The sequence below is a fragment of the Neoarius graeffei genome, chromosome 16 (genome assembly GCF_027579695.1).
Source record: "Neoarius graeffei isolate fNeoGra1 chromosome 16, fNeoGra1.pri, whole genome shotgun sequence".
Classification (NCBI taxonomy): domain Eukaryota; kingdom Metazoa; phylum Chordata; class Actinopteri; order Siluriformes; family Ariidae; genus Neoarius; species Neoarius graeffei.
The window spans coordinates 48,466,968-48,573,689 of record NC_083584.1 but is presented as its reverse complement, the minus strand read 5'-3'; the positions used below and the strand labels follow the sequence as shown (position 1 = coordinate 48,573,689).

Below are 106,722 nucleotides of genomic sequence, written 5' to 3'. Positions count from 1 at the left end.
ACATCCCTGAGGCATTCAAATTTGTTCTGAAGCCTTATGGGCTGTGGATTTTCCATAGGATTGTAAATCCTATTGTAATTTGTAGACCTGGCTCTATTTCTAATAGCATGGCTGTGGAGCATGGGTTGCATAGTATCAGAACGAGCTGGTGTTGAGGTAATTACTCTTCCGTTTTTATTTTTGGGCCTGCCACCCATCATGTGCCAGTTTCCTGTACTCACATTTTGCCCTGTTAGATCGATGAATTCATCCACTCGATCTGCAATGCCATCGGCCTGTCGGGGTGCAATCTCTGCATTCTCAGCCACTGTTTCTGTACTCCTTTCCTGAGATATCGCTCTTAATTCGTCCGTCTTTGGCAGAGCATCAATCTTTGATTCCAGGATAGAAATCCTCTGTTCTAGTTCTGTGCATTTTCTGCAGGATCTGCTGGATTTTTTGCCCCATGGCATTTTGTTTTAAAAGCTAACTTATCTTATAAAGATGAAAAATAAAATGAAAAAATAGTGGAAATTAAATGAGAAAGTAAAGTAAAATAAAGATCAAGCAGGAGCAAAGCAAAGAAGTGTCCTACTCGCTTGAGTAGGCGGAGCAGCATAAAGAACTGCATAAAACAGCAGGTGGATGTAGGGGTGTTCCTAATAAAGTGGCCAGTGAGTGTATCTACTACACCTAAAATTATGATTGAGTTTTAAAAATAGCAGACTGCCATTCAGTTGTTTTTTGCCACTAGTTTTAAAGGTTTATTGCATTCCATTCTCTGTACTTGTTTCTGAAGTCATTATTTGACAGCATAAACATATGCTCTACATTTTAGTGCAGCACTTTCAAATTAATTTAATGTGAATGCTGCACTCCAATGCAGAATGGATTTAGGAAACGCAGCTTTTATGACTTGATATGAGAAAAATCAATACTCTATTATCTATTCGTGACTGCGAGACATTTATTTCATCATCACAAGATGAACCGTTTCCGCTATTCATGAGTTTAACTTACAACACCCAAAGTGCATCTTGCCTCATGTTATAAAGACTCTTTTGCTGTGTCATATTTAAAATGGCCAAACAAACATGCAGTTTTATTTTGTCTAAGTCTATAGCTTGTTTTCAAAAATGACATTTAATTCTTCATCCTTGGAGGTTAAGTGATTCTTACACCACTGGTCATGTTTGCTAGTAGATTTCACAACACTAAAACTTACCCAAAAAATTAACAAGTGTTGATGTTGGTTAGAAATGTAGCAGTGTCTGTAAGTGGACAGGACATGATGAAATTTCCTTAAATGAGGTTATGCCCTTTCCTGTGATTAAATGGAAAACAGCGAGACAGACTGCTTTGTAATGCCACTTATTTATTAAACTTGAGAGCACAAATCTAAGAAAATACATTATATGACAAAAAGTAAAAAAAAAAAAAACTCACCAGCCACTTTATTAGGTGCACCCATGCATCTGCTGTTATCCATCATATTATCAGTTCTCTAATCAGCCGATCCCTTGACAGCAGCACAATGCATCAAATCATGCAGATACAAATCAACAGCTTCAGTTAATGTTCACTTCAAACATCAGAATGGGAAAAATTGTGATCTCAAAGTGTGACTTTCTTTCACTGTGGCATGGGTGTTGGTTTGAGCCAGATGGACTGGTTTGAGTATTTCAGAAACTGCTGATCTCCTGGGGTTTTCACACACAACAGTCTCGAGAGTTTATACAGAATGGTGCGAAAAACAAAAAACACTGAGTGAGCGACAGTTCTGTGGATGAAAACAAACGTCTTGTTGATAAGAAAGGTCAGAGGAAAATGGCCAGATTGGTTCGAGCTGCCAGGAAGGATATAGTAACTCATATAATCACTTTTTACAACCGTGGTGAGCAGAAAAGCATCTCAGCATGCAACAGCAGAAGACCACATTGGGTTCCACTCCTGCAGCCAAGAACAGGAATCTTAGAATCAAGAACAAGTTCCTATTAAAGTGGCTGGCGAGTGTATATACCAATCAAAATCATCTACAGTATATAGTATAGTTATTATAAAAACAAAAAACCTCAACCTGCATGATTGTCAGATTGTTATATTAAAAAGCAAAATATACAGTATATTGGGGCGGCACGGTGGTGTAGTGGTTAGCGCCATCGCCTCACAGCAAGACGGTCCGGGTTCAAGCCCCGTGGCCGGCGAGGGCCTTTCTGTGCGGAGTTTGCATGTTCTCCCCGTGTCCGCGTGGGTTTCCTCCGGGTGCTCCGGTTTCCCCCACAGTCCAAAGACATGCAGGTTAGGTTAACTGGTGACTCTAAATTGAGCGTAGGTGTGAATGTGAGTGTGAATGGTTGTCTGTGTCTATGTGTCAGCCCTGTGATGACCTAGCGACTTGTCCAGGGTGTACCCCGCCTTTCGCCCGTAGTCAGCTGGGATAGGCTCCAGCTTGCCTGCGACCCTGTAGAACAGGATAAAGCGGCTACAGATGATGAGATGAGATACAGTATACTGAAAATCTTCACCTGCACTCAGTCACAATCCTGCAGATTAATGAGAGGATAAACTGACACTATGTTAAGAAAGCCAATAAGTTACTGGACACATCAATAAATTGACATTAAAATGAATTTAAAAAAATGTTAATAGACTAGAATACGTGGGCGGCACAGTGGTGTAGTGGTTAGCGCTGTCGCCTCACAGCAAGAAGGTCCGGGTTCGAGCCCCGTGGCCGACGAGGGCCTTTCTGTGTGGAGTTTGCATGTTCTCCCCGTGTCCACGTGGGTTTCCTCCGGGTGCTCCGGTTTCCCCCACAGTCCAAAGACATGCAGGTTAGGTTAACTGGTGACTCTAAATTGACCGTAGGTGTGAATGTGAGTGTGAATGGTTGTCTATGTGTCAGCCCTGTGATGACCTGGCGACTTGTCCAGGGTGTACCCCGCCTTTCGCCCGTAGTCAGCTGGGATAGGCTCCAGCTTGCCTGCGACCCTGTAGAACAGGATAAAGCGACTAGAGATAATGAGATGAGATGAGACTAGAATACTGAATTGATATATAATGAATTGTAGGGCAATATGGTACTGGAAAACAGTGACAGTCATCCATTTTGTTACACCAGGACAATATTCTACATTTTTTTGTCTTTGGTTTACAACACTATATATAAATTCCTGATACTGATATAAGGCACTCTTCAAAAGAAAACAGCTGTATTTGAACAATTTTTGAAAACCATTAAAAAAAGTACAACATTGGCTGGATATGTAAACATAACAACAAAAGCCATCTCGGTCATACATAATTCATACACGTCACATATGCATAAGTATGACAAAACAGTGTGAAAAGGTAAAACGGAAATAATGAGAACCCTGAGAGAGCCAGGGACAGCTGTCTGAAAACATAATGTGCTCATCTTTGTGCACGTAAATATCAAAAGCACAAAACTCTATGTCATGGATCCTTCACAAAGAGAAAATTAGTGTCTAATATTACAGTATTAATAAAACCCACTGCCCAATTTGTTTATTTGCACAACCGGTAGCTAAAAGTAAACCCATTGTGATCATGTTCTTGAAACCATTTCAACTCTTTTTCTTCTGAGAAATTCGTACAAACTTACACAAGAGTTTTATGGTTGGATTCAACTTGATTGTACATGAATGACATCATGAAGTGATGAATAAAGTCATAACAAGGTATCTAACTGTAACCTTTTTCTAATTAATTGTGCAAATAGTTATGAAATTTTAAATGTAATCCTATATTGGTCATAATGGCTCTCTGCTGATGATGCCTCACAAGCTCAGTATCTTACCTCAAAACCAATTACACATACAGTAAGGAGAAAACATAGACTATATAGCCAAAAGTTTGTGGACACCTGACCATCATGCCCATATGTGGAACCATCCTAAACTTGTCTAGAATGTCTTTGTATGCTGTAGCATTGCAATTTCCCATCCATGAAGACATGGTGTGTTCAGGCTGGAGTGGAAGAATTCCTGCACAGAGCCCTGACCTCAACCCCACTGAACACCTCTGGGTTGAACTGAAACACTGACTGCACCTCAGACCTCCTCAACCAACATCAGTCCCTGACCTTATAGCTGAATGAACACAAATCCCTAGAGCCATGCCCCAAAATCTAGTGGAAAGCCTTCCCAGAAGAGTGGAGCTTATTATAACAGCAAAGGGGGATTAAATTTGGAATGGGTGTCCATATACATTTGGCTACATAGTGTTTTACCAATATATTTCCATATATTTGAACTGAAATCAAAGTGAATGGTCACTAATCAAGCAGAGTATCTGTATTAGTATTTAAAATAACAATAATAATAATAATAATAATAATAATAATAACAACAATAACAACAACAATACTAATAATTAAAGCCAATCAGCCTTGAAATCTCTAGGACCGATCACAACTAAATTTTGCCGAAGTGATGACATGCCATAAAAATGATAAAATATAAATTATTATAAGATTGTAGCATTTCTCATATTAAGCAATACACCATGTTCAGCCAACCCCACTATGGGAAAAGTTCATACACCAGAAATGTGTTAGTACTCATTAGAAATACAAATACAAATCCTGAACCTGGACACTGGTGTAATGAGCAGAACTATTATTCTGACAGATCGGCTGAGGAGCTCAGCCTCCGCTCCACCACGAAGAAGCACAGTGTGCCCATGAAGCCCAGGATGACCATGATGAGGAGCTGCCAGCTCAGCAGCAGGTAGCCACTGTAGAAAAACGCCACTGCTGCAAAGACAGACTGACAGGCAGAAAGGTTTGTTATTGGCAACACAGTAAAATTAGAGATTTTATTAAATATTAAATATTTTGTATTACAATGTTCAGGATTCACACAAAATTCAAAATTATATTGCCTTGAGATTCCCATTACTATGAATATCATTAATATGTAATATGATCCGAATCTGGGCGGCACGGTGGTGTAGTGGTTAGCATTGTCGCCTCACAGCAAGAAGGTTCTGCGTTCGAGCCCAGCAGGTGACGAAGGCCTTTCTGTGTGGAGTTTGCATGTTCTCCCAGTGTCTGCGTGGGTTTCCTCCGGGTGCTCCGGTTTCCCCCACAGTCCAAAGACATGCAAGTTAGGCTAATTGGTGGCTCTAAATTGACCGTAGGTGTGAATGGTTGCGTGTCTCTATGTGTCAGCCCTGCGATGACCTACTGACTTGTGCAGGGTGTACCCCGCCTCTCGCCCATAGTCAGCTGGGACAGGTTCCAGCTTGCCCACGACCCTGCACAGGATAAGCGGCTACAGATAAGGGATGGATGGATGGATGATCCGAATCCTTATTTATTACTTCGCAAGTCTTTATCTGCCTCATGGTTGATCTGAAATCATGCTTACTTTATTTTAGCAAGATAAAAATAAATAAGAACTACGAACAAGTTTCAGGAACATGCCCTAAAAAGTCATTGGATATTTATTAATCTCTGAAACAGATTTAGGCATTTCTGCTCATACAACATGATTATATTAATATCATAATCATTTTTAAGATAATCAAACAGAGAAAAGCTAACATGCTGGAAAATTATCTACAAATTAAAACATTCTGCACTTTCACAGATCATCACCCAGTCATGGTGAATACATAAAACTTCCAACAGGCCTCGACTTACCAACTTTTCCACTATGTCTTTGTCTCTTTCGCACATCTGTAACAATTTGTGCCTTCTTGTCCTTAACAGAATTCAAGTGCACAAAACACTTTGGATTTATCATAGAATCTCCAGTCTGTGGCATTGTCGGTGACGCCATTTTATTTAGTCAGCTTTGACCTACCAGTAGAATATGATTGGATAAATTGTGTCACATGGTGCCTACGGTGTATTCGTGCGTTCACTGGCTCACAATGGTAAACAATGTTTGCGTCCGCTGACTTGTGTATTGTGGTGAACATCATGGCTATGTTACCAGGAGCCCAATGCTCTCAGTAGGGTCACCCTTGGCGAACAGATGTGAGAGGAGAGTTCAGACAAAGAGTGAGCCTAAAGGCCCCTATGAAAGGTACAAAAAAGACAAAATGTACCCTGGTCAGATTAGAGTTACCGGTCTGGGGAGTCAAGCGCAGAGGTGAGCTGGCAAGTCTGACTCAGCCTGAAGTGGTAACTTGGAGCCATCTTGTGGGCTCTCCAGCTTCAAAATGAAGGGTCGAGGCTCCATTGCAATGCGAGTCAGATGGCAAGTATGTGATGGACTAGACCAGGTTTGGGAACATGGAATGCCACTTTTCCAGCAGGGAAACAAGCCAAGTTAGCATGCTGGATGAAAATTTATCGACCAGATGCTATAACAGTCCACCTTTAGGCTCTTCTACCAAACTTCATGCTCGGATTGATCTCAAGCCTTATCCAGATTTCCTGTGGGAGACTGGCTTCAGATGGATGTGGGGAAAGTGAGGTCTCAGTCTCAAGCTGAGAGCTCCACAGCTGGAGCTTTTCAGAAAAGATGGTTTCGAGTCTCAGAGACAAAAATCTGCTGTTTACATACTGTATTTAGCCTTCTAGTCTCAGTTTAGAGTTCAGTATTTCACCTTCTAGGAGGCCTCCTGGAGCTGAATCCAAAATATGTGCAAGCCTGATTGGCTCCTGCACCAAGCTCGTCTCACGCTACACTATATGGCCAAAAGTATGTGGACACCTGACCATCATGGCCCTATTGGCTTATTGAACAGCCCTTTCCAAAACCCTGGCGATTAATATGGATATGCCCCCCACTTTGCTCCCACAACAGCCTCCAAACTTCTGGTGGAGGACTTTGGAGCATGGCTGTGGGGATTTGTGTTCATTCAGCCACAAGAGCATTAATGAGATCAGGCACTGATGTTGTGTGAGAAGGTCTGGGGTGCAGTCAGTGTTCCAGTTCATCCCAAAGGTGTTCAGTGGAGTTGAGGTCAGAGCTCTGTGCAGGACACTTGGGTTCTTCCAATCCAACCTTGACAAATCATGTCTTTATGGTGCTTGCTTTGTGCACAGGGGCATTGTTGTGGTGGAACTGGTTTGGGCCTCTTGGTTCCAGTGAGGGGAATTTGTAATTTTACAGCATGCAAAGACATTCTAGACAATTTTGTTTCCACCTTTGTAGCAACTGTTTGGGGAATAACCACAGTTGGCTTGGGAACATTTGTGGATCTCCCAAGAGGAAGTGGAATCTGTGGTCAGGAATAGAGATACCTGGGCTGACCTATTTATTTTTGAAAGCAAATTGAATGAATGAAATGTTTTAACAGTGTGATGCAATGACAACATAATGGTAGGCAAATCTATTAGTTAGCTCACTCCAATATTGATTTTTCTCATACTATCACTGGAATAGTCAAACAACACATCAAATATGTGTTATGCTTAAATGTGCAAGTTTCCACTGCTGGAGTTGTATTTCAGGTAGATTCACAGAGATTTGTGTAGCGTCAAAAAGTAAAAAACTCACAATTCAAAATATTATAATAGTAAAGTCACAAACTGTTCATGGAAGCTGTGCTGTTTTTTTTTTTTCTTCCTGACAGACCAACTGCAATAATCAGTGTTACATGCTGTCCATGTTTTAATTAGCACAGATTAAACTAGCGTGCAGTCAGTGCCATGTTGTTTGCATTAGTGGTCATTTGGTATGAACAAGTATTTATTTCTCGTCAGAAGTCTACTAGACCATACGGAGTACATTGTAACAAGCAAGCCCGTTCCAACCCCTGTGGGTTGAAGAGAATGCTTTGAATATAAAATGTGCTGTTTGATCTAGATTTAAATTCTGAAAAGTTCTCCACAAAACCGACTATCATCTCATTCATTCATTCATCTCATTATCTCTAGCCACTTTATCCTGTTCTACAGGGTCGCAGGCAAGCTGGAGCCTATCCCAGCTGACTACGGGCGAAAGGCGGGGTACACCCTGGACAAGTCACCAGGTCATCACAGGGCTGACACATAGACACAGACAACCATTCACACTCACATTCACACCTACGGTCAATTTAGAGTCACCAGTTAGCGTAACCTGCATGCCTTTGGACTGTGGGGGAAACCGGAGCACCCGGAGGAAACCCACACGGACACGGGGAGAACATGCAAACTCCGCACAGAAAGGCCCTCGCCGGCCACGGGGCTCGAACCCGGACCTTCTTGCTGTGAGGCGACAGTGCTAACCACTACACCACCGTGCCACCTAAACCGACTGTCAAATATGAGTAATTTGCGATCAAAATCCGGTCTAAATATTCCAGCAGACGCAAACACCGTTTGCCATTGTGAGCCAGTGAACGCACGAATACACCGCAGGCACCATCTCATCTCATCTCATCTCATTATCTCTAGCCGCTTTATCCTTCTACAGGGTTGCAGGCAAGCTGGAGCCTATCCCAGCTGACTACGGGCGAAAGGCGGGGTACACCCTGGACAAGTCGCCAGGTCATCACAGGGCTGACACATAGACACAGACAACCATTCACACTCACATTCACACCTACAGTCAATTTAGAGTCACCAGTTAACCTAACCTGCATGTCTTTGGACTGTGGGGGAAACCGGAGCACCCGGAGGAAACCCACGCGGACACGGGGAGAACATGCAAACTCCACACAGAAAGGTCCTCGCCGGCCCCGGGGCTCGAACCCAGGACCTTCTTGCTGTGAGGCGACAGCGCTAACCACTACACCACCGTGCCGCCCCCGCAGGCACCATGTGATGCAATTTATCCAATCATATTCTACTGGTAGGTCAAAGGTTGATCAGCTGACTAAATAAAATGGCATCACCCACAATGCCACAGATTGGAGATTCTACAATAAATCCAAAGTGTTTTGTGTACTTGAATTCTATTAAGGACAAGAAGGCACAAATTGTTACAGATGTGTGAAAGAAACAAAGACATAGTGGAAAAGTTGGTAAGTCGAGGCCTGTTGGAACTTTTATAACAGAATTCTCTGAGGATGCAGCTCTGGTGATTGATGGAATGGCTCATCTTCAGTCCATGTGAAATATTCCTGATACCTTCAGAGAGCTTTCTGATGCTGTACTCATACAACTATGTGGTATTGCAAGAAAGAACCAGCTCTCTGGAGTAGATTTTGTGTGTGACATTTCCACATGTGAGCATGAAGAAATAGAGAGATCAAGGCGTGCTCAACGGGGTTCGCAGGTTGTAAAGATATACGGCAAGGAACAGAAGATGCCACACCAATGGAAAAAGTTCCTGTCAGATGGTACAAACAAAGAGGCACTTGTTGACTTCCTTTATGAGACCTGGAAATCGTCAAAGCTAAACTGCATGTAAGTTGGTCTAGTGATCATGGTGACTCATGGCCCATTTTGTCCTCGTTTAACTTGGAAACAAGACATATGTGAGGCAGCTGAGGACAAAAATCTTTTCTGTGATCACAAAGAGACGGACACCAGACTTCTTCGGTATGCAAAACATGCTAGTACGTCACATTCTAGCATCATAATCTGGAGCCCTGATACAGATGTTGCATTATGGAACATCTTAGCATTCTGGAAAGTTTCAGTAGTTGTGTCTTCTTCATGACTGGAAAGAAGAGTACAAATAGAAGCATAGACCTCGCACAGTACAAAGCAAACTGGGTGCAGGCTTTTGTAGAGGTCTTGTTGGACTGCATAACTTCACAGCATGTGACTCAATAAGTGCCTTTTATGGGAAGGGAAAACACAGAGCACTGCAAAGTCTTCAAGATAACCCCGAATTCCAGAATGTGTTCACAAACATGGGGAATCAGTTTTGCATTGATGACATCCTTACAGTGCCTTGAAGGCAAGGCAAGGCAAGGCAAGGCAAGGCAAGTTTATTTATATACCGCATTTCATACACAGTGGCAGTGAACTTTTTCACATTTTTCCACCTTACAACCACGAACTTAAAAGTTTTTTATTGAGATTTTATGTGATAGACCAACACAGAGTAGCACATAATTGTGAAGTGAAACGAAAATGATAAATGGTCTTCAAAATTTTAAACAAATAAAAATCTGAAAAATATGTATTCAGCCCCCGTGCGTCAATACTTTGTAGAGCCACCTTTTGCTGCAATTACAGCTGCAAGTCTTTTGTGGTATGTCTCTACCAGCTTTGCACATCTAGACACTGAAATTTTTGCCCATTCTTCTTTGCAAAATAGCTCAAGCTCAGCCAGATTGGATGGACAGCATCTGTGAACAGCAATTTTCAAGTCTTGCCACAGATGCTCAATGGGATTTAGGTCTGGACTTTGACTGGGCCATTCTAACACATGAATATTCTTTGATCTAAACCATTCCATTGTAGCTCTAGCTGTATGTTTAGGGTCATTGTCTTGCTGGAAGGTGAATCTCCTTCCCAGTCTCAAGTCTTTTGCAGCCTCCAACAGGTTTTCTTCCAGGATTGCCCTGTATTTAGCTCCATCCATCTTCCCATCAACTCTGACCAGCTTCCCTGTCCCTGCTGAAGAAAAGCATCCCCATAGCATGATGCTGCCACCACCATGTTTCACAGTGGGGATGGTGTGTGCAGGGTGATGAGCAGCGTTAGTTTTCCGCCACACATAGCGCTTTGCATTTAGGCCAAAAAGTTCAACTTTGGTCTCACCTGACCAAAGCACCTTCTTCCACATGTTTGCTGTGTCCCCTACATGGCTTCTGGCAAACTGCAAACGGGACTTCTTATGCCTGTCTTTCAACAATGGCTTTCTTCTTGCCACTCTTCCAAAAAGGCCAGATTTGTGGAGTGTACGACTTATAGTTGTCCTGTGCACAGATTCTCCCACCTGAGCTGTGGATTTCTGCAGCTCCTCCAGAGTGATCATGAGCCTCTTGGCTGCTTCTCTGACCAGTGCTCTCCTTGCTCGCTCTGTCAGTTTAGGTGGACGGCCATGTCTTGGTACAGTAGGTTTGCAGTTGTGCCATACTTTTTCCATTTTTAAATGATGGATTGAACAGTGCTTCTTGAGATGTTCAGAGCTTGGGATATTTTTTTATAACCTAACCCTGCTTTAAACTTCTCCAGAACTTTATCCCTGACCTGTCTGGTGAGTTCTTTGGTCTTCATGATGCTGTTTGTTCTTCAGTGTTCTCTAACAAACCACTGAGGCCTTCACAGAACAAGTGTATTTATGCTGAGAGTAAATTACACACAGTAGGACTCTATTAACTAATTAGATGGCTTCTGAAGGCAATTGATTGCACTGGAGTGTATTTAGAGGTATCAGAGTACAGAGGGCTGAATACTAATGCACACCACATTTTTCAGATTTTTATTTGTTTAAAATTTTGAAGACCATTTATCATTTTCGTTTCACTTCACAATTATGTGCTACTCTGTGTTGGTCTATCACATAAAATCTCAATAAAAAAACTTTTAAGTTCGTGGTTGTAAGGTGGAAAAATGTGAAAAAGTTCAAGGGGTATGAATACTTTTTCAAGGCACTGTAATTCACTGGAAGAGTTTGTTTGCCTCCTGTATGGTCATAAATTCCACAAAATAAATTATAAATACAAGATTTTTTTGCTCTTTTTCAGGAAGGGAACAAAGCTTGCCCCCTGTAAAGATTCACTGACCCAACAGTGATGCAATTACCAGGCTTCAGTGCCCAAGAGGGCTTTATACTAGCAGATATTCATGACATGGTTGGGAAGTGGACAAGGGAGAGCTGACCATTGGATGGACTACCTGGCCACCGGCTCCAGAAACTCTTGTGCAATGTGTGAGCTGCAGGTGCAGGGTGGGAAATGTGCCCAAGGTCGATGCTCTTGCCTAAATGCTAGTTTGCCATGTACGTACATATGTAAATGCATGAACTGTGAGAATTTCCAGGCGGATGAAGTTGACAATCATTGAAGAAGATGATTGTCCAGAAGACCTGTCTGATGGTGATGAAACACTGTAGTGCAGGTACTGTAGATGTACCTGTAGGTCTAGAGGACACAACTAGATGGAAAACATGTTCAGTGTTAGCATGTTCTTGTAAGAAATTATGTGAACAGGAAAGGCTAGGGGAAGCCATGGCCTAATGGTTAGAGAAGCAGCTTTGGGACCAAAAGGTTGTTGGTTTGATTCCCTGGATCAGCAGGAATGGCTCAAGTGCCCTTGAGCAAGGCACCTACTGTAACCCCAAACTACTTCCCAGGCTGCTCTGGATATGTTGTATATCGCGCTGAATAAGAGCGTCCACTAAATGTCTGTAACGTAAAGGCAGTTCTTCTTGTACAGTCACTTAATATATGAGTGAACAACATTTTTTCAATGGGCTTTAAAGGGAGTTTATTTTCAAAAATGCACATATGTTTTCAGTTACTATAAGACTAGGGTTGCAACTTGTACATGTAACTTGTGAATCATTATTGACAACCGGCATAAGCTGAAATTTGGTTTAAACTTGGAGAAAATAAAATGGTATTTTCCAATGCTAGCTCTTCAGTAACTCTGTTATACAGATTTTGATGGTTATTTTGTAATTTTCCTCTGTTACACTACCGTTCAAAAGTTTGGGGTCACCCAGACAATTTTGTGTTTTCCATGAAAAGTCACACTTTTATTTACCACCATAAGTTGTAAAATGAATAGAGAATATAGTCAAGACATTTTTCTGGCCATTTTGAGCATTTAATCGACCCCACAAATGTGATGCTCCAGAAACTCAATCTGCTCAAAGGAAGGTCAATTTTATAGCTTCTCTAAAGAGCTAAACTGTTTTCAGCTGTGCTAACATGATTGTACAAGGGTTTTCTAATCATCCATTAGCCTTCTGAGGCAATGAGCAAACACATTGTACCATTAGAACACTGGAGTGAGAGTTGCTGGAAATGGGCCTCTATACACCTATGGAGATATTGCACCAAAAACCAGACATTTGCAGCTAGAATAGTCATTTACCACATTAGCAATGTATAGAGTGGATTTCTGATTAGTTTAAAGTGATCTTCATTGAAAAGAACAGTGCTTTTCTTTCAGAAATAAGGACATTTCAAAGTGACCCCAAACTTTTGAACGGTAGTGTAGGTACAAGTTCGATGACTTTTGTAGGGTCTTGGAGGATTTGTTATGTTACGTGAAATGAAGCATGGCATCAAATCATACCCATTTAGCAATTTGACTGGAGACTTTTTGGAGAACGTTTGATATAGTGTTTGAAATACATATGAGAAACCATATATGCATTCCAAAAGTAGACCCACAGGGGTTGGAACAAAATTAATTTTCTAGACACTTGTTCATTTACACCTTATGGTCTATGCATTTATCTGGGCTTTACCTGAACAAACTTGAATATAGCGAAGGCTGGAATGCTTTGTTCGGTGTAAATACAACCGAGAATGCTGTAAAGCTGAGTGTTGAAACAGCTGTCCCCAAGCCCGAGCAGGAAACTGCATAGCATGGCAATGGGAACACTGAAAGAAAGCAGAACACATTCATAACACAACAGCCATCAAATACTGTAAGATGAAAGTCTGTCGTTACTGTACCTTGGAGACAGATAAGGGTTGTGCTGTGGGCTGGTTTCAAAGACCAGTGGAGCATCATTTGGGATGTTGAGAAAGATCAGGTAGAAGGCCACAAAATGCACCAGCATTCCGAGGAAGACGACTGACGTGCGTCTGAAGTGGTTGTTCTTCAACACAAGGCCGAACAGCCCTCCACCTGAAAGCAAGCCGCCAAGAAACACATTCAGTCCAGTCATGTCCATGATCCAGATTCAGTCCAGATTAGCTTTTTAGTTGTTCTTTATATTGAAGGAATAACTGTAACCTAAAAACAACTACTCTGCACCACAACATCACAGTAGTTTCAGTGCAACTATCATGTCAGACACTTCTACAAATAAAGGATGCTTCTATTTCATTGTAGTTTATTTCATCTCATCTCATCATCTCTAGCCGCTTTATCCTTCTACAGGGTCGCAGGCAAGCTGGAGCCTATCCCAGCTGACTACGGGCGAAAGGCGGGGTACACCCTGGACAAGTCGCCAGGTCATCACAGGGCTGACACATAGACACAGACAACCATTCACACTCACACCTACGGTCAATTTAGAGTCACCAGTTAACCTAACCTGCATGTCTTTGGACTGTGGGGGAAACCGGAGCACCCGGAGGAAACCCATGCGGACACGGGGAGAACATGCAAACTCCACACAGAAAGGCCCTCGCCGGCCCCGGGGCTCGAACCCGGACCTTCTTGCTGTGAGGCGACAGCGCTAACCACTACACCACCGTGCCGCCCTGTAGTTTATTTATTCTTATAAATAAATAACATTTCAGATTTCTATGCACTTTTTTCTTTTTATATGCTATTAAATGTCTTTTGCTTGCTCTATAACAACATTGTGGCAGCCGGGGCGTGGCCAAGCGTCAGTTTGTGAATGGAGGGCGGCGTCAGGGAAGGTGAGTGGCAAAGTCAGTACACCTGTTATCAATTAACGTTGCGTCCGTGTGTGTTACAGTGAAGACGGAAGGTAAAAAAAGGAGGGAAAGAGCGACGAGAGGGGCTCTCCTGACCAGAACACGTGTGTGTGAATGAGTTTAACCAAGCTGAAAAGCAGTAGTAAAAACTGAAAATAAAGCTTGTGTTGACAGTACTTCCCATCTGCTGCACTTCAGTATTCCACTCACATCAGCGAAATACCACAAACGTGTTTAACTAATGTTAGTTTCACTTTTATTTTCAGGAGAAAAAAAATAAAGACACTTTACTTATACAGTGCATTTCACAATCACAAGGTAACTTTGCACAAGACAAGAGGAAGGGAGAGGGGAAAAAGCAGATTAAGCAGGAAAAGAGAAAGGGAAGTGTTCACTGAGAAGAAAAGTCTTTAGTTCAGATTTGAAAGTAGAGAAAGAAGAGTGGTCATGGAGAGATTGGGGAAGAGAGTTGCAGAGTTTGGGGGCCATGGCACTGAGGGACCTGCCTCGCAAAGTGGAAAGTCTGGTGTGTGGGACAGCAAGGACATTACTGGGAAAAGATCCGAGAGGGGCAGTAAGGGGTCAGGAGTAATGTTTGACAGGTCTTGTTCTGTTTGGTAAAGTATTCACTTGGGTATATAATGTAAAGTTGCAATAATAATAATAATAATAATAATATGCACTGTAAAATGGTTCCCGGTGGCATGGTGGTGTAGTGGTTAGCGCTGTCGCCTCACAGCAAGAAGGTCTGGGTTCGAGCCCCGTGGCTGGCGAGGGCCTTTCTGTGCGGAGTTTGCATGTTCTCCCCGTGTCCGCGTGGGTTTCCTCCGGGTGCTCCGGTTTCCCCCACAGTCCAAAGACATGCAGGTTAGGTTAACTGGTGACTCTAAATTGACCGTAGGTGTGAATGTGAGTGTGAATGGTTGTCTGTGTCTATGTGTCAGCCCTGTGATGACCTGGCGACTTGTCCAGGGTGTACCCCGCCTTTCGCCCGTAGTCAGCTGGGATAGGCTCCAGCTTGCCTGCGACCCTGTAGAACAGGATAAAGCGGCTAGAGATAATGAGATGAGATGAAAATGGTTCCCTATCCTAGATTTACTCTTCATGGCTTCCTAAACTCTTCGAGAGAACACATAAGCAGTTAAATTACCATTTTGCACAATCATGAGTGTAATAAATGAATAAATAAAGGAATAAATAAATAAAACATCTGGAAAAGTTGTTTTCAGGAACTGGACAGATCATGCTGAGGGAGAAATAGAAAACCACAAAAAAAAAATCAATCAGAGGTTCCAAATCGCAAAATTTAGTTGATTTTTGGAACTGTTACAGGCAAGATTTTGAAATTTTGGCCTTTGCTAGGGTTGTGTTTGGAGCAGCATAGTCATGCAGGGTCGCCTCACTGCAAGAACATTCTGGGTTCAAACCTCACGGCCAACTGTGGCCTTTCTGTGTGGAATGGACATGTTCTCCCTGTCGCTGCATGGGTTTCCTCCAGGGTATTCCGGTTTCCTCCTACAGTCCAAAGCCATATGGATTCGGTCAACTGGCTACTCTAAATTGCCCATAGATGGAAATGTGAATGTAAGTGAATGTCTGTCTGTCTCTGTGTTAGCCCTGGTTCAGTGCAGTTATTCTCTCTTCACGACTATACAGTGGTGCTTGAAAGTTTGTGAACCCTTTAGAATTTTCTATATTTCTGCATAAATATGACCTAAAACATTATCAGATTTTCACACAAGTCCTAAAAGTAGATAAAGAGAACCCAGTTAAACAAATGAGACAAAAATATTATACTTGGTCATTTATTTATTGAGGAAAATGATCCAATATTACATATCTGTGAGTGGCAAAAGTATGTGAACCTCTAGGATTAGCAGTTAATTTGAAGGTGAAATTAGAGTCAGGTGTTTTCAATCAATGGGATGACAATCAGGTGTGAGTGGGCACCCTGTTTTATTTAAAGAACAGGGATCTATCAAAGTCTGATCTTCACAACACATGTTTGTGGAAGTGTATCATGGCACGAACAAAGGAGATTTCTGAGGACCTCAGAAAAAGCGTTGTTGATGCTCTTCAGGCTGGAAAAAGTTACAAAACCATCTCTAAAGAGTTTGGACTCCACCAATCCACAGTCAGACAGATTGTGTACAAATGGAGGAAATTCAAGACCATTGTTACCCTCCCCAGGAGTGGTCGACCAACAAAGATCACTCTAAGAGCAAGGCGTGTAATAGTCGGTGAGATCACAAAGGACCCCAGGGTAACTTCTAAGCAACTGAAGGCCTCTCTCACATTGGCTAATGTTAATGTTCATGAGTCCACCATGAGGAGAACACTGAACAACAATGGTGTGTATGGCAGGGTTGCAAGGAAAAAGCCACTGCTCTCCAAAAAGAACATTGCTGCTCATCTGCAGTTTGCTAAAGATCACGTGGACAAGCCAGAAGGCTATTAGAAAAATGTTTTGTGGATGGATGAGACCAAAATAGAACTTTTTGGTTTAAATGAGAAGCGTTATGTTTGGAGAAAGACAAACACTGCATTCCAGCATAAGAACCTTATCCCATCTGTGAAACATGGTGGTGGTAGTATCATGGTTTGGGCTTGTTTTGCTGCTTCTGGGCCAGGACGGCTTGCCATCATTGATGGAGCAATGAATTCTGAATTATACCAGTGAATTCTAAAGGAAACTGTCAGGACATCTGTCCAGGAACTGAATCTCAAGAGAAGGTGGGTCATGCAGCAAGACAACGACCCTAAGCACACAAGTTGTTCTACCAAAGAATGGTTAAAGAAGAATAAAGTTAATGTTTTGGAATGGCCAAGTCAAAGTCCTGACCTTAATCCAATCGAAATGTTGTGGAAGGACCTGAAGCAAGCAGTTCATGTGAGGAAACCCACCAACATCCCAGAGTTGAAGCTGTTCTGTACGGAGGAATGAGCTAAAATTCCTCCAAGCCGGTGTGCAGGACTGATCAACAGTTACCGGAAACGTTTGGTTGCAGTTATTGCTGCACAAGGGGGTCACACCAGATACTGAAAGCAAAGGTTCACATACTTTTGCCACTCACAGATATGTAATATTGGATCATTTTCGTCAATAAATAAATGACCAAGTATAATATTTTTGTCTCATTTGTTTAACTGGGTTCTCTTTATCTACTTTTAGGACTTGTGTGAAAATCTGATGATGTTTTAGGTCATATTTATGCAGAAATATAGAAAATTCTAAAGGGTTCACAAACTTTCAAGCACCACTGTATATAGCTTATTTATTGTCCAGGTTGCCAAACAGTACATTAAAGCTTGTTAATAATGGACAAATCTCCTTGGATCACTGAATGAATGTTTGCTTACCAACGATCTCTCCGATTCCCACCACAATGCCTGAGATGCCTATAAAGGCCTTGGAGCTGTCTCCAAAATTAGTTGTAGCACCAATGCAAGTTCCATACACACCACTGTAAAAAGATAGCTCCAGACCTAAGAGAAGGGAACAGTAATAATGATAAACCATAGTATATGACTAGTGAAAGGAAGACTGGAACATAATATAGTGGGTGTAATTATATCAAACTTACCACTGTAAGCCATGGAGAAGCTTAACAGTAATACAGTTTTTGTGCCAAAAAGGTGCACAATTGTCTCTTAAAAGAACAGAACAGAGTATATAAGTCATCAAAGGTTGCAAAAATATTATAAAACTTACACTTTATCTCTGGCAAATGAATGAGAATTTCCAAGTGTGAGTTCAGTTTTTGTTACCTCAGCCAACTTTATTGGATGAGGTTACGTTCCCGCCTTTGTTTGTTTACCTGTTCCCAACGTAACTCAAAGTAGTGAACGGATTTTGATGAAATTGAGGAAAAGTGGGCCATGGGTGGAGCAATTGATCAGATTTTGATGCAAATCCAACATGTGGCTTGGCAGAGGTATGCACCCTAACAAGTCCCTTTCTCGTTTTGTTTCGGGGGAGATTTAAATCAAGAATTAAAGCCCTTTAATGGGATGGGAATTGAGAGAATTTCCAAACATGGAGTTTCATAATGATGAGGTGAACTCAGTGCAGTACACAAGGGACCAGCAACACCCACTGTCTTTAGTTTCACATTTGAATAGCTGTTTGGCTTACAGTATGAGTCACTGAAGTTTATTCCAGATTTAGTCCCTGGAAAAGTAGCAGGTCCCAGAGAGCACAAGTCTGTCATTTCAGACATGCTGGTTATCAGAGAATGCAAGTCTGTCTTGTTATACAGTTCTACAGTATTTTGCACTGATAAGATAACATCTATGATGCTGGAATAGTTTCTGCACTTACTGAAATCTGTTTTGGCCTCTTTTATGGCAGAGCTGGCTCGCTGTTTAAATCTGTAACATGAGGAAAGATGAAACATAACAATACCCCTCTCTCTAAGCCTAACCTCATGAATAATTATTATAAGCAAACTAAAGAAGTGTTTAAAAGATGATTTCCCGTACATTAGTCGGGACGACAGCAAGGGCTGGCCTTCCTCTTCATGCAGAAAGTCCTCTTCCTCCTCCTGACTTGACTTTCGCAGAAAGAGAAAACTTAGTGTGCCGAGCCCAGAGGTGATCAAAAGAGCGATAAACATCTTCTTTCTGTCTTCATCTGTGAGGGGTCAGAATGAAATCAAATAAAACACTAATTTCTGCAATTAAAGCCATGATGAATTTAATTAGCCTGAACATTAGTTATTTGGGAATTTTGTCATTCATTTTCTTCATAATGGACTGATAGCTAAAGCAAAAATATTATTTTCTAATTGTTGGCGCCTGATATTATCGACCTGATTTGTTCATACTCTTAGACTGAATATGTATACAATGATCAATTAACGTGCTCTAAATAAGCCTCATGACGTGGCCTTTAATGATGAATATAGTATACCTTGAAAATTGTACAACATCCAGCATGAGACTTAACCTACAGCGTTTATAGAAACGTGTACGGTCCTAAAAGCCATTCTTTCATGAAGCCTTGTCCCACTGTATTACTATGTGTAGAAGACCTGATTTAATGAGAAATCAGGTCTTCTACACATAATACAAAGTTAAGGTAAAAAGCAAGCATCCTGAAATAAACCATACACTCAAATAATAATGTGACTTCTTTTTTTATGCTCTTTGACTCACAGGAATAAGCAGCAGAGAATTACTGCTTGTAGAAAGAAAGCATCTATAACTGCACTTTTATTTTATTTGGCTCCGACACCTCTTTATAACTGTAAGGTAAGTAAGTACGTTCTTTTTAACTCTCCGTTAAAACTTCGTGTTTAGATCCAAGAGCTTTAGACATGATTTCAGACACAATGAGGAAGGCTATGTTAAAATAGCTGCTGTTGTCTTTTAAAAATACTTGGGAAGAAATAAAAAGTAATGAATTTCAAGCTCACTATTATGTTATACAAGTTACCTGATATGACAGTTTTCCCTTTCCAGTCTATATAAACAAAAAGGTTGCCAAACAACATACTGAAAGAAAAAAGAATGGACGTTAGTACAGTATAGCAAAATCAGAATAGTTTTGACAAAAAATGATTTAACAGTAAAGTTAAAGCAGATACGCAGAACCATGGACTCACTTTTTGTTTATAAATGCCTTGAGACCTCAAGAATGGCACAGGAATAGTTTTAAGCGTTAACAATAAATCTAATATAGTAATTTTTACGATTAAAGTGATTTATATAGGTAGCGGTCTGAGTGAATGACCTTGACATCTGTGACGTCACCGCAGGAAGTCTATCGGTCTCATCACCATTTCCACTATACTAAAACACAGAGCTGACTGCAACTCCGATCCTCCATTTTGAGCTAATTTATTGCCATGCCACGCAGATGTGTTACTGGCCGGTGCAGCAACACGACAGAAGGTGGATTTACGTTGCATTCATGGCCCAAGAATGTTCAAACTGCAAAGATTTGGATGCGTTTTGAGAGTTGTTCACGGGCACATTGGGCGCCTACGAAGTGGTCTCTCCTCTGCTCTGCACATTTTACTGAAGACTCGTACAAGACCTCTGATCTGTTGAGGAGTGTTGGCTATAAGCCCATACTGAAAGAGGGTGCAGTACCAACAATTAAAGGAAAAGAAAACTACAAGAAAAGGAAAGGTTTTTTTAAAGGAAAGTAAGTTCAGTTGCACCAGTTCTCCTGGGGTGTGAGCCGAGGGTTGTTGCTAAAACCCGGGACGGAACGGGATATGATGTGACATCGCTTGGGCAGTGACCTCCTCGCGGTTGTTGCTAAAACCGGTGGCGCCCCATCCCATCCTGGGTTTTAGTAATTGCCTGAGCCGAGCAGTAATGGCGGAGTACTCAGTATGGAGAAAATGGAAAATGAGTGGACCAGCTGTCTGATTTCTCCGCTGGATATGCTTGCCTCAGCAGCAATATCTCACCCTTACGTGGAAGAAGCGAATGAACGGAGAACTGAACAAACAACTGAAAGTCAGATTGCTTCGAAACAATCGGCCACAAGATCGGCCTTCAAGAAGCGAGAACACAGACGGGTAAGACGCGACTCTCATTTGGATACAAAAACAGCAAAAACAACAACACTCGTTTACCTGCATTTAGATTAAATACATGTAACTTGTATTGTGTGTTTGAGTTACTGGTATAAGATTATTTAATTTGCTTCAGCATGTGATTGTCTCAGTTCATCTGATTATTTAATTAGCCTTTTATGTTTTATCAGTGAAAATGCATGCATGTACATGTATGTTGCATAAGTTATAACACCTATCCTGCTTTAATGAGAGTCAACCCACGATCAGTGAAATCAAATCAGTCTTAGTTGAGCAAGTCGGTAACGATATTTCTTACTTTCACCATAAATTTTTATTTATATGACTTTGGCCTATAGCTGTAAAAGGCCTCAGCCTTAAAACCGGTTCCTACTGTGATGTCACGCACTCAGGGCTGGCTGGCTCAGCGGGGCGGCTCGAATGCCAACTTTGCAGTCAATTTTAATTCTCAAAAATATATATTTTTTATTCCCATTTATGCAGCATACAAGAGTCAAGGATGGAGGTACTATCCACTCAGAAATGTATTCAAAAATAAAGGTTCTGCGTATCTCCTTTAAGAAAACTGCTAGTGAATAATTCCCAGGGTAGCTAACATTGCTAGGTTTTGTTGAATGGATTATTTTGCACGTTACTTCTTATGGTATGGATCTGATTCACAAAATCAGACAGATAGATTTGATTACCATGTCACGCTACTACTCTTATTCACGTGATGTATAAATGCTAAAGATTATGGTCTCAGCACTGGCCTGGATTACCTGCACTGCAACAAGGCCCAGAACACTGCTGTGTTTCTGTTAATAGTGGAAGCATCCGAATTCTCCACCAGAAAGCGACCTTGAGCCGTCCAAAGCACTGTGGAAACAAATCAAGGGTTTATTTTAATCCGTGTGTGTCAAAAACCTGAGGACGCTGACTGAATATTACAGCACAGCGTTTGCTCCAGTCTTGACAAAACAATTGATTTGAGATTGTACCAGATTATCCTTTAATAACTTATTAACTGCCACAAATCTAGACCTGGCAGTGCAGTTATATTGCTGTATTTATCCATAAAAGAGGATCTATACCCAAGGTCAAACGATATTCTCAGCACGCTACATGCAGCACTGAATGAAACACTAATTCATTCGTGTTTAGGCCATGGCCTGAAGGTTACAGAAGCAACCTTGGGCCCAAAGGGTTGCCGGGTCAATTCCCTGGACCAGCAGGAAAATCCTTGGCTGAAGTGCCCTTGAGCAAGGCACCAAACGCCGTTGTGTAGTTGTGGTACGTCACTCTGGATAAGAGCATCTGCTAAATGCCTGTAATGTAATTAGAAAAACCTGAGAAGATTGAATACTTACATGCTGCTCCTGTCCCAATCAGCACCGAGGTCAAATAAAAGGACCAGGTTGATGGAACTATAAATACAGCTATGTACCCACTAAAATACAAAAAAGAAAAATTAGGATGTTGAAATAAATATCTACTAATATATACTAAAAACATGTACTAGCTATACTAATAGTATTTAACATACTATACTAATATCAATATCTACTATTCACTACACTACTGTTGTGTAATTTGTGATACTTGCCTGTAAAGAATTCCGCTGAGGAACATGGTAAACCGTGGTCCGATTACTGCGACCACACAGGGCGCAAATAAATTAGCAAACGAAAAAACTCCATATATTATACCAAGGCTGAAAAAGTAAAAGGGGAAATATATTAATGTGCACATCTCAAGGACATTAAATATTTCCACGAATGATATAAAAAGTGGACGATTTATATACTTAAACCCTTGATCCAATTTTAGAAACTTATTTTAGCGATGCACATAGTACAAGTTAAAGGAATACCTCCTTCCAAAGACACTAAAACAACAAACCCTGAATGAAAGCTGTCTTGTACTTTACTATTCTCTCTGTATTTCCGTCAATCCTTCAGAAAAATCTTGCAGAACCCAGGTCCTTACCTGTGATACCCACTTCCACTGAAAGTAGTATTATCCAGACTTTTCACCACAGTTTGCTGAAAAGAAATTAAGCAAATTAATTATGCAATGAAATCACTGTGATGGTATATGGACTTGCAAATTAATTCCACCAAGACAATAACTTCTCCAAACCCCTCTAACGATACTCTGCACAAAGAAATCAACCAGACACATGAGTGAGGAGGAGTGCATCAAACAACACTACATGGCCAAAAGTACTGTATATAAACACCTGACCAGCTAGTCTATCTGTGGTTCTTCACCAAACTGTTACCACAAAGTTAGAATCACACAATTGCATAGAATGTCATTGTAATGCTTTAGCATTACAATTTCCATTCACAGGAACGAACAGCGGGGCGGCACGGTGGTGTAGTGGTTAGCGCTGTCGCCTCACAGCAAGAAGGTCCGGGTTCGAGCCCCGTGGCCGGCGAGGGCCTTTCTGTGTGGAGTTTGCATGTTCTCCCCGTGTCCGCGTGGGTTTCCTCCGGGTGCTCCGGTTTCCCCCACAGTCCAAAGACATGCAGGTTAGGTTAACTGGTGACTCTAAATTGACCGTAGGTGTGAATGTGAGTGTGAATGGTTGTCTGTGTCTATGTGTCAGCCCTGTGATTACCTGGCGACTTGTCCAGGGTGTACCCCGCCTTTCGCCCGTAGTCAGCTGGGATAGGCTCCAGCTTGCCTGCGACCCTGTAGAACAGGATAAAGCGGCTAGAGATAATGAGATGAGAATGAATGTTCATTTCTAATATACATTACCACAGGTTTCTCTCCACTTTCCATATTACCTTTTCTCCAATTCAAATAATAAAAGAACATAAATAACAACACCAAAAGAACAGGATAAAGCGGCTAGAGATAATGAGATGAGGAACTAACAGCCCCAAACCTGTCCCAAACCTATTCTGTGCACAAAGCACAGAAGCACCATAAAAACATGGTGTGTTAGGTTTGGAGTGGAAAAACCCCAAGTGTTCTGCACAGATCCATGACCTCAACCCCACTGAACACCTTTGGGATGAACTAGAACTGGAGCCTCCTCACACACCATCAGTACCTGATCTCACTCATGCTCTTGTAGCTGAATGATCACACATCCCTAAAGTCACGCCCCAGAATCGAGTGGAAAGCCTTCCCTGAAGAGCGGAGGTTATTATAACAGCAAAAAATTGAACCAAATCTGGAATGAGATGCTCAACAAGTACACATAGGCATGATGGTCAGGTGTGCATTTTGGCCATACAGTGTTATGTGTTTATACTTGACATCACAACCATCATGGCCTGGTTTGGCATGATAACTACCAAGATTAAGAGTAATACACACCATTTTGCCTAATTCACAGAGAAATAAATATCAGCAGACGCAGTCTGCAATAACACTGTGACCTGAGAGACTGCACTGTAAATGCAGATACATTTCAGGAAATTTGATTGACCATCCCCATTTCTGAAGACCAGCCAGAGACTTGATGCAATGATAGCAGATGTTTTGTAAGTTGTTAAAGACTATTTAAGGAGATTTATGATTGTAAATTCTCCCCTATTACTGACAAAGGCCTACGTTCAAAGATGTGACTCCATCTCTTTTCTATTTTCAATCCATTACTGACCACTACAGGCGATCTCTCTCTCCAAGTGTCTGGTGTCAAATGATACAAAACATCACAAAATCTCCAGAAGTTCAGAAAGGCTAGGAGTTATTTATTTTTAATCTGCACTGCTATTTTGAGATCACAACTTAGGTTTTTATGTGAGCTCAAGATAACAAAACTCTTTCATAACTTACAACCCCGATTCCAAAAAAGTTAGGACAAAGTACAAATTGTAAATAAAAACAGAATGCAATGATGTGGAAGTTTCAAAATTCCATCTTTTATTCAGAATAGAACATAGATGACATATCAAATGTTTAAACTGAGAAAATGTATCATTTAAAGAGAAAAATTAGGTGATTTTAAATTTCATGACAACAACACATCTCAAAAAAGTTGGGACAAGGCCATGTTTCCCACTGTGAGACATCCCCTTTTCTCTTTACAACAGTCTGTAAACATCTGGGGACTGAGAAGACAAGTTGCTCAAGTTTAGGGATAGGAATGTTAACCCATTCTTGTCTAATGTAGGATTCTAGTTGCTCAACTGTCTTAGGTCTTTTTTTGTCGTATCTTCCGTTTTATGATGCGCCAAATGTTTTCTATGGGTGAAAGATCTGGACTGCAGGCTGGCCAGTTCAGTACCCGGACCCTTCTTCTACGCAGCCATGATGCTGTAATTGATGCAGTATGTGGTTTGGCATTGTCATGTTGGAAAATGCAAGGTCTTCCCTGAAAGAGACGTCATCTGGATGGGAGCATATGTTGTTCTAGAACCTGGATATACCTTTCAGCATTGATGGTGTCTTTCCAGATGTGTAAGCTGCCTATTCCACATGCACTAATGCAACCCCATACCATCAGAGATGCAGGCTTCTGAACTGAGCGCTGATAACAACTTGGGTCGTCCTTCTCCTCTTTAGTCCGAATGACACGGCGTCCCTGATTTCCATAAAGAACTTCAAATTTTGATTCGTCTGACCACAGAACGGTTTTCCACTTTGCCACAGTCCATTTTAAATGAGCCTTGGCCCAGAGAAGACGTCTGCGCTTCTGGATCATGTTTAGATACGGCTTCTTCTTTGAACTATAGAGTTTTAGTTGGCAACGGCGGATGGCACGGTGAATTGTGTTCACAGATAATGTTCTCTGGAAATATTCCTGAGTCCATTTTGTGATTTCCAATACAGAAGCATGCCTGTATGTGATGCAGTGCCGTCTAAGGGCCTGAAGATCACGGGCACCCAGTATGGTTTTCTGGCCTTGACTCTTACGCACAGAGATTCTTCCAGATTCTCTGAATCTTTTGATGATATTATGCACTGTAGATGATGATATGTTCAAACTCTTTGCAATTTTACACTGTTGAACTCCTTTCTGATATTGCTCCACTATTTGTCGGCACAGAATTAGGGGGATTGGTGATCCTCTTCCCATCTTTACTTCTGAGAGCCGCTGCCACTCCAATATGCTCTTTTTATTCCCAGTCATGTTAATGACCTATTGCCAATTGACCTAATGAGTTGCAATTTGGTCCTCCAGCTGTTCCTTTTTTGTACCTTTAACTTTTCCAGCCTCTTACTGCCCCTGTCCCAACTTTTTTGAGATGTGTTGCTGTCATGAAATTTCAAATGAGCCAGTATTTGGCATGAAATTTTAAAATGTCTCACTTTCGACATTTGATATGTTGTCTATGTTCTATTGTGAATACAATATCAGTTTTTGAGATTTGTAAATTATTGCATTCCGTTTTTATTTACAATTTGTACTTTGTCCCAACTTTTTTGGAATTGGGGTTGTATTTGTAAGACGAAATGTGAAGTGTGTGTGCTGTGAATCATCCATGAGCGCATCTAGTTTTACTTTAATCAGGAACTGGTACAAAAGGATATGCTTGATAGCGCTCAACAATTTCCAAATTAGTGTCCATCACCTGAGAAAGCAACTCAGAAATCTGCACCTGTACAGATGTGGACACGATAGTGATCCTGAATAGTTGGGTGCTCAGTTTCATTGTCAGGCAGCTTGAAGGACTGGGATGTCTCCATGGTTATGGCATTATGTTTGAGAGATAATTACTGCATGCAGAATTACCATAACAGCAATATATGGCAATATGCCACTGGCCACAGTGATGGAATACTAGTATACCTCTGCTACATGATATGAGAAAATAAAAGTTTTGCTATCTTGAGATCACAAGAAAAAAACAGAAGGGCACCCAAACCTGTTTGTGCATACCTCCGCCAAGGCACATACAGTGGTGCTTGAAAGTTTGTGAACCCTTTAGAATTTTCTATATTTCTGCATAAATATGACCTAAAACATCATCAAATTTTCACAAAAGTCCTAAAAGTAGATAAAGAGAACCCAGTTAAACAGATGAGACAAAAATATTATACTTGGTCATTTATTTATTGAGGAAAATGATCCAATATTACATATCTGTGAGTGGCAAAAGTATGTGAACCTCTAGGATTAGCAGTTAATTTGAAGGTGAAATTAGAGTCAGGTGTTTTCAATCAATGGGATGACAATCAGGTGTGAGTGGGCACCCTGTTTTATTTAAAGAACAGGGATCTATCAAAGCCTGATCTTCACAACACATGTTTGTGGAAGTGTATCATGGCACGAACAAAGGAGATTTCTGAGGACCTCAGAAAAAGCGTCGTTGATGCTCATCAGGCTGGAAAAGGTTACAAAACCATCTCTAAAGAGTTTGGACTCCACCAATCCAGTCAGACAGATTGTGTACAAATGGAGGAAATTCAAGACCATTGTTACCCTCCCCAGGAGTGGTCGACCAACAAAAATCACTCCAAGAGCAAGGCATGTAATAGTCAGTGAGGTCACAATGGACCCCAGGGTAACTTCTAAGCAACTGAAGGCCTCTCTCACATTGGCTGATGTTAATGTTCATGAGTCCACCATCAGGAGAACACTGAACAACAAATGGTGTGCATGGCAGGGTTGCAAGGAGAAAGCCACTCCTCTCCAAAAAGAACATTGTTGCTCGTCTGCAGTTTGCTAAAGATCACGTGGACAAGCCAGGCGGCTATTGGAAAAATGTTTTGTGGATGGATGAAACAAAATAGAACTTTTTAGTTTAAATGAGAAGCGTTATGTTTGGAGAAAGGGAAACACTGCATTCCAGCATAAGAACCTTATCCCATCTGTGAAACATGGTGGTGGTAGTATCATTGTTTGGGCCTGTTTTTCTGCATCTGGGCCAGGACGGCTTGGCATCATTGATGAAACAACGAATTCTGAATTATACCAGCAAATTCTAAAGGAAAATGTCAGGACATCTGTCCATGAACTGAATCTCAAGAGAAGGTGGGTCATGCAGCAAGACAACGACCCTAAGCACACAAGTCGTTCTACCAAAGAATGGTTAAAGAAGAATAGTTAATGTTTTGGAATGGCCAAGTCAAAGTCCTGACCTTAATCCAATTGAAATGTTGTGGAAAGACCTGAAGCGAGCAGTTCATGTGAGGAAACCCACCAACATCCCAAAGTTGAAGCTGTTCTGTATGGAGGAATGGGCTAAAATTCCTCCAAGCCAGTGTGCAGGACTGATCAACAGTTACCGGGAACGTTTAGTTGCAGTTGGGGGGGTGTCACACCAGATACTGAAAGCAAAGGTTCACATATTTTTGCCACTCACAGATATGTAATATTGGATCATTTTCCTCAATGAATAAATGACCAAGTATAATATTTTTCTCTCATTTGTTTAAGTGGGTTCTCTTTATCTACTTTTAGGACTTGTGTGAAAATCTGATGATGTTTTAGATCATATTTATGCAGAAATATCGAAAATTCTAAAGGGTTCACAAACTTTCAAGCACCACTGTATTATCAACATCAAAATCAAATCACTTGAACGTAGGATAATACTAAAGCTGTACACAAAATTTCATAAAAATCTGTTCACTACTTTTTGAGTTATGTTGGGAAAAGATTTTTAAAAATCCTGGATCCACATACATATCCGGATTTGCATCAAAATCTAAATGATTGTTCCTTGGCCCATGGCTCACCTTTCCTCCAAATTTAATGAAAATCCATTGACTACTTTTTGAGTTACGTTGGGAACAGATTTTTAAAAATGGAGGCGAAAACATATCCTCCTCCAACGAAGCTGGCGAAGGTAATATGTTGTGATCTTGAGGAAACAATAGACAAAAATAAATAACTCATGGCCTTTCTGTGGACTTCCATAGATCTTAGAAACAATTACATTTTGCTTTAAGCTGTGTCCTATGATCACATATACACCGGTCAGCCATAACATTAAGACCACTGGCCAAATACTGTATAGGTCCCAATCGTGCCATGAAAAAATCTCCAACCCGTCGAGACATGGACTCCACAAGACCTCTGAAGGTGTGCTGTGGGACTTGGCACCAAGATTTTAGCAGCAGAGTCCTTTAAGTCCATTTGGTTGTGCCATTTGGACTTAATGTGCCATTTGGTTGCGAAGTAGGGCCTCCAAGGATCAAAATCGTTTGTCCAGCACATCCCAAAGATGCTTGATTGGATTGAGATCTGGGGAATTTGAGGCCAAGTCAACATCTTGAACTCTTTGTAATATTCCTCAAACCATTCCTGAACAATTGCATGGTGCATTATCCTGCTGCAAGAGGCCACTGCTGTTAGGAAATACCGCTGCCATAAAGGGGTGTACTTGGTCTACAACAATGTTTAGGTAGGTGGTACATGTCAAAGTAACACCTACATGAATGACAGGGCCCAAAATTTCCCAGCAGAACACTGCACAGAACATCACATTGCCTCTAATGGCTTGCCTACTACCTATATTGCATCTTGATGTACCCTCTAACCTAGGTATGCAATGCACACATACCCAGCCATGTACATGATGTAAATGGAAACATGATTCATTAGACCAGGGCACCTTCTTCCATAACTCCATGGTCCAAATCTGATGCGCAAGTGCCCATTATAGGCACTTTCAGTGGTGGACAGGGGTCAGCATGGGTACTCTGACCATTCTGCAGCTACGCAGCCCCACAGGAAGCAAGCTGCAATGTGCCATGTATTCTGACACTTGTCTATCATAGCCAGTATTAACTTTTTCAGCAATTTGTGCTAGAATAGCTCTTCTGTTGACTCAGACCAGACAAGCTAGTCTTTGCTCCCCATGAGCATCAGTGAGTCTTGGGTGCCCATGATCCTGTTGCCGGTTCACCAGTTGTCCTTCCTTGACCCACTTTTGGTAGGTACTAACCACTGCATACCAGGAACACCCCACAAGATGTACCATTTTGGAGATGCTGAGACCCAGTCATCTCGCCTTCGCAAGTTGCTCAGATCCTTACGCTTGCCCATTTTTCCTGCTTCCAGCACATCAACTTCAAGAACTGACTGTTCTCTTGCTGCCTCATATATACCACCTCTTGACAGGTGCCACTGTAATGAGATAATTAACAGTTATTCCATGCAATCGAGTCGTACATGAACTGATAGCTGATGAAGCACATAGCGCCAAGTTGGCTATAAGCCATGTACGATTAGATTGAGTGGTATAACTGTTTTACTCTATCCACATTCACTGGATTTTGGGAAACAGAGCATTTTTTTTTCAAATTCAATAAATAAAAACTTTATACAAAACGTCTGACAAAATCATTTCCGCTTAGAATGTAAACAAACCGGCGAAATGACAGTTGCAGTTTGTGAAAAATGCTGCTATAATAATTCTTGGGGGGAAAAGATACATTTGCACCATCAAATACTTTTATTCCATACTTTGTTGCTTTTTTTTCGAGTAGAGTTTTTAATTTCATCCTCAGGTGGTTCAGCAAAACGTTCCGCCATTTTGTTTTTCCCTACTCATGGTATATGAGCTGATAGCCTAGTAGTAGAGTAGCCAATCAGAATGTGCAATTGCTTATATCCAGTGAATGTGGGTAGAATAATCAATGTTATTCACTTCACCTGTCAGTGATCATAACATTATGACTGATCGGTGTATGATATCATGATCCGTGTGGCACCAGTCAACATAACATGTATTCACAGCATGAAATATATCGAATTAGAAAAAGTTTACATCTGATCTGATACTAAAGTAGTGTTTTAACTCTCTACCCTTTAAAGCAGTTGCTACAGCCACCCTTGGTACAAGTATATACTGTTCACCCTTAGAACATCTCATCTCATTATCTCTAGCTGCTTTATCCTGTTCTACAGGGTCGCAGGCAAGCTGGAGCCTATCCCAGCTGACTATGGGCGAAAGGCGGGGTACACCCTGGACAAGTCGCCAGGTCATCACAGAGCTGACACATAGACACAGACAACCACTCACACCTACGGTCAATTTAGAGTCACCAGTTAACCTAACCTGCATGTCTTTGGACTGTGGGGGAAACCGGAGCACCTGGAGGAAACCCACGCGGACATGGGGAGAACATGCAAACTCCACACAGAAAGGCCCTCGCCGGCCGCTGGGCTCGAACCCAGAACCTTCTTGCTGTGAGGTGACAGTGCTAACCACTACACCACCGTGCCACCCCCCTTAGAATATATTTACAAGAAAAAAAGTCTAAAGACAAGGTTTTAGACAAGGCGTCATATGTCGTCATTATGGGATATACTAGTGCATCTCAAAAAATTTGAATATTGTGAAAAAGTTCAATATTTTCCATCAGTTATTTAAGAAAGTGAAAATGTTATATTATAGACTCATTACACATAAACTAAAATGTTTCAAGCATTTTTCTATTTTAATTTTAATCAGTATGGCATACAGTACAAAAACATAAAAAAACCCATCTCAAAATATTAGAATATTTCATTTCGAGTTTGAGTAAAACAGTATGAACACAGTGTATCTCTCGGTCTAGTTCAGTACACACAACCACAATCATGGGGAAGACTGCTGACTTGACTGTTGTCCAGAAGATGATCACTGATGCCCTCCACAAGGAGGGTAAGCCACAAAAGGTCATTGCTGAAAAGGGTGTCTGGAAAAGGTGCACAAGCAACAGGGATGGCCGCAATCTTGAGAGGATTGTCAAGAAAAGTTGATTCAAGAACTTGGGAGAGCTTCACAAGGAGTGGACTGAGGCTGGTGTCAGTGTATCAAGACCCATCACGAACAGACATCTTCAAGAAAGGAGATGCAACTTTTGCATTCCTAATATCAAGCTACTCCTGAGCCAGAGACAATGTCAGAAGTGTCTTATCTGGGCTAAGGAGAGAAAGAAATGGACTGTTGCTCAGTGGTCCAAAGTCCTCTTTTCAGATGAAAGTAAATTTTGCATTTCATTTGGAAATCACGGTTCTAGAGTCTGGAGGAAGAGCGGAGAGCCACAGAATCCAAGGTGTTTGAAGCCCAGTGTGAAGTTTCCACAGTCTGTGATGATTTGGGGTGCCATGTCATCTGCTGGTGTTGGTCCACTGTATTTTATCAAGTCCAAAGTCAACACAGCCATCTACCAGGAGATTTTAGAGCACTTCATGCTTCCATCTGCTGACGAGCTTTTTGGAGATGCTGATTTCCTTTTCCAGCAGGACTTAGCACCTACCCACAGTGACAAAACTACTACCAAATGGTTTGCTGACCATGATATTACTGTGTTTGATTGGCCAGCCAACTTGCCTGACCTGAACCCCATAGAGAATCTATGGGGGATTGTCAAGAGGAAGATGAGAAACACCCGACCCAAAAATACAGATACGCTGAAGGCCACTATCAAAGCAACCTGGGCTTCAATAACACCTCAGCAGTGCCACAGACTGATCACCTCCATGCCACACCGCATTGATACAGTAATTCATGGTAAAGGAGCCCCAACCAAGTATTGAGTGTATAAATGAATATACTTTTCAGAAGTTAGACATTTCTGTTTTGTAAATCCTTTTTTGATTGATCTTAGGGAATATTCTAATAATTTGAGATACTGGATTTCTGATTTTCATGAGCTATAAGCCATAATCATCAAAATTAAAACAAAAAAGGCTTTCAATATTTCACTTTACATGTAATGAATATAGAATATATGAAAGTTTACCTTTTTGAATTAAATTATGAAAAACAGGAACTTTGTCATGGTATTCTAATTTTTTGAGATGCACTAGTACACGGGGCCGTCATATGTCGTCATTAAGGGGTAAAGAGTTAAGAGTTTTTACTCAGTATTGGATATTTGCAAATGCCTTATCCATATATATTACTTTGTGTATATTTTCCTTTTGGGAAACCCAGACCAAATTAGAGTTATAGATTGGCTTTTATAACTGTATAATATCATAGAAATGGTGTAAAGTCCAGAGAACATAGTGTAGCTGAAGAAACCTGGCATGTTCTATTACCGTATACACCCAGTGCTCTTCTTAGATAACTTTGACTCGGGATTATAATCTAACAGATTGCAACCATGAGATGCGCCTGACTCGGATTTGCCAAACAATGAACAATTATACACTCAGCAAGCGTATTTTTTTTATATACATGTTTGATATCTCTTTCCTATTCTAACAATGCATTTTAAACAAAAATCACTCATTCCATCAAGCACTTTTCTCAACAGATTAACTGGTAGGCATGGCTCCAACAAATACCCATATGAAACCAGTATCAATCAGTGTATCTTTTGAAGAATACAGTAGTTTGGGAACATACAGTAGCTCTTACTCACTTCTATATTTCCACAGGTAGTGAAGGCTGTAAAAACGAGTAAAAACGCTATTCCCAGAACCACCACATTATATGTCCTGATGTCAGCCATTTCTCTCCAGACAGCGTTGTGCAAAGAGTTTTAGCAACAATCTGAGTAATCTTAGCAAAAACTGAGATCCATTTCAGGAAAACTAATCAACTCTGACCAGTGTTACACATTATAAAGTGCTGGAAAACAGCAGAATGAGCCTCACACACACTCCTGTTGTGTGACCACTGCAGGAATGTCAGCTCTGACCAGCATGTGATCAGTTCCACGGGCTCTTCTGGAAATGATCCCAGGATCCAATTAAATGTGAAGGTTTAGGAATGTAGTTAGATATAAACAGTAATAAAACAGTAACTAGAACTAACACCTATAGGCTTTGGCGCTACTTAAAGATCAAATTTAATAAGCACTAAAACAAATCAGGCATGCAATTAAAGAACGTTTTAACAGTATGTACAGCTTGGGTCTTCTTAAATTAGATTGCTAATTAGCTCTCAGTGTAACTTCCAAACTTCACCTAGTTGTTTATTATTATCATCATTATTAAAGCAATGGAAACGTTTTATCTAGCTAATTTCCGTTTTGGATTAATAATAATAATAATAATAATAATAATAAACTCAACAGCTTTTCAAGTAACACCAGGAACTCTTTGGTTGCAGTACCCAGAAGTCCAAAAAATTAAATAAATAAACAAATCGATTGTCCAGATTTTTAGAAACGCAAAGAAAGACGAAGCGACTACGGAAGCCGATTCGGTTCAAGCCGTGACAGCGGGTTCTTTCCCAGCAGGCATTCCTCATATTGTACACAATCATCATGGCGGCTCAGGATGGTAGGTTTCATGCAGCAAACCTGCTTCCATTCTGTTCGCGACACACTTTTCTGCCTTTCAGAGTATTAAAATTAAATCCCGGGACGTTTCTGTAATATGATATAAACGTGTCAGGGTTATTTTTGTACTAGATATGTTATGCTCAGATTGCTAACTCGCCTCGTCGAAAACTTACCCACTCGCCTAGCGAGCTGTTGGCGAACTTAAGCTCTGTTAGCTGGAGTGCTCCGTGTGCCAGCGCCAGCTCTGATTACTGGTTTCAGTTTACGAGAAATAAATTAAAAGATAAACTAAAACCACACCGGACGGTGAGATAAAAAGTAAATGGAAGTATCCAGTGAGTGAACATTGTTGTGCTAAGAGTTATTTAATGCTAAGAAACTAGCCAAGTTACCATGGAGACTTTTCTAGATGGTTCAGCGTTAGCTTGCCAACGTCAGCTAGCCAGCTAACAAGCTAATCATGTAGCATTATTATTATTTTTTTGTCGCTTTGTGTAAGAATTCCTGTGTAGAAATTTACTCCTTTACTGGAAATATTTTAGTAGCTACGCATTACTGTAAATGATCCACTGAGTTTTGTTTTAGTGGCATGTCATTTTACATTAGATATGATAATGACACAAGTATTTTAATTTAAGTATACATTAGATATGATAATGACACAAGTATTTTAATTTAAGTATTTGTTTTCTAGTACCAATGTAAATCTCTCCAGCTAGCAAACTCTTTCTGAATCAAAGCTTTTCATGTTTTATCCACATATTACTGGTAGATTAAACCTTTATGGCAAGCATTGTTACTCAGGAATTGACCATGTTTGAAAGTCATTTGTTTCACTGTCTGCCCTAATGCGTCTGTTTCTCCTTGATGGTGCAGGAAGTGAGGGAGTAGAAATGGAAACCGAAGTCAGCCTGAAAGCATCAGAAGTCTCATGTGACGTGAGCAGTAAAGGAGACGCAGCGGGGCTTGAGCGAGCCGTCCTGGCTGATGGAGAAAGCTCCTCGCTGTCCCAGGTCCCCGCTGTCAGCAACGGAGACGACAGCGAGGAGGGGAAGGAGATGGTGGAACTGAAAATTATTTGGAACAAGAACAAATATGATCTTAAAATGCCTTTAGATGGAACTGGAGCGAAACTGAAAGAGAGAATTCACACTCTTACTGGTAAGAAATGGTGTAAATGTGTTAATGATGTCAGTTCTCATGGCTTTTTTTTTAATGGGAAAACAATTTTCACAATTTAAAAAAGAAGTACGACTGATTTATCTTGAATTGTACACGGACATACGAGGGTAAGTCAAAAAGTTCTAAGACGTTATAATTTCAAAAGGAATTCTCTGATGGAAACATCGCTTGCAGAAGTGTTTAGACTTAAATGGAGGATATGTAGAGAAATAGCTTTATTTTCATAAATAAAGATTTATTTTTATTTGATTTTTTCATTTGTCTTAGAACTTTTTGACTTACAGTGCCTTGAAAAAGTATTCATACCCCTTGAACTTTTTCACATTTTTCCACCTTACAACCACGAACTTAAAAGTTTTTTTTATTGAGGTTTTATGTGATAGACCAACACAGAGTAGCACATAATTGTGAAGTGAAATGAAAATGATAAACGCTCTTCAAAATTTTAAACAAATAAAAATCTGAAAAATGTGGTGTGCATTAGTATTCAGCCCCCTGTACTCTGATACCTCTAAATACAATCCAGTGCAATCAATTGCCTTCAGAAGTCATCTAATTAGTTAACAGAGTCCTACTGTGTGTAATTTACTCTCAGCATAAATACACTTGTTCTGTGAAGGCCTCAGTGGTTTGTTCGAGAACACTGAAGAACAAACAGCATCATGAAGACCAAAGAACTCACCAGACAGGTCAGGGATAAAGTTCTGGAGAAGTTTAAAGCAGGGTTAGGTTATAAAAAAATATCCCAAGCTCTGAACATCTCAAGAAGCACTGTTCGATCCATCATTCAAAAATGGAAAAAGTATGGTACAACTGCAAACCTACCAAGACATGGCCGTCCACCTAAACTGACAGAGCGAGCAAGGAGAGCACTGGTCAGAGAAGCAGCCAAGAGGCCCATGATCACTCTGGAGGAGCTGCAGAAATCCACAGCTCAGGTGGGAGAATCTGTGCACAGGACAACTATAAGTCGTACACTCCACAAATCTGGCCTTTTTGGAAGTGTGTCAAGAAGAAAGACATTGTTCAGGCATAAGAAGTCCCGTTTGCAGTTTGCCAGAAGCCATGTAGGGGACACAGCAAACATGTGGAAGAAGGTGCTTTGGTCAGATGAGACCAAAGTTGAACTTTTTGGCCTAAATTCAAAGCGCTATGTGTGGCGGAAAACTAACACTGCTCATCACCCTGCACACACCATGTTTCACAGTGGTGGCAGCATCATGCTTTGGGGATGCTTTTCTTCAGCAGGGACAGGGAAGCTGGTCAGAGTTGATGGGAAGATGGATGGCGCTAAATACAGGGCAATCCTGGAAGAAAACCTGTTGGAGGCTGCAAAAGACTTGAGACTGGGAAGGAGATTCACCTTCCAGCAAGACAATGACCCTAAACATACAGCCAGAGCTACAATGGAATGGTTTAGATCAAAGAATATTCATGTGTTAGAATGGCCCAGTCAAAGTCCAGACCTAAATCCCATTGAGCATCTGTGGCAAGACTTGAAAATTGCTGTTCACAGACGCTCTCCATCCAATCTGGCTGAGCTTGAGCTATTTTGCAAAGAAGAATGGGCAAAAATTTCAGTGTCTAGATGTGCAAAGCTGGTAGAGACATACCACAAAAGACTTGCAGCTGTAATTGCAGCAAAAGGTGGCTCTACAAAGTATTGACGCAGGGGGGCTGAATACTAATGCACACCACGTTTTTCAGATTTTTGTTTAAAATTTTGAAGACCATTTATCATTTTCATTTCACTTCACAATTATGTGCTACTCTGTGTTGGTCTATCACATAAAATCTCAATAAAAAACTTTTAAGTTTGTGGTTGTAAGGTGGAAAAATGTGAAAAAGTTCAAGGGGTATGAATACTTTTTCAAGGCACTGTACCCTCGTACAGTTGCAGTCAGTTCACATACACATGGTCATGGCAATATCAAGGTTTTCAGTGATTTCTTTGAACTGTTCTTTTTCTGTTGCAGAATGATTGTACAACATACATATTTAATAGAAAAAAAATTGCTGCACAAGTTTTAATTTTTCTGAAATCAACAAAGTAGCTGATACTTTCAGGTCCAAAAATATACATAAAGTTTCCAAATATCTTTTCACTCGCCAAGGCCAAACTCTCTCAACTTCCCGTTCATGATCATGATTGACTGACCACAGCTGGTAGCGTCTCTATATCAACATTTTGACAAAGTTTGATTGACAAGGACAAAGTGGTGTAGCCACTTTGCCAAGGTCTGGAAGAAGACCGAAACTGTCATTCTCAGCTGAGAGGAAAGTGGTTCAGATGGTCAGGAGCAACCCAAGAACCACAAAGGCACAGACCTGCCATGAACTGGAAGTTACTGGAACACTGTACAGTCAATACACACTGTACTGTACACTCCAGTCGCTTAAGTTTTACATCACGATGGACTGAGAAGCTGCCGTCCAAGAAAGAAGCCCCTACTCCAAGACTGACACCTTTTAAGCTTTACAGAAGTTTGCAGCTCTCCACATGGACAAAGAAAAAGCCTTCTGGAGGACAATTTTATAGTCAGATGAGACACAGATTGAGTTGTTTGGCTACAGTAACCAGAGGTACAGAGGAACCCTGTGTCAGCTGTTAAGCATGGCTAAACAAAGTGGATGGAATAATGAGGAAGGAGGATGACCACAGAGTTCTTCAGCATAACCTTGAACCACCAGCTAGACAGTTGGGTGTTGCAACAGGACAATGACCCCAAACTCACTACAAAGCTGGTTGTGGAGGATAAAGCAAGCTAACGTTAAACTTCAAACGAGTCCTGACCACAACCCGATCAAAAATATGTGGACTGTGCTGAAAAGTTGAATCCGTACCACGAAACACACAAATTTAATTGAACCCTGCTAAGAATTCCAACCAGAATTCTGCCAGAATCTTGTTAATGGCTACCAAAAGCATCTGGTCAAGGTGAAACTCGCTAAGGGACATTTCACCAAATATTAGGTGTGCTGTATGTATACTTTTGACCTTATGTTGATTTCAGGAAACGCAAAATAAATTAAAACGCGCATCACCAAATTCTTTCTATTTTCTGTTAAAGACGTATGTTGTACAATCATTCTGCCACAGAAAAAGAACAGTTCAAAGAAATCACAGAAAAACCCAATACTGGCATGACGTTCATATCCATGATGAGTGTATGTAAACTTCTGACCTCAACTGTAAGTATTTTGTGCCTATACACTTCTGTGTTTTATAGTCTCTCTGTGGCCACACATTATAAAGTTTAGTGCTAATTACTTGATACTTCTTCAACGAGATGTGCAAGTATTTGGACAGTTACAGTCAGAGTAAAAATATGTGAACCCTTTTGGAATTATCTGGTTTACTGTATGAATTGGTAATAAAAAGTGATCTGATCTTCATCCAAGTCACAGGTACTGATCTACACAATGAGCTTAAGCCAATAACACACACATTCTACTTTTTCATGACTTTATTATACAAACGCATTCAACATTCACAGTAGTGGTGGAAAAAGTAAGTGAACCTTTGGATTTAATAACTGGTTGACCCTCCTTTGGCAGCAATGACCTCAACCAGGCGCTTCCTGTAACTGCAGATCAGAACTGCACATGGTGCAGGGGGAATTTTAGCCCATTCTTCCCTGCAGAACTGCCTTAACTCTTCTATATTCTTGGGTTGTCTTCTGTGTATGGCTGTCTTCAAGTCATTCCACAGCATCTCAATAGGATTGAGATCTGGGCTCTGACTAGGCCATTCCAAAAGGCGGATTTTATTCTTCTGAAACCATTGTGCTGTGGATTTGCTGCGATGTTTGGAGTCATTGTCCTGTTGCATCACCCAGCCTCTTCTGAGCTTCAGTTGATGGACAGACACCCTCACATTATCCTGGAGAATTTGTTGATAAATTTGGGAATTCATTTTCCCCTCGATGGCAGGCTGTCCAGGCCCTGACGCAGCAAAGCAGGCCCAAATCATGATGTTCCCTCCACCATACTTTACTGTAGGGATGATGTTTTGATGTTGATCTGCAGTGCCCTTTTTACGCCAAATAGAGTTCTGCTTGTTCCTCCCAAATAGTTCAGTTTTGGTTTCATCACTCCACAAAACATTTGTGGAGTGTCCAAGTGCTCTTTTTCAAAATTCAGGCATGTAGCAAATTTTTTTTTTTTTTTTTTTTTTTTTGACAGCAGTGGCTTCCTTCTTGGTGTCCTGCCATAGATTCTTTTCTTGTTCAGTATTTTGCGTATTGTTGAATCATGAACAGAGATGTTAGCCAGTTCTAATGACCTCTTCAAGTCTTTCACCATCACTCTAATGCCGCTTTTCCACTACCAACACGGCTGAGTTGGGCTGAGCCGTGCCGTGCCGTGCTGAGTTGGGCTGAGTCGAGCTGAGTGGGGCTGTTGGAGTTGCATTTCGACTACAACCGTGCTAGCTGGAAGTGGGTGGACACATTGGGTGGAGTTAGCGAAAGTGGGTGGACGTCACATGATGTCGTTAGGCGGCGCAAACAGTGACATCAATGAGCTTTTAAGCAGTAGTCTCACGACCCAGAGAGTAAACAATAAACATGGAGGACATGGAGTCGTTAGTGTTGCTGGTCTTGGTGCTGTGGCTTGTTGTCACTGACAACGCCAACAGATACTGGCAAGAGCGTATAGATGAGGCAAGGCGCATAAGGCTTCAGAAATTCTCATAATTCGTAATTCTTCTTCCGGGTTTACGGTGTTTACAGATCCCAGCGTGCTCGCGGGACTTGTGTGGGCGTGTGAGGACACTCCTCCTCACCAATCAGTGCACAGGGGAGTGTCTCCTCACGCCCCTAGCCCCACTCGGCTCGGTTTGGCTCGCTTCAGCCCTACTCCAAAACCGTGCAAGTTTTGGGGGCTGAGCAGGGCTGAAGCAAGCTGAGTCGTGCTGCTCTGAGGTAGTCGAAACGTGAGCCGTGTCGGGCTGAAGTGAGCTGAAGCGAGCTGAAAAAGGGTAGTGGAAAAGGGCCATAAGGTGGTTCTTTACCTCATTAATGATTTTGCGTTGTGCTCTTTGGGTCATCTTGGTGGGGCTCCCACTTCTAGGCAGAGTAGCCACAATACCTAATCATCTCCATTTATAGACAGCTTGCAGACTGATGAGTACCTAAAATCTTTCAGATGACTTTGTAACCCTTTCCAGCCTTGTGTAAGTTAACAATTCTTGATCTTAGGTCTTCAGATAACTCTTTTGTGCGAGGCATGATTCCCATCTGGATATGCTTCTTGTCCAAAGTTCAAACTCAAACTTTTCAGGGGTTTTTATCAATCAGAGTAATTCTAGGCCGCACCTCTGAACTCGGTACATTAAATGGAACCCAGGTGTGCTAAATTCTGACTGCAATGCACGTTTTAAAGTCATTAGCTTAGAGTTCACTTACTTTTTCCAACCTTCAGTTTCATAGTTTGAATGATTTATTCAATATGGTCAAACATTCTTTGAAAATCTGTGTATCTTTAGTTATAGGAGACTGTCTTTGTTGATTGTGACTTACATGAAGATATGACCATGTTTTATATGGGAATTAGACATAAATATAGAAAATTCCAAGGGGTTCACAAACTTTTTACTTTGACTGTATATGATGGTTGTTCTAAAATAGCAATAACTCTGCGCTTTACGTCAGAATAATGTAACTGTTTTGGCTGTTTTTATAGAAAGTAACATAAGGCAGATTCTACCATAACAGAGGCCAGTTAAGTCCCATCTCCTTAAATTGCTGAATTGATAATTTTGATCATTCTATTAAGTTTTTCTTGTAGCATTTGGGGTCTTGGACATTCACAGTAAATTTTAGGACCGTAGTCCTGGTAACTAATTAATAAAAGCCTGACATGACAGACATGCTAAATGACAATAGAAACACATCGGTTTCTATCATCAAACTCTGACAGACAAACTAACGTCTGCCATCATATTCTGACAGACACTCTAGATGACAATAGCAACAAAACTGTTTCTTACATTATTAATCTGACAAATTTAGTAATATTAAATACCTCATCACTAGAACCAAAATAAAATATTGAAATAAAGATAAAATTTATTTTCAAAATTGAAATATCAACAATAATTGTTAGAACAGTGACGATAGACACGACTGTGTCACTTTCGCGGGGAAATAACACATTGAAATGGCCTGTCGGCTGAAAGGGTCGCAAGTGGCTCTGATTTATCTCAACTTACGATAGTTTTCCTCCAGAAAAATTTAAATATGAATGCACAAATATATTCTCAATGTTTCTATCGTCAAAAATTTCTATCGTCAGGATAGCTGACTGAAAATCTTACCTTGATTTATTTGATGAAATCTAGCTGTCAGAACTCCAAGTCTTGCCCGGAAGTAAATGTCTGCTGTCACAAAAACCATGCGCAGTAGAATTTCCTCTTTGCGTCAGTCAACATGTGCATGGTGAGGGCTTGAATTTTGCTATCGTCAGGTGCATTTGACTGACAGACTGACGATAGCATTTTTTAAAAATAACTGTGGGCTTCTCTTGTGAACGAAAGTTTTTTTTTTTGCTGTTAATCTAGTTCAACTCTATCTGTTGACACCCAAAAATTATAAAGCCTGCTTCCACACGATAACTACCAAAGATCCATAACGGCTGAGTCTATCGTCAGGTCATCTGACAGAAATTCACTGACGATAGCAACAGGGATAATGAAAGTGATTTTTAAAATGGGAGTTATGTCTGTCAGATATGTCAAAGAAATAGAATTTTATTCTTTAAAAATCTTTTATTGATATACTCAGTGTATTTTTAAATGACGTGCTGTTTTAGAAGACCAAATACCATATTTTCAATCTTGAAAATATTACCTCACTGAAAAAAGGACAAGAAAAATTTCTTATTTTGTGGGCAAGTGGTTAATGGATCCAGTTACGGTAGAATCTGCCATAAGCTACCTCATTATTTCAGAAGTCTGTGTTGCTTCCCAACATTTAGTTAAGTTTGCTTTGGTGGCAAGATGCACAAATTGTCAGAGAGAGGCTATAATACATTTACATGTTAAATTTTAAATACACTCTATGACCAAAAGTATGTGGACACCTGATCATCACACCCATATGTGGTGGTTCTACCAACTGTTGGCGTGAAGATTGGAGCACACGGTTGTATAGGATGTCTTTGTATGCTCTAGCTTTGCAATTTCCCTTAATTTGAACTAAGAGACTCAAACCTGTTCCAGCATGACTATGTCCTTGGGCACAAAGCAAGCTCCATGAAGACGTAGTTGGCCAAGTTTGGGGTGGAAGAACTCAAAGCCCTCCCAGAAGAGTTCAGGTTATTATAACAACAAATTGGGGACTAAATCGTGAATGGGATGTTCAAAAAGCATGAGTGTGATGGTCAGGTGTCCAATAAGTTTTGTCCATATACTGTAAAATATACGTGGTGTTAGAATCTGTAAAGGCTGCCATCGTTCTTTCGAAACAATTCCGATTAACTCTGAATTCTCTTGTGTAGGTCTTCCACCCGCTATGCAGAAGGTGATGTACAAAGGACTGCTACCAGAGGACAAAACGCTTCGTGAAATTAAAGTTACAAACGGTGCAAAAATAATGGTGGTTGGGTCGACAATAAACGACGTCCTGGCTGTAAATACACCGAAGGAAGTAATTCAGCAAGAAGTTAAAGCTGAGGAAAACAAAAAAGAGCCGTTGTGCAGACAAAAGGTGGGAATCTTTATTTATGAAATGCAAGTGAATTCTATTTATTGTTTTCCACATCACACTTAGCAGTACTTTTGCTGACTGAACAAAGGGATATACAGTTGCGGTCAGAAGTTTACGTAAACGGACATGAATATCATGGCAATATTGGGCTTTTAGTGATTTCTTTGAAATGTTCTTTTTCTGTTGCAGAATGATTAGAATAACTTTTTTTAAATTAAATAATTTGGTGCACACTAATTTTATTTTGGGTTTTCTGAAATTAACACTGTCAAAATTATACATCAGCAAGCCTCTGGCAGAATTCTGGTTGGATATTTGACTGCTCTTCATGGCAGAATTGGTAGAGTTCAGTTAAATTTGTGTGTTCTGTGGCACAAACCCAACTTTTAAACACAGTCCACATATTTTTGATACAGTTGAAGTCAGGACTTTTTTAAACCTGCTTTATCCACAGCCAGCTTTGATGTGTTTTTGGGGTCATCGTCCTACTTGAACACCCAATTGTGTCCATGTTTCAACTGTCTAGCTGATGGTCTGAGGTTATGTTGAAGAATTCTGAGGCAGTCCTTCTTCATTATTCCATCCACTTTGTGTAATGCATCAGTTCTACTGACAGCAAAACAGCCCCAGAGCATGATGCTGGTCATTGTGGCCAAACAAGTCAATCTTAGTCTTATTTAAACATTATAATCTTTTTCCAGAAGGCTTTTTCTTTGTCCATATCATCGGATACAAACTTTAGTCAAACTCCAAGTTGTGGATTTTGAAGCAAAAACAACTTCTTTCTTGGATGGCAACCTCTTAATCCATGGCAGTGTAAAAGTTGTTTAACTGTGGCCAAGTGGCTTCAGTCTCGTAAACCAAAGATCATGGGTTCAATCCCCATTTGTGCCTTAAAAAAGGTAAGTAATGTAACTGTTGTAGGCAGTGTTCTAGCAGCTTCTAATTTATGGCAGGCCTGTGTCTTGGTGGTCCCTGGGTTGTTCCTGACCATCTGAACCAGTTTCCTCTCAGCTGAGGGTGACATCTTGGATCTTCTTCCAGAAAAGTGGCTTGGTAAAGTGGCTACACCTCCCAATAACTTAAATTTACATAGATTTGTTTGAACTGACATTGGAATCTGAGATTGTTTAGAAATGGCTACGAGAGATATTCCTGAGTATGTAAATCTATGACCCGGTTTCTCAGATCTGCACTGAGCTCCTTGGACTTTGCCATTGTACCGTGTGTTGGTCAAGTCAATGAGTTCTGTCAATCAAACACTTATGTTGTGCACAGAGAAACTACCAGCTGTAGTCAATCCTGATCACTAACAGGAAATTAAGAGGCCTTGGCAAGTTAAAAGATGTGTTTTGGAACTTTGAGCACAACTGAATTAATAATTTAAGTGGGCGTATGTAACTTTTCAGTCAATTTTCGACCACTGAAATCCCAATATTTCCATGATATTCATGTTTGTGTATGTAAACTGCTGAAAGCAGCTGTACATATCTATATACAATTTAGCTTTGGTCAAGTTATTAACATTACTGCACTTATAAATAATTTTCTGTTCTAGCAACATAGAAAAGTGTTGGATAAAGGAAAACCTGAGGATATTATGCCATCAATAAAAGGAGCTAAGGTAATAAATGTTGATTGTTGAATCATTGATAAAGTGCTGTTATACAGATTTATGCTACTATCAAGTGTTAATATATCTTATAATACATAGGGCCAAATTGCTCAGTTCTGATGGGTCAATCAAGGAGGGCTTTTTTCCTTAACACAGGGCCATATTTCTGAAATGCTATTGGCTAGTTCGTTGCTTGGTTACGGTTACAAAAATTAGCAAATTTTGTCAACAAAATGGCTGACTCAGCAATGCCACATTTTGCTATATTTGACGAAGAAATGATCAACCAATTGAAAGCTGCAAGCAAAAATGAAAATACCAAAAAAAGTAAATTTTTGGCTTTCCGTGTTTAAGAAATGGGCCGCAGAAAAACAAATAAATGACTCTCTAGTGGCATATGAATGCTGCGAGTTAGACAAGGTGCTATCGCAGTTTTATGCAAAAGTGAGGAAAGAAAATGGGGAAAACTACGAACCAGACTCTCTCCTTAAAGTAATGCAGGCAGCACTGGATCGGCATCAATTCTGAAAGATGTTACTTTTCAAGAATCACAAAAAGTCTTCAAGGGAAAAGCGAGAGATTTGCGAAAACAAGAAACTTTAGAAACTGATTCAAACGTGTAAGAGAGTCTTGCGCCCTGATTGGTTCAGAAAACGTGAATGACAAATGTTGTGAACTTGAATGGCTTCCGAAGTATGAATTTGGCCCGATATATTATAAACAAGTAATCGTATGGTTCCTCGTAAAATTAAGGATCAATTTCACTCGTGACTTCAAAGTTTTGAAATTTTCAAAACTTCAAAATCACTCGTGAAATTAATCCTTAATTTTACTCGGCCCCATACGATTCCCTATACTAATATTAAAGGGGTTTATAAAATTTTAAATGTTTAGCCTTTGCAAGGACCTTTTTAGATGGTTAAGAAAACCATTCATTCATTCATTCATTCATTTTTATATTCATATGTATAGGAGCGTTTACCAACAGTGCCTTTATCTGGAATGTACAACAAATCTGGTGGAAAAGTACGGCTCACATTCAAACTGGAGCAGGATCAGCTGTGGATTGGAACAAAGGGTGACAACAGCTTTTATTATTATTGTTGTTGTTCATTAGTATCTTGTTTTTGAATTTGATAACCTCTGTGATTTTTGGTTTACAGAAAGGACAGAAAAAATCCCGATGGGGTCCATCAAAAATGTTGTGACTGAGCCAATAGAAGGTCATGAGGACTACCATATGATGGTATGTTTACTATTCTAAATGAAATATTATTAGCTCACCGGCCGAAAGGTGACGAGCTTTTGTCATTACACAGTGTCCATCCGTTCGTCCACAATTCACAAATTGCTACTCTTCCCTCAGTTTTCAATGGAATTTGATTCTGATTTTGTTTGGAAGATCTCATCAGTCTGCACAAAAGTTACTCCCTGGTTTTGTGACTTCTCATTAACGAGTTGCTAATTAGGCCAGGTAATGAACTTTGAGGAAAATTGCTACTCATTGAGTTTTCTGTGGATTTTGATTGATTGTTTTGTTTGGAAGATTTAATTGTTCTCATGAAGAACAACTTGGCTAATTATGAATGAGTCTGGGTTCTCATGGTACAGCCATGTGAGCTACTGCGTTGCTAACGTTCTGGTTGTAATTCCAGAAAAAAAAAAGTCCAGTTTAATCACATCGTTTATGATTTAACACTTATACTGTAGACCTCTACATCTGTACAGTCATGCAGCTAGCCAATCATATTGCAGTAGTGCCATGCACAAAATCATGCAGATACAGGCCAGAAGCTTCAGTGAATTTTCATATCGGAAACCAGAATAGAGAAAAAATGCAATCCGCATGACTTTGACCGTGATGATAATGGCCAGACAGGTTTGAGCTCGTAGGAAGACCACGGTAACTCAAATAAGCACTCTTTACAACTGTAGTGACCCAGAAAAGCATCTCTGAGCACAGAATGCATCAAAGCTTGAAGTGGATGGAATAAATCAGCAGAAGACCACATCAGGCTCTGCTCCGGTCAGCCAAGAGCAGAAAGCTGAGGCTGCAGTAGGCACTGGCTCACCAAAGCTGGGCAGTTGAAGACTGGAAAAACAGCCTGATCTGATGAAACATGATTTCTGCTGAGGCACACAGATAATAGGGTCTGAATTTGGTGCCAGCAGCTAGGGCTGTGCGATATGGGGGGAAAAAAATGAACATCCCGATACATTTTCTCCATTTCACGATATATGATATATATATTGATACATTTAAATCTCCTCTAAAGGACCCCATGAAATCTAACTTTTACTCTTTACTGTTTTCACTACAATCCCTGCAGATTAAATAACATTCTTGGTTAACTTTACAGGTGGTTTTCAACAACACATTTTAAATTTTCATGTTAGTGATTAATCACAATTGAGTTGAAATAAGGCTATTTTTATTCAACAAAGATGTGGCACAAACTGCAAAAACAATCTTGAAAATTGCAACAAAGGGGCAACACAGTACAGAGCTGCTCAGAGCTCAAATCGATAATCCATGTCCTCCTCGCGATATAAAAAAGAAATGCCAGATGACTGACCCCTTAGTAGTTCTTTTAGGAACCAATTCGTCCGTTTCCATTTTTAATTTGTCGCTGAAATTGACAGAGCTTACACGGTAGCCTATGCAACACCAGTGATTGCACAAACTGAGTCAGCGCTGAAAACCGAAACTAGAAAATCTTCCCGCAAGTTCCTTTCAGCACCTAGATGTCGCCCGGGATTGGTTGGCGAGTGTGTGACTTTTTTTTTTTTTTTTTTAACCCTTAGGCAGCCTCTCATGTTACTGCCTGAGGGACAGGGAGAAAACCACCGGAAAATGTTTTAAACAAACACGAAACAAACGCAAGTCGGCAGATGACCATAAAATACTCGATAGTTACGATATAATAATTTTATGTATCTCTCTCAGAATTTTCGGAGATGTATCGAGTATATTTGATATATCGCACAGCCCTACCAGTAGCATGACTCCATGGAACTAACCTGCCTTTTTAACATTCCAGGCTGGTGGAGATGGTGTGAGGGAATGTTTTCTTGGCACACACTGAGCCCTATAATATCACTTAACCATTGTTTGAATGCCACAACCTATTTGAGTATTGTTGTTGACCATGTGTGTCAGTTCATGTCCACAATTTGCCCATCTTCAAATGCCTGCTTCCAGCACCATGTCACGAAGCAAAATGCATCTCAAGCTGGTTTTATGAATACGAGAAAGGGTTCATTGTTCTTCAGTGGCCTTCCCAGTCAGCAGATCTGAATCTAGTAGAGCACCTTTGGGATGTCCATCCATCCATTTTCTGTAGCCGCTTATCCTGTCCTACAGGGTCGCAGGCAAGCTGGAGCCTATCCCAGCTGACTATGGGCGAGAGGCGGGATACACCCTGGACAAGTCGCCAGGTTATCGCAGGGCTGACACATAGATACAGACAACCATTCACATTCACACCTACGGTCAATTTAGAGTCACCAGTTAACCTAACCTGCATGCCTTTGGACTGTGGGGGAAACCGGAGCACTCTGAGGAAACCCATGCAGACACAGGGAGAACATGCAATCTCCACACAGAAAGGCCCTCACCGGCCGCTGGGCTCGAACCCTGGACCTTCTTGCTGTGAGGCGACAGTGCTAACCACTACACTGCCATGCCGCCCCCTTTGGGGTGTTTCAAGTTTATTTTTTGTATAGCGCTTTTAACAACAGACATTGTCACAAAGCAGCTTTAATTTTATCCCTGATCAGCAAGCCTGTGGCGACGGATGTGGTGGAATGGGAGATTCTCAGCATAAATATGCAGTTGAGCATGTGAGCATGGACCAGAATCTCAGGGAAATCCAAGGCATTAAGAGTTGAGGCTGTTCTACGAGCAAGACGGGGGGGTAGTGGGTTGGTTCCAGGAGTGGTCTTCTGCTGTTGTACCCCATACACATTAAGGTTTAACAGGTGTGTTCTGTGATGCTTTTCTGCTCAGCAAGGTTGTAAAGAATGGTCATTTGAGTTACCATAGTCTTCCTGTCAGCTCAAACCAGTCTGCCTGTTCTCCTTTGACCTCTCTCATCAGCAAGTTGAAGTGTTTAACCCTGCAGAATCAGAATCTATTTATTGCAGATGGGTTGTGTTGGTGTACAGCAATCAAGTTATGCCACAGATTCTCAATTGGATTGAGGTCTGGGCTTTGATTAGGCCATTCCAAGACATTTAAAGGGAAACATTTAAACCACTCCAGTGTAGCTTTAGCAGTATGTGTAGGGTCATTGTCCTGCTGGAACATGAACCTTCGTCCCAGTCTCAAACCTCTGGCCGACTCAAACAGGTTTTCCTCCAGAATTGCCCTGCATTTAATGCCATCCATCTTTCCTTCAGTCCTGACCAGCTTTCCTGTCCCTGCAGATGAAAAATATCCCCACAGCATGATGCTGCCACCACCATGTTTCACTGTAGGAATGGTGTTCTCAGGGTGATGGGTTTGCGCCACACATGGCATTTCCCATGATGGCCAAAAAAGATCAGTTTTAGTCTCATTTGATCAGAGAATCATTTTCCATGTGTTTAGAGAGTCGGCCACATGCTGTTGGGCAAACTCCAAACCTGTTTTCTTAAGCAATGGCTTTTTTCTGGCCACTCTTCCATAACACCCCACTCTGCGGAGTGTACGAATTAAAGTGGTCCTATGGACAGATACTTCCATCTCTGCTGTGGATCTTTGCAGCTCCTTCAGTGTTATCTTTGGTGTCTTTGTTGCATCTCTGATTAATGCCCTCCTTGCCCGGTCTGTGAGTTTTGGTGGGCGGCCTTCTCTTGTCAGGTTTGTAGTGGTGCCATATTATTTCCATTTTGCTATAATGGATTTAATGGTGCTCCCTGGGATATCCAAAGGTGGTGGTTTTTTTTTTTTTTTTTTTTAAATAACCCAACCCTGACCTATACTTTTTCACAACTTTTGTCTCTGACCTGTTTCAGGGTTCCCGCGGGTCCTTAAAAAGTCTTTAAATACAACTTTTGGTTTTCAAGGCCTAAAAACGTCTTAAATTGTTTGGAATGACTGGAATTTTCGAAAGGGCGGTATTAAATTTAATATTGGACCGAACGAGTGAAATGTCTCCATCCGGTTTGGGTATTTTTTTAACCGTAATTTTAAAAGTGACCAGCGTACCTTTTGGGGGCAGCATTGGTTCTGTGCATTCCGTAGATCAAGAACTAACGTTAGGCTACTGGAGGAAGTGTGGTGTGGTGGTTGTGAAGAGTGAGAGATACGCAGGTAGCTTACGTGGGCGCTAGAAAGCGTTGATAATTATGGGAAGATGTCTGTTTAACGACAAGTGGTTGGGGGATGACAAATACCTCCAAAATAAGGAGAAGAATCGTTTGCGATAAAAAGCGCTGGATCGCACAAATGTGTTTAAAGACGATAACGCAGCGCTGGGGACACGGCGGACTGGGAAACTGGTTTTTCACAGACACGAGGCGCGCGCGCGCGTGTTAGAGGTCAAGCACTCCGGAGTGAAACGCAGGGGGGTTCGCGCATGCACACGAGTCAGGTGGAAAATGGGACTTGTATGAAATAATAATAATGATTAGCATCATTTTTTTTACATAATTAACATTGTTTATTATACCAAGTTTAATATAAATATATAAACAACCTTTATTTCAAAACTCAAAAAGAACTCCAGAAAATACAGTAATTCTAAATATAGTGAAAATATAAATAATTTGTACAAAAAGTTTTTTAGTTTTATTACTTATTGTCTACAACAGTGTTTTTAATATAATAAGAATAATATTAACCATTAATAATAATTAGTAGTAATAGTAATTATTATTGATTATTAATAATTACTACTTATGAATTAGTGATTTAATAATCCCTAGTACTTATTAATGTTATAAAAATTATTAAAAATTATTACAAATAATTATTAAGTAGTAATTGGTAGAATACAAACAAATACTCATGGATTACAGATCATTTTTTAAATAGTGAATGTTGATATAAAATAACTGTACTACTTCTAATAATAAACAATAATACTAGTAATACTTGTTAATGTTGTTATTATCAGTTCAATTGTTATCAATGTTCACTATTAAAAACAAATTATCTATAATCCATGAATAATTGTATCACTACTACTACTACTAATAATAATAATAATAATAATTACTACTTTTTTAATAATAATTTTAACTAATCTTATAACTCAATTTTATATTTTAATAATCACTACTTATTATTTATTAGTATAATTTAGTAGTTGATAATAATTACTACTTATTATTAAATTACATTTTGATAATCACTGCTTATTAAGTAGTAATTAATAATACTGAATTATAATAATTGCTATTCAATTATTAATTAATATAGCTAATAAGTAGTGATTATTAAAATGTTATTGAGGTCATTTATTTAAATTATTAAAAAGTAGTTATTATTAGGGCGGCATGGTGGTGTAGTGGTTAGCGCTGTCGCCTCACAGCAAGAAGGTCCTGGGTTCGAGCCCCGGGGCCGGCGAGGGCCTCTCTGTGTGGAGTTTGCATGTTCTCCCCGTGTCCGCGTGGGTTTCCTCTGGGTGCTCCGGTTTCCCCCACAGTCCAAAGACATGCAGGTTAGGTTAACTGGTGACTCTAAATTGACCGTAGGTGTGAATGTGAGTGTGAATGGTTGTCTGTGTCTATGTGTCAGCCCTGTGATGACCTGGCGACTTGTCCAGGGTGTACCCTGCCTCTCGCCCATAGTCAGCTGGGATAGGCTCCAGCTTGCCTGCGACCCTGTAGAAGGATAAAGCGGCTAGAGATGATGAGATGAGTTATTATTATTAGTAGTAGTAGTAATACAAACAATTATTCATGGTTATAGATAATTAATGATTATTTTTGAATAATGAACATTGATCTAACAATTGCACTGATGATAATTAGTTTACAGTTATTACAACACATTGATTAATATTGATAATAATGGTTATGGAAGGTGACTTGTTTTTCTGTGTTTAATGTAACGCTCTGATGATTGTATGACTGCATAAACAGGTTTATGCTGTTACCTGCTATAATGCAGAAGATACTCGAGAACTTCCTCAGCCAGCTGTGTACTGTACGACACTCAGACCCCGTCCACACGTAGCCGGGTATCTGCTAAATCGAAGATATTTTTTCTACGTTTTGGCCTGTCATCCACATGAAAACACATCAAAACGAATATTTAAAAAAACTCCGGGCAAAGTGAAGATTTTTGAAAACTCCGTGTATGCCTTTTCGTGTAGACAGAGATAACCGGAGTTTTGCGTTTTAGAACGTCACAATCTGCGCCAAAAAAATGACAACAAATCTGCCCTGACGTCAAACGTGCGACCTTTGTTTACTGCAGAAGCCAGATTAAACATGGACTTAAGCTAGCCGCACACTACGGCGATCCACGCGGTACCGAACCGACCCATTTCAGAGCCGGCTCCCGACAGGGCACGCACATATCCCCCGACTGTTGACGAGTGCAGTCGCGATTGAAGCAACACGTGACAACTTAATAGCTTTGTGATTGGCTATTGGATATAGTTACTGTTAAATCCAACACTTGAAGATGCTACAGGCTGAATTACAAATGACACAACACAGAATATGTAGCACACTATCTAGGCTGCATGAGCTATTATTCCCAACCTTAAAAAGTGCACTTATATAGGGGAGTTAAAGCGATTTGGAATTCAGCCACACAACTTGAGCAGAGTGGCTTTCCAGCCCACTGTGTCTATGGATAAAGCTTCAGTCTATGGAATTACAGTATATACCTGCATTAGGTGCTACCAACACGTATTTCTCGCGCTAGAAATTGTTTAATGATGTCACGTGTTATATGCGAAAGATATGATTGGCTATTGCTAGCGACTCTCGCCGATCAGTCTGGCTCCCGATTAGTTTTTCGAATCGGCTGTGAGATGAGTCGGTACCATCGAAAACTAGTCTTTACGCCTGACTCGCGACTTCAGTTGGCTCGGTACGCTGAAAATCGGCGTAGTGTGCGGCTAGCTAAAGAGTAATGGATCGGAGTAGTGCCTTGAAAGCGTTAATTATTGTGCAGGTGCTATTTACATGTTTAATTTTAGAAGCCCAACTACTGCTCCAAGAGCACAGGCGATGTGATTAGGGGGTAGGATTTGGGGAAATATCCATCTACAAGTTTGGAATGCTTATGAATGTGATTGAAAACGCAGATGTTCGGTTATGTGTGGAAGGGATTTTTTTCGAAGACGAGGTGGTGTGGATAAAACATTTTTATAAACGGGGGGGGGGGGGAAATGTTCGGTTTTAAAAATACCCGGCTACGTGTGTACATGGCATCAGACTGATTTTGCTGTCGGACACAAAATCACATCATCAAAGATAATCTTTGGGGATTGAAATAATGCCGGCTAAGGTTGTTCAGCTGGTTCTACTTGCCGTTTATTGTTTTCGTTTTTGAAATGATTCATGGTGTTTTCTCCAGTAAACCCCAGTCTTCTCCTTGCTGCTACAGTAGTTCTGCAGGCCCAGAACACACGACTTTGCTTCAGCTGTTTGCATGTCTAACAGTTGCCATTGATGCACCCTGTTGTTCACCAATTGTGTGCATTATTCTTAAAGTTAGTAAAAAAAAAAAACTATTGCAGAAAACAGTTTTAAGTTGTCGTATTTATCATTTTCTTTGCCATGGTACAGTCTTAATTTTTCCATTTAGAGGTCTTGAAAAGGTCTTAAGTCTTTTAAATTTGTACTTGAAAAATATGCAGATACCCTGTGTTTTGTAGGTTCTTTGGTTTTCATGTTGCTTGCTTAGTAGTGTTGCAGAGTCAGGGTCCTTCCAGAACAGGTCGATTTATACAGATGTCATGTGACAGATCATGTGACACTTTGATTTGCACACAGGTGGATCTTAATCAACTAATTATGTGACTGATGAAGTGAATTGTTTGGACCAGCTCTTATTTAGGGGTTTCATACGAAAGGGGGTGAATACTTATGTACACTCCAGATTTCTGTTTTTCATCTTAATTATTGTTTGTGTCACAATAAAGCAACCATTTTCACCTTTAAAGTTGTAGGCATGTTGTGTAAATCAAATGGTGCTAATCCTCCAAAGATCCATTTTAATTCTGGCTTGTAATGTGACAAAACAGGACAAACACCAAGGGGGAGGAATAGTTTTGCAAGGGTGTGTTGTTGTTTTTTTTTTTTTTAAATATATATATGAGAGCGCGCCATAGCTACACTGCAGAGTATTAAATATACATCCAGGGAAAACAAATGCCCTGGATGACTCATTCTTGAAATCCAAAAATACTGTATAGCGATACACACTAACACCTCCTGTTAGTCAAGAGCTGGCTGCCATGAGTTCTGCTGCTAAACAATTTTACAACTGCATAACAAAACAAAAACTCTACAACAAGGACAGCTTATTCACTAGCGACCAAATAGGAGAACAGATAAATGGCTGACCTGTTCAGAAAGATAAACTATCACCCCTGAATCCATTTTCCTCCTCTGTTATCATATTGGACTCTTGCTCTCTGACTCCCGTTCAGTTTGTTTACTCTCTCAAGCTAGCATATGGCATACATGTGAACATTTCCTGAAAGTTTCGACCTGACAGAGCTCTGAGAATTACTGTGGCAGGACTGTCATGTTTTATGCGAACGCAGTATAGTATTGGGCGACACAGTGGTGTAGTGGTTAACACTGTCTCCTCACAGCAAGAAGGTTCTGGGTTTGAGTCCAGCAGCTGACTGGGGCCTTTCTGTGTGGAGTTTGCATGTTCTCCCCATGTCTGCATGGGTTTCCTCCAGGTGCTCCGGTTTCCCCCACAGTCCAAAGACATGCAGGCTAGGCTAACACGGGGCAGCCTTGGGCTGATGTGCCCTTGAGCAAGGCACCTGCTCCCTGGGTGCTGTAGCATAGCTGCCCACTGCTCTGGGTATGTGTGGATGCTCCTTGCTCGTGTGTGTGTGTGTGTGCTCTCTGCTTCAGATGGGTTAAATGTAGAGAGGAATTTCACAAGTGTACATGTGATGAATAAAGTTCTTCTATCGCACTTATGTTTGCTTAGCCTGATGTAGCTGAATACTAATTATGCTTATACAGGCATATCTCAAACAATTAGAATATTGTGAAAAAGTTAATTTTTTCATAATTTAATTCAAAAAGTTAAATTTTCATATATTCTATATTCATTACACGTTAAGTGAAATGTTTTAATTTTGGTGATTACAGCTTATAGCTAATGAAAATCAGAAACCCGGTATCTCAAATTATTAGAAAATTTCCTGAGATCAATCAAAAAAGGATTTACAATAAAGAAATGTCCAACTTCTGAAAAGTATGCTCATTTATACACTCAGTACTTGGTTGGGGCTCCTTTACCACAAATTACTGCATCAATGTGGCGTGGCATGGAGGCGATCAGTCTGTGGCACTGTTGAGGTGTTACTGAAGCCCAGGTTGCTTTAATAGCGACCTTCAGCTCGTCTGTATTTTTGGGTCAGGTGTTTCTCATCTCCCTCTTGACAATACCTCATAGATTCTCTCTGGGGTTCAGGTCAGGCAAGTTGGCTGGCCAATCGAGCACAGTAATATCATGGTCAGTAAACCATTTGGTCGTAGTTTTGGGACTGGGCAGGTGCTACATCCTGCTGGAAAAGGAAATTGGTATCTCCATAAAGCTTGTCAGCAAATGAAACATGAAGTGCTCTAAAATCTTCTGGAAGATGCTGCATAGACTTTGGACTCGATAAAACGCAGTGCGCAGTGAACCAACGCCAGCAGATGACATGGCACCCCAAATCATCACAGACTGTGGAAACTTCACACTGAACTTCAAACATCTTGGATTCTGTGCCTCTCCACTCTTCCTTCAGACTCTCGGACCTTGATTTCCAAATGAAATGCAAAATTTGCTTTCATCTGAAAAGAGGACTTTGGACCACTGAGCAACAGTCCATTTCTTTCTCTCCTTAGCCCAGATAAGACACTTCTGACGTTGTCTCTGGTTCAGGAGTGGCTTGATATTAGGAATGCAACAGTTGTAGCCCCTTTCCTGAAAAAGTCTGTGTGTGGTGGCTCTTGATGCACTGACACCAGCCTCCGTCCACTCCTTTTGAAGCTCTCAAGTTCTTGAATCGACTTTTTTTGATGATCCTCTCAAGGCTGTGGTCACCCCTGTTGCTTGTGCACCTTTTCCAGCCAGCCTTTTCAGCAGTGACCTTCTGTGGCTTCCCCTCCTTGTGTAGGGTGTCAGTCAGTGCGTTTACATGCACATAGAGAAAATCGAATTTCTGCCGTAGCTCGACTGAAATCGAAGTTCTAAATGCCATGGAAACACCTTAGCTCGGCTGAAATCGAACCGAACTGGATTTCTCGTAATCGAGCTACGCGACCTAGATTATGCGATTTGTAGCCGAGCTACTTAGTGCATGTAAACCCTATCGAGCTACATAGTCGAGCTACTTACTTCAGCACTGCCCCTTCCGGGAGTGACGAGACCACAAGCGGGAAACACAACAGCCTCGGTCGGCATGACAACAGTAGTAGTAGCGAGCAGCAGAAGAGGTCAGGAGGAACAACATCTCTCAATGTTGCTGTCCTCGTCGTCGTTCTTTTTGTGAACACGGAACTGATAACTTTGTTTATACTCGTGAATAGCTCTTCTTCATGACGACAACCGGACGTGTACCAACACGATGGGGCGTGTAGCGCCACCTGTGACTCGGGTGTACAATGTACCTCACACAATAGCTCGATTTCCTTGTGTGGATGTAGGATTGGATTTCTCTGGCACCCTTGCTGGGACCCTTAGCTCGATTACCGATAGTAGCTCGATTTGGATGTGCATGTAAACGCACTGACTGACTGTCTTCTGGACAACTGTCAAGTCAGCAGTCTTCCCCATGATCATACTGAACTAGACTGAGAGATGCACAGTATTTATTCTGTTTGAATAGCAATTTACTCAAACTCGAAACGAAATATTCTGATATTTTGAGGGATTTTTTTTTTGCACTGTAGGTCATAATTATCACAAAATAGAAAAATTATTGAAACATTTTAGTTTACATGTCATGAGTCTAGAATATTAGTTTCACTTTCTTAAATATCTGATAGAAAATATTGAACTATTTCACAATATTCTAATTTTTTAGATGCACCTGTACTGCTAATTAACAGTTAAGTGGCAGAAATAAAACTTTTATGTAATTCCAATTCTTTACTGCTTTTAATGAGGTTGATATTTGGGCTACTTAACAAGGTTTTTGTTTACCATGCTAATAAAACATCGATATTTGAGCACTTGGGTCACAAATGTCTATGACGGGCATTGCATCCTGTGTGCACTTGTACTTGGCTTTTCACGTTTAATCAGATCGTGCGAGACAGATACCACATTTGAACGGAACTGTGGTATCAGTCAGTCAGTGCGTTTACATGCACATAGAGAGAATCGAATTTCTGGCGTTGCTCGACTGAAATCGAAGTTCAAAATGCCATGTATACACCTTAATTTGGCTGAAATTGAACCGAACTTGATTTCTCGGAATCGAGCTACACGACCTAGATTATGCAATTTCTGCCGAGCTACTTGGTGCATGTAAACCCTATTGAGCTACGTATTCGAGTTACTTACTTCAGCACTGCCCCTTCCGGGAGTGACAAGACCACAAGCGGGAAACACAACAGCCTCGGTCGGCATGACAACGGCATGAATCTTTTCTTTTTGTGACATTGTTTGCACTGTTAAAATTTAGCTCACTTACTGTATCACCAAATACATCTGTACAGCTGTTGCATAGCTGTGAATTGTGTACATAAACAAGTCATTGTATATATATGTGTGTGTGTGTGTGTGTATATATATATATATATATATATATATATATATATATATATATATATATGTGTGTATGTGTATATATATAATATGTATGTATGTATGTCCAACATCTGAAGAATATCAATAAAAACAAAACAATTGAACTTTTTTGTGTGTTTATTAAGACACCCAACGATGGCTGTCTCATCGGCAAACTTCTGAATGTGACACCGCTCCGAATTGTAGCAAAAGTCCGTGGTGTACAGGGTGAAGAGAAGAGGGGCCAGCACCGTGCCCTGGGGTGCTCCGGTGCTGCTAATTACAGTGTCAGACGTGATGTCCTTCAGCCTGACTTACTGTGGCCTGTCAGTGAGGTAGTTGGAGATCCAGGTGACCAGGCAGGGGTCCACTCGCATCCTGTTCAGTTTGTCCTGAAGCAGTAGGGGCTGGATGGTGTTGAAGGCACTCGAGAAGTCCAAGAAGAGGATCCTCACTGTGCCATTTCCCTTATCCAGATGCGAGTGGGCTCGGTGTAGCAGGTAGAGGACGGCGTCTTCCACACCGACACCTGCCCGGTACGCAAACTGCAGACAGTCCTGGGCATGTTGTACCTGGGGTCTGAGGAAGCTGAGGAAGAGCCGCTCCAACGTCTTCATCAGATGTGAAGTGAGTGCCACCAGTCGAAAGTCGTTCAGCTCGCTGGGCCGATTCTTTTTGCGAACTGGAACGATACATGATGTCTTCTAGAGGGTTGGCAGTCTCCCTAGCTGCAGGCTGAGGTTGAAGATGCATTGGAGTAGTTCACCCAGTTCAGCAGCACAGGTCTTCAGTAGTCGTGGACACACCTTGTCCGGGCCTGCTGCTTTCCTGGGGTGAAGTTTCCTCAGTTGACCTCTGACCTGGTCTGCAGTAATACATAGAGGAGTCTGTGTTGAGGAGGGGGCTGCTGTGATGACTGTGGGGAGGTGTGTTGAGGGAAGAAGGAGAGATGGCTGCAGTGAGGGAGAGGGTGGGGGGGACGTGGGCTGGTTGAACCAATTGGAGAAGTCATTCAACTCGTTCGCCCTCTTCACTGTCCCCTCAACGACTCTGGTCGTTTTGTATTGTGGCCTGTGATGGTTTTCACACCTTCCCAGACCTCACTCATGCTGTTCTCCTTCAGCTTCTGCTCCACCTCCACCTTTCTCCTGTAGCTGTCCTTAGTTTCCCTCATGCAGCGTTTCACCTCCTGCTGTGCTGCTTTCATCGCCTCCCTATCCCTGCTCCTGAAGGTGGCCTTCTTCCTGTTGAGGACAGCTTTGACTTCCTGTGTTACCCATGGCTTGTTATTAGGGTAACACCGTACAGTCTTAGCGGGGGAGACCATGTCTGCACAGAAGTTGAGGTAATCTGTCAGACAGTGTGTCAGCCCCTCTATGTCCTCACAGTGTGGGCTAAGCAGCACATCCCAGTCCGTGATGTCATAGCAGTCTTTGAGGGCATCTTCCATTTCAGGGGACCACCTCCTGATGGAGCTAGTTGTTGCAGGCTGCCTTTGAACCAGGGGGGTGTACTTTTGGCTGTAGAAGAACCAGGTTGTGGTCAGACTTCCCTAGTGGGGGGAGGGGTGTGACTCTGTATGCATCCCTCACATTAGCATACAGCAAGTCAATTGTCCTTTTGTTCCTTGTTGGACAATCCACAGCCTGGTGAAAAGCAGCCAAAGTAGAGTCCAAAGTAGCATGATTAAAGTCCCCAGAAATGATGATAAATGCCTCAGGGTGCTGTCTGCAGCCTTGCTGTGACAGAGTGAATCCTCTCACATGCAGCAGCTGCATCTGCCTTCGGAGGGATGTAAACACAGATGGTGATCACATGACAACTCCCTCGGGAGATAATATGGCCGCAGGCTAACAGCCAGCAGCTCCAAGTCCGGGCAACATAAAACTGTCTTTACAGAGATGTGTCCCGGGTTACACCAGCGGTTGTTAACATAAACGATGAGTCCCCCACCTTTGCTTTTCCCGCATGTGTTAGTGTCTCTGTCGGCTCTCACAGCAGTGAATCCCCGCAGGTCCACGTTAGCATCCGGTACAAGGTGTGTTAGCCATGTCTCCATAAAAATAAATAAGCTGCTCTCCCGGTAAATCCGCTGGTTGTTCAGAGCAGAAAGCTCGTCGACTTTATTCGGCAGCGAGTTCACATTCCCCATGATAACGGAGGGAATGGATGGTTTGTAGCGCCGCCGGTTGTCCGCTAGCCTAGCCTTTAGCTTAGCTCCGGCTTTGTAGCCCCTGGGTTTCCTCCTCAGCTTTGCCGGGATGGGGTGTCGTATCCTGGCTCGTCCCATTGGTTTCAGGGCCATCAGCTCCTCTTGAATAAGCGAGAAAACTGGCTCCTGGTTGCGTGTTAAAGTTAAATATATCCATGTTATATAGTTAACCTCCTAGGGCTTAGCGGTCACATGCGTGGACAGCACTTTTTAGAAATTCGGAACAAGAATCCACATATGTGGACATACTTTTTCTCTAAAAGTACATCTTATCAAAAGATGATGCTTAGTTTTTATTCTAATCAGGTTCTAATAAGCCCAAATAGCAAAGAGAAATAAAAAATGCATGTAAAAAAAACAGCTTGGGCCTTAGGAGGTTAAACACACTGTCCTCGTAAGAAGAGCAAAAATGTTTAAAAAAAAAAAAGGTGGAAGAAAAGAGGTTTAAAGAGCTAAAAATCTGGTGACTGAGAAGGCCACTCCAGGACGTTCCAGGATCTTTTTCTCAACCAAGCTTTGGTTGATTTGGAGGTGTGCTTGGGATCATTGTCTTGCTGGAAAGTCCATTGATCACCAAGGTTTAATTTGTCAACAGAAGGCATCACGTTGTTCTTTAAAATGGCCTGGTATTTCTGGGAATCCATGATGCCAAGTACACGATCAAGATTGCCAGGTCCTGCCCCAGAAAAACAGCCCCACATCATAAATGACCCACCTCCATGCTTGACTACTATGGGGATGGTATTCTTCTGGCCATAAGCCTGGCCTTTCGCACGCCAGACATACCGCTGGTCCATATGTCCAAACAGTTCCAGTTTGGTTTCATCAGTCCATAGAACTGTCTCCCAAAACTCTGTAGTCTTATCCAAATTCCTTCTGACATATTCTACTTGACTATTGATGTTCCTTGTGGTCAAGAGTGGAGTGCGTCTTGGAGTCTGGTCATGAAATCCTTGTTTATTCAGTGCACATCTTATAGTTGCCACTGAAGCACTTGTACCAGCAGAATCTTGCTCTTTGAAAAAACTTTAATTGATAAATCCAGTTAATTGATAAATATGGAAAGTCCGCACTATAATGACAGGCGTACTAACACCTTCTGCGTGCTTCGGCAGCGCATTGATACGGAGCTCAGATATCAGTGCGCTGCTGAAGCGCGCAGAAGGTGTTAGTACGCCTGTCATTATAGTGCGGACTTTCCATAGCATAGAAAATCGCTACGTTTCAATTTGTGTAACTGAACTTGTTTCATATCACTGGTCATATAAACCTATGTAAACAGGAAAAACGCGGAAGAGTTTGGTCGCATCTAACTACAGCCCCAAAAAATACCGTTGGCCATACTGAGCCTAGCTACATTGCTAACAGGAGTGACAGCGCGTCTGACTGCGTCTGACTGACTGGGAGGTCGCGCAAAGCTCGGATAGGTACGGAGCAGCTCGTCTCAATTCAAATAAGAGCACATTTCATTATGGAAGTACGGTGGACTGTTCCTTTAAAATCTTTGGGGGGTTGAATATTTCTGATTACAAGTGTGTGTGTGTCTGTGTGTGAGATGCGAAGAATACAAGAGATTGTTTACATGCAGGGATTGGCCAGTGCTTGCCGGATTTTAATGTAGGTCTCTTGGCAGCCTTGCTGATGATTTCCGTCTTGTCCTTTCTTCGATTTTGGAGGGAGGGATGTCCTGTTCTTGGTAACGTCACTGTGGTACCCCATTTTCTCCACTTGTTGATGATGATCTTCAGTGTTCCATGGTACAGCTAATGTTTTGGAAGTTCTTTTATACCCCTCTCCTGATCAGTAATGTCCAACAGTGAGATCCCATACAAGCTCTTTAGGGACCATGGCTTCAGCAGTTGGATGAAACCAAGATGTCAAGAAAATCCTACAGAAACAGCTGATTTGGGGTTAATCAAAATCACATCATTGAGGACAGGTGTATGATTACTTTTGAACATGATTTTGAATGTGAATGGTTAATTCTGAGCACAGTCACATACTCCATTATAAAAGGGTGCGTATGTTTATGCAACCAGGTTATTGGGGGGGGGTTTCCCCTAAAACATGTTTGATTTTGCTCTGTCACACCGGCATGATTTCTCTTGGTTTCCTTTTTTTACGTAAATAAAACCTGACATTTTAACAGGTGTGTGTAGACCTTTTTATATTTCCTGTAGGTAGTAGAACAACCTAATGGCTACATCAGAAACCTGCGCATTGGTATTTTGATTTAAACAATACCTGCAGCAAAACACTGAAACATCTGCATGGGTTTTTGTGTCTTTTGAACAAAGTCATTTCCTTTGTGGCTTTTCTTTTATTTTCTTGCCCTGTTGTGTACTGTAAAGTACAGTGTTATCAGTAACCCTGGTACCTTAACCTTTTTGGTTAAAGTCAGCCTTCTTTCCAAAATTAATGACTCCGCCATAATCCTAAGCTTGCCTCATGCACCTTCAAGCTAGTGCTTTCTTTTCTACTCATTTGGATAATTCTCATGAAATCAAAGGTATGCTGTGGCAGTACTATATTAAAAGTTTAAAACACGGTTTAACAAAATAAAACTTGTGCACCAAATTAGTTCCCCCTCCCTTAAAGATGTGCACTACCTGGCCAAAAAAGTTGCCATTTTGATTTAAATAAGCAAATAATTAAGAGCCTTTGATTGGATAATTACTGCAGTGATTGTTTCAGCCAGAAACAATTCCTTTAACCCTAACTGATGCAGTGAGTAGCTTCTCATTTCTTAAACACGACGGAAGACGTGTCCGGTGATCGTGGAAAAGGTGCGACTGTGTTTCAGAATCTAATTATTGTCCTGCATCAAGCAAAGAAAACAACTAAGGAGGTTGCTGAAAATACTGGAATTGGGTTAAGAACTGTCTCATGCATTCTTAAAACCTGGAAGGATAGCGGAGAATTGTCAACTTTGCAGAAGAGCTGTGGTCAGGGGGGGAAAACATCCTGACTGGACTGATCTGAGATCATTTAAAAGTTTGAAGTCGAATCATAAAAAATCGACAGTCGAACTCACAGCTGTGTTTAATAGTGAAAGAGCATGTGTATGTATATACTGTATATTTTTAGGAATTGCAATAAATTAATTTCATGCTTGTGTAATGTGAAACCACATTTCTTCTTCATATTGCCAATGTTATTTAATGTTTTTATTTACTTTCCTAGGCATTTCAGCTGGGTCCGACGGAAGCCTCTCAATACTGGGTTTACTGGGTGCCTGCACAGTATGTTGATGCAATCAAAGACACAGTCCTCGGAAAGTGGCAGTATTTTTAACGTGCCTCGTCGATTGACACTGAAGAATTGGGATTTCACAAAACAACAACTTTAACTGGACCCCGCATCATGATTTTGAGGAACTTTAGATTTTTTTTCAAGCATATAAAAACTGAAGGAATTCTGTCGGACAATTTTTTTTCTTGGGTTTTAAGTGCACTAAATGGCATAATCCGATTTTTTTCAACCCGTCTCACCTATTTTTTAAGCAACCCTAAGGATAAATAAAGAATTGTACAGAACTTACAAATACATGTGAAAGAAATAAAATATTATTTAAGGAAAATGATTGATGGACCAGGGAGATTTTTATCTTTGTACAGTTTATTGGTGTACCATCATACAGTTCAATCAAACCAAAGTTCATAACAACTCATTGTACTGGTCATTGTTTAAAAATACTTTGCCATGCAATGATACCACAGTTAAAGTTAACTTAAATAAATTGGTATAAAATAAATTGACTTAAGTCACTTTAAACTCAATGAATACTTTGAAATCTCTGCTATTTAAGAATTAACAATTATTTAACGATGAATTAAGAATTGATGTACAGTACATGTACTGGAGGTAAATGAAAAAATGGAAACACCTATAAAAAGAGAGAGCCTATAAATATCTTTAATTGATTTCTTGCTCAAAAATAGCAATTTAATACATATTCAACTGATTGTTATAATATTAAATGGCATTTTATTACAATTATCATCTAAAATAATGAGACTGATTCATATTAAAAGAACACAAATGCCCAATGCATCAAAAGTGGAGAAGCTACTTGATGAAAAAGTATCGCTATTATCTTAGAAGGATGTACGTGGACACTTCTGAGTGGGCACAATTGGTTGAAGTCCATTAAATCTCCAACTTTCTCCTCTCACGTAAGTGACATTTAACATTGCAATCCACATTGGAAACTTCCAAACCTTTAACTGTCGCATTTTGTGAAGGAAATAAAAATTGCATTTTCAGAAGTAGCAAAAGTTCTACATGTATAACAAATTTGAACTTGGAATTCAGCACATGATACTCATATGGTTATAAAAACATGAAGGTTACTTTAAAGACCAAATTCAGCTCCTGGTTATGAATACAATACACCCCGATTTTGCCAAGGTGTTTCCATTGTTTTGTGAGCGTCCTGTATGTTACCAACTGTGCTATGTACCACTTTCTAAGCCACGATGTTAGATTTGTATCCTTGCCTCTGTGCTTTCATGACAACCTGTGACATTAAGCTGTGCATTCTGTGTTTTGCTGCCTGGCTAGCAACCTCAAATAGGATGTCAGAAAGAAAAGGTTGTTCAATACAACTTAATGCCATATTTTCTCATAAGGAACAGTGACGCTGTTCCCATTCTTTGATTCTTTATACAGCCAGGTCACACTTGTGCAATGTCAATTATGGTGCTAACCAGTAATAAGCATTTTATTATTTTACAATTAAGAGTAAGCAGCTCAACAAAGATATCCTCATGACAGTATTTAATTGAAGCAGTAATGTACGTGGCACAGACAGTGCTGACTCAGTGACGATTTCTGTTCTAACACCGACATGTGCCACTAAAGGCAACTTGACAAATCAGATGGATAAAATGCAGCCTGACTACGACTGATTATGTAAATAAAGAACATGAGTTAATCCAATCTTGTCTTCTGCCATCCAGAATGTATGGATTTGAACAGAAAATAAATTGAAACAAGGTGGTTTTTTTTAACTATAATAAAGTATAACTGATGGAATGACTACATAATCAGTACAGACAATGATCTGAGAGGCAATAAAAACAATTCTCCCCCTTTTACTTACAGCTTTAGTAAAGTTTGCTGGCATTAATGTTTGAATAATTTACCATAGTCTATCCTCATATAACCATCAACAAAACGTCCATGAATGACCAATTGAATGTTCAGGCCATGAAGATGCTATACATCAACCTTCTTTGTTGAAACACAAAATGATGAAGGATAAAACAGCCAGTGTGTGCATGCATGCAGATATCTTCCAGCAAAGTAGTGATGTATGACTCAGTATTTGCAATAAATAGCACCATTATACAGCAATCACTCCCTTTCTCCTTCTCACTCCATGGCAGACTATATGAACATGATATAGAGCTGAAGATGCTTTCCTGCCATTATTTTCTACCTTGGTGTGTCTCTTCTTCTACACTATATGACCATGTGGACACCTGACCATTAGTGTTGTAATCAAGACCAAGACTTTGAGGGGTTCAGACCAAGACAGGGCGAGACCAGTGGGTGTGAAGGGGGTGACAGCCGTTAACAATAATGAAAATTTCAAATTCGCAAGGAGTCATTATTGGTCGTGTTTGAAGCAGGATGTTTTACATCCAATCACAGTAACGATGTTAACAAATAAATCAGGCAATGCACAGGCAATTTAGTGAAATCCCCACAGTTGTGGTCTTGACCAGTCTTGAAAGAAAATCCCGAGTCTTTATGTCCGAGACTTAGACAAGACCGAGTAAAAATGCAGTCAATTACGAGACGAGACCGAGACCTTCAAAAAGTGGTCTTAAGACCAAGATCGTTCTCAAGTACTACAGGACTACTGACCATCACACCCTTATGTGGGCCTTTTACAAACTGTTGTTGAAATTGTTTTTCCTCAAACAAAATTGAAAGCATGCACTTTTCTAGAATGTCCTTGTATGCTATAGGTTTAAGATTTCCCTTCACTGGAACTAAGAAGCCCAAACATGGTCCAGCATGACAGTGCCCCTGTGCACAAAGTGATGTCTATGAAGACGCATTTTGCCAAAGTTGGAATGGAAAAACTCAGTTGTCCTACACAGAGCCCTGACCTCAACCCCAATTGAACACCTTTGGGATAAATTGGAATGCTGACTGCAGTCCAGGCCTCTTCAACCAACATCAGTGCCTGACTTCACCCATGCTTTTGTGGTTTAATAGGCAGAAATTTCCACAGCCATGCAACAAAATATAGTGCAAAGCCTTCCCAGAAGTTGTTTGTAAGGTTAACCTTTGTAAGGTTTCCTTTAGGTTTCCTGTTCCTGTAGAACAGGATAAGCGGCTACAGATAACGGATGGATAAATGGATGTTTAGCTTGGTGGAGAGGGATGACTTGTGTAAAAAAAAAAAAAGTGCAATTGCCAAGCAGTTAGATTTGGTTTTATCCATCCATTATCTGTAGCCGCTTATCCTGTTCTACAGGGTCGCAGGCAAGCTGGAGCCTATCCCAGCTGACTCCGGGCGAAAGGCGGGGTACACCCTGGACAAGTCGCCAGGTCATCACAGGGCTGACACATAGACACAGACAACCATTCACACTCACATTCACACCTACGGTCAATTTAGAGTCACCAGTTAACCTAACCTGCATGTCTTTGGACTGTGGGGGAAACCGGAGCACCCGGAGGAAACCCATGCGGGCACGGGGAGAACATGCAAACTCCGCACAGAAAGGCCCTCGCCGGCCACGAGGCTCGAACCCGGACCTTCTTGCTGTGAGGCGACGGGGCTAACCACTACGCCACCGTGCCACCCTTCTAAAGCATCACTTGTGTTATTTTCTGTGGGTCTCTGTATGTAGACAATATTCAGGCATGAGATTTTTCAGCTAAAAATCTGATTTAAGACTTTTCTTTCATTGTTCTCTCTCATTCTCTCTCATCTCTAGCCGCTTTATCCTGTTCTACAGGGTCGCAGGCAAGCTGGAGCCTATCCCAGCTGACTATGGGCGAAAGGTGTGGTACACCCTGGACAAGATTTTTCAGCTAAAAATCTGATTTAAGACTTCTCTTTCATTGTTGTTATATTACAATTCAAGACAAGAGTATTATTTCAGATTTTTCACTCTGAGCTCTCTCATGCCTGATACATGAATCCCATAACCTATAGTAACTGATAGAACAATATCAACAATTCAAAAACTCTTTAATTGTATAAATTTCAAATGGTTTGCAATTAATTAGGATCCACTGTTTTTATCATTTCAACCACGCATCATACCCTCGTCCAATTGAAAAGGTCATTCATGCACTTTTCTCCCCCATGAGGATTTTGAAAAGTTGGCAAGTACGCAGACATAGAATCCTAATTGGTGCAGGAATCTGTGGGCCTCAATAGGCAGATTAGGCATAAAAGGGAGATTGTACGCCTGAAGATAACCACCCATCCATGGTCAAGGTTATCTTGCTTAGGGCCCAAAATGGCCAGCACAACCTTAGTTTCCAGTGTTGCTTTCACTAGTTGTTGGAATAACCTGACAGCTTCCTCCCCAAGCAGATCTGCTGTTACAAATAGATGGTGAAATTTTGGCTTCCTCAGTCAGGGTTACGTCTGCATGTCTGACACAGTATGTCTGTGCATCTGGTAACATTGCCTAATGAAGCCTTATCGAGCAGTCCAACAAACATCTCTGAATGCATCTCTGGACACATCTCTAGACAATTGTGATGTGAAAAGTTCAAAATGCCAAGACAGATTGAGAGGGTTAGGCACGTTAATGAAGGAACCCAACTCAAGCTAGTCACTGCAATCACAAGCTGTCACGCAGATAGTTCTATAAGGACTGCATGAGGTTCAACATGTGAATAAGGCAAGTAGAAGAAAAGGAAAGTAAAACAATGGTATTTATAGCAAATCTTGAGTCATACTTCACTTTGTGACTTTGTCTCAGCATGTGTGTGTGTGTGTGCAAGAGATACAAGAAGGTAATTATTTTGTCTCTGGAAGGTTGAAATAGAACATGTGAAGAGTTGCAAGATCAAAACTACACAAACAACTCATGGGTAACCTCAGGCTAATCTTCCCCTGAGTCCAACAGCTCCGTGTTCTGAGTTCAGAGAGTGACGGCAAATCAACATGGCTGTGCAAAGCGTCAGAAGTAAACAAAGTAGTATTTTTAACTTTAAATGAGTTACAAGCCTATTGCATACACAAATATTTACTTTAGATCAGCATAGACGTATTCACGCATACACAGAGCTTCAACTTCCAACTTCCAAGGCAAGTCAAGTGCAGCATAACAGTGCTGTATCCCTTGTTGTTTGAATAGATCTGAGTCCAAAAACTATATATATATATATATATATATATATATATATATATATATATATATACCGTTCAAAAGTTTGGGGTCACCCAGACAATTTTGTGTTTCCCATGAAAAGTCACACTTTTATTTCCCACCATAAGTTGTAAAATGAATAGAAAATACAGTCAAGACATTTTTCTGGCCATTTTGAGCATTTAATCGACCCCACAAATGTGATGCTCCGGAAACTCAATCTGCTCAAAGGAAGGTCAGTTTTATAGCTTCTCTAAAGAGCTCAACTGTTTTCAGCTGTGCTAACATGATTGTACAAGGGTTTTCTAATCATCCATTAGCCTTCTGAGGCAATGAGCAAACACACTGTACCATTAGAACACTGGAGTGAGAGTTGCTGGAAATGGGCCTCTATACACCTATGGAGATATTGCACCAAAAACCACACATTTGCAGCTAGAATAGTCATTTACCACATTAGCAATGTATAGAGTGGATTTCTGATTAGTTTAAAGTGATCTTCATTGAAAAGAACAGTGCTTTTCTTTCAAAAATAAGGACATTTCAAAGTGACCCCAAACTTTTGAACGGTGGTATATATCCAAGGTGCGATTTGTCAAAAAAACAGAAGGGGGGATGTTTTTTTTTTTAAAATCATGAAACGTCACAAAATTAAGGTAACAATAGGCTAACAGCTCAATAACATCCGATGATATCAAATGAATAACACTAAATGAAAACAAACACTAAACCAGAGATAGTAAATTCATCTTCCTATCTCTCTGACTAAATACACGAACACTAACACACAACAAAGTTCGCATTGCTTGTCGCGTTGCTGTGATGTCTCTCTCCCTCCGGATTAAATGGACAGTGACTCGAAAATCACTAAAATACATGAATACTAAATGAACAGTTTGCTCTGATGGCGCAGTTCACATTGTGCGCAGCTTTCCGATTTAAACTGTTTTTTTTCTCATCCTTATACTTCCTGTTTCATGGACTGTAACAGATTTGCTTATTTAGTAATTTTAATACATAATTTACTTCGAAATTATAATCAGACACTCCAACGCCCCCCCCTAAAAAAAAAAAATCGGATGTGCGCGATTCAGCCGTGAAAAAGGCGGCATCCGCCAAAAGGCGCGCTGTTTGCATCCCTGCAACGCAAAAATATTGTTATTATCTACAATGTATCTATTTGCTGGGGACATTCGTGAACATCAAAGCTGCCACTTCGGGTCATTTTGAAAGTGAGTGCAATGTAGACCATAGAAAATTGTGTCACAACATGCCTGTCATGTCAACTTTTTTTTTGGTTTGTTTGTTTTATTGACGGGGTTGTCCCCGAGGATTTTTTTTCAGCAGAGATAAAAACCAGAGGGGGGGATGATCCCCACCATCCCCCCCAGAAAATCGCACCCAGTATATATATATATATATATATATATATATATATATATATATATACTCAATTGTCATTCTACTGCTTTCCTTACAATAAGAAAGAGAAGAGGAAATGGCTGTAGTTGATAAGGTAAGTTACAATTCTAGAATGAATGAAGGAAAACAAAGAATTAAGGCCCCTTTTAACCCTTAGTGGTGATCATCTTCATTCAAAGAATGAAGTGATTGTGAAAAGGTGAACAGGTTCCACCATTATCATCTGCTTTTGGGATCTTTTTTTAAGAAGCCAAGAAGCCTTTATTTGTCACATGTGCACTCAAGCACAGACTGAAATTTAACCTCTGCATTTAACCAAAGCAGTGAACACACAAGTGAGCAATAAGCACAGACACTGTAGCTGTGCTACAGTCCCCGGGGAGCAGTTGTGGGTTAGGTGCCATTGCTCAAGGGCACTTCAGCCCAACCTCAGGCCATGGCTGCCCCGTGTTAACCTAACCGCATGTCTTTGAACTGTGAGGGAAACTGGAGCACCCAGAGGAAAGCCATGCAGACACGGGGAGAACATGCAAACTCCACACAGAAAGGCCCCCATCAGCTGCTGGACCCAAACCCAGAACCTTCTTGCTGTGAGGCGACAGTGCTAACCACTACACCACCATATGTTTGGCCCCAGAAATGGCTTTTACATCATGCGTGGCATCAGACTTAACAAGCAGATGCCAGCAGTATGTTTATGGTGGGTGTGACTTGAGCATTCTAGAACATTTAACTAGACACAAATTAAATGAGTACAGAATGAGTGATTAATTTTTTTTATCATTCCCCCAGAAACACTAAAATAACTTTACTCCTTTCGGCTGCTCCAGTTAGGGGTCGCCACAGCAGATCATTTGGATCCGCATATTTAATTTGGCATAGATTTTCCACCAGATGCCCTTCCTGACACAACTCTCCTCGGTCTATCCGGGCTTGGGACTGGCACTAAGCATGCACTAGCTTGTACAATCTCAGTGGCTGGGTATTTTACCGAATCTGCATGTTTTTGAACAGTGGGAAGAAACTCTTGCAGACATACAAACTCCACATAGAAATGCCCCTATAAGCCATGAGGTTTGAACACGGAACCTTCTTGCTGTGAGACGACAGTACTGACTACTGCACCATCATGCTGCCCTGCCGAAACACTGAAATAAAAATTAGAATATTGACAAGACACACAGTCCATAGTCGTGTCTCCCCGTGTATGCGTGGGTTTCCTCCAGGTGCTCCGGTATCCCCCACAGTTCAAAGACATGCGGTTAGGTTAATATGGGATGGCCTTGGGATGAGGTGCCCTTGAGCGAGGCACCTAACTTGCAACTGCTTCCCGTGCGCTGTTAGCATGGCTGCCCACTGATCTGGGTATGTGTGTGTGCTCATTGTTCACGTGTGTGTGTCTCCCCGTGTCTGCATGGGTTTCCTCCAGGTGCTCCAGTTTCCCCCACAGTTCAAAGACATGCAGGTTAGGTTAATATGGGACGGGCTTGGGCTGAGGTGCCCTTGAGCGAGGCACCTAACTCCCAACTGCTCCCCGGGTGCTGTTAGCATGGCTGCCCACTGCTCTGGGTATATGTGCGTGCTCATTGCTCACGTGTGTGCATGTGTGTGTTCACTGCTTCAAATGGGTTAAATGCAGAGAGGAATTTCACAAGCGTGTGATGAATAAAATTGTTCTTCTTCTAATCAGACTGGTTGGAGATGCCAAGAAGGATCTCAACCAATCTGATTAGAAGAGTTTGGGCGGTACGGTGGTGTAAGTGATTAACATGGTCGCCTCACAGCAAGAAGGTTCTGGGTTCGAGCCCAGCGGCCGACGGGGGCCTTTCTGTGTGGAGTTTGCATGTTCTCCCCGTGTCTGCGTGGGTTTCCTGCGGGTGCGCCGGTTTCCCCCACAGTTCAAAGACATGCAGGTTAGGTTAATATGGGACGACCTTGGGCTGAGGTGCCCTTGAGCGAGGCACCTAACTCCCAACTGCTCCCCGGGCGCTGTTAGCATGGCTGCCCACTGCTCTGGGTATATGTGTGTGCTCATTGTTCATGTGTGTGCATGTGTGTGTTCACTGCTTCAGATGGGTTAAATGCAGAGAGGAATTTCACAAGCGTGTGATGAATAAAGTTCCTCTTCTCATACTAGATGTGTACCCATGCTCTGAAGGTGAATGAACGAGTGTCGCTGAATAACCCACTACGTCTGCTGTTAATCAACATGGCCTTTCTGTCTCGCAACCTTACGATGACCGCCCACATACAGTGTCATAATAATGAGATACTGCGTCATAAGTATGACGACTTGCGTCATAATCATGAGAACATTTTCTCAAAATTATGACTTAATACCTCAGACAGTAGCAGCACTGGGCAGCTCCTTCAGTGACCGGCTCCTCCATCTGCGGTGTGTTAAGGAGAGATACAGCAGCTCCTTCCTCCCTACTGCTGTGAGACTGTACAACCGGCACCTCACCAAGCACAGCACCAGACACTCCTCACAATAATCAACAATACTGTCCAGATCACTTCTACATCCATAGAGACCCCTCTGAACGTATACTGTGTGCGCTGACTATCAGCATCAGTACATTACAGCGAACCGCTAGCTACACGTGATTAAAATAGTTCTTGTGCAATATACTGACTTAGTTGTGCTATACTATCTGGGTAATACTGGTAATAATACCTATGCACTACTTACACATGCAATACCACCTTTGTAATACACTTATGTTAACTATATTTCTGCAAACCTGTTAATTTATGCAAATTAGTTTTTTTAATCTCTAAATTTGTAGTTTATTTCTTATATATATATATATATATATCCTTTTTTTTTTGGCGGCGGCACGGTGGTGTAGTGGTTAGCGCTGTTGCCTCACAGCAAGAAGGTCCGGGTATGAGCCCCGTGGCCGGCGAGGGCCTTTCTGTGCGGAGTTTGCATGTTCTCCCCGTGTCCGCGTGGGTTTCCTCCGGGTGCTCCGGTTTCCCCCACAGTCCAAAGACATGCAGGTTAGGTTAACTGGTGACTCTACATTGACCGTAGGTGTGAATGGTTGTCTGTGTCTATGTGTCAGCCCTGTGATGACCTGGCGACTTGTCCAGGGTGTACCCCGCCTTTCGCCCGTAGTCAGCTGGGATTGGCTCCAGCTTGCCTGTGACCCTGTAGAACAGGATAAAGCGGCTAGAGATAATGAGATGAGATGAGATATCCTTTTTTGTATACTTAGTACTTTTGCACTACTCCTTCACTGCCTTATCTTTTTCTCATTATATATTTTGTTGCTATAACAATGTAAATTTCCCCTTGTGGGATAATCAAAGGCTATCTTATCTTATTATTATGAGAACTTGTCATTATTATGAGATGCTTTATTATTAGAAGAAGAAACCTTTATTTGTCACATGCACACTTCAAGCACAGTGAAATTCATCCTCTGCATTTAACCCATCTGAAGCAGTGAACACACGCGCGCACACACCCAGAGCAGTGGGCAGCCACACTACAGCGCCCAGGGAGCAGTCAGGGGTCAGGTACCTTGCTCAAGGGCACCTCAGCCCAAGGCCGCCCCACGTTAACTTCACTGCATGTCTTTGGACTGTGGGGGAAACCGAAGCACCCGGAGGAAACCCACGCAGACACGAGGAGAACATGCAAACTCCACACAGAAAGGCCCTCGCTGGCCGCTGGGCTCGAACCCAGAGCCTTCTTGCTGTGAGGCGACCGTGCTAACCACTACACCACCGTGCCGCCCTTAAAGAAGAAAGAAGAAAGAAACCTTTATTTGTCACATGCACACTTCAAGCACAGTGAAATTCATCCTCTGCATTTAACCCATCTGAAGCAGTGAACACACGCACACACACCCAGAGCAGTGGGCAGCCACACTACAGCGCCCGGAGAGCAGTCAGGGGTCAGGTACCTTGCTCAAGGGCACTTCAGCCCAAGGCCGCCCCATGTTAACCTAACTGCATGTCTTTGGACTGTGGAGGAAACCAGAGCACCCAGAGGAAACCCACGCAGACACGGGGAGAACATGCAAACTCCACACAGAAAGGCCCTCGCCGGCTGCTGGGCTCAAACCCAGAGCCTTCTTGCTGTGAGGCGATCGTGCTAACCACTACACCACCATGCCACCCTTAAAAAGAAAGGCTCATACATAAGAATATGGCTCATACTGCCATATTTATTTATTTATACTGATAATTACTATACTGGGCGGCACGGTGGTGTAGTGGTTAGCGCTGTCGCCTCACAGCAAGAAGGTCCGGGTTCGAGCCCCGTGGCCGGCGAGGGCCTTTCTGTGTGGAGTTTGCATGTTCTCCCCGTGTCCGTGTGGGTTTCCTCCGGGTGCTCCGGTTTCCCCCACAGTCCAAAGACATGCAGGTTAGGTTAACTGGTGACTCTAAATTGACCGTAGGTGTGAATGGTTGTTTGTCTCTGTGTCAGCCCTGTGATGACCTGGCGACTTGTCCAGGGTGTACCCCGCCTTTCGCCCGTAGTCAGCTGGGATAGGCTCCAGCTTGCCTGCGACCCTGTAGAACAGGATAAAGCGGCTAGAGATAACGAACGAGATGTTTATTATTGTTTGCACCGCGGATAAGAGGGAAACGCAATTTCAATTCTCTGTATGTCCTGCACATATGGCATTACTGACAATAAAGTGAACTTGAACTTGAAAGTAAAAAAAATATATATATATAATTACGAGACAGAAAGTCCTTATTATGTGAAATCGTCTCATGTCGGTCTTCCATACACAAAAGACTGGCCTGAAACACCTGCTTTAATTTAGTTCAGTTTTGAACTTTTATTTTGAAATGAAAATGAATGTTGTCGTGTCATATCAGGAAGCGTGTGTTTTTTGGTTTTTTTTGAAAGGATGTGCGCTGGGATTGGCTGATTGTCTTTCTCTGCAATCTGATTGGCTAAGCCTTCGTATTCACGCCCAGAGGAGCGTCCGGCGGGTTTTTGGTTCCGGTTGGATGTGTTGAGGGTGCTGGCAGTAGAATGACAGCTGTGACTGTATCTCCTGGAGAAAAGGCGAGAAGGCCTCCAGTAAAGGTTCTGTCCAGCCAGCTGAGAGAGGCGGAAGTGGCCAGTGTGGGGAGCGGAAGGACGGAGCTAAGTATCCGGAGGCTGGGTGGCGGCGGGTCGGTGCCGGTGTCGGTGGTGTGGATGCAGGGCACTGTGGTGGAAGCGCACACTGATCAAAACTCTGTCCTGCTTCTGGACCAGACCGGAAACTTTCACATCACTGGTGTTAACAACATCCCGAGAGGGAAACCCTGCCTCAGCCCGGGTTAGTCGTAAAGTCCGACATTAAACTCGGAATTCCGACTCTGCATCTCTCTCTTTTTAAGATTAGACAACAGTAAGAACAAGTGAAAGACAAAGTGACAAACATTCCAAGACATGACAAAGGCGTAAATCAAAAAATAAATAATACATAAAAAATAGGGGTGATAAGTGAATAAAATAAGGGTTGTTTTACAATCAGGGTCCAAAGTTTGTGTCACAGGGGTCCAAAATTCAGATTGATTCATACTGGTTCTTGTACCAGTTTTTAAGTGAAGGACAAGTTAAAGAACAGATTTCAGGTAATTTTTTGACGTGTGTGTATGGTAGTTTTGTGTAATTTGCTATAAGATGGGAGAAACAAATGAAGTGATTCTCGGAGAGGACTTTTTTTTTTTTTTTTGACCACTCAGAATCCACTACTTCCATAGTGCTTTTAAACACACTACCGTTCAAAAGTTTGGGGTCACCCAGACAATTTTGTGTTTTCCATGAAACGTCACACTTATGGTGGGAAATAAAAGTTGTAAAATGAATAGAAAATATAGTCGAGACATTTTTCTGGCCATTTTGAGCATTTAATCGACCCCACAAATGTGATGCTCCAGAAACTCAATCTGCTCAAAGGAAGGTCAGTTTTATAGCTTCTCTAAAGAGCTCAACTGTTTTCAGCTGTGCTAACATGATTGTACAAGGGTTTTCTAATCATCCATTAGCCTTCTGAGGCAATGAGCAAACACATTGTACCATTAGAACACTGGAGTGAGAGTTGCTGGAAATGGGCCTCTATACACCTATGGAGATATTGCACCAAAAACCAGACATTTGCAGCTAGAATAGTCATTTACCACATTAGCAATGTATAGAGTGGATTTCTGATTAGTTTAAAGTGATCTTCATTGAAAAGAACAGTGCTTTTCTTTCAAAAATAAATACATTTCAAAGTGACCTCAAACTTTTGAACGGTAGTGTATAAGGCTGTAAGCTTTGTGTTAGTTGTCTCTAATATTTATGTCCCAATATCTTGGCCACATTTTAGGATGAAAATAATCATTTTAGATATGTTATTTTATATTGAAAAATTAGCTGTTTCGGAGAGGACATTTTTTGACACTTACTAACTTGATCAAAATAGTCTGGAAACTTACTGGCATTCAACATTAAAACTTAACTATGTTTCCAATGATATGGAACCAAATATTTGTTTTATGGTATAAAGAATGATGTAAGTGCATCCCTTTTGGAGCGACCTGTGGTCAAAAAAGCACTTTTTCTAAATGACACGAGTAATTTTGCCAAATATGATGTATATTGCCATACGTTCACCAAAAATAACGTTATCACCAAATTAATTTTTGCATGGTAAATAGAGCTATCACAGGGCTACAATAAACAACCAAGTTTATTTAGTCAAGCCTTTTGATATTGAAGATAAGTGTTAAATGTGATTTTTAGCTTGCGTACCCTGATTGTAAAACAACCCATAACAAAATAATAAATAGAAATAAGTTTAAAGAAAGAAAAGGAGCTCTAAAACAGGGCAAATTGAAATGACAATTTCACTTAATGTAATTTGAATAAAACTGAATAGCTGATAAGCACTTTTTGTTGGATTCGATATGTGACAGAGACTCAAAATACATTTTTAATTCAATTAAAAATAATGGGAATGAGGGGGTTGTCTTGGACATTTTGACTTTATGTATATGGAATTTACCTAATAATCTAGAGATTGTTAAATTTATTATTGTACGAGAAAGTGCCAAAAATAATGATTTTCTCATCAAAGTGATATTTGATTGTAGTTTTAGTGAAAAGAAAATTTCCCAAATCTTTCCAAAAGGTGATACAAAATGGGCATTTATAAAATAAATGGATAATACTTTCTCTTTTTTACAAAAGGTACAGCTGTCATCGATATCGGAAAATCTGGAGATGTATGCATTAGTACAGCCCCGATTCCAAAAAAGTTGGGACAAAGTACAAATTGTAAATAAAAACGGAATGCAATAATTTACAAATCTCAAAAACTGATATTGTATTCACAATAGAACATAGACAACATATCAAATGTCAAAAGTGAGACATTTTGAAATTTCATGCCAAATATTGGCTCATTTGAAATTTCATGACAGCAACACATCTCAAAAAAGTTGGGACAGGGGCAATAAGAGGCTGGAAAAGTTAAAGGTACAAAAAAGGAACAGCTGGAGGACCAAATTGCAACTCATTAGGTCAATTGGCAATAGGTCATTAACATGACTGGGTATAAAAAGAGCATCTTGGAGTGGCAGCGGCTCTCAGAAGTAAAGATGGGAAGAGGATCACCAATCCCCCTAATTCTGCACCGACAAATAGTGGAGCAATATCAGAAAGGAGTTCGACAGTGTAAAATTGCAAAGAGTTTGAACATATCATCATCAAAAGATTCAGAGAATCTGGAAGAATCTCTGTGCGTAAGGGTCAAGGTCGGAAAACCATACCAGGTGCCCGTGATCTTCGGGCCCTTAGACGGCACTGCATCACATACAGGCATGCTTCTGTATTGGAAATCACAAAATGGGCTCAGGAATATTTCCAGAGAACATTATCTGTGAACACAATTCACCGTGCCATCCGCCGTTGCGGCGGCACGGTGGTGTAGTGGTTAGCGCTGTCGCCTCACAGCAAGAAGGTCCTGGGTTCGAGCCCCGGGGCCGGCGAGGGCCTTTCTGTGTGGAGTTTGCATGTTCTCCCCGTGTCTGCGTGGGTTTCCTCCGGGTGCTCCGGTTTCCCCCACAGTCCAAAGACATGCAGGTTAGGTTAACTGGTGACTCTAAATTGACCGTAGGTGTGAATGGTTGTCTGTGTCTATGTGTCAGCCCTGTGATGACCTGGCGACTTGTCCAGGGTGTACCCCGCCTTTCGCCCGTGGTCAGCTGGGATGGGCTCCAGCTTGCCTGCGACCCTGTAGAAGGATAAAGCGGCTAGAGATAATGAGATGAGATGAGATCCGCCGTTGCCAGCTAAAACTCTATAGTTCAAAGAAGAAGCCGTATCTAAACATGATCCAGAAGCGCAGACGTCTTCTCTGGGCCAAGGCTCATTTAAAATGGACTGTGGCAAAGTGGAAAACTGTTCTGTGGTCAGACGAATCAAAATGTGAAGTTCTTTATGGAAATCAATGTAAATGTACAAATAAACATATTAGAAGATGCCTTTATAGCAAAAGAAAAATAACTCCTCATGGAAAGACTTATTGGAACTCCCTCTTCAAAGATATAAACTGGAGTAGAGCTTGGCTTATTCCATTTAAATTTTTAATTTTTAACAAAAACAGAGAATTACATCTTAAACTATTACATAACCTCTATCCTACAACCCCGATTCCAAAAAAGTTGGGACAAAGTACAAATTGTAAATAAAAATGGAATGCAATGATGTGGAAGTTTCAAAATTCCATATTTTATTCAGAATAGAATTTAGAACAACTTATAATGACTAGAACTGGAGTCGTATAGATGTACGTACTTCCTCGGTCAACCGCTCTTCGTGCTGCTCCATCTTCGCTCGTGTTTTTAAAAATGGTGGTAGTGAAAACAAACCAAACCGGGAAAGTAGGGAAGCGGAAGTGCGTGTGCAGCGGATTTAGAGTGGAACAATCAGAGCCCTCTTGTCTGCAACGCTGTCTGCGAGGCTTCTGCGGTGGTCACAATTTTTGGGAGGTGCGCGCAGAGCGTTTGCGAAGGGGGGGGGGGCTACGCAGACGCCATCTGCGACACCATCTGCGAGGACTGCATTGTCAGCATAAATTGGCCTTAAGGGCCCGAAGATCACGGGCACCCGGTATGGTTTTCCGGCCTTGACCCTTACGCACAGAGATTCTTCCAGATTCTCTGAATCTTTTGATGATATTATGCACTGTAGATGATGATATGTTCAAACTCTTTGCAATTTTACACTGTTGAACTCCTTTCTGATATTGGTCCACTATTTGTCGGCGCAGAATTAGGGGGATTGGTGATCCTCTTCCCATCTTTACTTCTGAGAGCCGCTGCCACTCCAAGATGCTCTTTTTATACCCAGTCATGTTAATGACCTATTGCCAATTGACCTAATGAGTTGCAATTTGGTCCTCCAGCTGTTCCTTTTTTGTACCTTTAACTTTTCCAGCCTCTTATTGCCCCTGTCCCAACTTTTTTGAGATGTGTTGCTGTCATGAAATTTCAAATGAGCCAATATTTGGCATGAAATTTCAAAATGTCTCACTTTCGACATTTGATATGTTGTCTATGTTCTACTGTGAATACAATATCAGTTTTTGAGATTTGTAAATTATTGCATTCCGTTTTTATTTACAATTTGTACTTTGTCCCAACTTTTTTGGAATCGGTGTTGTATATCACTAGGTATGTTATTCCATAATTTTACTCCAAATCTTGAAAAGGAGTTTTTTTTTCTACTTCTAATTTAAGATTTTTTAAATATAGAAGTTACCAGGTAATGAAAATCTACTATTGTATGAGTGAACATGGTGGTAAACAGGCCCCTGTTCCAATTCTTTTGAAACATGTTGCTGGTACTAAATTCAAAATACGCAAATATTTTTCAAAAAGTAAATAAGATTTCTTAGCTTAAACATTTGATATCTTGTATTTGTACTATTTTCAATGCAATATAGTGTTTCCGTGACTTGCAAATCATCACGTTCTGTTTTTATTCTAAGTTTTACAGTGTCAACTTTTTCGAGGTTGTAGTTTGGAACACAAAGCAGGATGAATGCAGTCCCACAGTGTGATCAGAAACTCAGGTCATATATTTTCACCCACAGGGAAATACGTGATGGTTATGGGTGTCATCCAGTCACATAGTCCAGAGCCAGTGCTTCGGGCAGTGAAGATGGCAGATCTTTCAGATAATGCAGCCGTGCACAGGAAAACGTGGAAATATGAAGTTGAAGACCTCCAACAAACTTTGCCATAATGAACTGTAATATTTTATAGACCTTCTAACACTATGCTACGATGGCATGTTTTGGATTTCTGAAAGAAACATCAGTACCAGTGATTTTTTTTTAAATAATATTTTGTTTATTAATCTTGTGACATTTATTTATATTAACTATTGACAATAAAAGTTGTAAAAAACTTTGAGTAAATGTATTGAGCAACAATGTGCCAAAGCATCACTTTCGTAAGAGGGGAGTGTACAAGAGAGGGAAACATAGAAGTGCCGCAAGACATGGACTTATCGTTACTTTTACAGTAGGGGAAACCTTGATAAGGCACTTCTGATGTTTATTGACCTTTCAGAGAGGGTGTTAACACTTTGGCAGGAGTGCACTTTAACATCTTTAGTCAACATTCAGTGATCACAGATAGCGGCAATATGAAAATATAATGACGCCGTCTACACCTTAGGTGCACGAACTTTGGCAGGAGTGCACTTTAACATCTTTAGTCAACACTCAGCGATCACCGATACTGCCAATATGAAAAATGTAACGACGCTATCTACACCTTAGGTGCATTAAATGTTATTTAGCTGTGTTCTAGTGACAAGCATTTATTTTAAAATGAATAATAGCTTTAATAATATTTTTTAAAGTGTAGTATTTTGTATTACTGTAAAGATATACAGTGCTAAGAAAGTAGATATAGATTATATTGATTCTTAATAAAAATTATATATTGAGAAATTATGAAGTAAATTATACGTGTGCAGTAATAAGGAACAAGGAATGCTTAAAGTACAAAAAGTACAGTGGATGTGTGCTCAGTTCCTGTTGTCACATCAGAGGCGTTTGAATGAACCGATGGCGTTGTTGCAGTTGGGGCAGAAGTGCGTCACGTCCCTCAGGCTGTCCACACAGAAGGGGATCAGGCAACAGCCGTACATACAGCTGGAATTAAAGACACAAAGAGCACAGGAACATAAACATCTTACATCCTGAAAAAAACAGACGCAACAATCGCCTGGATTAACTTTTATTTACAGATGTGTCTGACTTACCCAATAATGCACAGGCCTGCACATGCCAGCCAGGCCATGGCACCTGTACTGTGCTCCAGTCGAGTTACCACAGTCTGAGAACACACAGGGCAACATGTCTGCACTGGAACATCTCCGTACACGGTCGGCTGCACGTACACCGTCTGCACTGAAACTGATCGACAAGCACCAGTGTCACAACCACACAAATGTAGCACGTTATCACTGATTAGATAAATCATCAAGTTTTTCTAGTATGCCTAATTTACTACTATGGCAGTTGTTCTGAAAGTCTTGACTATGAAAAAAAAAAAAAGATTTGATAATCAAACTCTGAAAATGAGAGAGGTAGAAAGGAGGGGATGATTGAAAAGGGCACAAAAATCTCAGCTGGAAAGGAGTTATTAGTTGCTCTTTCACTATGAAACCAACTTGGATTTGAAAGAGCTTTAACTATCGAATCAAAAAACATATATCACAAGAAGTGATACGTCTACAAGCGTGCAATGAAACCATGGCATGTTCCTCTGCTGCGGTGAAGAAGCAAACCACAACACAATATAAATTGATTTGGAAACTACCTGAAGCAATAGCTGACGATACTTTCCACTTACACATAACACTTTCACACATCACACTTCAGACTCATTAAAAATCAAAGGCATGGATTATTGGGAAACAAGCAAACACTACACGATATACTGTGTGCTCTGTGTAGTATGTCTTGTATCAAATTGCTCTTTATGTAGTGGAAGTTCATTATGGCTACGTTCACACTGCAGGCTGAAGTGACTCAAATCCGATCTTTTCGCCCATATGTGACCTGTATCCGATCTTTTACTGACAATATGAACGACAGATCCGATTTTTTCAAATCCGACCCAGGCCGTTTGGATATGTGGTGCTAATTCCGATTCCTATCCGCTCTTTTCATATGCGACTTCAGTCTGAACCGCCAGGTCGCATTTATCCGACTTACACGTCATCAACAAGCCACAACCGTCACTATTCTGCGCTGAAGTAGGCGGCGGGTCTCTCAAAAAAAGTTACAACAACATGGCGCATAATCACGGGCGCAGATAGAGGGTGGGACTTGTCCCACCCAGATTTAAATTCACCTCGTTCGGTCCCCCCCACTTATAGGGAGGAAAAAACGTCTATGCTGTCTTTCTTTGCATAAGGCAAACCTCACGGAAAAATCAAAAGACTAATTACCATTCGGTTTATTGAGGTGCACAGCAGTGTATACATAGTTGCAACAACTCACATAAAACAAAGACTGATATTCGGTTGGTTGAGCTGCGCAGACTGCACAGGTTGCGAGCTCGAGCTTGGTTGCTATGGTTACTAACAACAAGTTTGACAGGCATATCGGGGTTGGGGTTGGTTTGCTGGCAGCTTTGTCCCCCCCAGTTCAAAAAACGTATCTGCGCTCCTGCGCATGACATCAATGCGAGGGACGCTTCGGGCTGTGAAGGTTCTGAATCTTCTCAATGGAAGGACGCAGAGGTTAGGGAGCTGATTTCCATTTGGGGGGATGCAGCTATTCAAGCTAGATTGGATGAGTCATACCGCAACCGGGCGGTTTTACTTCCGTAAACACTGGCCATGCTCACTGCGTGTGACGTCGTCGTATCCTGCAATGCGCATGCGGAACACTTTTAGGTCGCTTTTCGTTCATACTGAGGATCACATACAAGTCGCATATATTTGTTAATGTGAACGACCTCACAAAAAAATCGGAATTGAGCATTAAGCCTTGTAGTGTGAACGTAGCGTATGTCTAACTATTAAAGCTATTTTAAGTTTGTTTCTTAAGACAAGGATTTTTTAAGATGATACCTTGTTGACAGTTTCGGCGGGAATCTTCCGCCTTCTTCAAAACAGTCACCAGATGTCGAGTGGTGACGTGCCTAAAGAAAATAGATTCCAGCGTTGGATTTTAGAGGCAGTGGAGATACACAAGCGGGCGCAGAGGACGATGAACCGGGATGAGGGAGCGTATGCGCTGTCACACACCTGGAGCGCCGTCCTGGGGGAGCGACCTGACAGCAGGAGGCGTGGACTACCTGTCAAATTGGGCGGGACGTTCACGCCTCCGTAGTGTAACATCAGCTGATAAGGCACGTCACCACTCGACATCTGGTGACTGTTTTGAAGAAGGCGGAAGATTCCCGCCGAAACTGTCAACAAGGTAACATCTTAAAAAATCCTTGTCTTAAGAAACGAACTTAAAATAGCTTTAAATTGCTCTTTATGTTTACATTTACACTTTACCTTACATCAAGTGTTATGAATTTCCAGTGTTGGAATAAATTCATGAGAGTTTGGCTCAGGGGCGGCACGGTGGTGTAGTGGTTAGCGCTGTCGCCTCACAGCAAGAAGGTCCGGGTTCGAGCCCCGTGGCCGGCGAGGGCCTTTCTGTATGGAGTTTGCATGTTCTCCCCGTGTCCGCGTGGGTTTCCTCCGGGTGCTCCGGTTTTCCCCACAGTCCAAAGACATGCAGGTTAGGCTAACTGGTGACTCTAAATTGACCGTAGGTGTGAATGGTTGTCTGTGTCTATGTGTCAGCCCTGTGATGACCTGGCGACTTGTCCAGGGTGTACCCCGCCTTTCGCCCGTAGTCAGCTGGGATAGGCTCCAGCTTGCCTGCGACCCTGTAGAACAGGATAAAGTGGCTAGAGATGATGAGATGAGATGAGTTTGGCTCAAACCGTGACATGCTTTCGTCATCTCGATTGTTTGGTGTATGGTGAGCAGGATATCGGTCTCAAGTCAGTCTTTTTCTCTCATTCTGATGTTCTGATAATATTAAAAATGGTTGATTTTATCATAAGTTTTTAGTCATGGTTCATTCAAATATGTGGACTTTGACATGGACAGTCAACAATCAATAGATGAGGTTTCTCAAGCACCAAACAGGAACCTCTCTCAAAAGGAATTGAGTTGCAGTGGTGCAAATAGTGACCCTGCAAAATCCCCAGGCTTTATAACATTACCGGCAGTGACTAAAAACTGTGACTAATGACACATGGTATTTAGATGTGAAAGGTCTTCTTCTTCTTTTGGCTGCTCCCGATTACGGGTCGCCACAACAGATCTTTCGTCTCCGTTGCTCCCTGTCTTCCGCATCCTTCTCTACCACACCTGCCACTTTCAGGTCCTCTCTCACCACATCCATGTATCTCCTCTTTGGCCTTCGTCGTTTTCACTTGCCTGGCAGCTCCATCCTCAACATTCTCCTTCCAACATGCTCTGCATCTCTTCTCAGGATGTGCCCAGACCATCTCAGTCTCATCTCTCTTCGCTTAATTCCCAAGCTCTCCACATGTGCTGTCCCTCTGATGTGCTCGTTCCTTATCCTGTCCAACCTCCCATCGCAAACCTTAACATCCTCAACTACGCCACCTCCAACTTTGCCTCCTGTCTCTTCATTCTGCATGTTAGATTTGGCACAGTTTTATGCCGGATGCCCTTCCTGACGCAACCCTCTCCAATTTATCCGGGCTTGGGACCGGCACCAAGAGTGCGCTTATGCACCCCCAGTGGCGTCAGACTTTAATCTTTTAAAAGTCTTTTCAGAGAGTCTTCTACTGTGTGGGTAGTACGAGTGTGAGTTACAAAAAGTGCAAAGAACTGAAATGGCAAAGGGACAAAATACTCTGAGGTTCAGAACCTGAAAGAATATAGACAAGCCCTATTCAGACGGGATTAAATTCACACAAGGTTCTGGGGTAATTTCTTATCTCACAAGCACTCCTCTGAGAGTCTCCCTGCCGCCTATCTAGGTTTTTCTCCATCATTTATCATTTTTATCCAATCATATGACCACGTAATACATAGTTTTCACATGACATCACAGAGTCGGGGATTCCCTAGTGGCGGCCATCTTGTGGGTCAAGCTTACCGTACGGGTCACTGAGCACACATTGTAACGCGCGAGTACAAAGTCTTCAAAAGAACCCAAGCAGGCTATTTAAAGCTAGCAATGGTGCACACCTGCTGTATTCACGGCTGTCATAATAGGTCAGATGATGACGTCAAGCGGAGCTTTTATGGAATTCCCACTGTACGGGAGCATGAAGGCAAGCAAACAAACAAACTCAGCATACAAAGGAGAAATCTATGGCTTGCAAGAATCAACCGCAAGGATTATCAGCCTTCCAAACACAGCAAAGTCTGCTCCGATCATTTTATAAGTGGTAAGTTGTTTAAATAAACAATCAATTGTGTTTAAGTTTGTTTTTGGAAACCAAAACATCATGTGAACAATCTCTGGAGAATGCCTAACTGGAGCCGCTGAGTGTACGTTAATATCGCTTGTTTGTCACGTTTCTATTTGAAACTTGTCACTTCACTCACACAAGGGTCATTTTTGAAAAAAACATTTTAGGTCTATTCTGTATGATTTGATTTGTGTTTAATCAACCAGGGATGCAAACAGCGCGCCTTTTGGCGGATGCCGCCTTTTTCATGGCTGAATCGCGCAGATCCGATTTTTTTTTTTAGGGGGGGCGTTGGAGTGTCTGATTATAATTTCAAAGTAAATTCTGTATTAAAATTACTAAATAAGCAAATCCGTTACAGTCCATGAAACAGGAAGTATAAGGATGAGAAAAAAGTTTAAATCACAAAGCTGCGCACATTTGTGCAGCCCGAGCGGTGTGCAGGACTGCGCAAATGTGCGCAGCTTCCCGATTTAAACTAGTTTTTTCTCATCCTTATACTTCCTGTTTCATGGACTGTAACGGATTTGCTTATTTAGTAATTTTAATCCAGAATTTACTTTGAAATTACAATCAGACACTCCAACGCCCCCCCCTAAAAAAAGAAAATCGGATCTGCGCGATTCAGGCGGCATCCGCCAAAAGGCGCGCTGTGAATATATAAAGTTGTATATATCAGACAGCCTTTAAAGTTTGATGAAGTCAGTTTCAGACTTTGGAGCAGGCTTTGGCAGTTTCAGGCTTTGGCAGCCCTGCATAGTCACTTGAAAATGCATCTTTGTCCACTTCGTAGGGGTCAATTCCCCCAATCAAGGCCAGTTTGGCTGCATACCATTGTTGTGAGATGTCGTCTAATGTATCTATATACTTCTGTTTGCTTGATTTTGCCGACATTGATCTTTATTTTAGAAAACTGACTATATAACTTCATACATTCATCCGAGATAACGTAGCCGGTAATGGCGATGGTCTGTTTTGTTTGACCCACAAGATGGCGGCTGGAGGGCTTTCCCCGGAATGCCGTGACGTCAGTGAAAACTATCTATACAAATATCTGGGTTAGTAGAAAATACAGCCTGCTAGAAACTCACTCCTGTGGTAATTTTATTGCAGATGTGAGTTTATCACAGAGGTGACACAAAAAATTACAACAGACGTCCTTCTGAGAAACTAATCCAACCTGAATACTACGGGTTTGTACAACTACAGCAAATATAAACTGTATAACTGTTTATACTGTATAATACGGACACGAGTGTTTTTCATACGAGCTCCATCTGGGACATGGAGAACCAAAACTGTGATATAAATCTCTATTTTTTTCGCAGTATGGGTTCCATCAAATCCTGCGCTCTGATTGGCTGGCGAGCGGGTCCGTATCCTATGGAACGTATCCCAGTTACGGACCCCGGTTACGGACCTCTGGCGACTCGCTCGTTCACAACAACAAACAGAGTAGCAATTTTTGTCAACATTTATCTTTTTTTATAAGATTTATTTATAAGATTATCAAAAATCTTATAAATTTTTGCCAGCATTTCTCAGCATAAAAGCATTAATTTGACATCATGGATAGCGATAACGACAGTGTTCACAGTGAAAGCGAGTTTTACTACCCTGAGGAAGAAGAAATAAAATAAAACATTGCAGGAGAAAGCTAAAAACCTGTAACTGTTGCTAACGCCGAGCAAAAACATGGCTGAATCCTGAATGACTCAATTTTGTATAAATAGGGGACTACACAGGCGGCAAAATGTAGTTTTTTGCCTATTTGATCGATGAATAGTTTCGATAAATTTGGGTACTTTTTGTTTGTGAATGTGTCGATATAATAAAAAGAAAATCACATGTTGGCTTGGAGATATGAAGTTTGTCTTCTCGTGTTGAAAAACTTGCATTTTTCATATGAAATATGTCGCGATTGAGAGCGACATATTTCCCGATATTTCACTTCAATGATGTCACTCCCAGTGTTTTCCCGCTGACTAGATGTGCATTGTCAAAATGGCGAACCGGCTCAAAATTAAAATTCTTTTGATTAAATTGCGTGGTTTTTTTGGGGGGGGGGGGGGGGGGGGGGGGGGTTGGTGGATGTGTCCATATAATATAAAGAACATTACACTGTGGCATGAAGATATGAAGTGTATCTTCTCATGTTGAAAAATATTTTCACTCATCTCCACTTGAAGATAAACTTCATATCTTCATGCCACCATGTAATATCCTCTATGTATGGAGCATGCAGTCCAGCCCCTGTATACAGACAGACACCTGTAAGAACACTGTAAAGGTGCACAGTGTAACAAAAATGTACACAGGGCTGTTAGCAATTCCTCATCAAATCCTGTTTACACAGGATTATTAGAAGAGGCCTTACATTTCCATACAAGGAAATAAAGAAGGAGCAGACTCGTTCTTTTGTCCGTGCTCGACTTGCCAGGTGCTCGATGAGCCATTATGCATTTTAGTAAACTGTCTGGATCTTGTACGATCTAGTCCTTAATAAAGAGCAATGACAACATGATGACAACAGAAGCATTACACCTATACCATTACACCTACTACATAAAGAAGAGTGCTCTGAGAGCACAATATCCCCTGCTGGCAACTATGCCATAACTCTGGTAAAATGCAACTGAACTGAATGAAATTGTAATATGCATATTATCGACATAAAGAATCCTGTCAAGTTTCATTAAATTCCTCCAAAAATCGTGAGAGGAGTTGATTTCAGAAGGTGAGCACCCTTCCCGGGACGGACGTAAAACTATGAAAAGACTGTACGTCAGGTCGCAAACTTTCACACGTTTTCAACATAAATTCTCCTTTTATTAATTTGATGTATTTTTTATTTATGGCCATTTCTTAAAAAAGGTTGGCCATGATTGCCCACTGTCACTGTGATTGACAGGAGAGACAGTATGCTCCTCCCACCCAATTTTGCTCTTGACTCCATGTCACGGCTGTCCGTGGCGCTGTCGGAGTTCGATCTTGCGAACTCTGGATGTCAGAGCAAATGTATGACCCTTTTAAGATCATATTCATGTTTTTGTAAATGAGCTTCCAGGTCTACTACTGTCATTACGGTTAGTCGCTTTATGTTACAAAATGGTCAGCTTTTATCTTCTCAATCTCATCAGCGTTAACATACAGTACTTAGTAGCCTGAAGTTTGGTAATGATACAAGTGGACCTTTCCATGCTGACACACATAGCAATTCAAGGGAATGATGTAGTGAGGTAGTGAATGAGCGAGTGAGTGAGGTAGTGAGTAAGAGAGGTTGTGAGTGAATAAGTGCATGACTGAGGTAGTGAATGCATGAGTGAGTGAATGAGGTAGGGAGTGAATAAGTGAGTGAGGGAGTGAATGCGGGAGTGAGAGAATGAGGTAGTGAGTGAATAAGCGAGTGAATGAGGTAGTGAGTGCACGAATAAGTGAGGGAATGAGTGAGCAAGGCAGTGAATGCGTGAGTGAGTGAATGAGGTATTAAGTGCATGAGTGAGGTAGTGAGTGCGTGAATAAGTGAGGGAATTAGTGAGGTAGTGAATGCGTGAGTGAGTGAATGAGGTAGCGAGTGAATGTGAGGTAGTGAATGAACAAGCAAGTGAAGGAGGTAGTGAGTGCATGAGTGAGGCAGTGAGTGAGTGAATAAGTGAGGGAATGAGTGTGCGAAGTAGTGAATGCATGAGTGAGTGAATGAGGTAGTGAATGCGTAACTGAGAGAATGAGGTAGTAAGTGAACAAGCGAGTGAATGAGGTAGTGAGTGCATGACTGAGGTAGTGAGAGTGCGTGAATAAGTGAAGGAATGAGTGAGCGAGGTAGTGAATGCGCAAGTGAGAGAATGAGGTAGAGTGAGTGAGTGTGTGAATAAGGGAGGGAATGAGTGAGCGAGGTAGTGAATGCGTGAGTGAGTGAGTGAATGAGGTAGTGAATGCATGAGTGAGAGAATGAGGTAGTGAGTGAGTGCGTGAATAAGGGAGGGAATGAGTGAGCAAGGTAGTGAATGCGTGAGTGAGTGAATGAGGTAGTGAGTGTGTGAATAAGTGAGGGAATGAGTGAGCGAGGTAGTGATTGCGTGAGTGAGTGAATGAGGTAGTGAATGCATGAGTGAGAGAATGAGGTAGTGAGTGAGTGCGTGAATAAGGGAGGGAATGAGTGAGCAAGGTAGTGAAGGCGTAAGTGAGAGAATGAGGTAGTGAGTGTGTGAATAAGTGAGGGAATGAGTGAGCGAGGTAGTGATTGCGTAAGTGAGTGAATGAGGTAGTGAATGCATGAGTGAGAGAATGAGGTAGTGAGTGAGTGTGTGAATAAGTGAGGGAATGAGTGAGCGAGGTAGTGAATGCATAAGTGAGAGAATGAGGTAGTGAGTGAGTGTTTGAATAAGTGAAGGAATGAGTGAGCGAGGTAGTGATTGCGTGAGTGAGTGAATGAGGTAGTGAATGCATGAGTGAGAGAATGAGGTAGTGAGTGAGTGCGTGAATAAGGGAGGGAATGAGTGAGCGAGGTAGTGAATGCGTGAGTGAGTGAATGAGGTAGTGAATGCATGAGTGAGAGAATGAGGTAGTGAGTGAGTGCATGAATAAGGGAGGGAAATGAGTGAGCAAGGTAGTGAATGCGTGAGTGAGTGAATGAGGTAGTGAATGTGTGAGAGAATGAGGTGGTGAGTGAGTGTGTGAATAAGTGAGGGAATGAGTGAGCGAGGTAGTGATTGCGTGAGTGAGTGAATGAGGTAGTGAATGCATGAGTGAGAGAATGAGGTAGTGAGTGAGTGCATGAATAAGGGAGGGAAATGAGTGAATGAGTTAGTGAATGCGTGAGTGAGTGAATGAGGTAGTGAATGCGTGAGAGAATGAGGTAGTGAGTGAGTGTGTGAATAAGGGAGGGAATGAGTGAGCAAGGTAGTGAATGCGTGAGTGAGTGAATGAGGTAGTGAATGCGTAAGTGAGGGAATGAGGTAGTGAGTGAATGTGTGAGTGAGAGAATGAGGAAGTGAATGAATATGAGAGAGAGACTCCTCACCCACTGGTGGGCCTGTCACAGGGGGTATGTTTTGAGCGGGTGGATACATTTGCGTATACGTCTGTGCTGGATAAGGAGCTGCAGCTTTGTAGACCGGAGGAGGAGCCGCAGTGCCTTGTGGGTAACAGCCTACTGGGCCCATCGCTTCATCATAAGACGGCGGTGGAGCTGCAAATCCCACTGGGACGGAGGGCTCCATCGGAGGGGCGCTCGCCATTGGGAGGGTCTGGACACAAACACACACACGGATGGACAGACAGACAGACGGCCACACACACAGACAGACAGAGTCAGTGACTAACATCATCTATAACAGATGGAATGAGGTAAATGCCATAAACCTCATCATTAATTTCACGGTTTGTTGTTCCTCCTGCTGTAAGTCGCCATTATCACCGCTACACAGTCAAAACGAAACTTAGCTCAGTTCAGCGATCGCTATCTCAAACACATCTCTCCGTTATTACTGTAATAATCACCAGTGTACTTACATTCTGTCTGATCAACTCGCAGGACGGATCGGAAGCGGGTTTATAAACCTGCAGCAGTTTAATGTGACATTTCCGAGCCTTTTGGCGTTTACTGAAGTTCCGCGTCTAATCACGTGGTTTCCAGCAAAACCCCTGAAGCTCCTCCCACTGAACAAAGCACAGAAAACCGCACTGTGCTGAAGGGTTTTGTTTCAAGCATGTGTTATAGTTATTACGCTCAACTCTATGGCTTTAATACAAAGATAAGATATTATTGTGCACATTTAAACAATGTTCATGAAATTAATCTGTGTTGGGAGTCTTGTATAACTGTAAACTTGCATTTAAAGTATAATATATATATTTACTGATGTTTGTGCTCACCTCAGACATCTACTGAGAAACAATAATGCATATTAAATGATTAAATTTACAAAAAAATGTACAAGACAGCAGTAGGCGGTTAATAATCTAATATATTCACTTAAAAATTATAGCATTCATTCTGAATATATATATATATATTGTGGGCGGCACAGTGGTGTAGTGGTTAATGCTGTCGCCTCACAGCAAGAAGGTTCGGGTTCGAGCCCAGTGGCCGGTGAGGGCCTTTCTGTGCGGAGTTTGCATGTTCTCCCCGTGTCCGCGTGGGTTTCCTCCGGGTGCTCCGGTTTCCCCCACAGTCCAAAGACATGCAGGTTAGGTTAACTGGTGACTCTAAATTGACCGTAGGTGTGAATGGTTGTCTGTGTCTATGTGTCAGCCCTGTGATGACCTGGCGACTTGTCCAGGGTGTACCCCGCCTTTTGCCCGTAGTCAGCTGGGATAGGCTCCAGCTTGCCTGCGACCCTGTAGAACAGGATAAAGCGGGTAGAGATAATGAGATGAGATGAGATATATATTGTGGTCAGACCACAACCTGATTTACCTCTCCCCCTGCTATGTGCCTCTGGTGAAGAGACTGCCCACCACATCAAAGATAGTGAGGAGATGAACAGACGAGGCCAATGAGACACTGCAGGAATGCTTCGAGGTGACAGACTGGCAGACATTGTGTGAGCCCCACAGAGACGACATTGATGGGCTCATAGAGTGCATCACGGGATACATCAACTTCTGTGTGGACACCGTTGTCCCAGCTAGGACTGTCAGCCATTACCCCAACAACAAGCCGTGGGTAACGAAGGACATCAAAGCCCTCTTAAATGAGAAGAAGAGGGCTTTCAGAGCTGGCAACAAGGAGGAGGTGCGAGGAGTACAGCATGAACTGAGAGCAACGATCAGGGAGGCCAAGGATAAGTACAGGAGGAAATTGGAGTGGAAACTCCAACAGAACATCATGAGAGAGGTGTGGAGTGGAATGAAGACCATCACTGGTTACAAGCCAACCAACAGTGAAGGATTGGATGGCAATGTGGAAAGGGCGAATGAGCTGAATCTCTACTTTAACAGATTCGATGGCGTGACCCCAACCCACCACCACCACTCTTCTGCGGGATGGTTACAACCACACACTTTACATTCTCTCCCCTCCCCTGCCTCTTCTTGCCCAATCTCATCCCTATTTCGTGACTTCGCTCGCACCTCCTCAACAGACCCCCTGGCTGAGCACACACACCCAAGAAACACCTTCATTCCTCCCCCACCTGTCACCCCCTCACCGATCATCAGCGAGGAGCAAGTGAGAAGACAGCTGAAGAGACTGCATGCAGGAAAATCAGCAGGCCCGGATGGTGTTAGCCCCAGGGCCCTGAAGACCTGTGCCCTCCAGCTAAGTGGAGTACTTCAGCATGTCTTCAACATGAGCCTGGGTCTTCAGAGGCTCCCCGTGCTGTGGAAGATGTCATGCCTCATCCCTGTACTGAAGAAGCCGCGTCCCAGCGACCTCAAAGACTACAGGCCTGTGGCATTGATGTCACACATTATGAAAACCCTTGAGAGACTCATCCTGGAGCAGATCCAGCCTATGGTCCAACCACTTCTTGACCCCCTTCAGTTCGCCTACCAGCCCTGTCTTGGAGTAGAGGACACAATCATCTACCTGATCAACGAAGTCTACGGCCACCTGGACAAGCCAGCCAGCCAGCACTGTGAGGATCATGTTTTTTTATTTCTCCAGTGCTTTTGACACCATCCGGCCGGCTCTGCTGGGTGAGAATTTGACAGCGATGCAGGTGGATGCCGCACTGGTGTCCTGGATTGTAGATTATTTGACTGGCAGACCACAGTACGTGCGCTTGCAGTGCTGTGTGTCGGACAGAGTGATCAGCAACACCAGGGCTCCGTAAAGGGCTGTACTTTCTCCTTTCCTTTTCACTCTCTACACCACTGATTTCAACTACTGCACGGAGACCTGCCACCTCCAGAAATTTTCTGATGACTCTGCAGTGGTTGGACGTATTACCAGTGGTGATGAGAGTGAGTACAGGATGGTGGTGGACAACTTTGTCACGTGGAGCAGGAAGAACCACCTACAGCTCAGCGTGACGAAGATGAAAGAACTGGTGGTCGATCTGAAGAGAATCAGGGCTCCGGTGAACCCTGTTAACATCCAAGGGGTCAGTGTGGACATGGTGGAGGAATATAAGTACCTGGGGGTGTACTTAGATAATAAACTGGACTGGTCCAAAAACGTGGACACTGTATACAAAAAGGTCCAGAGCCGTCTCTATTTTCTGAGACGGCTGAGGTCCTTCAACATCTGCCAAACGATGCTGTGGATGTTCTATGAGTCTGTGGTGGCCAGCGCTATCCTGTATGCTGTTGTCTGCTGGGGCAGCGGCTTGAAGGTGAAGGACACTAACAGACTCAATAAGATCATCAGGAAGGCCGGCCATGTTGTAGGCGTGGAACTGGACTCTCTGACAGTGGTGTTGGAGAAGAGGACACTGTCCCAAATAAAACCAATCTTAGACTGTCCTTCCCACCCTCTACATGAGGAGCTGATCAGCCACAGGAGCACATTCAGTAAACGGCTGATTCTTCCACGCTGCACAACTGAGAGACACAGGAAATCATTCCTACCTGTTGCTGTCAAGCTGTACAATCCCACTGTATAACTGTGATACACTTCTTACCATGTATCCTTAACTCAGGTGCAATATACTGTATGTATATAGGAATCATTGTATATAAAATCACTTCATTTTGCTTTTACTTAAGTTATTGAACTTTATTTAAATTTATTTTATTTTTATTTATTTTATTTTTTAAAGGCTATTTTATCTTTCTATTTTTAGACATGTTTACTTCTTCTTTGATTCAGGAGCTTGGTTGCAAATTTGAATTTCCCTCTGGGGATTAATAAAGTAATTCTGATTCTGATATATAGCCAAAATATGTGGCCACCTGACCTTTACATTCATACTATGTGGTTCTTCTTTTAACTTTTGAAGCACCAGTCATATAGAATGTCTTTGTATTCTGTAGCTTTACAGTTTCACTTCACTGGAACTAAAAGGCCCAAACCTGTTCCAGCATGGCAGTGCACCTGTGCACAAAACACAGGAGCTCCATGAACACGTGGTTTGTCAAGTTTGGAGTGGAAGAACTCAATTGTCCTGCACAGAACCCTGACTGAACTCAACCCCACTGAACACCTTTGGGATGAACTGGAACCCAGTTGCACCCCAGACCTCTTCATGAACATCAGTGCCTGATTTCACGTTTCAAGTTTCAAAGTGTTTATTGTCATATGCACAGTAAGGACATGTCCTCTTGCACAATGAAATTCTTAGTTTGCCATCCACCATGAATGCCAATTACAACAGTAAATACAGTGCCTTGCAAAAGTATTCATACCCCTTGAACTTTTTCACATTTTTCCACCTTACAACCATGAACTTAAAAGTTTTTTATTGAGATTTTATGTGATAGACCAACACAGAGTAGCACATACTTGTGAAGTGAAACGAAAATGATAAATGGTCTTCAAAATTTTAAACAAATAAAAATCTGAAAAATGTGATGTGCATTAGTATTCAGCCCCCCTGCGTCAATACTTTGTAGAGCCACCTTTTGCTGCAATTACAGCTGCAAGTCTTTTGTGGTATGTTTCTACCAGCTTTGCACATCTAGACCAGGGGTGGGCAAACTTTTTGGCTCAGGGGCCACATTGACTTTTGAAATTTGCCAGGCGGGCCGGGCCAGCACCAAATTCATACATATCGAACATAAACCGGAAAAGCTTTAGTGTTATTGTAAGGCCTTCACTGACAGAGACCCAAATGCAGATCAGATTGACATTTATTTTAGTTCTCAGTCAACAAAGGCAGAGCAGAAAAATGTTTGCAGTTCAATAGATTGGCACTGGATCCATCCAGAAAAGTAACACACACACACACACACACACACACACACACACACACACACACACACACGTGACAGTAAGAAAAGTAGCACACTTAATTCTTAAATTACATCTTTGAGCTGCCAGGATGAGTAGGATGCCAGTGTATTTGTATATTTGTATCATTTTATACATACAACTAAATTGCATATCATTAAATTGAACTAAATTACATATCAGTACATATCATTTTTGTACATTTCACTGAACTCGTAGATTTACACCTGAGTGTTTTTTTTAACCATCCACTTCCAGCCTGCCAGTCCAACCAACCACCATTAGTAGGAGAGGTACCACACCATTCCAAAATGTTTGCAGTTCAGTGGTTTGGCACTGGATCCATCCAGCCCACAAAATCAAACAAAACAGCTCAAGAAAGCAAAAAACTCCAAACTGGTTTTCAGGTTCAAAGTCACTCACTGAAATATTTCCAGTCCTCAAAAAATCAAAACACAGGTTCCAAACAGGTTTTCATATTCCAAAAGGCCACTCATAGATCAGAATAACCTCCACAGGCAAAAGTCCAGGAACAGATATAAGCAGAAGCAAGGTCAGCTGCTCATAATAGACAGGGACATAAATGAGGAGCGGAGCAGACACCCAAAAGCACATGGTACTTAAGCCTAGGTCACAACCGGACGTACGATTTTTTGGGCGTGCGATTTTTTTTGTTCATGGAGAAAGACGCGCGTTGGCTGTAAGTTTGTCTTGCAACCTGAAAAAAACATAAGTGCCCATAGAGTTTGTTTGACATGACAAAGAACCTCTGCAGCCGGTCTGCGGCCAGTCTACGGCTCGAAAATCAGCATGTCACACGCGCGCCCTCCGTACGTTTCTTGCGTTTTTTGCACGTAGACCGGCCGTAGGAGCACGTACGGCCGGTTGTGACCTAGGCTTTAAAAACAAACACCAGCACTACAGCAGCCACCCACGACAACCAAAATTACTAAGAGTTATACTTTTTATATTATTATGTCTGTAAACATGTGACTACCATCTTATTACAGCTCCAACATAGTTTTAAAAAGAGAAAGTGTTAATACTCACATTCACTCAGCAACCGCTGAGCTGTATTCGTCCGTTTTTGCGCTGACTGGTTGTTAGCATAATTAGCATGCTTGGAGGAAAAGTGCCGTTTGATGTTATATTCCTTTAAAACTGCAACGGTTTCTTTGCAAATAAGACATACAGCCTTTGATCGGACTTCAGCAAAAAAATACTTAGTTGTCCATTCTTTATTGAACACCCTGCACTCACTGTCCACTTTTCTTTTTTTAGGACCACTCATTGTAAAGTTTTATCCTGTGTTCTCGAGATCATCAGTGGCACGGGCGCCAGAATGACTTCCATGGCACGCGCTGCACTGCTCTGCAAATGTAATCTCGCGTGAATACGACTGACTGGAAAGACGGATCTCTAGAACACCTGTCTACATGATAACACTGAAGCTTATAGTTTATAGATCTGCTCAATCGCGTTTATATGATTGTCTTCCGCGGGCTGGATTAAAAACGCCAACGGGCCGGATGTGGCCCGCGGGCCGTAGTTTGCCCACCTCTGATCTAGACACTGAAATTTTTGCCCATTCTTCTTTGCAAAATAGCTCAAGCTCAGCCAGATTGGATGGAGAGTGTCTGTGAACAGCAATTTTCAAGTCTTGCCACAGATGCTCAATGGGATTTAGGTCTGGACTTTGACTGGGCCATTCTAACACATGAATATTCTTTGATTTAAACCATTCCATTGCAGCTCTAGCTGTATGTTTAGGGCCATTGTCTTGCTGGAAGGTGAATCTCCTTCCCAGTCTCAAGTCTTTTGCAGCCTCCAACAGGTTTTCTTCCAGGATTGCCCTGTATTTAGCTCCATCCATCTTCCCATCAACTCTGACCAGCTTCTCCATCCCTGCTGAAGAAAAGCATCCCCATAGCATGATGCTGCCACCACCATGTTTCACAGTGGGGATGGTGTGTGCAGGGTGATGAGCAGTGTTAGTTTTCCACCACACATAGCGCTTTGCATTTAGGCCAAAAAGTTCAACTTTGGTCTCATCTGACCAAAGCACCTTCTTCCACATGTTTGCTATGTCCCCTACATGGCTTCTTATGCCTATCTTTCAACAATGGCTTTCTTCTTGCCACTCTTCCAAAAAGGCCAGATTTGTGGAGTGTACGACTTATAGTTGTCCTGTGCACAGATTCTTCCACCTGAGCTGTGGATTTCTGCAGCTCCTCCAGAGTGATCATGGGCCTCTTGGCTGCTTCTCTGACCAGTGCTCTCCTTGCTCGCTCTATCAGTTTAGGTGGACGGCCATGTCTTGGTAGGTTTGCAGTTGTGCCATACTTTTTCCATTTTTGAATGATGGATTGAACAGTGCTTCTTGAGATGTTCAGAGCTTGGGATATTTTGTTATAACCTAACCCTGCTTTAAACTTCTCCAGAACTTTATCCCTGACCTGTCTGGTGAGTTATTTGGTCTTCATGATGCTGTTTGTTCTTCAGTGTTCTCTAACAAACCACTGAGGCCTTCACAGAACAAGTGGGTCATTCCATGCCAAATCAACAAGAGGTTATGCTCGACCATCTCAGATTTCAATGAAATTTGGAGGACTCAGAGATACTATTAAAAGAAGCTAATCCCCAAAACTTGAGCTTCCTATGACCAATAGTTTCAGAGATACAGACATTTGAATTTTTCGATTTTTTTGTTTTTTGCTCAAAACATACAAATTTCAAAGTGTAATATAATCTTTATTATTCAAGATAGAAATCTAAAATTTTGCACAGAGAGACTCAATGTCTTGTACTACAAGCTTCAACTTAGAATTTCAATGGTCATTGTATATTAGATGGTGATTTTAACAAGGAAATTAAAAAGACAAATTTGCATTTTTTGCATTTTTAACTCATTCTGGAAGCTTGCCTGTGGCAGTAATGCTTAAACTAAGAATGTTATTCAAATCTACACAGAAATATCTACCAATTTCAGTTTTACCATGTCTCCACTATTCCTAGTTTGTCTGTAATAGGGTTTTGAAATTCACCGATTTCTAAAACATGCCATTTTCAGTAGCAAGAAATCCAATGTGGGATAGCAGTTAGGAACTTGTAAATTTTTTTCAGTAATCCCCAAGACCCATATTTTATATTTCCAAATTTTTGTTCTGTGCCTCAAGTATTTTTAAACTACAGGGGTTTAAAAAAATCCATTTTCACCAAATTCGAATTTTTGATATATTTTCATATAACTGATATTTGAGGGTTAATAAATGCTTCAGTAAGGCTCAAGTAGGTTAGGAGACATGTTTCTTCCTCAATTTTAAATAAAATTTCAATTAATGCTCAGTATTAATTATTTGTAAATTGATTTTAATCTAAGACTGTGTAACATTAGCAATCAATGACCAGCTATTGTGTACCAGTCAACAGCCAGCCTTATCAATATCAACATAGCACAATAGGTGACCTTTCATACCAGAACAGGTGGCTCATATCTTATAGTTTTAGAGTCTGTAAATTGCATACTTGTTCAGATAACATTATATTGCTTGGATTATATTAAATACATTGTAATACAGAGCACTGAGAAAATTTACCAGTGTTATTAACTGAATGTGTTTCTTTGCAAGGATTGGATATTTTGAATAGTTGACTAGGGAATTTAATTGTAGTTGCTTTCAATTTGAGATCAGTATAAATGAGTTTGTTCTTAGACATCTAGAAATGGCTGAACTTCCTCCCTGTTCTATACGAATTGGACTAAAGAAAGATTCTGACTGCCATAAACTAACATACAGCAGAAATTGTAAGTTAAATACACTCTCTCAGTATAGTTTGGAGCAAATTTCATTAATTAAACAGATAACTGAACTTGAGAACATTTCAAGCACAGACACAGTATGAGAACATCATGAGAAACTGTTTCTGATGAAATATGAAGAGCTACAGAAAAGTTGTTGTGATCCATATGAAAGGCACAAGAAAAAAGTTAAAACAGAATTACATTCAATTCTTCCTGAAACAGCAGATTCACTTTCAAAACTGATAAATAAAAATATTAAACCTGGACAAAAATTGTGTTCTAAATGTTCACAGAGAGTGAAAGAACATTTAAGCCAAGCAGATTCAGCAGGTTCTACAGAATCAGAACAAGAGAGCATGTGTGTAGATGTGGATCCAACATACACTGGTGAGGTAACTGAATCACTTGACAAAAGCCTTGTGTTAATTGGTTGCTCTCCACTGAAAATTGTCAAGTATAGCCACAAACAGAAAGCTGCATATGGCAAAGCAAAGCTGCAACGAGTAGAAGAAACTTTACGTTCTAAAATGAAATGTTATTAATTAATGAAATTTGCTCCAAACTATACTGAGCGAGTGTATTTAACTTACAATTTCTGTTGTATGTTAGTTTATGGCAGTCAGAATCTTTCTTTAGTCCAATTCCTATAGAACAGGGAGGAAGTTCAGCCATTTCTAGATGTCTAAGAACAAACTCATTTATACTGATCTCAAATTGAAAGCAACTACAATTAAATTCCCTAGTCAACTATTCAAAATATCCAATCCTTGCAAAGAAACACATTCAGTTAATAACATTGGTAAATTTTCTCAGTGCTCTGTAGGGCTGAACGATTTTAAGAAAAAATTGAATTGCGATTTTTCTGGCAGATATTGCGATTTCAACCACGATTTTTTTTCTTTAAATCAAGTTTCAGTGCAAATTAATTAATACAATGAATTCCATAAAGCTAATGCAAGAATGAAAACTGAGGTCAACAGATTTCAAATGTAGGCCTGTTTATTAACATTGAGTGCCTGAGGAACAAGTTATAATAACTTAAAATAAAAATAAAAAGAGAGCCATCTTTCTTAAGTAAACTTTTGCTTCTTTTACTTTTCCCATCTACAACATATCAGACATAAAAAAAGGTTGATCAATGGCTCAGCAGCATCAAAATATTGCACTTTTGTAAAAGAATGTACATAAGCATTATAAATTATAACTAGAGCCAACAATTCCCCTGTGGGAAATAAGAGTGATGCAGTGGCTGTAGCAGTCGCTATTGCAGGGCCCCTCCCTCCTGTGTGTGTGAGAGTGAGCGAGCAGCCCCTCCCCCACCCGCGCGCTCAGACACATTCAGAGAAAGCGCACTTTTTCCTCAGAGTGCTCCCTCCAAACAACGGGGATTTACACGAAAACGGAAGGAGATATTCACAAAATTATTTCACACTGAGTGCCACAAGGCTTTCCTGAACGTAATTTTTTTGTCTGTAGTGTAAAAAATGAGGACAATTTATTGACGAAACAAAACATGGGTCAGTTTAGGAGCACTGAGAAAAACCACGGCTTTGACGATCCCAAAATCGTGTTGTCTGAGATCGCGATTTTCGGTCGAAAACGATAGATCGTTCAGCCCTAGTGCTCTGTATTACAATGTATTTAATATAATCCAAGCAATATAATGTTATCTGAACAAGTATGCAGTTTACAGACTCTAAAACTATAAGATATGAGCCACCTGTTCTGGTATCAAAGGTCACCTATTGTGCTGTGTTGATATTGGTAAGGCTGGCTGTTGACTGGTACACAATAGCTGGTCATTGATTGCTAATGTTACACAGTCTTAGATTAAAATCAATTTACAAATAATTAATACTGAGCATTAATTGAAATTTTATTTAAAATTGAGGAAGAAACATGTCTACTTGAGCCTTATTGAAGCATTTATTAACCCTCAAATATCAGTTATATGAAAATATATCAAAAATTCGAATTTGGTGAAAATGGATTTTTTAAACCCCTGTAGTTTAAAAATACTTGAGAGACACAGAACAAAAATTTGGAAATATAAAATATGGGTCTTGGGGATTACTGAAAAAAATTTACAAGTTCCTAACTGCTATCCCACATTGGATTTCTTGCTACTGAAAATGGCATGTTTTAGAAATCGGCGAATTTCAAAACCCTATTACAGACAAACTAGGAATAGTGGAGACGTGGTAAAACTGAAATTGGTAGATATTTCTGTGTAGATTTGAATAACATTCTTAGTTTAAGCATTACTGCCACAGGCAAGCTTCCAGAATGAATTAAAAATGCAAAAAATGCAAATTTGTCTTTTTAATTTCCTTGTTAAAATCACCATCTAATATACAATGACCATTGAAATTCTAAGTTGAAGCTTGTAGTACAAGACATTGAGTCTCTCTGTGCAAAATTTTAGGTTTCTATCTTGCATAATAAAGATTATATTACACTTTGAAATATGTAGGTTTTGAGCAAAATGCAAAAAAATCGAAAAATTCAAATGCCTGTATCTCTGAAACCATTGGAGATAGGAAGCTCAAATTTTGGGTATTAACTTCTTTTAATAGTATCTCTGAGCCCTCCACATTTCATTGAAATCTGAGATGGTCGAGCATAAATTTGTCAGATATTTGTTGATTTGGCATGGAATGACCCAAGTGTATTTATGCTGAGAGTAAATTACACACAGTAGGACTCTATTAACTAATTAGATGACTTCTGAAGGCAATTGATTGCACTGGATTGTATTTAGAGGTATCAGAGTACAGGGGGCTGAATACTAATGCACACCACATTTTTCAGATTTTTATTTGTTTAAAATTTTGAAGACCATTTATCATTTTTGTTTCACTTCACAATTATGTGCTACTCTGTGTTGGTCTATCACATAACATCTCAATAAAAAACTTTTAAGTTCGTGGTTGTAAGGTGGAAAAATGTGAAAAAGTTCAAGGGGTATGAATACTTTTTCAAGGCACTGTAGGTGGAAGAAATACTACAAAGTAAAGGCAAAATAAAAGCAAAAATGTACAAAATAAAGGTAATGTTGTGCAAAATAGGTAGTGTAATACAAAAATAAGGCAATGATCGGGCATAGCAGCAAAAAGGGCAGTAATATGCAAACAAATGTAAACAGTCAAGGACCGTTTACAGGGAGGTGGTCCATGATTATAGACTCCTATCAGCTGTTCAGGAGTCTGATGGCAGCGGGAAAGAAAGAGTTCCTGCATTTCACACTTCTGTACCGCCAGCCTGAGGGTACAGAACACAACACACAAAAGTCTGTGCTGGGGGTGGGTGGGGTCTTTGAGGATGGAGGCAGCTCTCCTGTGGACTCTGCAATGGTAGATGCTCTGCAGAGAGGGCAGTGGAGTTCTGGTGATCCTCTCAGCAGTCTTCACCACCCTCTGCAGGCGTTTGCGGTCCATAGCTGTAGCACTGCCATACCACACAGTGATGCAGTTGGTCAGGATGCTCTCAATCACGCAGCTGTAGAAGTTGCTGAGGATCTTGGGCGACATACCAAACTTCCTCAGCCTCCTCAGAAAGTACAGTCATTGTTGAGCCTTCCTAACCAGCTGTGTGGTGTTAGGTGTCCACATGAGGTCCTCACTGATGTGAACACCCAGGTATTTGAAGCTGCTCACCCTCTCCACCTCAAGCTCCCGGATGAACAGTGACCGATGAGGTCTCCTCTCCTTCCTCATGTCCTTTGTCTTGTCCGTGTTGAGGGTGAGGTTGTTGTCCTCACACCATGACACCAGACTGGCCGCCTCCCTCCTGTAGGTCGTTTTGTCTCTGCCAGTGATGCGTCCTATCACTGCGGTGTCGTCCGCGAACTTCAGGATGATGTTGTCCTTGTGGGAGGTGACACAGTCATGGGTGAACAGGGTGTAGAGGATGGGACTGAGGACGCATCCCTGTGGGGTGCCAATGTTTGTGATGATGCTGGTTGAAGTCCTATTACCAATCCTGACAGTCAGGAAGTCGAGGAGCCAGTCACAGAGGGTAGGGTGCAAACCAAGTGTGAACAGTTTACGGGTGAGTTTGTGGGGGATGACCATGTTGAAGGTGGAGCTGTAGTCAACAAAGAGTATGCTCATGTGGCTTAATAGGTAGAAATTCCCACAGCCTTGCAATAAAATCTAGTGGAAATCTAGTGTGGGATGCTCAAAAAACACAAATCGATGTGATTGGTCAGGTGTCTACATACTGTTGGTCATAAAGTGTATTATAATGATATGAATGCAGTTGTGTATTAAATCCTTTTGTTCTATACCATATTGTTATCAATATCTGTGGACCGATTTCATTCCATCTTGGTCTCTATATGAAAACGCTGTCGTCAGGTCTGTGTGATAAAAGCAGCCCAATTTCCATTCAATACCAGACCAAAAAAAAAAAAGCCCAGAACAAACCAAAACTCAAAAACTCTCTCCGCAACCCTATACACTGGAAGTCCACTATCATGACTATCATTGACATGCAGTTTACAATATCTATATGCCAGGTAACAATATGCAACTCAGCATTACAAAACAATTTCCCTGAATAGTACTTTCACCTACGTCATATAATGGTCTTTCTTGATATAGTTACAGTAGGTTTGCAAACTCTTGGGACAATATGAAGAAGACAATTAAATTTATTGTATACCAGCACACATTAAGTACAACCCCGATTCTAAAAAAGTTGGGACAAAGTACAAATTGTCAATAAAAACGGAATGCAATAATTTATAAATCTCAAAAACTGATATTGTATTCACAATAGAACATAGACAACATATCAAATGTCAAAAGTGAGACATTTTGAAATTTCATGACAGCAACACATCTCAAAAAAGTTGGGACAGGGGCAATAAGAGGCTGGAAAAGTTAAAGGTACAAAAAAGGAACAGCTGGAGGACCAAATTGCAACTCATTAGGTCAATTGGCAATAGGTCATTAACATGACTGGGTATAAAAAGAGCATCTTGGAGTGGCAGCGGCTCTCAGAAGTAAAGATGGGAAGAGGATCACCAATCCCCCTAATTCTGTGCCGACAAATAGTGGAGCAATATCAGAAAGGAGTTTGACAGTGGAAAATTGCAAAGAGTTTGAACATATCATCATCTACAGTGCATAATATCATCAAATGATTCAGAGAATCTGGAAGAATCTCTGCGCGTAAGGGTCAAGGCCGGAAAACCATACTGGGTGCCCGTGATCTTCGGGCCCTTAGATGGCACTGCATCACATACAGGCATGCTTCTGTATTGGAAATCACAAAATGGGCTCAGGAATATTTCCAGAGAACATTATCGGTGAACACAATTCACCATGCCATCCGCCGTTGCCAGCTAAAACTCTATAGTTCAAAGAAGAAGCCGTATCTAAACATGATCCAGAAGCGCAGACGTCTTCTCTGGGCCAAGGCTCATTTAAAATGGACTGTGGCAAAGTGGAAAACTGTTCTGTGGTCAGACGAATCAAAATTTGAAGTTCTTTATGGAAATCAGGGACGCCGTGTCATTCGGACTAAAGAGGAGAAGGACGACCCAAGTTGTTATCAGCGCTCAGTTCAGAAGCCTGCATCTCTGATGGTATGGGGTTGCATTAGTGCGTGTGGCATGGGCAGCTTACACATCTGGAAAGACACCATCAATGCTGAAAGGTATATCCAGGTTCTAGAGCAACATATGTTCCCATCCAGACGACGTCTCTTTCAGGGAAGACCTTGCATTTTCCAACATGACAATGCCAAACCACATACTGCATCAATTACAGCATCATGGCTGCGTAGAAGAAGGGTCCGGGTACTGAACTGGCCAGCCTGCAGTCCAGATCTTTCACCCATAGAAAACATTTGGCGCATCATAAAACGGAAGATACAACAAAAAAGACCTAAGACAGTTGAGCTAGTAGAATCCTACATTAGACAAGAATGGGTTAACATTCCTATCCCTAAACTTGAGCAACTTGTCTCCTCAGTCCCCAGACGTTTACAGACTGTTGTAAAGAGAAAAGGGGATGTCTCACAGTGGTAAACGTGGCCTTGTCCCAACTTTTTTGAGATGTGTTGTTGTCATGAAATTTAAAATCCCCTAATTTTTCTCTTTAAATGATACATTTTCTCAGTTTAAACATTTGATATGTCATCTATGTTCTATTCTGAATAAAATATGGAATTTTGAAACTTCCACATCATTGCATTCCATTTTTATTTACAATTTGTACTTTGTCCCAACTTTTTTGGAATCGGGGTTGTATTTTATGTTTCACAGTTTCCTTAAATATGACAAGTAACAAACAAACAGGGTGGCACGGTGGTGTAGTGGTTAGCACTGTCGCCTCACAGCAAGAAGGTCCGGGTTCAAGCCCCGTGGCTGGCGAGGGCCTTTCTGTGCGGAGTTTGCATGTTCTCCCCATGTCCGTGTGGGTTTCCTCCGGGTGCTCCGGTTTCCCCCACAGTCCAAAGACATGCAGGTTAGGTTAACTGGTGACTCTAAATTGACCGTAGGTGTGAGTGTGAATGGTTGTCTGTGTCTATGTGTCAGCCCTGTGATGACCTGGTGACTTGTCCAGGGTGTACCCCACTTTTCGCCCATAGTCAGCTGGGATAGGCTCCAGCTTGCCTGCGACCCTGTAGAACAGGATAAAGTGGCTAGAGATAATGAGATGAGATGAGACAAACAAACAAAAAAAAAGTAAAATAGTTTGTTTCATTTTTGGCATCCACATAAGATTATTTGCTGTTAAAAATGTCTTAAAGCTAATTATTTTGGACATTTGTGAAACCAAATGCAGCAACAGCACTAATGTTCATAATAAAAATACACAGAAGGCTGGAGCTGATTTCTTTCTAGACCAGACTGTAGATTTGTACAGCTTGTAAGTGATTTCACACTAAGTAGATTTGATCTCCATGTGGGCTGCTATTTTACAGCCCACGTCACTGACACTTCTGTAACATGTCATTGAGAAGTGTAATCAGCATAAACAAACTTTATTATCATCCTTGCCAATCAAAAACAAATTACACAAAAGGTCGGGACAGACTTTAGACTTCCTTGTCTGTCTTTGAGAGAGAGAGAGAGAGAGTGTGTGTGTGTGTGTGTGTGTGTGTGTAGTTTCCCCACGTCATTCTTATTTATGCCATCAGAGACCTCATGATATCATGCATTGTTCAGCTCTAAAATTTTCATGATTGACTTATGTATAGATACAGTGGTGCTTGAAAGTTTGTGAACCCTTTAGAATTTTCTATATTTCTGCATAAATATGACCTAAAACATCATAAGATTTTCCACACGTCCTAAAAGTAGATAAAGAGAACCCAATTCAACAAATGAGACAAAAATATTATACTTGGTAATTTATTTATTGAGGAAAATGATCCAATATTACATATCTGTGAGTGGCAAAAGTATGTGAACCTCTAGGATTAGCAGTTAATTTGAAGGTGAAATTAGAGTCAGGTGTTTTCAATTAACAATCCACAGTCAGACAGATTGTGTACAAATGGAGGAAATTCAAGACCATTGTTACCCTCCCCAGGCGTGGTCGACCAACAAAGATCACTCCAAGAGCAAGGCGTGTAATAGTCGGCAAGGTCACAAAGGACCCCAGGGTAACTTCTAAGCAACTGAAGGCCTCTCTCACATTGGCTAATGTTAATGTTCATGAGTCCACCATCAGGAGAACACTGAACAACAATGGTGTGCATGGCAGGGTTGCAAGGAGAAAGCCACTGTTCTCCAAAAAGAACATTGCTGCTCGTCTGCATTTTACTAAAGATCACGTGGACAAGCCAGAAGGCGATTGGAAAAATGTTTTGTGGATGGATGAGACCAAAATAGAACTTTTTGGTTTAAATGAGAAGTGTTATTTTTGGAGAAAGGGAAACACTGCATTCCAGCATAAGAACCTTATCTCATCTGTGAAACATGGTGGTGGTACAACCCCGATTCCAAAAAAGTTGGGACAAAGTACAAATTGTAAATAAAAACGGAATGCAATAATTTACAAATCTCAAAAACTGATATTGTATTCACAATAGAACATAGACAACATATCAAATGTCAAAAGTGAGACATTTTGAAAGTTCATGCCAAATATTGGCTCAT

The 106,722-nt window shown here is 41.3% G+C and overlaps 4 protein-coding genes across 6 annotated transcripts; 2 read left to right on the top strand and 2 right to left on the bottom strand.

Annotated features, from left to right (window-relative positions):
• Nucleotides 1-2,274: 2,274 nt before the first annotated feature.
• LOC132900806 (UNC93-like protein MFSD11) lies at nt 2,275-33,644 on the bottom strand. 2 transcript variants are annotated; one of them, XM_060943106.1, is made up of 13 exons: nt 33,210-33,644; nt 22,926-22,981; nt 22,543-22,650; nt 22,307-22,386; nt 21,719-21,815; nt 19,844-19,902; nt 18,889-19,039; nt 18,728-18,777; nt 17,991-18,056; nt 17,767-17,892; nt 13,471-13,645; nt 13,260-13,395; nt 2,275-4,766 (listed from the first exon to the last, which is right to left on the bottom strand). In XM_060943106.1, exons 1-13 carry the CDS (start codon nt 33,297-33,299, stop codon nt 4,617-4,619), a joined length of 1,344 nt encoding a protein of 447 aa, XP_060799089.1. In that variant the 5' UTR covers nt 33,300-33,644; the 3' UTR covers nt 2,275-4,616. The 2 variants fall into 2 exon arrangements, with proteins under 2 accessions (XP_060799089.1, XP_060799090.1); XM_060943107.1 differs by lacking the exon at nt 33,210-33,644 and having other exon boundaries at nt 22,543-22,588.
• A 337-nt stretch (nt 33,645-33,981) lies between these two features.
• Nucleotides 33,982-64,651, top strand: ubfd1 (ubiquitin family domain containing 1). Of its 2 annotated transcripts, none has more exons than XM_060943109.1 (7): nt 33,982-34,074; nt 34,953-35,237; nt 42,759-42,967; nt 44,526-44,591; nt 45,555-45,660; nt 45,746-45,828; nt 62,894-64,651. In XM_060943109.1, exons 1-7 carry the CDS (start codon nt 34,059-34,061, stop codon nt 63,002-63,004), a joined length of 876 nt encoding a protein of 291 aa, XP_060799092.1. In that variant the 5' UTR covers nt 33,982-34,058; the 3' UTR covers nt 63,005-64,651. The 2 variants fall into 2 exon arrangements, with proteins under 2 accessions (XP_060799092.1, XP_060799093.1); XM_060943110.1 differs by lacking the exon at nt 33,982-34,074 and adding an exon at nt 34,384-34,411.
• Nucleotides 64,652-74,443: 9,792 nt separating this feature from the next.
• On the top strand, nt 74,444-79,902 carry rmi2 (RecQ mediated genome instability 2). Its single transcript, XM_060943104.1, has 2 exons — nt 74,444-74,777; nt 79,584-79,902. Exons 1-2 carry the CDS (start codon nt 74,486-74,488, stop codon nt 79,733-79,735), a joined length of 444 nt encoding a protein of 147 aa, XP_060799087.1. The 5' UTR covers nt 74,444-74,485; the 3' UTR covers nt 79,736-79,902.
• On the bottom strand, nt 79,820-90,621 carry litaf (lipopolysaccharide-induced TNF factor). The gene is made up of 4 exons (XM_060943103.1): nt 90,481-90,621; nt 89,990-90,215; nt 80,765-80,918; nt 79,820-80,654 (listed from the first exon to the last, which is right to left on the bottom strand). The coding sequence occupies exons 2-4, from the start codon at nt 90,204-90,206 to the stop codon at nt 80,546-80,548; spliced, it is 480 nt and encodes a 159-aa protein (XP_060799086.1). The 5' UTR covers nt 90,207-90,215; nt 90,481-90,621; the 3' UTR covers nt 79,820-80,545.
• Between the last annotated feature and the right edge of the window lie 16,101 nt (nt 90,622-106,722).

What these genes read in the sequence shown, in the direction of transcription:
- LOC132900806 (XM_060943106.1), bottom strand. Translation starts at nt 33,299, where the DNA reads ATGGCTGACATCAGGACATATAATGTGGTGGTTCTGGGAATAGCGTTT. An exon ending in CTCAGCGGAATTCTTTACAG is followed by an intron (nt 22,387 to 22,542) that starts GCAAGTATCACA and finishes TTTGTATTTTAG; the next exon opens with TGGGTACATAGCTGTATTTA. An exon ending in GATTGGGACAGGAGCAGCAT is followed by an intron (nt 21,816 to 22,306) that starts GTAAGTATTCAA and finishes TTGTTTCCACAG; the next exon opens with TGCTTTGGACGGCTCAAGGT.
- ubfd1 (XM_060943109.1), top strand. An exon ending in GAGAATTCACACTCTTACTG is followed by an intron (nt 35,238 to 42,758) that starts GTAAGAAATGGT and finishes TCTCTTGTGTAG; the next exon opens with GTCTTCCACCCGCTATGCAG. An exon ending in AGCCGTTGTGCAGACAAAAG is followed by an intron (nt 42,968 to 44,525) that starts GTGGGAATCTTT and finishes TTTCTGTTCTAG; the next exon opens with CAACATAGAAAAGTGTTGGA.
- rmi2 (XM_060943104.1), top strand. Translation starts at nt 74,486, where the DNA reads ATGACAGCTGTGACTGTATCTCCTGGAGAAAAGGCGAGAAGGCCTCCA. An exon ending in GAAACCCTGCCTCAGCCCGG is followed by an intron (nt 74,778 to 79,583) that starts GTTAGTCGTAAA and finishes TTTCACCCACAG; the next exon opens with GGAAATACGTGATGGTTATG.
- litaf (XM_060943103.1), bottom strand. Translation starts at nt 90,206, where the DNA reads ATGGCGAGCGCCCCTCCGATGGAGCCCTCCGTCCCAGTGGGATTTGCA. An exon ending in TGTGACAGGCCCACCAGTGG is followed by an intron (nt 80,919 to 89,989) that starts GTGAGGAGTCTC and finishes CTTGTCGATCAG; the next exon opens with TTTCAGTGCAGACGGTGTAC. An exon ending in GCAGGCCTGTGCATTATTGG is followed by an intron (nt 80,655 to 80,764) that starts GTAAGTCAGACA and finishes CTTTAATTCCAG; the next exon opens with CTGTATGTACGGCTGTTGCC.